At 43.0% G+C, this 144,179-nt stretch overlaps 1 protein-coding gene, 2 long non-coding RNA genes and 1 pseudogene across 14 annotated transcripts; 1 reads left to right on the forward strand and 3 right to left on the reverse strand.

Annotated features, from left to right (window-relative positions):
• Nucleotides 1-3,825: 3,825 nt before the first annotated feature.
• On the reverse strand, nt 3,826-76,708 carry AFTPH (aftiphilin). 12 transcript variants are annotated; one of them, XM_070069041.1, is made up of 12 exons: nt 76,568-76,706; nt 69,441-69,532; nt 61,311-61,368; nt 43,123-45,062; nt 31,358-31,509; nt 27,727-27,853; nt 26,393-26,449; nt 22,775-22,897; nt 18,058-18,118; nt 16,485-16,658; nt 12,640-12,763; nt 3,826-4,905 (listed from the first exon to the last, which is right to left on the reverse strand). In XM_070069041.1, the coding sequence occupies exons 4-12, from the start codon at nt 45,028-45,030 to the stop codon at nt 4,761-4,763; spliced, it is 2,871 nt and encodes a 956-aa protein (XP_069925142.1). In that variant the 5' UTR covers nt 45,031-45,062; nt 61,311-61,368; nt 69,441-69,532; nt 76,568-76,706; the 3' UTR covers nt 3,826-4,760. The 12 variants fall into 12 exon arrangements, 11 of the variants coding, with proteins under 11 accessions (XP_069925142.1, XP_051693947.2, XP_069925141.1 ...); XM_051837987.2 differs by lacking the exon at nt 69,441-69,532 and having other exon boundaries at nt 16,485-16,568; nt 76,568-76,708; XM_070069040.1 differs by lacking the exon at nt 69,441-69,532 and having other exon boundaries at nt 76,568-76,708.
• On the forward strand, nt 34,974-41,287 carry LOC138848603 (uncharacterized). Its single transcript, XR_011386616.1, has 2 exons — nt 34,974-37,799; nt 40,171-41,287. It is a non-coding gene; the product is annotated as an uncharacterized lncRNA (long non-coding RNA).
• An 8,233-nt stretch (nt 76,709-84,941) lies between the features above and the next one.
• On the reverse strand, nt 84,942-96,114 carry LOC127488498 (large ribosomal subunit protein uL3-like; annotated as a pseudogene).
• A 28,838-nt stretch (nt 96,115-124,952) lies between these two features.
• LOC138848604 (uncharacterized) lies at nt 124,953-129,655 on the reverse strand. The gene is made up of 2 exons (XR_011386617.1): nt 129,112-129,655; nt 124,953-128,887 (listed from the first exon to the last, which is right to left on the reverse strand). It is a non-coding gene; the product is annotated as an uncharacterized lncRNA (long non-coding RNA).
• Nucleotides 129,656-144,179: the final 14,524 nt, after the last annotated feature.

A 144,179-nucleotide genomic window follows, 5' to 3' on the forward strand; every position in this document is an offset into this window, starting at 1 on the left:
CCTGAATTTATTGAGACTCCTGCCTAATATGTGGTCTATCCTGGAGAGTGTTCCTTGTGCTGATGAAAAGGAAGTATATTCTGCAGCTGTCGCATGGAATGCTCTGTAAATGTCTGTCACGTCAATTTGGTCTATAATGTTTTAACTGAAGTTTTTTCTTTTTTTAATAGGGGGTTGGTTTGGATGATCTGTCCATTGATGAAAGTGGAATGTTGAAGTTCCCCACTATTACTAGACTGTGCTTAACCTTTTACATTAATGTTTATTTTTATAAAGCTGGGTGCTCTAGCATTAGGTGCACGTAAATTTACAGTCAGATCTTGCTGAACTACTTCCTCTTACAGTAACTTTGTCTCTTTACCATGTTTGCCTTACAAATCGATTTTGTCTGAAACAAGTGTAGCTTCTCATGCTTGTCCACAGCTGGATGAGATGCTGCCACTACCTCTGGCCAGTAGAGTGCAACTGAAATGGTGTGGATGCCCACGGAAAGGCCCACATTTTCTTCCTGTGGCATGCAGCCACCTTGGGGCAGAAGGTGGAAACCAGGTGCTGAGGGGGGAGGGGGGAGCAAGATGGTAGAGACCTGAGTCTGTGAGGGCTTAGGAAGTCCCCTGGCTGCCCCTGTTTCTCCCAGAGTTCTACCCAGAGAAATAAACTTCTGTGTGAGCTGCCCTTACATTTTCATCGATGGACACTAGATGTAAGGCACAATTATTTTTATACTTTATCTCTAAGTAAAAGGAGCCATTTCCAATTTAACAGACAGCCCTTAGGTTGTACACCACATTCCAATTTCAGAAAGTGACAAAAAAAGGATGAGTCTCGCCATGCAAAATGCATTATTTTTGATTTTTTTGTTAGTCATAGCCAAGACTAATCTTAACTGATTTCGAGAAACATGAAGGCATGAGAAAATGACAAGCTCTAAATAAGGAGTAAGTGATGCAGAGGGAAGAATGAGTTCCTCTATTAGCAAATGACTCATTATGATAGTGGTGACGTGACTCAGCCGAGCGTTCCCACCCAGGGAATCACGCGTGGCTACCTTCTGTTCTGAAGGCAGGGAGGGAGGGAGTGTGTGTGTCTCCATCGACTGGTTCACTCCCCAAATGCCCACAATGGCAGGGACTGAAGCTGGGAGCCAGGAACTCGATCCGGGCCTCCCAAATGGGTGACAGGAACCCAATCACTTGAGTCATCAGTCACCATTGCCTCGCAGGGTACACATTAATGGGAAACTGGAGTCAAGAGTGGAGTTGGGTCTCGAACCCAGGCACTCTGATGTGGGACATGGGCATCCCCACTGGTACCTTAAGCACTAGGCCAAATAATCTTACAAACTAAAAATAAGAATGATGCTGTCTGTACCCCCCGGGACTAATTACTTAGTACTGGGCGTGAGAAACTTGTCCTGGGTGCGGATAGTCAATAAATGGTAACTGAGCACAGTTCAGCAAACAGTTTTCCCTTAAAGATGTGAAGGACACGAAGCGGTGCTTAAACTGGTTTGTGCTGTGGCCACTGGTTTTCCCCTCCGCAGTCCCACAGGGTCTCCCTGGGTGACTGTGCGACAGACACTGGGTGGGTGCTTCTAGGAGCAGCTAACCAGCTCGGAGCTGACGGGCTCCGTGCAGCTGAGCCACCAGGCAGGCAGTCGAGACCCTTACGTCAGCAGCCCCTGATGCCGCTTCCTGATGAGATACGAGCCTGCTCTGGTGCAAAGCCGAGTGTTTTCAGCGCTCAGTACTGCAGCATGGTAACCTATGACCCAATATCAGTAAGTGTTAGTAAAACATCAGAACCCACCCACAAAACGGAGGTCTTCGAGATGAAAACATCCATTCTATGAATCACTGCAGCTCTTCTTTTAAGATTTATTTACTTGAAAGGCAGAGTTTCGGAGGGCCAGAGGCAGAGGGCTATTCTTCAATCTGTTGGTTCACTCCCTGAATGGCCACAATGGCCCAGAGCAGGGCCGACCCAAAGCCGCCAGGAGCGGCCCATTTTTAACACGTTTTTGCATTATCTAAAGTGACCCTTCCTTCAGCGACTGCCTCTTGAATACACTAGGACTCCAAGAGCCTTACAGGGTTTTCTGATGCTGTGCTCTGGTTACTATTTACTGATTGTCCAAACGGACAAGTTTCCTACATTCATTACTTAATAACTAGACCTGGAGCCGGTGCTGTGGCATCGTGCATAAGGTCGCCCCTGCAGTGCTACCATATAGGTGCTGGTTCAAGTCCCGCCTGCTCCACTTCTGATCCAGCTCCCTGCTAATATGCCTGGGAAAACAGCAGAAGATGGCCCAAGTCCTTGGGCCCCTGCTCCTGCGTGGGAGATTGGGAGGAAGCTCCTGGCTCCTGGTTTAGGCCTGGCCCATCCATGGCTGCTGCAGGCCATTTGGAGAGTGAACCAGCAGATGGAAGACCTCTCTCTGCCTCTCTGTAACTCTGCCTTTCAGATAAAAAATAAATCTTAAAAACAAACAAAAAACCTGACACTAGTCCTATGGGGGTGTAGATAGGATGTATCATTCTTATTTTTAGAAATAATATTAAGGGGCAGAAAAGTAAACTTTTCCCAGCAACACAGCCAATACGTGGGTTTATTACAATTTTCTTTCTTCCATTCAGAAAATTTGCTAGACACTGCAAACTTGTTAACTATTCTAAAGGAAAGCTTTCTCAGAAAAAGATGAAAAGAAAAACAGCATTGCTCCAGGCCATACTCTCGTCACATCCAGGAAGGGTAGGTGGTCCGACGGCCCACGTAGCCTGGCGCCTCCGTACATGCTGGCGATGTTAGCCTGCTGCTGGGGTGCTCCCCCGGTGTGGGTGGCGGCTGCTTGTCAGGCTGAAGCCTATCCCACGGGACATGTCACACAGCTTTCTTTTTGAGAGGCATGGAGGTCCCATCTCCAGATACCTGTATGGCTCACGGCTGCAGTTGAAGCCAGCAACTAAAAACTCAGTCCAGGTCTCCTATGCGGGTTGCAGGGACCCAACTATTAGAGGGTGCACACTAGGAGTGTGGTTAGGACCCAAACCAAGCACTCTGATAGGGGATGTGGGCATCCCAACCAGTAGCTTAATTGCTAGGTCAAACACTCAGCCTAGTCATGTGACTTTTTGCAAGAGTACCTAATAACATTCAAAAATACCTTTAGAAGTTTTCTGCTCATCTGAATTTCATGCATGTACATACATATTTGAAAGGCTTATTTATTTAAAGAGTAACAGACATCTCCCTCCCGTTGGTTCACTCACCAAATGGCTGCAACAGCCAGCTCTGGGCCGGGTCAAAACACTATGGACCAGGAACTCCATCCTGGATTCCACATGGATGGTGGGGGCCCAAGCACTTGGGCCATCTTTCACTGCCTTCCCAGGCACATTAGCAGAAAGCTGGATCAGAAGTGGAGTAGCCAGGGCTGGAACTGGTGCTCTGCCATGAGACTCTGGCAACACAGGAGGCTTAACCCACTGTGTACACTGGCCCCCTTCTATATAGTTTCTTAGAAAAAAAAATTCCCTACAAATCCCTACTTAACTTGGTTAACATTCTGATGAAGACATGTTACAATGAATTATGGGAATTTGTTTAAAAATGTTATTCACTACGTATCTGAATTTTATGTGGCAACCTTAGGCTTTTTTCTTTTGGGAATTTCTCTGGATTCTAAATGTTCCTGGTTTCAACAAGGTAGATGCCCTAGCAATCATTTCCCTTGGATGAAAATACATTGGATGTGAACGTTATTCAGTATTAAACTCATGACATTCTCAAATACCAAAATATATAAATACAAAGACACAAAGCTATGTTTCTTTTAAATTTTATTTTTGTGTAAGCTAAAAGGAAATTTACACACTGAAATCTCAAAAGACCTTGGGCATGCACATTAACCTTGGTAGAGGTTCTTCTACATGTCTCTTTTTTTCCATAGGAATTTCCCCAAACATTTAAAACCCATAGTTTTTACTGTATATACAGCCTAAACCATAGCAATCTATGATTATGTCATTTTACACTGTGCAAAATCCTCAAAAAATAGTGGTACAATAGAACAAAAATCAGCAACAAGTAAATTTCATTGTAAGACATTCATATAATTTGGTCCTTCTCCAGATCAAGCTGATTGGAAAGACACAATCCTGTTAAACCCCTCCGGTCAGCTTCTGCCGATGCCACACCCTTAACAGCAGTTGATGAAGGACCTTGCAAAAGGTCAAACAATAAGGCAGACTGACAAGGGTAGAAAAGAGCCCGATCGCAAAGAAACCCATCACACGCAAAATTAAAAGGAAAAAAAATTTAAACAGACTTTGGAGCACACTGATAGCAAAATTCAAACATGAGATGGGAAAACTTAAGAGGACATTCAATGCAATCTGAGAAGACCGAAGGGGATTTCACAGACAATGGAGATGGGAGTTTGTAATTTTTTTTTTATTTCAAAAGTTTTTTAAGAAGGACACCACCAGTGTATTTCACAAAGACATAAATGTGTACACCCCAGCAACACAAAAAGAATAGATCTTCAAAAATGTTCACCCCAATTATTTACATTTTTTCTAATATAAATTTAGGACTTCAGTATGTAAATAAATATACATTACTATGTATACCTTTCTAGTGCGGCTTACCACCAAATCAGCTGAACTTGAATGTCTTTAATTAGAGCAAGGATGCTTTAAGGTAGGGAGGGGCTGGAGGAAAGGAAAAGCAACTGCAGCTCTGCAGCTGCCGTCAGCTCAGCCTGCCTTGTCCTGGGAGCTTGTGGAAGGCGTCAGCGTGGCTGGGAACATCAACACCTTGGCATGCATGAACGTTAAGTCGGGAAGGCTGCCGATCACCTGGATGGCTTCTTCACTCAAGTGCTCTTCTCTTTTCGGTTTCCTATTGACAAATGGAGAAAAGATCCGTGTGTGAGCGTGACTCTGTGGTAGGTCAGATGGGAGAAAATGCCGGCTCTCGACTGCAGGCAGTTAGCTCTGCGGGCACTTGAGAATCCGCTGCTCCGCCGGTTCCTGATCCTGGTGATACCTGTCTGTCGCCGGCTGCCTGTGCTAGATGGCAGACCTCACGAAGAGTGACACATGGTCTGTTTCTGTATGCTCACTAGGCTAGGCACGTACCCAGATACAGCTCATTGCTCTGTGGAAGGCCAGAAGCATCACCCAGGCATAAGCAGAAATATAAGGCTGGTGTCCTTGTCCCACTCTGTCGAAGATTTCCCCGCCCCGGCCCTCTGAAACTACCGAAATCGCCACAGCCTACAACGGGTCTGGCACAAGGCCTGTAATTTTAATCTCAGGCTGGCTTTATCCCCAACGGGGAATTCCTGGAGAGAGCATTTAGCTCAAACACCCACTCTGAGCCCCACTTTGATGCACAAAGGAAGTCCCAAGGCAGGCCGGTGAGGGTTGACTTTCAGTGCAGAGGTGCCATCAGGTAGGAACGGACCCAGGAAAGGGAAATCTCTAAATCCTACAGCTCTGTAGTTGACTTACTGTGATACTAGACCCCAGTATGAGAAGTGAAATCTGGGCGTAGCATGGATAGTAAGAACAACGGCGTAACCCTGGCGACCCAGGCCTTCTCAGTGGGTGAGCTGTAGACAACGCCAAGCGAGCCTCAAGTGTGGCTCCACTTGAGCACGTGGCTGTAATTCACACTGTTCTCCGCTACTCAGTACACTGAAGGAGCAGCTGCAGCCACACAGCTAGTTAAATCGAGACCAAAGAGAATTTTAAATTAACTATAAATTGCCCCGATCTTTTTTACAGTAAAGGATAGTTGGCACTCTATTAGGTGTGACACAAATTATTTCTTCCTTCTACCTATTTTCTTAGGATAGAGAGTGGGAAGGAAGGATAGATGCATGCCTTTACTTAATAGCAAGACTTTGTGTTACCACTTTTGAATCCAAGCTGAAATATTGTGTAGGATAATGAAAAACCCAGCAGACTAGGGCCAGAGTTTTTCAGTAGGCAAACAGCTTCAAACTCTCAGCAGGTCAAACAATACTGAACTTGGTTCTAGGGTTTCTTAGAAGACTGGCAAAGTAGGGCCGGTGCCGTGGCTCACTTGGCTAATCCTCTGCCTGTGGCGCCGGCATCCCATATAGGCGCCGGGTTCTAGTCCTGGTAGCTCCTCTTCCAGTCCAGCTCTCTGCGGTGGCCCGGGAGGGCAGTGGAGGATGGCCCAAGTGCTTGGGTGCCTGCACCTGCGTGGGAGACCAGGAAGAAGCACCTGACTCCTGGCTTTGGATTGGCGCAGCGCCAGCTGTAGCGGTCATTTGGGGAGTGAACCAACGGAAGGAAGACCTTTTGTCTCTGTCTGTCTCTCTTTGTCTATAATTCTGTCAAAAAAAAAAAAAAAGTGGCAAAGCAATCTAACTTTTGTTGCCTTTTTTTTTTTTTAAGATTTATTTATTTAATTGAAAGAGTTAGGGATTGACAGAGATCTTCCATCTGCTGGTTCACTCCCAAGATGGCTGCAACAGCCAGGGCTGGGCTAGACCAGAGCCAGGAGCAGGAGCTTCTTCCACATCTCCCACTTGAATGCAGGGATCCAAGCATTTGGTTCATCTGCTGCTGATCTGAAGCCAACAGCCAGGTGCCTCCTCCTGGTCTCCCATGCGGGTGCAGGGGCCCAAGCACTTGGGCCATCCTCCACCGTACTCCCGGGCCACAGCAGAGAGCTGGACTGAAAGAGGGGCAACTGGGACTAGAACCCAGGGTGCCGGCACTGCAGGTGGAGGATTAGCCTAGTGAGCCGTGGTGCCGGCATGGACTGGCCTTTTATCACACAAGTGTTATTGCACAGAAAACAAAGGATGGAGAAGACAAGCTAGGGTAAAAGGCACTGAAGGGCCCTAATAGCCAGGTACAGCAGGCCTGGACTGAAACTGGTTTGCACGAAACAGAGAGAAAGGCTATTACTGGAGAAATCTGAACACAGCCTAGTAAATGAAATAACTTACTGAAATGGACAGATCGAAGCCCTGACCAAAGTAGTTAACTTCGCTTCAGTATGGACTATAAAGTCTGTTTTGTTTACAAATGGAGTGGGAGCTTCAAAAGGTTCATGGAAAATGCTTATAATGAAAAAAGCATGAATGAATTTCAAAGTTTTTTTGCACCAAAATAAATGCATACTACCTCGCTATAACATGTCTGAACAGGAGCTAGTCTGAGGCACTGAAAAGAATAAGGCATTAGAATGAAGAGTCCCTAAGGGCAACATGAATTCTAAAAATTAAGCAAGAACAAACATCAAATTTCAGGAAGCTTGGGCATAAGAAGGGTGAAATCACTGCTGTCTTATAAAAAAGTTGAGGGGACACTGCCTGAGAGACAGCAGTTGCGAAATGGGTGACTTCGAAAAGGGATGACGCGATGTTGAAGACGAAGCCCCCAGCAGCAGGAGGCAGCCCCTCCACTTGCTCGTGCTCTAGAGTTCCGCAGGACAGGCATCTGGTGCGGCAGCTTTGATGCCACAGAGGATGCCTGCATCTCAACCAAGCGCCTGGGACTGAGACCCGCTCTGACTTCGCTTCCAGCCAGTGTGTTCTCAGGAAGGAAGCGGGTAATGGCTCCAGTGGTTGGGCTCCTGCCACCCAGGTGGGAAACCCAGATTGAATTCTGGGTTCCGGCTTCAGCTGGGCCCAACCTCAGCTGTTGTAGGCATTTGGGTAGTGAACCAGAGAGCAAAAGCTTGCTCTGCCTTTCAATTGTAAATTTTTTTTTGGGAAAAAAAAAAAAAGTCTGACAATCAACAACAAAAAAAAATCAGCCAACTCAATGGGTTCAGCTTACACAATTCTGACTGAAAAACTAAGGTGGAGCAAACTTTGTACTCGGTGGGTACTAGAACCATTGTGTCCAGACCAAAGATGTCGATGAAAAACTTAAACAAGTGGGATCAATTTTCTGAGCACTTCTTGGAAGAATGTTAAGATGAAACATGGCTTTACCAGTATGCTCCTGAAGACACAGCACAATCAAAGAGCAAGGGCTAAAGAGCGGTGGCAGTGGTCTAGTCACAGCAAAAGTGGACCAGTCAAGAGCAAAGCTTACAGTAACATTTCTCTTGGAGGGATGCTTAATGCATTTTGCCTGACTTTCTAGAGGGCCAAAGAACAACATCTGCTCATCAGGACAGTATTGTGAGAAAGACGGCCAGGCTGTGGCAGGCAAGACCCTGGGACAGCATCAGCAGAGTCCTCCACTGTGATGGTGCTCCTGCGCATTCCTCTGATCAAACAGGGACACTTCAGTGAGAGGTTTTTTTTTTTTTTTTTTTTTTTTACTTTTTTGACAGGCAGAGTGGACAGTGAGAGAGACAGAGAGAAAGGTCTTCCTTTTGCCGTTGGTTCACCCTCCAATGGCCGCCACGGCAGGCATGCTGCGGCCAGCACACCGCACTGATCCGATGGCAGGAGCCAGGTACTTCTCCTGGTCTCCCATGGGGTGCAGGGCCCAAGCACTTGGACCATCCTCCACTACACTCCCTGGCCACAGCAGAGAGCTGGCCTGGAAGAGGGGCAACCGGGACAGAATCCGGAGCCCCGACCGGGACTAGAACCCGGTGTGCCGGCGCCACAGGCGGAGGATTAGCCTAATGAGCCGCGGCGCCGGCCCAGTTAAGAGTTCTAACGGGAAATCATTAGGCATCTATCCTACAGCTTCCCTTTAACTCCTGATAACTTCTGTTTTCCCATCTTAAATGTCTAAAGGGCATTCACCTTTCTTCAGGTAATCATGTAAATGGCTGCAGCTGACATGGTTAAATTCCTAGCACCTCTTTTTGGTGGGAAAACGAGTATGATGAAAAATGTATGCATAGATCTCAATTTTTTTAAAAATCAAAATTCATCCCATTTTCCATGAACTTTCTGAGTCACCTTCATGGTGATCTGAATGGTAAGAATATACTTTGTATTTTCTAACCACCTACAATAGAGATTTGCTGTTTCTGTAATGATAGAAATTACTGTACACAGTAATAAAACCCATCCCTGATGGCCTTCCCCACTTGTGGAGTACAGTTGGGGTACAGGAAAGCAGAGCAAGGAGGAACTTTTAGCTGAGTAGAGTGAATAAAAATTACTGTGGACTTTTTTGCAACTGCTTTATTTCAGAGGCATTACTTGATGGCAGTATGAAATTGTATTTTAAGTTTACAAAGTTTATACTTTGTGCATTTATCTGTAGTCACTGTGCAATGATGTCAGTCAGATTATGAGGAACATTTGTAAAAGAAGTAATATCACAGCCTTTTTTCAAAGAGTTAATTTTATAAAAATATAAAAATTAACTATAAAATTTATGCAAAAACCTATTTAAAATCTACCTGACCTTGAATTTGGGTATGGTTTCTTAGACCTAAAGCCCAAGCAACAACAAAAAACACTGACTGGATTTCATCAAAACTAAAAACATGTGTGCTTCAAAGGATACTGTCAACAAAGTGAAAAAACTCACAGAATGAGAAGTATCTGCAATTCACACATCTGACAAAGGTCTACCATCCTTACAAATGAACAATAAAGACAAATTATCCAAAGCAAAGGATCTGAACATTTTCCCAAAGGTAAATAAATGGTCAATAAGCAGATAAAAAGTTTATCAACATTAGCCACCACCCAAGTCAGATAACAGTAAGTGTTGGTAAGAATGGGAAGAAACTAGAATGTCTATGTGTTGGTGGGAATGTAAAATGGTACCATCACTTTGGAAAAACTTGGCAATTCCTCAAAGAGCAAAAACAGTTATCATATGACTCAGCACTTTGACTCCCTAAAGTACTGAAAACATTTGTCCATACAAGGTTGTTAACAGTAAGAGTGAGAACAATCCAGATGTTGATCAGCCGATGAATGAATGAATAAAATGTGCTATTTCCACACAAACGACTTATGAAGCAGCCATTCAAAGGAATGAAATACGAATGCATGTTACATCTTAAAACCTATAAGAGGCCAGACACAAAAGGAAGCAAATGTTAGGATTTCATTTATATGAAATAAGCAGAACATGCAAATTGATAGACAAAAAAGCAAATTAGTGGTTATAGACATGGGTTGCAGAAAGGGAAGTGTAAGATTGGCCTGCTAGGTTACATGGTTTCTTTGTGGGGTGATAAGAATGTTCTAGAATTAGATGGTGTGAATACACTAGAAAATGAATGATAGATTTAAAATGGGTGGCTTTTATGGTATATGAATTATACCAATAAAAAGGCTGAAAAGAAAGACATTGCCTTTGGCAACTGGTCCTTTCTCTTTCATAAACTTCAATTGGAGATCTGCGTCAACTAACTGCTCACCTGCCAATTTAGATTAGGAAGTAATTTTTCTCCTATTAGGAAAGGTAAGCAAGAAGATTGTTATATTTAAAGCTAAAAACCTGCATTTCTTAAAAAAAAAAAAAAAAGGCAAAACCCTCACAGTGAGAAGTCACCTTTGCAACTCATCTACTGGAAGAGACGAGACTGTGTACGCTCCAACATATTCAAGGGCACTTAGAAGTGCCAGGCGGGGGGTGAGGGGTGGGAGGTATGGTTTGTGCCTGTCAGACTTGTTCTACCTCAACCACTGGTGAACCCTTCTCTCCTCTGCAGGCCCCATGTCTGCACTCTATGTTCTGCATTCTGTCAAAAGCTAGGAAGATTTTGCTGAGCTTTACTTTCTGTAGTTGAAACACCAATGAAATAAGACTCAGAGAAAACGTCAAAATATTAAATGCTCTCTGAAATTATAAATACTACCCACCTGTGTCTCCATATAACTGAGAGTTGCTCATGGAGATGTTTTATAGTATTTTAAGACTTTACTGGGGCCAATGCTGTGGCATAGTAGGTTAAGCCTATGGTGCCAGCATCCCATGTGGGTGCTGGTTCGTGTTCTGGCTGTTCCTGTTCTGATCCAGCTCCCTGCTAATGGCCTGGGAAAGCAGTGGAATATGCCTCAAGTGTTTGGGGCCCCTATACTCATGTGGGAGACCCAAAAGAAGCTCCTGGCTTTGGATGGGCCCAGCTCTGGCCCTTGTGGCCATTTGGGGAGTCAACCAATGGATGGAAAACATCTCTTTCACTCTGCCTCTCAAATATTTAAAAAAAAAATTTTAGTACTTGGAAGACTTGCAAGTATTTATACTTTTAGCTATTTTCAAATAATACACATTGCTCAAAACAGAAAATACAGAGTTGGCAATGTGTTTTCAATTTTTAAAAAAATATGAAGCTGGACAAGTACTTAATATTAACTATGTAACAAAGAACTCAAGATAAATGCTATAGTTTGACTTCATTTTCAAGAAATAAAGAAAAAGGGGGAAAATGAAAATAACTTCTTGAAATGACGGGCTGGAAAAGTTCCCTAGTGCACAGCATGTTTCAAGAATGAGGCAAAAAAAATTAGTGGAGCAAATAAGTTAACAATGTGGTGTATAGCTCCTCCTAATGGCACAAAGAATGTATCTGCACTGCTGGGTCTTCCCCAGCTGTACTACAGTCGGGTCAGTGACAGTTGCAAGGGAAGAAAGGTGAGCAAGAGGTAGGGCTATTCCAGAAAGAGCTGTCCTAAAAACAGCACAGGAAGGCTATTTTTTAAAGTCAAAATAAAATAAAAATAGATTGGCAACGGGAGCAATGGAGAGAATCTGGACAGATAAGGATGTGCAAGCTACAACACCATCTGGGTAAAGTCAGGATAGCTCCAAGTATAAAATGAATCTAACAGCCTTCACAATTACAAATACTAGCAGTAAATATGTGCTAATCAATACAAGCACACGACAGTACAGCTTAGACTATCACACTAAACGTTTAAGACAAGTATTAATTATTGAGAAAATTGTTTTTTTGGATGTATTTCTATGGAAAAATTGTTAAGTTTGAATTAGCATGTAAGTAGAATGTATTTATTCAGGAGAAAGCTGTCATAATCTTCCAAAATGAGTAACATATTTCCACTTCAAAACGCTGATGAGTCATGGATTTGGGGTGGCAGAGTCAGCATGCTAATCAACTAGTATCTGCTCTTGCACTCGTGATTTCCTGGTTCATAATGATGACCTTTTGATTAGGAAATGGCTCTTCTGATGGCTAGCATGTCAAAGCAATGAACTATTTGATTGTTCAGTAACTTAACTAAAAGTTTCCTGAACCCTAAAGATGAAGCCCAAGTGACATTCCTTGTCTTGCTCTGGTTCCAACACTGGGAGATAACTGCTTTTTTGAAGGGCTTGCCCCTAAATGGACCCCCAGAAAGCTTGCTAAAAGGAAAGGCTTCATGTCCCAACTCAGAAGTGCACATTACTGAAAATCTTAAAACAAAAAAGGCTATGTTCTCATAGTATAAAATAAGTTCCCAAAGATCTCTCAGTAATTATTAAGGGAAAGGGGCAGTATCTCCACAGTGGCTTTGTGATCTCAATACTCAATCAGAATTATTTCTCTAGAGTGGGGGAAAAGAAAAATCGTATCTGTCAACCCTTTCCAGTCTGTTATGAAATAAATCTATTCTAATTAAGTTCATAATTAACATAACTGAATACTATTTTCTAGGCTTAGGCATCTACTGGTCTTTAATAATTACAAAGAATTTTAACACTAGTTGTTTACCTGGTAGATGTGCTTGTCTTCTCTACTGTAGACATGAGTCTTGCAAATGCATCAGTCACTTTGAGGCTTGAGGTGGCAATTTCCAGCTTAGAAGTTGTTAACTCAAACAACTCTGGATCCACACCTTATAGTATAAAATGATAGTCAGTGATGGCAAGCTGCAATGGGTGACTCAATTAGCCACAATCCAAGATGCAAAAGGCAATCTTCTGTAAACATCTGAGTCTTTCACAAGCACAACACATCTTTAGAAAACTGTACCTTTGCATTTACTTTTTAACTTATAAATATTCCACTTTTTGGAGTTTTTATGAAACAGCAAAATGCTTTCAAAATTCTACATTGGAATAAATATATCCTGAATTGAGCTAACCATTTATGTCACAGATGCCACCCAAATACTTGCAAAATTCCTATGTGGTATAGACAATTCCCATAATTTTGGATTAGTTTGTGATATTAAAGTTATTAGTGTTTTGTAAATGGAATGCACATGACTTGTCTGACATCTCTAACTAGTAAAATGATTGATTAGCCTCATTTTTTTAAAGCCCTCTTCTCTTCTCCTACCACTTCCTTGACAATTTTCTCTCCATGTTTTACTTCCACAACAGATCTGGAAGCCAACACAAGCATCATGTTTTAAATATGGTGAGTGATTTGGTTACTTTAAATACATTGTGACTATGAAAGAAATTACTACTAAAGATAAACATAAACCACACTGTTCTCTCTTCAGTAAGAGATGGGGAGCGTAAAATATTTTCAGAAACCGAAAGCACTACTTTTGGACAAAATGAAAATTCTTATGTCCAGGGTAAATTATATTTCCAGTCTCATAACTGAGTCTTATAGGAAATTCTTGTTGAAGTAATTCAAAAGGAAGCTGAGTTATGAGGGTTGGACATCTATAAAGAAAATTTTTCCCCATCTGAGTTAGTTCACTGCAATATAGTTTTTAAAAACTGTTCATGTAGATTTTACTTAAATAACAGTGATGACCACAAAACAATAGTTAAAAGTCAAATTCAAGTTAATCTTTGAATATAGATAGATTTAAAAAGTCTTAAATGCTGTATTCTTCTTGGTACCAGAATACTTGAGAAAAAAAATTCAGTAGTTTTAAGGTGTAACAGAAAAGATGACTGTAAGGAAGACTGTTTTATAGCTTCCTCAAGTTTTACGTATTTCTTTAAAGAGCATGTAAGCTTAGCAGATAATTAACTGCCTTCTATCAACTAACTCTGCAGACTACCAGCAAATATATAGATCTCAGATGTTTACAGAAATAAAACGAGCAAAAGCAGCTTCCACAGTTACCAAGTCCAACAAGGGAGGAAGGCTATAGAAAATGTATGTTGACTCTCCCAAGTTCTTAATATTTCATTAAGGTACAGTTTCAAAGCACACATAAGACTTTTCTATTTCTATGATAAGTTTATGAATTGCAATTAAAATTGTAGATGACTGCAAAGGGATCAAATGAACCCAAAGTACTTTCCTCCTCCAAGTTATAGGTACGATTCCAAGCAACCACAAAATTTAAGTTGATGTCTAATGTACACTGCAGAATAAACTGCATTCTGACTGGTAATGGGAAAATGCTAGTAAAAACTTAATGGGTCTATAAAATACTGGCCACTTGGCTGTCACACAGTAAAGTGGTAGATTAAAAGTAAAAAAAAAAAAAAAAAAAAAAAAAAAAGAAAAGAAAAGAAAAACACAAAACAAAAAAAGACAACAAAAAAAGCCCAAGCCCAAAACCACCACCACCACACCAAAAAGAGCAACAAAAACCACATGATTAAATAAAAAAAAGATAGTGGCTTACTATACACCAATAATTGGAGAGTAATTTTTAATAGTTTTTTTTTTTTTAAACAGAACCTTAATGAGGCATAGTTCAGTTACATAACTAAAGCTAGCCAACCAAGTTCTATGCCAACCTCCTAAGTCTCACACACAAAATAAATAACTGCAAGCTAGGACAAAATGACTTTCCCAGAAACAAGTCAGGAAAAAGTGCAAGCAAGTGGTGAAATGGAATACTAAGGAAAGTGTTGATACCTGTAGCTTGATGATAAGTTGTAACAAAACCCATAGCAATAAAAAGAAGCCAAAGCAAATTTATCAATTAAATTTATATAGCAGCTAGAGCATATTAATGAAAATAAACAAAAATATTTAAAAGGTTTCAAACTAATGAGGACTGCATTTGACCATGCTAATGTCACTTCCATTACAGTTCTAAGCTTCTGAAACCATTTGCTGTGGCAGTAACTGGGTAAGCTGAGCCTGATTATCAGGTCATTTCTGTATTTCTTTATATAGCCAGGTTATTTGTGCTTCTATAGATGGTTTTTAAATGAGCTTGAAATGTAAAAAACTTAAGCCAGGATTTTAAGCACCAAGAAGAAAAACAGTGACTTCATGTAAATTATTTAGTCCATGACAAAACAAAGCTGAAAGCAAATTTTAAATGGGAATTTGATGATTAAATTCCTAGGGATACAGAGATAAGGAAAGTGACATACAAGTTTTTGGTTTCCCCCCACCCCACATTAAATTTCATGAAATGAAAGACAACTAATTAGCACACCCAGGTCATTCCTTAGATCAAACAGATTTAGAAGTAATTTAAGTAATCAGTAAATATCATTTTGAAGTCAAAACCAGATTGTTTGTTCATATGCTTATTAAATCTTGAAAACAATGAAAATGCTACCCAGGGGCTTAGTATACCAAATGGACTTAGAGCTTTTTGTGGAAGGGTCAGATTTCCATAACCAGATCTCGGACAAGATCTCTGGGTTCACCCTTAGCTGACTGTTAAGTCTTTCTCATATCCCACCACTGCTCCTGAGCACTCATAAGTGGGTAGCAGGGTTATCTAGTGATACAGAACAAAACCAGCAAATTCTCAGGAACCAGACTGGCTGTGACACTGGCCACTAGTGGGCACTGAGAGGGATCTTTGCTTTGCATTCTGGGCATCAGCATCTGCACAACACCCCAACAAGTGTCTGGCGATCGAGGGGTATGATCACCAGATCACAAGTTGGGGACGAAAAGGACTCATTAAAATCATACTAAATAAAATATAAACATAAAAATGCCATTATAATTTTAATCTTTTATTCAGTTTGAAAATGACAAAATACATTAGTCCTTTGGTCAATGAACTTTTTCAGGGCTAAACATGAATTTAACAGGCACTCCGGTAAGTTTAAATTCTAGCTTTTAGTATTTCATAGCAACTATTTTCTATTAACTTCTGTTAACATTTTTTTCCTCCATCAAAAACAGTATACTTACTACTTAAGAGCTACATAAAAACAGTAATAGTTCTATGTGAGACTATGTGCTGGACTCCAGTATTTTGGAACCTAATATTCAGCAGCACTAATAATTAATTGAATGCTAGCATTTGTAAATGTCATACTATTACAGGTACTACGACGTAAAATCATCGTTGTATACTAAAATATTTTATCTCTAAACTTATATCTTTTTCAAATGGCTTTATAGAATATACCTTTAAAAATGAGCATATAAAATATCACATTTTCCACTAGGGGTGGGGCATGGAAACCCTGTGTTTAACTGTCCAATGACATTAGGGCTGTTTTTATTCCTAAAAACTACTTTCAGCTTTGAATATTACACTCAAAGTTTTTCTTAAAACATTTGTTGAAGTCCAATACTAGAAAATAAGAGATAAAAGAAATGCATTAAAAAGACAGAGAGAATGCAATCTACTGGTTTCCTTGTTTATAGGAAAGTCAAGTGATGTGGTCATGCTTTTAGTAAATCGACTAGAATTGTGGTTTTAACACTCGGCTGACCTGGGATTGTGGTGCTGCTGCTAGAGCTACTGTCATCCACGGGCCCAAAGAAATCAAGGTTCAGAAGAGTGGAACCTCCACTAGCTTGAAATTCAGTGACCGTGTTGGTAGGCAGCCACACAGAAGGTAAGCCAGGGGAGGAGGGGTGATGTGTAAAAAGGGGTAAGACACACACTTGAACATGCAGGTTATAATTAGTAGTCATTACACATTTTAAAAATCAACATTAAAACAATGTGTACAGTATTAGTTTTTCATTACTAAGGACATTTCTAAAGTAACAATTTAATTCAATGTACATCTCCTCATGTACAACATAAAGAATATAACACTTAGTAAGGTTTTCGTTAGTTCAGTTCTTTCAAAACTGGAAACGATATCAGAAAGACCAGAGGGAAAGTGTACCCGTTAAAGGGAAACAATACTTTAATCTCAACCCAACATTCAATCACTGTACATGCCCAAATCAATCTTTCGTGTTAGTAATGTTGCTTTCTAATGACTTTTTTTTTAAACAACAAAGTTGTCAGTTTCAGGACACGCACCAATACGTCAGCTTAGTTTAAAACATAAGAAATGTCATAACTGCCCTACCCTGATGTGCAACCTCAAGCTGTACTGTTCCCCTTTAACTCTGAAACAGTAATCAGAAAAAGTATACATTTTTTTAAAGAAACTGTTAATAAAAACAAGATGATTTGACTAAAGACACCGGACAACAGCAAAAGGTGCATCCAGGCTTTCCTTCAGCACAGTTTTTCAAACAGATGCTTTCCGTGTACCCCAGTACCTCTACTATAAGGCAAAGCTGACAGGGTTTCAGACCATGGCAGTAACAACCGCATTTAGACTATGACAGGTATTTTAGACGATGGCTCAAACAACTTAAGCACAAGGAGTGAGAGCAATCGTCTCAGGGTCTATTTAAAACTCGTGATGTCAACACTAGAAACTAGTATTAAAGACCCCCCACATTACTAGAATGTTAATTCTTTTTCAGGATTTTCTCTTAAAGCCATTAAGTAAAATCAGTTATTTCTAGAACTGCCTACTAGCATTTGGAGATCGTTTTAGAAAAAAACATCAAGAAAATGATTTCTCCATTTGCATATAAGGTATGCTACAAAATATTTTAGGTCAGTACATAGGGATCTATCTGCACATTGTTTTTGGCTAAATAATTGTGCTTTGAAGCAGCCTCTAGCCACAAGACTCTGCATCCAAGAAAATTCCAAAAATTAAACTTACAGGAAAAAATTCAAGTAAATTGGTCCTAGCTAAAATATCATTTAAACTACCCAGATATCTGTCAAAATAAGTCAAAAATCAGCTTAAGATAAACCAAAACTTTGCCTAGATACCACTACCTGTCTCTGGACATTAATAATAATAGTAACGGCTGGTTTCTTGAGCATTGCTATTCAGAAAGAAAGCCTGAATTTCCAAAGGTAAGAGTAGGAAGTTACGTTCAAACAAAAAAAAAGAAAAAGAAATCAGCAGAGAGAAGTCTGTCTGAACTTGGTAGCTTTCTTAACTCTAGCTCTGGTGCTAGAGGCTCTACGGAGAGACGTACCATCTAAAGGGTTAGTAAGGCCACTGCTACTCCAGTCAAACTGGACGGGTGGTAGAGACTCCTAGAGTTGAAAACCAAAAAATCAAAATTAATCAGTACAGGTTGTAGCAAATGTAAAGACTGCTTAAAAGAAAACTATCATAGCAAGACCATTAGGCAACAAGTACCTAAAGACAAAATTGGGATAATTCACAATTTCAGAAGATTCACCTGCAAATATTAACACAAACTGAAATTGCAAATTTACACAACAGCATAGTTTATTGACATTTAAAAAGTATGAATAATTCCTTATCTTTATATTTTCAAACAAATGCATGGACTGAATACGTATTAAGATCTTGATCTACTCTCAAACCACGACTTATACATCAACTGCTGGCTTGATTCCAGTAAAAATCAAATATTTTAAAACATTGACTTTTTGCTAAAGCGGGATTAAATGTATTTTAAAGGACTAGCCATTTACAATTTAACAGATAAAAATGTAATTAAGAAGGGTCCCATGTTCAAAGAGAGGAGATCTAGGTTTATTCAAGACAATAACTACTAAATAACTAGATGTATGACCTTGTATAGTTCAGTTAGTTTAGCTAGTTGTCATACATAAAATGAGAAGTTTTAAGATTTCTCATTCTGTATAATTTTCCAAATTCTGAGCCTATTAAATGGCGCCTACATTGTTAAGTGTTGATTTCAATCAATTTTTAAAACAATATAAAGGATATTCAGAACTGACTTGTCTATTCTAGGCTTTAAATTTCACTACTGCCAAATATAAAGATAAAGCAAACAGTAAATATAAGATGGGATACAATACAAAAATATTTGAGTATGTACTTTAAGAATAGTCTTAGAAAACTAATTTATCTATATTGTTTAGGGGTTCATGTTGACATAACTTACTGAAATGACCTGTTGTACACTTTTAATACCAATGTTTCATTTTTTTCTTTTGGTATTGCTTATCACTATGCTTTAGTGTAAGACAGGCACTAGTAAAATCTTGTTCATGAGGGTTTTTTGTTTTGTTTTTTCTTGGAGGTAAAGACACTGTTCCTTCTAGGAGAAGAACATGGAAATCTAATCCCATTATATAGAACATCTGCCTTGATAACTAGGACAGCAATGATAGACAAAGTAACACAAGTATTTAGTTTCTAAATCTCAGGTGTAGCCTGGTGGTTGACGGTGGGAGGCATAAACCAAGTAAAATGCTAACATCAATGGCGGTCAGGGATAAGGGAGGGTTGGGGTCGGGAAGTGGGACTATAAAGGGAGCTCCCTGTGGTGTTAATGTTGGTTACATGAAACTACCCATGGGACAAAATGATAGTGACCTATATACACATATTATACCAGTGTCATATTCCTGGTTTTCAGATTATACTATTTCACATGCAAATGCAGGGTAAACTGGTTAAGGGTATAAGAGACTACTCTGCACTATCTATGCTTATTTCAAATACAAATTAAAAATTGCTGGTGAAAATGTACTTTGTACATTAATTACAAAACTAACAGAAAATTTGGCAAAGATTTTCTTCAGCTAATCTGAAAAACAAAAAGCTCTAAGCATTCCAGCAGTGACACTTTGTCATATTCAACAATGAATGGATGGAGAAAAGCTAAGTTTATGCAGTAACAGAATTTCTGGATAAATGAACAACCTCTTTCATTAACACACTTTATCTAAATGATGTCAAGTAGCAAGGTGCTCAAACATTTAAGTGATTTGCTGGATTTTTAGCTTCTCATGCAGGAGTATGGCATTTTGAAGACAAAGCCAAATAGTAATAATGAAGTGCTAAACACAACTGGAAATGCAAAACATAAAGAAAATCCTAAAAGCAAAAGGGCTGATGATACGACAACTCAGAGAAAGTACTTTAAATACTTGGATTCTAGTCCTAGCTCTCCTACTCATATATAATTTTGGGTAAATCACTCAGCCTTTCCAAGGATGTTTCCTTTTTTGTAAAAAGAAGCACAGTACTAGATAATCATTTTTCCTTCTAGCTCTAAGATTGTTCTACAAGTAAGACATCAAGTAGCCTGAGAGAGGAAGTTGGTAGTGTTGGCTAGTTTGATAACTGCTAATCAGAGTTGACTATATTCGGCAGTGAAAAATGTATGGTTAAAGCACTGAGTTTTCTAAGAGGGGAACTCAGTGTGGCACCATGAACGAAGGGACCTTCAAGTTCAGTTGACTTTTAAGTTTCATTATTTTCTGTCCTTAAGCTGTCTTTTCAGGTAAAAATGTCTTAGAAGAAAACATACCATTATTAAGTTATTGAAGTCTTTAGTAAGAGATGCAATGGTTACAAGAGTGATGAGCACAAGCCAGTTTGGATGAAACACAGAAACTCAAAGGGCACCAAAACTAGGATTGAAGGAAAGCATGCAGTCATTAAGGAAACTGTTCAAGAAGTTACTGTTAAGATGTCCAAGGTATATTTTTCGGGGGCCGGGGTGGGTGTAAAAAAGTGCTTGAACAGGACTTTGCTAATACAATTTACTAAGCATCTAACACTAAAGGTTGTGGCTGTTTTATTTTAAACAGGATCAGGGGCTGCCGCTGTGGCAGAGTGGGCTAGGCATCTGTCTGTGGTGCCAGCATCCCATGTGGGAGACCTGGAAGAAGCTCCTGGCTTCGGATCAGCCCAACTCCAGCCATTGCGCCCATCTGTGTAGAGCCAGTAGATGGAAGACTTCTCTATCTCTCCCTCTCTCTGGGATGATACGGTTCCAAGATGGATGTCAGGCATCTTAGCACAAAATTTGAAAATAACATTTTTTATTAGGTCAACTGGTGTGCTCTTAAGCCCATAATCATGTAAGAAAGATGATAAACTACATATAACTACAAGGCACTAATCACATGCTGGACAAGAGACTGCATATATGTGAGTATCCTGCAAGAATAGATGGCCCTCTGGCATAGTAGCCATCTTCACATGTACTATATGATGTTTGCACAGTGTTGAAATCTCAGAACTCGTCCCATTTGTCAAGCAAAACATGACTGTATATAATAAGATCAAATCAACTAGGGGAAAAAGTGACAGGCAACAGCTAACTGATAATAGATTTATAGGGTTGTAATATCTGGAAATGGCTGGATGGAGGAGAAAGAGGAAGAACATAGCAACAAATGGTCTCAATAAGCTCTGTTTTCAGTAAATGTACTTAGCAGCTACTCCAAACACTCTAGGACTAAGAATGTTGACTGAAGAAAAGGTGGAAATGTGCCATGGGAGAGGTAATTTTGGAACTGGCATAGATAAAGCAGGCTTATGAGAGTACTTGGTATCAGAGGATAATATCAGGAAAAGAAAAGGAACATAATTATACAAATTTTACCTCCTGAAACATTTTGTCCACAACACCTTGGCTGCTGCCAACCATCAAGGAGGCTCAGTGCCCGTGATAAGCTGGCTTCACAGTAATGTTCATGCTGTGCCCAAGTAGAAAACACAGTGCTGCACGGCAGCAACCCTAGATGTTTCTTAAAATACACCTGATAGGGCCTATGCTTTACATATTTTCTAAAAAAAGATCTTGTGACCAAGTCAAGTTGAGAAATGAATTAAAATTAGGATTCTTTACTGCTGGACTCTTCAGAGTCCTCAGCGTGTCTTGTGAATCTTCAAGGCTAGACAGGAGGGTATGACATTTCCCAAACTTAACTTTACTCTGAAATCCTTCTTTAATGGACCACTTATGGGGATTAGTGTTCAATGGAACATAAATTTTGGGAAAGGAAGACTCCCAAACATTTTGGTGTTGAGCAACGGGGCCAATGTTGTGGCATAGTAGGTTAAGCCTCCGACGCCAGCATCCCATAGGGTGCTGGTTTGAGACCCGACTGCTCCACTTCTAATCCAGCTTCCTGCTGATGTGCCTGGGAAAGCAACGCAACAGAAGATGGCCCGAGTGCTTGGGCCCCTGTACCCACAAAGGAGACCTAGAAGAAGCTCCTGGCTTTGGCCTAGCCCAGCCTTGGACGTTTGGGCTGTCTCTCCCCCCACCCTCTAATTCTGCCTTTTAAATAAATAAATCTTAACCTTAAATATCAATCTTCCAAAAAAGTGTTTAACCAGCACTAAATCATTTTCCAATTTGATGAGGGAAGAGTAAGCAAATCAAAATGGTCTATTTTTCTCAGGTAAAAAGAGAAGGAAGAATTTGGTATTAAACTTGTTAAACTAATAAATTTGTGCTTAACTGTGCCAAGGAGGTAAATAAGAGAGCTTTTTTTCCTCATCTATAGAATGTTTTGCTAAAGGTCACATCATTTCAACTTTAATGAGCAGTGTGAGGCATTAAACACACCTAATGTATTGCTTTATAAAATTTCACACAGTTTCAGGAAAAACACAATGGCAAACTTGAAGAGTTGATACAAATGTAGAAGTATTTTTCATTCCTGTTCTTTTTAAAAGCATCTAGCACTTACCAGATTTGTATCAATATTTATGATCATTCAATGCTCAAAATGCAAGGTACTTTATAGAAATATCAGCTTCAAACTTTGTAGTTTAAAAGTCAAAAGGACAAGGCCTGAGAAGTTTTAGAAACTTATCCCTAATCACCCAGTTCTCAAATTATTTCTGTTTTTAATAGAGATTAAGTTAAATCTCAATAACTTTAAGATACTTTTAAGGGGGAAATGTGCAAATGTGTGTGCAATTAAACACATCTACACACATTTTACCTGGAACTGATCAGATGTACATGTGTTCATCTCCGGTGACATGGTGGTTGTCTGGCCAATGGAAGCGATTTTTTCTGCAGCAGACAGTGGTTTCAATGGTTCCTTGGTGGGCTCTAACATACCCTGAAAAAGGTATATTAGCCATTAATTGGGGGTGGGAGGGACCAACCCATAAACTTCATAAGAAAGTTAATCTACCAGAAAGAAGAAAGAAAAAACTAGGGCATAAGGAGGGCACTAAAGACTAAAAGTAACTATTAGCATTTTGTTTACCAAAGTACTATGATTAATACAGTCTTTTGATTCCAAAAGCATTTTAAATGGGACATTTTAAAGTGCATAGTTATCACTGTCCCAGGAAAGTATAAGTACAACTTAGGAAGTGGCTGTGGGAAAACACAATAATCTAGCACATCTAGGCCTTAAGACTCTCAAGACACTGAAACTGTAGGAAGCGGCATTCTTAATACACCGCATGCTGTAGTGGCACTTGGGGAAGTGAGGGCTGATTCTCAAACACGCCATAAAATCCTGTGACTTCTATATCCTTAGGTGTGAATTTAGGGTTGGTCCTGATCAGCACTAAAGAGAGACAGCCATTTTAAGGGAAAACAACTTGCGTATTCCACTAGGTTTCCAATAAATGTAACATACTTTTTGAAAAAGAGGAAGATATTCAGGATGGGTACAGAAATGCACACACACAAAAATCTGTTTTTATATCAACACTTAACCAAACAAAATAGGAATAATTCAGGCTAATGACTTGGAAGAAAATCAACCTTTTACTATTTTTAAATAATTCTTAGGGCTAGTGTTGTAGCACGGTGGGTTAAGCTGCTGCTTGAGAAATCAGCATCCCATATTGGAGCGCCAGTTATACTCCCAGCTGCTCTACTTCTGTTCCAGCTCCCTGCTAATGTGCCTGGGAAGGCAGTGGAGGATGGCCCAAGTGCTTGGGCCCCTGCAACCTATGTGGGAGATCTGGATGGAGTTCTAGGCTCCTGGCTTTGGCTTGAGGCAGCCATGACTGTTGCTGCCATTTGTGGCATTTGAGGAGTGAACCAGTAAATGGGAGACCTTTCCCTGTCAATCTGCTTGTCAACTAACTCTTTAACTGATAAAAATTCAAGAGCTTATCAAGTATTTTTTTAAAGGTTATACTCCAGACAAAGGCTACCCTTAATTGGGGGTAAAAATCAAAACTGCCAAGTCAGTAATGTCAAAATCTATAAATTTCTTTTTTTTATTTTATTTTTTTATTTTTTATTTTTTATTTTTTGACAGGCAGAGTGGACAGTGAGAGAGAGACAGAGAGAAAGGTCTTCCTTTTGCCGTTGAGCTTTCAGGAGACTGCTTCCCTCCCCCTACCCCAAAAGTTAATGAAAGCAACTTACAGATGCAATTCTTAGTACACATCAAAGGCTTTAATCATAAAAACAGTAAAGCTAGAAAGATGAAAATAAATTCATGATCTAACTCAATACCATATGTATTATACAGGATCTGTACTGTGCACTTTGGCAAAATATGACTAGTCTCAGCAAAGTGTTCTAATTTGTACTATCATCTTAAACCAGTGGTTCTTTCTGCATGACCTAGAACTTGTCAGCCGTGAGTAGTGTCCAGCAACCTCCATTTCCACAAGTCTTTCCACACACTCAAGTCTGAGAACCAGTGACTTAAAGGATTACACCACCCCATGAGATCAAAAGATTAGTGAGCATCTCACAGGGTAACGTACCAAGGAAAAACTTCAGGTATAATTAAAATTTTATGTTAACAATGAATTTTCAAATGAAAGACATTAGAGATGGAGGTGAAAAGAAAACTTAGATCCACTAAATAAACTTTGGTATTAAGACATCATAAAAACAGTGAAACTATAAGGAAAGGTTGTAGTCAAGATAGAAAAATAAAGCACATGTTTTCACCACTAACTCCTCACAAGCCTCAAAGAACTGGCCAATGTGCTGAAGCTATGTATAAGCATTAAGTAGGTCACTGCCCCAGTATGTGGAATCAAAGAGCTGACCCATGAAAATACCCCATTCCTACTAAGAACCTGAAAATACTAACACCAACACCATAACCTCTGGTATGCTATTTACAAAGAAAATTTAAACAACCAAAAAGCTAAGGTAATGTCCTGGATGGTTTTTACCAAAACAACAGAAAAGAGTGCAAGAATCAAGGTTTTTAAAATACAGCTTAACCACTCAAAAAGGTGTAGAAACTGATTAAAACAAAAACACTCAAGCACAAAAAATTCCACAAAATAAAACAACAAACATAAAATATTTCAACTCACTATCAATAATTAGTGCTTATTTGTGGAAAAAGTTGGTAGATAAAAGGTCACGTACCACAGCAAATTCACTTTCACATGCACATAATAGATTGTATAATTTAAATTCTATACCAAGGGCTCCTTGGTTATTTTTTAATTTATAAATATTTTTAAATTTTCAAGTTTTTGGTTATAATTACATTTTAAACTGGTTTAACAGAGATGAATTTTTAGTCACCAATAACTCAAAGACACAGCAAAAACACACACATCAAACTTTAAAATATGACTGAGTCCTGATAAGGAACAGAATGAAAGCGCCTCAGTTTTCTGGAACTACCTGGCATATCTGAAAAAACAAAACACATTTTGAAAACATTACTAGAAAAACTATGGGTCAACCTAGGGCACTGGTTCATTTTAATTTATTATAATTTGGTACTTCCAAGCTTTTATGTATCCACAGCCTCAATATTTCATTATCTTCAGACCCTTCAGCTTCTTCCCTTTTTTTCCCCCAACATTTATAACTGAGAGACAGAGTCAAAGTCAGAAAGGGAGAGCCAGGGATCTTTCAACTACTGCTTCATTTCCCAAATGTCTGCAAACAGCCAGGGCTGGGCCTGGCTGAAGCCAGGAACCTAGAACTCCATCCAGGTTTTCCACGTGAGTGGCAGCAGCCCACGTCACTTGGGACTCTATTCCAGGCACTCCAATATAGGACGCAGGCATCCCAAGCAGAGGCTTAACCCGCTAAGCCACAACATCCACCACACCTTCTTTTTATATCTCGTTTGAGAAACAGAAAAGCACAGAAGGAGTGCGCCCATGTGCTGATTCACTCCCTAAATGCTCACAACAGCCACCAGGCCGGGAGCCAGGAATTGGGAATGTAATACAGGTCTCCCAATTACATGAGGCATCATACTGTCTCCCAGGGTCTGCATTAGAAGGAAGCTGGCTTCAGCAATTTAACAGGGCATTGAACTTCAATATGGGATGCAAGTGTGTTAACCGTGAGGTCAAATGTCATACCCAGCTTTTTTCAAAAGCAAGTTTAGAAAAGAAAAATGGAGAGAAGTCTCCAAATGTACATTTTACAGAGTTGCATGTGCTAATATTACTAGGATAAAAATAATTTTCAAGTATCTATGATTAATAGAAAAATGTCCTGAGATCAAGATTTGAAGGGATTTGTGAGATTAAAAATCTATACCCTTAATTTTCCTACTAAATGCCTCTTAAATAGGCCTCTATATAATTTCTTTTTGATGATTTTATAGAATAAATGCAGTAATAACATATATGTAGAGACACTGCTTACTTACCAGTCCTGCTGCATACATGGGCACTATAACAGGCTGCTTCTTATTGCCTGTGAAGAGCTACACGCATGTCAGAAAGAAAGAACATATATTTAGACAAAGACCTGTAATATAATGAAATAGTGTTCAAAATATGATTACAATGCTTACTACAAATACTGTAAAGGATAATTAAAAAAAAAGATTTATTTATTTAAAATCAGAGTTACACAGAGAGAGAAGGAGAGGCAGAGAGAGAGAGAGAGGTCTTCCATCTGCTGGTTCACCCCCCAGCTAGCCGCAATGGCCAGAGCTGTGCCGATCGGAAGCCAGGAGCCAGGAGCTTCCTTCAGCTCTACCACGCGGACTTGGTCCATCTTCTACTGTTTTCCCAGGCCACAGCAGGGAGCTGGATCGGAAGTGGAGCAGCCGGGACATAAACTGGTGCCCACATGGAATGCTGGCACTGCAGGCGGTGGCTTTAATGGCTATGCCATAGCGCCAGCCCTGATGTGAAGGTTAATTTGAGCAAACTGGTAAATTACCCATATGGGGTTAAATTTTTATCTCCTAGTCCAGTTTTTTTTATCTTACATTTAAGGGAAAAATACAACTTTTTCTAAAAATATGGATTTTTTCTAAAATTTTGGATTACAAGCATGCAGGGCCAGTGCTGTGGTATAAAAGGTCAAGTAGCCAACTGCAATGCTAGCATCCCATATGGGTGCCAGTTTGTGTCCCAGCTGCTTCACTTCTCATCTAGCTCCCTGCTAATGGCCTGGGAAAAGCAGCAGAAGATGGCCCAAGTGTTTGGGTCCCTGACACCCACATGGGAGACTCAGATGAAGCTCCTGGCCCAGCACTGGCCATTGTAGCCATTTGGGAAATGAACTAACAAATGGATAATCTCTGTCTCACTATCTCTGTTAACTCTGTCAAGTTAGTATATAATCTTAAAAAAAAATAAAAGCATGGGTTGGGCATGTGGCCTAGTGGTTACATGGCCAGTTAGAACACTGGAGTCCCAAATCAGAGTGCCTGTGCTCCACACTGGCTCTGGCTCGATTCTGGCTTCTTCTTAGTGCACACCTGAGAAAGCAGCAGTGGTGGCTCAAACAGTTGGGTTCCTGCCACTCACGTGTGAGGCCTGAATTGAGTTTCTGGCTCCAGGATTAGCCCCTGGCCACTGTGGGCATTTAGGGAGTGAATCAGCACGTGAGCACCCTCTTTCTCTCTCATAAATGGACCAATATTTATTTTTCTGAGGAACTGCTTATCACAGCCTGAAGAAAATTAACAGAATTTAAAAACATGCAAAAGTTGATGAAGGGATTTTTTTAAAGGTCTAACAAACTCACAATGTTTCGGGTATCTATTCCCAAGGAGCACAAAAGCTTCTTGTTGCTGTGGGAGCCACCCCACTGATATCTCAAGCCATACGCATCATGGATGTCCTGTAGCTCAGTCCATACGTCCAGCAGTTCTCTGCAGAAGGCCATGATGAAACCACCAACATTATAGGTTACTCAATAGCTTTCACTTTGAATGTGACTACAACATTTCATAAATTCCATTTAATCTTGTGTTTAATGTGAATAAACAGTTATTATTTGAATACAAGCAACACTTAGTCATCAGAAAAGTTCACATCAAATGGCAATAATCAGGCATACATTTAGCTCATGTGTGATTATTATAAAAAACAAAAAAATTTAAAGAGCAAATCACTCAGCATTCTACTTTCATATAGCTATTTAGGGGTAAGTGTTTTGGTGCAGCATTAGTCACTTTTTGGGATGCCCACATCCCATAACAGCATGCCTGGTTTGGATTCTGGTTTCTCTGTGTTCAATCCAGTTTTCTGGTAACGCACACCCTAGAAGACGGCAGTTGATGGCTCAGTACTTGGGTCCCTGCCATCCATGTGAGAGACCTGGACTGTGTTCTGGGCTAATGGTTTTGGCTTGGCCCTGCCCCAACTGTTAAGATATTTGGGAAGTGAACCAGTGGATGCAAGACCTTGCTCTGTCTCTATGCATTTCAAAAAAAAAAAAAAAAAAAAAAAGTTATTCCGTATCTGTGTTTTCTTCTTGTGTTCTGATCCGCACACACAGTTCCAATTAAAGCATATATAAAATTTTGTATTTTTTTCAGATTTTAAGCATTTCCCAGTCTACACATGTACAGTAGGCCCCTGGCCCCAAAGTTTGTTTTCTGCAGCTTCAGTTACTTGTGGTCAATTGTGGTCCAAAAAATATTAGATAAAAAATTGAAAAAATTCATCAGCTTTAAACTGCACACTGTTCTGACTGTTCATCTCATAACATCACAAGGAAAAGAAGGGTAAGTACTGTATAGTAAGATATTTTGAGAGAGCTACAACACTGATGTAGCTTATTATTCTATTTTACTGTTGTTTCTAATCTCTTACTGTGCTTAATTTTAAAATCAAACTTATCACTGGTATACACATATAAAAAAAAACATAGTATACAGAAGATTCAGTATGAAGGTCTGTGGAGAACTCCCACATCTTCTTCAATGGCTGTGTAATGTTCTATTAGGCTGATATACTATCATTTGCTTAGCTATAAAGCTCTAAAGCCGTTTTACTGTTTGGCTCCTATTACTAGTAAGGCAATGAATATCTTCCTGTATTTTATGATGTACGTTGTTATACAACTGTATTATTCTAGTAGGCGCTGCAGCTCACTAGGCTAATCCTCTGCCTTGCGGCACCGGCACACCGGGTTCTAGTCCCAGTCGGGGCGCCGGATTCTGTCCCTCTTGCCCCTCTTCCAGGCTAGCTCTCTGCTGTGGCCAGGGAGTGCAGTGGAGGATGGCCCAAGTATTTGGGCTCTGCACCCCATGGGAGACCAGAAGAAGCACCTGGCTCCTGCCATCGGATCAGCGCGGTGCGCCAGCCGCAGCGAGCCGGCCATGGTGGCCATTGGAGGGTGAACCAACGACAAAGGAAGACCTTTCTCTCTGTCTCTCTCTCACTGTCCACTCTGCATGTCAAAAAATAAAAATTAAAAAAAAAAAAAAAAACCTGTATTATTCCCTTAGAATCAATCTCTTGAAGAGAAATTACTGGACCTAAAAGTATTAACCATCTACAATTAGCACATTAAAAAAAACACACAAATGGTTTAAAAACAGCAAAGAATATAAAATTTTTGTTCCTTCATCTTCATAGAAATCATCCCAAAACAAAAGCCTCTTAAAGAACAAAAACTGAATCTCTACCTTGAATGAAGTCAAGAGACACTTAAAACCCCATACCATAAATACAGACATCACAAGGAGGAACGAAGGAGTAACTGACCTAGCTCAATGGAAGGAGAGACTTGAGGACAGAGAAAGCTTCCAGGGTTAGTGAGTGATAAAATGAAAAAGAAGAACCCAAGGGTAATAACTTGGAAATGAAAATTACAAAATCAATCTGGAACTGCTAACATCCAATAATTTATAAGAGTTCCAGAAGAAGAAAATAAGGCCGGCGCCGCGGCTCACTAGGCTAATCCTCCACCTAGCGGCGCCGGCACACTGGGTTCTAGTCCCAGTCGGGGCGCCGGATTCTGTCCCGGTTGTCCCTCTTCCAGGCCAGCTCTCTGCTGTGGCCAGGGAGTGCAGTGGAGGATGGCCCAAGTATTTGGGCTCTGCACCCCATGGGAGACCAGGAGAAGCACCTGGCTCCTGCCATCGATCAGTGCGGTGCGCCGGCCGCAGCGTGCTGGCCGTGGCGGCCATTGGAGGGTGAACCAACGACAAAGAAAGACCTTTCTCTCTGTCTCTCTCTCTCTCTCTCACTGTCCACTCTGCCTGTCAAAAAAAAAAAAAAAAAAAAAAAAAGAGTTCCAGAAGAAGAAAACAGAGGAGTGAAGGAACAGGACAAGGGCAATGTTTAATAAAATTGAACAGATTCCTCCAGACTGAATGCAGCTACAAATTTAATGCAAGAGTGGAATAAAATAAAATTATCTTCCACTTTTTTTTTTTCTTCAGGAGGGTAATAAGATGTACTACAAAAAATGGAATTTAAGTGAAAGGAAATCCCAAGACAACACACATATAATAAGCTTAGAATGAAACCATTCTAGGTGGAAATAGGACAATGTGTGTGTGGGAGGGTTGCTCCGGGGAAAAATGTAAACAATAAAACTGTTTTTCTTAAAAAAAGATCGATGGATCTACATCTACCTATCTATCTAAAATGCAGAGCAACAAAGGAAGAGGGAGAGATAGAAAGAGCCCTTCAACCTGTTGGTTTACTCCCCATATGACTGCAACAGCCAGGTCTGGGCTAGTCTGAAGCCAAGAGCCAGGAAAGCCATTCTTGCTTCCACATGGGTGGAAGGGATCCAAGTACTTGAGCCATCATCTGCTGCTCTCCCAGATGCTTTAGCAGGAAGCTGGACAGAAAGCAGAATAGCTGGGACTGGAACTGATGTTCTGATATGGGATGCTGGCATTGCAAGCAGTGGTGTAACCCCTGTGCCACAACACAGGCCTCTAAAATTGTACTGGCAGGCTGTTGGAGGGTAGAGAGAAATGCAGAAAACAAAACAGAGCAACCATTAAGTCCAGGAGAAAGTTGTACTATAAAGGTAACAGTGGCTTAGCAGTAAACAATATTTACATGATAATACTATAATTACATTATAAAAAGGAAAATACTAAATAAGAAAGTAACCAAAAACTATGATGTAAGTATACTGGAAAAACAGTAAAATAGCAGGGGTAAAATCTAAATTCTCACCCATCATACTAGAAAGACAAAAGATAATATTCAACACTGACAGATTAGAATAGCAACTTAGAAATAGTCAAATAGCTAAGAAGTGGAGAAGCAGGACATTTTTTCATTGTTAGTCTTTTAGCACAACATCACTAAGCCTTAAGGCAATAATGTTTTAGGTAACCTTATAAATTAGATTTGTTGAAACTAACAAAACACCTGTTATCTAAGAGCTGTCTACTACTTACCCACTTTCAGCTAAGGCCTCTCTGGCTTTTCCTAGCAGGGTGCTTGTTTCCAGCAAGTGCTTCAGGGAAAGAACTTCCTCCTCAGCATCAGGGACAAATGTGGAGGGAAAACAGGCTTCGAAAATTCGCTCCAGGCGGTTTAGTAAAGCTGTCTGCATCAAAACATTCCCCCACCGAAAGTTTATTTTCAGTTCTGATTTTAAAAATGTAATAGTTTTGTATTTAAAACACACTATTAACGACAGAGAGGGAGGGAAACTACCATTCAGAAAACAATAAGGAACATCATTACTCATGGCACAATCATTTGGAATGATTAAATAATCATGGTGCCAATGCATAGGTGACAATGACATGTAGCTATACACCAAGCACCACACTGGTACATTAGACACATCGCTTTACTTAGTTCATTACAAAATCTATGAAGAAGAAATTATTACTGAATTGTACAGTGAGAAACTAATCTCAAAGTTTGAATCATCTTCCCAAAGCAAAATCAAAATAAAAAAAAAAACCAGCCTCATATTCTTTCCATGACACTGAGATGTTTTTATTACCACTCATCAATGTGCTTTAGATTTAGGATGCTTGTGAAAAGAATTATACTATTATGGCTGAACAGAACTTTTTTCTTGGATATAAACCCTTGAATTTTGAAAGCAGTTTTGAAATATCTCTGCTGCTAACAGTATACACTAACATAAGAATGTCTCAGTTTTTACTAAGAAATTCAACAGCTCACTTACTTTGTTATCTTTTAGAAATTCCTTCTCTCTACTTTGTTGCATGAATATGTATATTGTTGAATAGAACACTACTTTCCCTCAAATAAAGCTACATATTGCCTAGAGGATTTTCACTAAGAATGACCAGATACATTTTTTGGCATTTTAAAGTATTTTCATTAATTAAAATTTGTTGGACTTAGATTACCTTACCTTTTATTTTCGGACACCATTAGATTTATTATACATGCAACCTATAATAACATTTATTCCCATTTTCTCAACTATATTTCTAATATATGTAAGATAGCATCCAACTAATATCCATTTACTGTTTAAATATCAAGGAATTAAAAAAACCTGCTAATAAGTTAAAGCCTGTTTTAAAATTAAGTGTACTAACCAAAGTAGAAGAAAAATGCCACATCAGGGTGGTACTTCCTGCCAATTAATAGAAACAAGTCAACACTAGTTTTTGTTGTACCATGTACTGAGAAAGCAGGAAAATAAAAACAAAAATTTTCATGAACATGTTTTCCAAACCAAAAATCTCTCTCCTGGAAGTTCTATTGGCCCAAAAGCTTAACACTGCATAATTAGTCTCAGGATACTCTTCTGCCAACTCTACAGTCATTCTAACATGTTCATTATATCCACGTGTGTGATATGGGAAAAGGCGCTCACTATCAATAATGAGCCCTAAAGCAAGGGGCAGACCCCAGATCCCAAGGCACATGAGACCTGAGTGTGTCAAGGGGACCCAACACTTACTTGCTTCAACAGAGGGCACAGACACTACTTTTAAAGGGATCAGATAACCGACTAATTGGAAACATGATGACTGTTGGCTCCTCCTGGGCAGGGAAGGTAAACAAAATCAAATATGTACTCTGTTATTGTTTAAATGGAATGGAAAAAACTGGCCCTAAAACATTTTCATTCATTTGGACATTATTATACATAACTACCTGCCAGCACTCAGGGTCACCAATGAACAGATGCTCAAATGAGTGAAATGCACTTGAGGAAAAGCAGTGGTAACCTAGTGACCCAATTTTTACATATAAATTACAGGAAACTTTTAAAAGACAGATTCATGTATTTTAGCATTAGATATAAAATCTGATTGCTTCAAATATTTTGTTGAATAAGGTAGAGAGCATGGGTCAGCAATCTTCTAGATACAGCTGATAGTAAACATTTTAGGCTTTGTAGTTGTGTGCCAATGAAACTTTATTAGAAAAACAGGCAGCACACAGATTTGTCCCATGGGCCATAGTTTTCCAGCAACCAGTAACAACCAGAATCCACTAACAGCAACACCCATCACAAGGAAGGAACTCAACAATTCAGCAAGAAAGGAAATAGAATTACCAAAGATTTTTGAACACACTGAAATTTGTTCTGACATCTTACTTTTAAAAGTATATCTAACTACCCATAATACCAGTTTGATACTAAAGGCATCCGATAAAAGCAGCTTCTCACTACTATCTTGTTGATGGCAATAAATAATGCCAAATTTCATTTAATACTAGCTAATTCCAATAAATAAATGGCTGATATAATTAAAACACCTCAAGAGAGGGCTACAGACCCAGGAGCCCAGAACCTAAGACTTAGTTTCTGCATTTATAAATTATAGCTGTCAAAGGCTAACTCATAAGGTGGATGACCAATTACAGGATTAAACATGTGGCACTTAGTGTGTGTCAGAGGTAGCAGCTTTTGTCATTATTATTAGTATTAAACAGATGATACATATAGGCACAGAGGCCTGCAAGGAGATACAATAATTATCAAAACCAAGCTCAGGTGCCAGCGCTGTGGCGTAGTGGGTAAAGCTGCCACCTGCAGTGCTGGCATTCCATATGAGCACCATGAGTCCTGGCTGCTCCACTTCCAATCTAGCTCTCTGCTATGGCCTGGGAAAGCAGAAGACAGCCCAAGTCCTTGGGCCCCTGTACCCGCATTGGAGACCAGGAAGAAGCTCCTGACTCCTGGCTTTGGATCAGTGCAGCTCCGGCCGTTGAGGCCAATTGGGGATTGAACCAGCGGATGGAAGACCTCTCTCTGCCTCTTCTTTCTCTGCATAACTCTGATTTTCAAATAAATAAATTAAAAAAAAAAAAAAAAGAGAGAGACTAAAAGGTCACTAAGGCTGTTCTACCACTATTTAGCATTCTAAATCATTATGAAAACACCTGTCTCAGTCTATCAATTTCTCTCATGTTATGACTCAACAGGAAATTAAATAATCCAAGCATTTTTGCACCCTCCCCAAGATCTTCCGATGAGTTGGGAATAAACCTAGTTTTCAAGTTTCTATTTTTAGGAGCCTTTCATTTAAGTGGAATCTGCTAATGCTATGCCTTATAGATTTTAAGTTTTGGGTACTGGCATTTGTGACTTAAATCTTGGTTGCATTATGAAACAAAAAGTATATGAAAGAAAAAGCACATTAAGTGTGTTTAAGAAATACAACAAAGTTAAAAGTTTAAAAATGTGATGAAACATAGTCCAAGTAATTTATAACAGGTACAAAAATGTAACTAATAAAATTCTCAGAAAAAGGGAACTTAAATAATCTTCCACAAGAATAATTTCTCTTGGGACCAGAGATTTCTTTAAAAAAAATTTCCTGAAAGATTACAATTAGACACTAAAATTTCAAAAAAAGAGCAATTTAATATATGCAATATATTAAGTAAACAATGAAATACACCATTTCACCAAAACTAGAGCCAATAAAAATATTTACTTGGACATGTTCTAATATTTTTGAGCAAAAAGGAATTGTTTATATTACCCTGTTAATATAAACTCACACAGACATAATAGGAAATCTACTCCTGGTTTTTGAATAAATGGGGGCACTGCCCAAGTTGTTTTTTTTTTTTAACTAAAGATTTAGCATCCCATATGGGCACTGGTTCATGTCTCAGCTGCTCCACTTCTGATCCAGCTCCCTGCTAACGGCCTGAGAAAGCAACAGAAGATGGCCCAAGTGATTGGGCCCCTACTACCTACATGGGAGACCCAGAAGCTGCTCCTGGTTTTGGCCTGGCCCAACCCTGGTCGTTGTGGCCATTTGGGGAGTAAACCAGAAAATGGAAGATGGAGGATTTCTCTGTCTCTCCCTCTCTCTGTAACTCCTTCAAATGGATAAATAAATTTTAAAGATGCAAAGGTAGAATGTGGTACACTGTATTAGGTTTTTGTTTAGTGCTTATCATGTGCCAGGTATTATTCTAAATGGCTTATAAGTATTAGTTCATTTAAGTCTCATAAGGTCCATATGTGGGTGGTAACAATAATATTATCTCCATTTTATGGATCGGAAAAATAGCACAGAGAGGTTAATTTGCATATGAATATAATGTAGGCAGGCTAGATTTCAGGACATACAGCTTCAGAGTAGGTGCTCTTAATTATTATTTTCACATCAAAGCAGCTCCAAGACCAATTTCTAAAAACTACAGACAATTTGAAGGCAAGCATTATACCTTAGTTTCTGAATTTCCAGTATCTGTGTTCCTGTACATGGTTAGTAGAGGAATGTTAACTAAATCAATGTGTACTAGATTAAAAAAAAAAAAGGCAGTTCATTTTTAGTTAATACTGCAGGGGGCATAATTGCTCTATTTATGAAAGTTTACCCTACCATAAGCCATCTAAATAATTTTCATTTATAGGTTGGTCATACTTATATAAAACAGATAAGTATGACTGGATGCTTTCTATGCATTACCCTATGCTTGATGCTCTGCATGTTTTATTTGATATATCCTCTAAAAGAAACCCTGCAAGGCAACTCAATTGTCTTCATGTCAGAGCTGAAGAAATGAAGGAAGAGTAAGATAATTAACCACAGTCTTAACGCTGGTATGCTGCACAGCAAGATTTGATCCAAAGTTTGACTCCAAAGCCTACATTCTTATTTAATTTTTTAAATTTTATTTATTTATTTTTTTGACAGGCAGAGTTAGACAATGAGAGAGAGACAGAGAGAAAGGTCTTCCTTTTTCTGTTGGTTCACCCCACAAGTGGCCGCTACGGCCAGTGTGTTGCGGCTGGCGCGCTGCGCGGATCCGAAGCCAGGAGCCAGGTGCTTCCTCCTGGTCTCCCATGTGGGTGCAGGGCCCAAGCACTTGGGCCATCCTCCACTGCACTCCCGGGCCACAGCTGAGAGCTGGACTGGAAGAGGAGCAACAGGGACTAGAACCCGGGGTGCCGGCGCTGCAGGCAGAGGATTAGTCTATTGAGCCATGGCACTGGCCCAAAGCCTACATTCTTTCCCACAAGTGCTCTGGCCCACTTTCTGTGGTTTTTCTAACACTGCTAGCCATTAGATAAAGCATTCACTTGTTAATTGCTGGGGGTGATGACTATACTTTAAAAAACAAACGAATTTTATCTAATACTATAATTCATCATTTTCAACAGTTAGCTGTAATTTTTTTACTAGAGTCAGTGTTGCACTCAAAATGAACATGAAAGTAACGAGTAAGTGCACACAAAAACTCAGCATACTTAGTATTTAGCTGGGGATACAATACTGATTAATGGCAGGCTGAATAAAACAATATTCACAGCAATTATTTCAATTTTAAATGTCTGCAACTCTAAAGCACCAAGAGGAGAAATATTCATCAGTTCTTCCTTGAATCTGGAATAAGGAAAACTGGTGACTGGTTAGCTGAATACTCAATCCTGACCTTCCATTCATACAAATACCAAATTCTATGCCTGGTAAACAGCAGCACATCTGGCCCACTAAATATTTTAAGAACTACGGTTTTGATAAACATAGGGTTGAAAATTAAAATGTTCTTCAAGGCTGGTATCCAGTTCTGGGAAGTCAAGCAGAGGTCTGCTACTTGCACAGAAATGCACTTGTGCTCAGAGGAGTTCCTCACTGTCAAAACCATTCTGAGAATGGGAACTCTGCCAAAGCAGGAGCTTCTGCTCTCAAAATAGCTGCAAAGGTGAGTACATTGTCAAGGGATCAGAACTAGAGGCACTCCTGCACAAACTCATTTGCCTTTCTATTACTTTCCACCATAACAACAACGACAAAAAAATAGTTGGCCACACTATTTCCTGCACCTTGGAGGACCACTTTCAAGAAGTTAATTTCGTGGGTTACCTGATAACATGGAGCAATAAAGCCCTAGGGGAAGCCCCTCTCCTCTCCTGCTCTGCGGGGCTCCAGCAAACCCGGGGAGAAATTTGCTAATTTACTCTCCACAAAACCCTTTATCCTAAAAGAGAAGGGAAAGAGGATAAAGAGACTCCCTTAAACACCAAGAGTCTAAACAAAGACGATGCTCTCAGCTCTCTGCTGAGCTGCCCGCCAGGCCTGTCCAGATGTATCCTCTCCATTCAACCACGGAATCCTTACTTTCCCCCAGTCCAAGCGTCTGGGCACTCACTCACTATCCCTTCCATTCTGATGGCTGCCCTGTCCCCAATAAAACTGTATTACTAAGCTAAATTTAAAAAAAGTTCATTTCTGAGGTTGTTCAGAAACAGCTAACATTCACTGAGCACAAGATACTGAGCCATACACTTTTTTAAAAAAAAATTATTTATTTGACAGGTAGAGTTAGACAGTGAGAGAGAGAGACAGAGAGAAAGGTCTTCCTTCCATTGGTTCACCCCCCAAATGGCTGCTACAGCCGGAGCTATGCCGATCCGAAACCAGGAGCCAGGTGCTTCCTCCTGGTCTCCCATGTGGGTGCAGGCACCCGTGTACTTGGGCCATCCTCCACTGCCTTCCTGGACCACAGCAGAGAGCTGGACTGGAAGAGGAGCAGCCAGGACTAGAACCCGGTGTCCATATGGGATGTCGGCGCCGCAGGCGAAGGATTAGCCAAGTGAGCCACGGCACCGGCCCCGTGCCATACACTTTTACAAGCACAATTTCATGTATCCTCATGACGAGAGTCCCAAAGTAAATACCATATCACTTTCTAAATCTTGAGGCTCAGTGAAGTTGCCAATTCAAGTTATTCCAGAAACCTGAATCTAATCGAGCAGTATTTCTCTAGAGCCTTGTTTTTAATCACTGTACTGTATACCCAAGGCCAATTTATACCATAAGCACAGGGACTAGGGCCCACAATACTTTTAGGGTTCCCAAAGATGTTTTAATATCTAATATTCATATATCTATATTTATACCAAGTCATAATATAATTTTAAGCATCTTTTATAGAGGGACTCATGAAGTCATAGCTTCCCAACTGGTATGAATAGGTTACAAGTCTTCAAAAATCCTGAAAGCTATTTATAGACATACAGTATGCCCCCTCTTATGATGGTTAATTATATCCATTAACCTGAGTGGGCCATGAAGTATCCGGATACTTGATTAAACTTTACTCTGGGTGTGCATGTGAGGGTGGTTCTTGGTGATATTACCATTCAGGTTGGTTAAGTGACTATAGCAGACTGCCTTCCCTAATTTGAGTGTCATCCATCAACTGAAGAACTGAATAGAATAAAAGGCTAGTTAAGAGGGCACTTGTCTGATTTCTTAAAAATTGATATCTAAAAAATTGATATTTAAGTCTTTGGGTTGAAACTGAAAACTTAGCTCTTCTTAGATCTCAAGCCTGCAGGTTTGTGAACTGATACCATTGACTCTTCTGTTCTTAGGTCTTCAGACGCTGACTGGAACTATACCATTAGTTCCCTTGTGTCTCCATCATATGACAGTTTCAATCTCCAATAAATTCCCTTTTGTCTAGCCATACATACACATCTTATTGTTTGTTTCTCTGAAAAATTTTAACTAATATGCTATTTTGTAAATGACTATAATGGATTACAAAAAGGTAACATTTCTGGAAAGGTATAAAAGACCAGACTTAGGATCCTAGATTCTGGTTCTTTCAGCACTCAGATATGTATCTCCTTTATAGCATCTTGTATTTAAGCTGACTCTTAAAATTTCTTCAACATATTTCTGATAGTTTTCCTTTCTTGCTTAGGGACAGAAGCTGATTAATGTCACTAGTTCTAATACTGATAGCATTAGATCTTGCACTCAAGTGGACATTTAGAAGAAATGTAAAATCCCTGAGTAATTTAATCTTCCATTTAAGAGGATACCTTATGCCTCATCACCATTAAATATTAAGTAAGATATCAAGTACAATCTACAGTTGTATACTTATTGATTTCCAATTTCAAACCATACAAAAAGAGTGACCAAGTATATTATTCACTGTGCTCAAAAAAGATGGCATGCTCCTTCTGCCTAATTTCTGGATAAATTTAATAAAGTATTCCTATTTGTTTTGCAATTAAACACCAGAGTGTCAAATTTTCTGAGGGAAAAAGAGCAAAAACAAATGTTATCCAAATACTTAAAGCAAGCAAAGATCTGTAAGGCCAAAATCTTAACTCTTAATTCCCTCATTGCTTTTTATTTCTGCTTTCAGTCTTCAAGTGTTCAGTCACAGATGGGAAAACTTGGCACAAATCATAGGTAGATGATTAAATGAAGGTGAAAATGTAAAATTGGTTATATTCAGTTTCAGAATGCTGATCTTTCTGGTGAATAAAATCCAATAAGCTTGCAACAACACAAACCAAAGTATTAGTAATTTTCTTCTTTTTAATCTTTTGTGACATGCTTAATTTTTAAAGCTCTCAAATCGTCAGCTAGTAACATTTTCCCAGTAGCATTATTAATTAGATTACTAATAACAAAAAATGACACAAAGCCTTCTTTTCTACAGCCAATTAATATAAACAGATAATTTTTCAATTACCTAAACTCCCAAATAATATCCAAAGCAGTATTTTAAAATTTTACTGAAGCCCAGAGTTAAATACAATGCTTAAAAATTATTTTTTTGCGATCGGTGCTGTGGCGCAGTGGGTTAAAGCCTTGGCCTGAAGTGCTGGCATCCCATATGGGTGCTGTGGTTCGAGTCCCAGCTGCTCCACTTCTGATCCAGCTCTCTATTTTGGCCTGGGAAAGCAGTACAAGATGGCCCAAGTCCTTGGGCCCCTGCACCTGCATGGGAGACCCAGATGAAGCTCCTGGCTCCTGGCTTTAGATCGGCGCAGCTCTGACCATTATGGCCATCTGGGGAGTGAACCAACAGATGGAAGACCTCTCTCTCTCTGCCTCTGCTTCTCTCTCTGTGTAACTCTGAATTTCAAATGAATAAATAAATCTTAAAAAAAAAAAAAAAACAGTCTGAACTTGTTTCTCATTTTTACAATGGAGATACTACTTACTTACTTTTCTTTACATTTTATAAGGATGTTAACAAGAAAACAAAACATACTGAACTTTGGGTTCTCAGAAAAGATTATTAATGGAGAGGAGAAAAATATCCTTCTCTAAATAATGTACATGTACAGCTTTTACATCATGGCTTCAACCTCTTGAGGTGTGCTGGACCCACGACTGAAAATTAATTTGACTAAGAATATTTTTTAACTTTGAAAGATTTCTTTTCTTGGTTGAATTTTCCCTGCCCAAGTAACAAATTATCACTGTAAAATCAAGGAAGATGTATTTATTAAAAACTTAAGAAAGCTTTTTTGTAGGTTAAAAAGGCAAAGTTCTAAAAAATAAATAGGGATCTAGACAATGTCACATACCAAATATAGTGAAAACTGAAATCTGGAATGACAGCTACACCATTTATGTGACTTCACAATACAAACAACTGTTCCCCATATTTGTTTAATTAAATTAACTAAACTCTGAATTCTAAAAGTCTTTCACAAAGCAAAATTTGAACAAACTCATTTGATAACATTCTGTTCAGGACACTAGTTATATCCAGGTAACACTCAACAGGAATAAATCATCTAAGGTGTACCATTAAGAGAATCTAATATTTAATATGTGAGAATTTCTGTGCTATCCTGAATACTATAACAACTAGGTAAAATATCTTAAGAAAAATATTAATATATCTAATCCTCCCCAAAAGGATGAGGCTAATGTACTTTTCCAACAGAATCAGAATGCCAAGAGAGAAAAGTGCAGGCCCTAAATTTCTTTTGTAACAGCAGAATAAGAACTAAAGTCACTGTTCAATCTGTCCACTTCTCAATCCTTTACTCAGTAGGGCTTACCCATTTCCCTACCTCACTTGTTTTTGCAAACTTCTGGCATTTTCTCTTTCTCAGCATCCATGTTCAAATCATTTTGTATAACTCCTTCACCAAATATAAAAGCCTGAGGTCTGAGCCAAACAAATTTTAGTAAGTCTTAAGGCATCCTTCCATAGTTTATGCACTTTTTGGTTTATTTCTTTACAAAAACTAGAAGATTACAAAATTCTTATTTTTTTGCAGATTGATTTTATTTTTTCACTGGTTTAAAAATTTACTTTCATTTTATCATCACAAAATTTCTTTGAAGTAGGTGCTACCTCCTTTCTATAGAAAACTGAGTTCAGATTAAGATCCAAAGCCACAGAACTTGTAAAGAGGCTGAGTCGAGGTTCAAACTCATATCTGTCCAGTTCCATGCAGCCCATGTGCTTCATTACCTCTTGTATCCAGTATCAAACTAGATAGAAATAATTTCAAATTGTATGATGGAAGAAATTCCTATCTGAAGTGGTCATACTTTAAAAAATTCATTATCTGATGATGTTAAAAGTTCTAAGGCTACAAATTCAAGATCATCCAATACTAGTGTCACCCTATACTCTTAGAGTAAGGATGAAACTTAATAGGGAAAGGGTTAGGTCAAAACCAACAGCCTTCATTTTACATTGTAATTAGTTCACTTGTTTAAAATTGCAAGGTTCTGTTTCAGTAAACTACTCAATAGAAATACACATTTAGCTAAACCATGTAATAACGGAATTAGCAAATTAAAGTATTCAGATACCCAAAGCCAGCTGGAAAGTGATTAGCTATGCAAACAATTGGTAATGACCATTAATTTCTCAAACACCTCAACATGTAAAAAATATTAAAGTAATGATGTCTAATCATTTCAATTAACACAGACTTTGGAAATATTTCCAATTGAAAATTGTTTACTTACCAAAAAATAGCTAGAGAAATACAGTTTGTAGATTCTGATTTTGTTCAAATTATTTTTAAAATAATCATGGACCAAGTGTTATGTACAAGCCCTCGGGTTGAGGAAAGATGAAATTTAGCACAGGACACAATTTAAGACTAAGGAACAACCTGGATATCAAGCTACAGCTCTATGGGCTGCTTCAAGTCAAAATAAATCTTGATGGATCTTCTCTGAAAAAGTTTGCACCAGAAAAGGTTAAAAGAGAAAGGCTGTGGGGGACAAATATTCTCCCTGAAAAACCTGCTCCACAGGAAAAGTGAAGTGCACATTTGTGAGACATTAGAAGCAAATAAATACAATTACTATAAATCAATAAACAGACACTTCTTGTTGTAGAAAAACCTAGAACCTAAACCTAAATTCATCTCACAATCTCACCACAGGTCTTTTAGTATCTGTTAAATGAGGCCCAAATTTGCTTTTTCTAATTCTTTTTTTTCCCTAACCTTTAATTCACTGTATTCTTACCACAAGTTGAAGTTTCAAATTCTGCTTATTTCAATCTCCTAGGTCTCTGATGCATAAAATCAACAGACTTTTTTTTCCTGAAGCTTAAAAACAAAACAAACAAAAAAAAAAACACGCAAACTCCTATATTTCTGTTTACCCTTCTTTTCAAATCACTATAGAGATAAAAATTGAAGAAGTTATGGAAGAGTTAATTAATTAATGACTGCTTACCTACATGCTATTTACCTTTGCCAAAACCTCAAGTTGATTAATTTCTCTAAATATAAATGAACTTACTGAGAGAAAGAGCAAGCTTAGCAAACTTTACTATGGTACCGTTTGGAGTTTTCCAAAGCATTATAAAAAAACGCAGCTAACCAACAAATCAAGTACTACATATCACAGAGATGCCTTCCATAGGAAAAAAAAAAAAAAAAAAACAAAAAACTTAAGTTGCATTAGAAGCCTCCATAGCAATGTCAGATGAAATAAAGAAAATCAGTAAATACCTGAACTGAAGTGGCTGATTCCTGTAAACGGCCACTGGCAACTGTTCCTTTGGAAGCTGCTACAGGGGCACTGTGCGATTTAGGGGTTCTTGGAGTATCAATACTTTCATCTGTCCTATGTGACTGCCAGGCTTCCTTTCGATGATGAGATTCAGTAGTCTGCTGGTCTCCAAAAGCAGCCCAAGAGCAACCATCTTTCTCTTCATTCTCAAAAGCATTCCAGTCCACAGCCTGGCCAGGACCCGCTGAACTGAAGTCCGCAAAATCATCAGAGTCTTGAAAAGCACTGCAGGCCTCTTGAGTATCTGGCACAGAGTCAAAATCTCCAAACTCACCTTCTTGCTCATTTTTCAGTTTTAAAACCGGTTCAGTGCCTGTTACACTTGACTTTCTTGCCAACTGACATTCCTCTGATAAACTGTCAGAAGTCTGTCTTAGGTCTGACTCAGTAAATATCATTTCCTCTTGGCAAGAAACAGTGTTCGTATCCCCAAATTCTCCAAAGTCATCACCTGGTTCACTAAAATGTGGAAAGTGCTCTGAGGACTCTTCAAAAGTGACATCGCTCATTGAATCTTGGGTACCAGTAACATAAGGTGGAGTTGTGCCACTGGCTGTGCCAAAGTCACCAAAATCATCCTCATTGGTATTGCAAGTCACAAAGTCATTGCTACTATCACCATTTTTCACACTTACACTATCATCCAAAACATTTTCTTCTGTGGGATCAATGTTTGGATTTTCGGAATTAGTAAATTTCCTACTTTCTTCTTTGGAAAAACCAACTGCATCACCAGCATCAGAAGTGTTAACAGAATCCATGCACAGGTCATCACATTCAGAATTAGGTAAATCACGTCTTTCTTCAGCTTTACATTGTTCTCTCCGCATAGCTTCTGAGTTATCCGCTGAGTCTACCAAACTCCAAGTCTTGGACTGAGTACTTGAATTTAAAAATTCATCCTGTTGCAGTGCTGGAAATCCTCGGGGCTCAACACTGAAACCTCTGCTGGTCATTACACTTATTTCTGAAACACAAACCTGATCGTCGCCATCAGTGTCTCCTTTATTGTCACAGCTTCTACTCAAAGACACTTCTTTCACAGAATTCAGTTCACTGACTCTGTTAATTTTATTATTTTCCTGAATGGTAAGTGCTTCTCTATCACTTAAGACTGCATATCCTATTTCTTCCAGTTGTATCCTTTCCTGTTTGGAAAATGTGGCAAAATCTGCAAATTCCTCAGCAGGACTAGGTGCAGAGTCAATATTATACTCAGTGCTGTGAGTGCTAAGAGGCTTCTGTCCCTTTGAATCAGCTATATTGTCCAGATCATCTGTTCCCTGAGGATTTACAGTTTCCAACCCTGCAAACCCATTTGTTAGAATCTCCAGACAAGGAGGCTTCTCGCCATTGCAGCTCTCTAACCGCTTGTTTTCATGAACATTCATGTCAGTTCTAAAATCTGGAGAGAAACTTTCCGGTGTTCCAACATTCTGTCTCTGCTCCATTACTTTATTTAAAACTCCTGGATTTTCGGGAGAATCTAGAGTTTTAGATGAAATTACTTCTTTGCTGGTGGTAGAAAGTAAGACATCAGACTGTCCTTTCACAGGAGAAGGTTCAGCAGTGATGTCCTTATCATTACCATTTTTAATGGACTTAAAGCTTGTAAGGCTATCTACATTTTCTGAGAAATCATGAATTGGCATAAAATGGTTTGAAGGTACAAACTCTTCCTTGGGACGAGTATAATCCGGTGTATCAAAATCAACAAACCCTACACCAGAAGGACTAACTTCTGAAAACCCACCAAATTCCCCAAATTCATCCTCCTCTTCCTCCTCTGCTCCATTGTCTAGTGGTGGTGGGGATGAAGAATACATTCGAATGATGTCTGGCTCCATTGCTGAGTTGTTTTCAAATAATTAATTTATACCTGTAAAAAAAAAAAAACATAAAAGGAGTTTTTTGGGGAGGGGGCTGATAACAATTAAAATGTCTTCCAAAGTTTTCTCAAAGCTACTTTAAAAACAATGTAAATTTATACTACTCAGTTTTTTATTTTTAAACTATTTTTCACTTAGATGAGATTACTTTACATAGCTATGATATAATGGGAAAAAATTATCTCTTCTAATATATGTTACCAAGGGCACTGGTAGTACATTAAGGAAATTTAGGGATTCCAGAAAATTTTGAACATATTCTTACAAAAGTACACTTGAGAAATTTTCTACTTGCTTGTTTTGCTAAATATTCTGTTTAAAATTCACTGAGGACTCAGTACTTGCCTTATGCGTTTGTATGAGTGCTTTATAAAATAAAAGACATGACAGTTATATCTAATAAACTGCTACAAATATTTTCTTAACTTTGCTTTTCAATGTTTGTTTCTGACCTGTTATTTAAAAATTTTAAAAGTAAGATTTACCATATTTTTTAAAAGTTATCTTTTAAAAAATTTTTTTCTTTCTTCTCCCTCCCTTTCACCCTTTCCCATTTCCCTTCCCTTTTATATTTTTCTTAATTTCTTTGAAAGGCTGAGAGACACGGAGATCTTCCACCCACTGGTTCACTACCCAAATGATTGTGACATCCAGGGCTAGGCCAGGCCAAAGCCAGGAACCTAGAACTCAACCCAGGTCTCCCATGTGGGTGGCAGGGACCCAGGTCTTAAGCCATCACCTGCTTCCTCCCATGGTGCACATTAGCAGGAAGCTGAATCAGAAGCAGAGAAGCTGGGACTCAAGGCACTCTGACATGAGATGTGGGCATCTCAAGTAGAAATTTAAATGTTCTATCAAATGCATCCATCCCCAGTTAACTTTTTAATACCTTAATTGTGAAATGGTTTAAGATTCATAAGAAATTGATAAACAGTATAGAGCACTTGTGTATATTCCACCCAGCTTTCCCCAGTGATAATCTTATGATCACAGGGCTGACTGGGAGTAGAAACTTACTGCTGCTGTACAGCACCATGAGAGACTACCATACTACATATCACTAGTCCAAGAAAAGAGCAAAATTCAAAGTATGGTTTCTATTGAACACATATCACTCATGCCACTGTCAAGCTGAAAAATCCCAAGTTAATCCATAATGACACAGGGACTGTTGGCACATGGTTAAATGATGAAACTGACAAAAGTGCAATACATGACCATGAAATCCCTTTGTGTGGGTATCACCAGTTTTGTTGGTGTGTGTGTAGTTTCATGAAATTTTATCCCATGTGTAGATTACGTTAAGAGTAACCACTACAACAATCAGAATAAGAACCATTCCTTTAACAAAAAGAAGCTCTTTCATGTTACCTCTTACTACTTACATACTTCCCGTAACACTAACCCTTGCAAAACACTGATCTAGTCTTTGTCATTCTAATTTTGCTATGAATGCTACATAATTGATATCACATCATATGTAATCCTGTGAAGCTGGCTTTTTTCATTCAGTCTAATGTTCAAGAGCCACAAGGCTGTTGTATATATCATTAGTACAATCCCTTTTATTGTTCAGTAGTATTCCACTATATAGATGCATCACCAACTGACTGTCCAGTCACTCCTTATAGGATGTCCATTTGGATTGTTTCCAGTATCTTCCTACTACAAATAAAGCTACTATGAACATTTGGGTACAAACTGTTATGTTTTCATTTCTCTAAGACATCATACCCAACAGTTTGAATGCTGGGTCATATGGTATACTCAGTTTTATAAAAAGCCGCCTGTTTTGTCAAGTTAATTTTTATGGGGTTGTGAGGTAGGAAGTCAGAAATGAGCTTATGTGTGTGTGACAAAGGCCTAACGAATTGACATCTAGGTCCAGCATCTGCATCTCAAAGTCATCCCAACAACCTTCCAGGTGCAGCCCAGTATCTGCACTTCAAACGCCCTGCCCCCCCCCCCCCATCCTGATGACCTTCCAGGGGGTCCTGCCCCTTCTAACCATCCTTCCTCTAAGGCAGGGCAACGCCAGCCAGGCTTCCCCTGTCTGATAACTTCAGGGGGAAAACTCAGAAAGGAATTTTTTGTATTTAGATCCAACAAGTCCTTTGTTCTGGAGAAGGAGGAGAGGGGGAGGGAAGGCAAGACCCATCCCCTTAAAAACCCCAGCCTAAATGTGCACTGCGCACTCTCTCTCAGGTTCTGTCTGGAGAGGTGCCCATCCGTTCCTACGGATGTCCCTACCCTAATAAACCTTGCTATTTTGCTTTCCACTGCTCTCTGTCTCACACCTGAATGCTTTCTTGCATGAAGACAAGGACCCTTTGCTTCTCTATTAACAGAGTCAAATCATTATCTTTTTATTTGCAATTTTCTTCATTATTTTGCTATTATATAAGCATAAAACTTCACAAATATTCAGTTTTTTTTTTTTTAGTTCTCTTTGAAATTTAAAAAAAAATTATTTGAGAGGCAGAGAGACAGAGAGTTCCCATCTGCTGGACTTGAACTCAGCCCACTCCAATATGGGACGCAGGCATATCAACTTGCAGCTTAACCACTAGGCCAAACACCCACCCTTACAATACTTAATTTTAAAAAACATGTGTGATGTTTGAAAAAAATGAAATAATTGATTGTTCAAGGCCTATTTCAAACTCAGCTGTTAATACAAAGATCTGCATCAGGAACTTTGTGACTAAAGCAATAATACAGAGCAAGTTTCTTCATGTTGACCCTGTCAAGTGCTTTATTTCCCCTTTTAGGTGGCAAAGGCTCTATCAGCCTTCCAGACATTTCTGTATTTCTCAAAAACAGAGTCACCTATTCATATGTGGAACTTGGGCTGTTACATGTTCCCCTCCAGCAGGTTTTGCCCCTGCCCAACTCACCCTTCAGAAATTTGAGAGTGCCACTGCTTCTAAGTTTCAGCCAGCCAACCAGCGTGGAGGAAGCTCAAAACTTCCCAGATAACTCCTCTGTGTTCAGGCCAACTCAACTTAAAGGAGCTTTATGTTAATTTATTGTTTTTGTTTTTTTGTTTTGTTTTTTGACAGGCAGAGTTAGACAGTGAGAGAGAGAGACAGAGAGAAAGGTCTTTCTTCCATTGGTTCAACCCCCAAATGGCCGCTACTGATAGGAAGCCAGGAGCCAGGTGCTTCCTCCTGGTCTCCCATGTGGGTGCAGGGCCCAAGCACTTGGGCCATCCTCCACTGCCTTCCTGGGCCACAGCAGAGAGCTGGACTGGAAGAGGAGCAACCAGGACAGAACCGGCGCCCCGAATGGGACTAGAACCCGGGGTGCTCGCGCCACTGTGGAGGATTAGCCTAGTGAACCACGGCGCCGGCCATGTTAATTTATTTGTAAAATTAATTTGGAAATGATGTTTGACTTAGATAATCCACTCTTTTTTTAAACACAGAAAATATGTGTTTAAATAGCTAGACCAACAGTTAAAAAGATGGGGAGTGGGAAAGAACAGAGTAATATGCTACTTTAATGTTGTCTCTGACATATAGCAAACTCAACAACGTTTCATTCTTCTTAATGACTACCTGCACCACACCACAAGGTGTTCCAATCAGTTGTTGGATTTCTTTAGAACCTGAGCAAATAAGCACGCATGTGCCTGTGCATGTGTGTTTATGAAGAGGGGATTGTACTCTACTTGATATCTTTATTTCTGCTTAGTACAAGACCTGTAAGAGAGGTGAAAACAAGTACTGGGGCTATCATCTTGGCAGCCTGGGAACATTCAAGCTACATTATACACAAATAGTTAACATAAATCCTTGTGACTAGGTAGGTGGTAAAGAGGTATCCTGAACATAGTGAGAGCATACAGAGAAATTGGGCAGGTTTCCTGGATTGTGGAGATTCGTCCACGGGAAATCACACTTCACAAGAAGACTAGGGGACAGTACAGGTGACTACAGTAATTGAAAATGCAGGCTAAAGCATTTAGGGCTTTACAAACCAGGAAAACTACAAGGTTTGGGAAATCTGGTGTAGGAGGTCCAAACAAAGGAGCCAGGGGCATAATCTAGAAGTCCAGAAGCAACAGCAATCAACAGTGTAACTCAAGCCCTGGGCCAGATTAAGAGCCAGGGTACAGGGCATACTGGGTGAAGGTGTTAATCTTTCACCAGAAGAGAGCTGCACTTGTTTAAAGGACATCAACTCTGAACTGGTCATAAAAGAGATGATATGAGGACTCTGTAGGTTGAGAGCTCTGTGGTCAAGAGGCAAAGAGAGTTTGGGAAGGATGAACAAAGAAGGAATGGGGCCATCAATCATCTGAGACTTCTGGCCATTTAACAAGTTTCTCAGGAACAGAATTAGAGAACGAACTACCAAATATCAAGACTTGGTTTAAAGCCACACATTATATGATAAGAAAGATGCCACTACAGTGTGGTGGGGGAAAGGACAGCCTTTCCAACAAAAGGTGCTAGATTAACTGGCTATTCCCACAGAGGGGAAAAATCTTTGATTCTAACATCTTACACAAAAATAAGCTCAAGATAGAGCACAGGCCTAAATGTGAAAGATAAAAAATACAATAAAAATCAATCATCTAGAAGATAACTTGAGATTATTTTCATGACCTTAGGGAAGGCAAAAATATTTCAAACAAGACACAGAAACCACTAAACATGAAAGAAAAGATTGACAAATTGGGCTGCATTAAAATTTAAAACTTCTGTTCATCAAAAGAACATCATTAATACACAGTGAAAAGGTAAGCACTGCCTGGGAGAAGAGATCTTCAATACATGTATAACTGTCAAAGAATGCAAATCCAGCTTTATGTGAATAATTCCTACAGATTAACGTGAGACAACTCAACAGAAAAATTGCCAAAATATTTGAAAAGTTATTTCACAAAAGAGGCTATCCAAATGGCCAATAAATGTATGAAAATTATCAGGGAAAGGCACAATAAAACTACAGTAAGATACCAATGTATATATTAAGATCTAGAACAGCTAAAATTAAAATACAACTATTCTAACCATAGCTACTTCTCACATGGATGTGGAGCAAGTGGGATTCTCTCATACTTTATTGCTGGGTGTATAAACTGATGTATGCATTTGAAAAATTGAAAATATTTACCACTAGATCTTTAGTACCTGGCATATTTTGTGCACTCAGTAAGTTATCAACTATCATCACATTTTAACTTTCACCAAGTATGTGACTCAAATAATAATCTACTTATAACAAAATGTTAAGCCAATGTTTGCTCAGCTGGCATAAACTTTCATGTGACTCTGTATTTTAAAAGGTCAATGAAAGAGTAAGTCAAAGTCATTTAACAAAAATATTTGTAACCACTTTAAAGATACATGAAGACTTTGTTGTTAATTTTTATCTTAAATTTTTTTTTTACAAAATTATTTATTTCTTTATTTGACTGAGATATCTCCCATCTTCTGGTTCACTCTCCTTAAATGCCTGCTATGCCCAAAGATGGGCAAGGGCCATAGCCAGGAGTGCAATCCAAGTCTCCCATTAGCATGCAGGAACCCAATCACTTAAACCATCACTGGGGCCTCCTAGGGTTTGCGTTAACAGGAAGCTGGTGGCAGGAGTCTGAGTTGGGAACCCAGGTACTCTGAAGTGGCATGTGAGCATCTCAACTGACAGAATTATGCCTGTCCCAGATACTGCTAATTTTTATAATTGATCCCTAGAAAATATAAAACCTGACATATATATATAAAGGTAGGGTGAGGGACTGATGACAGATCAAATCTGAAGCCCAAGGCTGAAGGACTGAGACCATAATCTCCAAACCAGTACAAAGGTTACCAGTCTGCTGCAAGATGGAGGGCTTGAAGAACAATAGGAAAATGCAGAATCTTGGCATAAACTGGCCGTAGTTTCTATCCAGCTAGAGGAAAGATCAAAGAATAAAGGTTTATATAAGCGAAGGTGCCTGGTCCGGATGGAAAGGGTTCTTCATGTGTAGGAAATACATAAGGTCTTCCTTACTTAATCCTCTGACGGTTAACCACCTTTCTAAACTCTATCCTCCACACACACAATATTACCCACCCTCAAGATCCTTGAGCTCACATTTGGTGGTGTTGTGTGTCAATGTCTACCATCACCTGAATCAAACATCAAGAGTTCCTTCCAAACTAAAAGCTGAGAACCCGCGTCACTCCATAGAGAGGAACTCCTAACCTTTACAGAACCCCAGTCCAGCTGCACTGATGTTTATACCACCTTTCAAGGCCAGATAAGTAGACTCAGGTTGTACATGCAATCGAGTTTTAATCAGGAACCTTCACTCTAAATTTACTTTTATAGGAACTGAGATGAGAGGTAGAGGAGAACATCAGCATTAAGGACGGTGATAAGACAAAAAAACCACATCTCAAGTTATGCTACTTACTTCAGTAGAACAAACTACACAAGCAAGGTGCATTTAACAATAATGAGAAATAATCACTATCTTTTTAATCACATTACACCTGAGGTTTATAATTACTCATTTGTTAAGTCACCTGAATGGGGAAAAGAGAGAATCTGTATTTTCTTTAGAAAAATGAGTGAGGGGCCGGCACTGTGGCGCAGCAGGTTAAAGCCCTGGACTGAAGCACCGGCATCCCATAGGGGCGCCAGTTCCAGTCCCGGCTGCTCCTCTTCCAATCCAGCTCTCTGCTATGGCCTGGGAAAGCATCAGAAGATGGCCCAGGTCCTTGGGCCTCTGCACCCACGTGGGAGACCCAGATGAAACTCCTGGCTCCTGGCTTCGGATCGGTGCAGTTCCAGCCATTGTGGCCATCTGGGGAGTGAACCAGCGGATGGAAGACCTCTCTCTCTGTCTCTACCTCTCTCTTTAAATAAATAAAATAAATTTTTTTTTTTTTTTATTTGACAGGCAGAGTTAGACAGTGAAAGAGAGAGAGAGAAAGGTCTTCCTTCCGTTGGTTCAACCCCGATGGCTGCTACGGCTGGCACGCTGCGCCGATCCGAAGCCAGGAGCCAGGTGCATCCTCCGGGTCTCCCATGCAGGTGCAGGGGCCCAAGCACTTGGGCCATCCTCCACTGCCTTCCTGGGCCACAGCAGAGAGCTGGACTGGAAGAGGAGCAACTGGGACTAGAACCTGGCGCCCATATGGGATGCTGGCGCTGCAGGCGGAGGATTAACCTAGTAGCCATGGCGCCGGCCCCAATAAAATAAAACTTAAAAAAAAAAAAAAAAAATGAGTGAAAGTAGCCGATGCTGTAGCATAGCAGGTAAAGATGCTGCCTGTAGCACCAGCATTGCACATCAGTGCCACATCAAGTACTGGCTGCTCCACTTCTAATCCAATTCCCCGCTCATGTGCCTGGGAAAGCATCCACTTGGGAGACCCAGAAGAAGCTCCTGGCTCCCAGCGTCAGAACAGCCCGACTCTAGCCATTGCAGTCAGTAGCGAAGTGAACCAGTGGATGGAAAATTACCTCTTTCTGTCTCTCCCACTTCCCCCATAACTCTGCCCTTCAAATAAATAATTTTTAAAAAGAAAAATGAGTGAAAATATTATATAATCAATTGACAGCATTAGTTTGCATTATAAATGTTGTCTGTTATTACAGTAGTTCAAATTCTCCAAAATCTTTACGTGAGTTTTAAAATAGTGTCAAAATGTATTATTGGGGCCGGCACTGTGGCATAGCAGGTAAAGCTGCCACTGCAGTGCCAGCATCCCATATGGGTGCCGGTTCGAGTCTCGGCTGCTCCACTCTTGATCCAGCTCTCTGGAATGGCCTGGAAAAGCAGTAGAAGATGGCCCAAGTGTTTGGGCCCCTGAACCAGTATGGAAGACCCAGAAGAAGCTCCTGGCTCCCAGCTTTGGATTGGCTCAGCTCTAGCCACTGCAGCCATCTGGGAGTGAACAGCAAATGGAAGATTCTCTCTCACTTGCTCGGCCTTTCAAATAAATAAATAAATCTTCAAAAAAAAAAAATGTACTATCAATGAACCTGCCAAACCAACCTCTCTATTTATGAGTCATAAAGGAGCCATATAAAGATTTGGATTTTAGTTACCTTTAAGTTTCCAATGCATTTAGAGAACCTTGATGTCACAAAACTTTTCATGACTCTAAATATAAAAATCTGTAAAAATTACCATTTTTCTTTTTGGGGCATTTGTTCTCAGAATATTAACTCCATAGAGACTAGGAAATACAGGGAAAACACCTAAAAGTAGATGCTTTTAATAAAGAATTAAGAAAGGTTTTTGTTGTTGTTTCTTTGTGTTAGGACTATCATCCCCTTTTCAACATAGGCTGCAAACTTGAAGACTACTCAATCAAACTTCCATATCCCAAAGCTGAGTATTTTTATTTTTTGCTTTATTTGTTCTTTATTTTAGAGGCAGAGAGACAGGAGCTTGCATATCTTGATTTACTCCCAAATGCCTACAAACACTGACTTTGGAGCCAGCATCTGGGAACTCAATTTGGGTCTCTCATGTGGGTGGCAGGGATCCAATTACTTAGAACACACTTCCCAGGATCTGCAGTGGCAGGAAGCTGGAATCAGAACTCAGAGCCAGGAAACAAACCCAGGTAACTCAGATATAGGTGCCTTAACCAGCATTTTAACTGCTAGTTCAAATGCTACCCTCTGAATACTTGTAAAAGATCTCATAATTATCTTGCCAACTTAAAAACAAAAACTCAAAATACCACAGACACTATACTGTATGTCAATGTCATCAACCATTTAATATGTAGTATTTAAGCCATTTGTTAAAATATTGCATCTTCTGTTTTTCTCTTCCAACTTATACCAATATCAGGTTAATATCTGAGTGCTAAGTGCCAATATTATGTGAAGAGCATCCACAAATTATCTCATTTACTTCTTATACTAGTAAATGAGACAAAAATTATCTTCATTTTGCAGATGAAGAAATAGAAGCTTAAACAAGTTAAGTAATCTCTCAAGGTAGCATAACTGGCATGTGGTGACTTAGTCATGAGCTATTTAAATATCAGATAAATCTTAAAATACTATGAAATTGAGAGCAAATATGAGAATTAAATGAATTCTCCCTAAAAGGTTTCTGAGTTGTACAGTAAAGTTTTTCTACAGTAATTGGGAAGCAAGATTTTTTTTTATAAAGTATAACCAACAAAAATGCTGAGAAGCTAATCTTTTTTTAAACTTTATTTGAAAGGCAAAGGGACACACAGAAAGGGAGAGACAGAAAGAGATCTTCCGTCTACTAGTTCACCCCTCAAATAGTAGCAATGGACAGGGCTGGAACAGACCAAAACCAGGATCTTGAAATTCCATCCAACTCTCCCACATTGTGTGGCAGGGGTCCAAGTACTTGGGTCATCTGCTGCTGCTTTCCTAGGCACATGAGCAGGAAGCTGGATCAGAAACAAGCAGCCGAGTGGTCAGCCGAGGCTCCCCTCGGGCCAGTGAGGGCTCCCTGGCTGCCTCTCCGGTGGCTCTGCCCGTTTCTGTGTCGCTGGATGAAGAAACTGATCCGGGCCGCGAAGTCACTACCCTTAGGGTGCATAGGTCAGGGTTGGCGGAGGCTTTGGGTCCCAGTCTCCACAGCTAACGTCTGTGAGAGATTTAGAACCAAGTAAGTGGACGAAGTGCAGGGAGGTGAGTGAGGAGCCTACTCCGCTTGGGCCGCCCCAGTGCTGGGTCGCTCCGGAGCCACCGGCTGCCACAGACCTCGGAAAGCTCTGCTCCTGGGAGCTGATTTCCTCTCCTCGGCCTCATCCTCTTCCTCTTCCTGGAACTGAGACATTCCTTTTTTTTTTTTTTTTTTAATTTTTTTTTTATTTTTTGACAGGCAGAGTGGACAGTGAGAGAGAGAGAGACAGAGAGAAAGGTCTTCCTTTGCCGTTGGTTCACCCTCCAATGGCCACCGCAGCAGGCACGCTGCGGCCGGCGCACCGCGCTGATCCGATGGGAGAAGCCAGGTGCTTCTCCTGGTGAGACATTCCTTTATAAATGAGTTGCACAACTGAGAAGGCACTTGCTGATGCTAAAGCTCTTGTAGAAAGATTTGAGAGATCACAACGATGCAGCAGAATCTCTGACAGAGCAAACCACAGCTCTCAACAAGTGAGCAGAAACAATGAAGAATAATTGTGTACATCTCTGGAAGAACATCAGCCTGCCTTAGAACTTATAATGTATCGAGAACAGATGTTTAGATTGCTAATGGGTAGCAAAAAAGATGATCCTGGTATAATAATGAAGTTAAAAGAGCAACACGAGGGTTCTGCACTGTGGCATAGCGGGTAAAGCCACCGCCTGCAGTGCCCACATCCCATATGACCGCCAGTTCAAGTCCTGGATGCTCCACTTCCAATCCAGCTCTCTACTGTGGCCTGGGAAAGCAGTAGAAGATGGCCCAAGTCCTTGGGCCCCTGCACCAGCGTGGGGGATGCAGAAGAAGCTCCTGGCTCCTGGCTTTGGATTGGCGCAGCTCTGGCCATTGCAGCCAATTGGGGGAGTGAACCATTGGATGGAAGACCTCTCTCTCACTGCCTCTCCTCTCTCTGTGTAACTCTCTCAAATAAAATAAATAAATCATTAATAAAATAAAATAAAATATTTATTTTTGCCATAGTTCTACAACTGGAAGATCCTCTTAGTAAATTTTACTCTTCTTGTTTGGTGTCAAAAGTTAAATAGCTTATGGACCATGATACTTAAGCTTTAATGATTATCTAATTTCCCATTAATTTCTATTTTTGTCAAAGAAAATTCAGTTTTAAAGGGTGTAAGAATGTTTTACATGCACCTTAAGAGAGGTGATTTAATTTTGTCCTGATACTTACCTAACAATTGTCTATAACTTGCATTAAGTGTATGAAATATCATTACAGGAATGAAAGAGAAGAAATGTTACTTTCTAAGAAAGAAAAATCTTTTAATAAACATTTAGTAGGTTAAACTACTCCTTGGAAAGAATAAGTTTTGGTTCTAAGTAACAAAGATGAGATTTTTCTCTGGTTGATCTTTGAGGATATTACGTAGTTCATTTATCTAAGAGAGTTGAAAAATGTGATAGAGCAAAATAAGCAAAGTAATTTCAAAGTAAGCTGAAATTCCTCTGGCTCATAGCACCCTTCTATCAAAAGTAATTAGCTTGAGATACAGAAAAAGTAAATCAAAATCTCAGAAAAATTTTCTGAATCAATTTTTAAGCTTGATCTGGTCTTACAACCTGTAAGGCTTTTCTTACAACATTTCAGTTGAAAGGAAAGGAAGTCTGTGGATTCCAAAATATTTTGTTTTTTAAAAATACCAAGTACAAAGTATGTAAATTTTTAAAAAACCACCAGATATAGAAATGAACTTTAATATTAGCTGAAACCTAAATTTTTCTTACTCCATGGTAATTACAAAGTAAAAGGATGAATGTCAAATACAATTAAATATATTCATTTATATAAATATATATTAAAGTTAGCATAAGTAGGAAACTCTACTTTGGAGTATATAATTTATTAAACAAATATTACTTCCCGTGGCAACTTTTATGTATAATTTCATATATTGGTACAATGCAAAACTACTTTTTGCTTCAGAATGTTTCTATCTTAAGGTAGGGGGAATGGGACTGATTGAACAGAAAAGGGCTAGTAGCCCAGACATTAATTGGATTTCCGTGATCATTCAGAGGGCTTAACTTGATATTTTATAAATAAATGGTACTTCTTAGTTTTAAACTTTTCTATAGGTTTTGGGCAAGTATCCCTTAATTTGATGGCTCATTCACTGAAACAGTTTTTATCCCAAGTAAGGATTAAAGAAAATAAGCTACCCAATTGGGACTAGGCCTGAGGCAGCACATTGAGGCACCTCTGCTAACAAATGTTACTTGATAAATAATTATTTTTATAAACAAGTAAGTTAATTTATTCTTGGTTTTCTTGCTTGGTTACCTTTATGGTCTTGGTGTTGTAAGACATTCAGTTTGTTTTTTGTGACAGTTTTCCATCCTGTACTTTTTTTTTTTAAACTGAACCTTAAATTTATGTCTTGAGAGTACAGCATAAGAGCCTATCAATAAAGATGAGTAATTAAAATTGAAAAAAAAAAAAAAAGAAAGAAAGAAAGAAAGAAACGGAGCAGCCAAGACTTGAACCAGTGCTTGGGTATGGGATGCTAGCCTAGCAAGCAGTGGCTTAACTTGTAGCATCACAATGCAGCCTCCGTCTCGTATTTTTATATTAACAGAAGTAGTACCAAATGTGAGAAAACAATGAAAGTAAGCAACAAAATATTTTTATACCTAAGTTAAACTAAGTTATACCTTAGTTAATACCCCAAAAAAGCCAGACTGAAAAACCAGACCACCAAACATGACAAAAATTTTGTCTTCCTTGTTTTGAATGTCAATAAAGAAATACATACAATGTCAATTTACAGGAGGTAGGCATATGCCTAGTTGTCAAGAAGTACTTAAGATGCCTGCATTCCATATTGGAGTCCCTGGGTTTCAGTCCTGGTTCTGCTCCAGATTCCAGCTCCTTGCTAATGCACAACCAGGGAGGCAGCAGGTGATGGTTCAAGTAGTTGGGTCCTTGCCACCCACGTGGGACACCCAGATTTAGTTCCTGGCTTTGGCCTGGCCTAGCCTTGGCTATTGACAGCATTTGGGGAGTGAACCAGTGGATAGGAGATCAATCTCTCTCAAGTAAAACCAAAATTTAAAAAAAAAAAATCCACAATGGATAAACCCAAAGTAAAAACAGTACAATAAAAAATGTCAATTATGGGGACCAGCGCTGTGGCGTAGCAGGTAGAGCTGCCACCTGCAGTGTCAGCATCCCATATGGGAGCCGGTTCAAATCCCAGCTGCTCCATTCAGCTGGGTTAAAAACCCAGTCAGCTCTCTGCTATGGCCTGGGAAAGCAGTAAAAGATGGTCCAAGTCCTTGGCCTCCACACCTGCGTAGGAGATCCAGAAGAAGCTCCTGGCTCCTGGCTCTGGACTGGCAAAGCTTGGGCCTTTGCAGCCATCTGGGGAGTGAACCAGCATCTGGAACACCTCTTTCTCTCTTTCTGCCTCTCTGCAACTCTGCCTTTCAAATAAATAAAATAAATTTAAAAAAAAAGTCAATTATAAGAAGCAGCAACATACATTCACTCTTCAAGTGCTAATTACCATGTTATACAGCAATAAAAGTTATTTTATAGAAACTGTTGTTTTTAAAAAATTCCCATGAAAAAGTTTTCCTTTAATATAACCTTGTATTCAAATCCATAATACTGTATTTTATTAGTTTTTGGATAGTTTTACATAAGAGTTATAAATTAATAAAAACATTAGAGATTATTTTACCTTTAACTTGTCCTATTTTTTAAAAAAATATTAATTTCAAAAGCAGGGTCACAGAGAGAGGGACAGAGAGAAAGGTCTTCCATCTGCTGGTTCACTCCCCAAATGATCGTAACAGCTGTAGCTTGGCCAATCCAAAGCCAGGATCCAAGAGCATCCTCCGGGTCTCCCACATGAGTACGGAGGCCTAAGTACTTGGGCCATCCTCTGCTGCTTTCCCGGGCCATTAGCAGAGAGCTGGATCAGAAGAACAGCTGGGCACAAACTGGCACCCACAAGTAACGCTGGCACTACAGCGCCGGCCCCTAACTTGTCCTATTAACTTACATTATTTGAGAGTTCACTAGCTATTTTTCCCAAATTTCAACTTGAAAGTTAGCTAATAATCTTGGAAAACTGTTAATAACAAGGGCTACAATATGGGAGCAGCAGTGACGATAGATGCACTCGCCCCTGGAAAACAATTTTCCCAGTACTCTATCGTATACTGCAGAAAAAATTAGCCACTCTTTTAATTCTCCACCCTCATATTCCTAAAACTTTACAATGAAAATACAATCTGAAAGCCAAGAATAACCTTGATTTTATGCCCTTTACTAAAACCTTTTTGCATTCACAATCAACAGATCATCCCTACAACTTGTTTTCCTTCAATTGTTTGCTCAGAGCTCACTGAATTTCTCTGTTACCACTGATGCTTTCTCTTCAGCCAGGAAATAGTAAAGACTCTTCCATCATACAGAACAAAACGAAACTAAACCCTTCCTTCCGTGCTCTTCAGCTCCCCTCCTCCTCACCACTCAGCTTCTTGAAAGGGACCTGTCTGTTCACTATCTCTACTTCCTAACCTCCCACTCATTCCTCAACCTAACGTAATCTGGCTTCTATCCCACCACTCCACTGAAACTGCTCTTGCAAGAGTTCCTTTACTTGAGCTCAAAAGACTGTAAATGTTGTGCAGGCACAGGCCTCTGTTGTTTGCCCTGACATCCTTGGGGCCTGGCTCACAGTGGGAAGTGAATACATTATTGTTCTTCCTGGGGCATTTATTCTACTAATTGTTCTTCAACTGTGCCCCTCCCCCCCATTTCTACAGCCTATCTAGTCACTTGGTGCTCCACCAAAGAAGTTAGGAAATATCCTGGGTCAGTCAAGGAAGTCTGACCAGAGGGAGGCTGGATGGAAATGTAATAAAAGTGGGAGAAAGCAAATTCAATATTTCTATTACAACCAATCTGAAGCAAAAAATGTGTTTAGAAATAGTTTATATGCAAGCTGGAAAAGAAAAAACTAATGAACTAAAATTTGTTTTTATTTTTCAAAAAATTTATTTGAAAGGCAGATAGAGAGCGAGAGACAGTGACATTGAGATTGTTCTTTAGTCTGCTGGTTCACTACCCAAATGCCTGCAACAGCCAAGTCTAAGTCAAGCCAAAGCCAGGAGCCCGGAACTTCATCCAGGTCTTCCACATGGGTGCCAGGGACCCAAGGACTTAGGCCACGATCTGCTGTCTTCCCATTAGCAGGAAGCAGAGTAGCCAGGACTCAGCACCTGCACTCTGAAATGGGACCCAGACATTCCAAGCAGTGCCTTAACTTGCTGAGCTTCCATGCCTACTCCTTATTAGTGTTTTTAACAGACATGGTAAAGTGAGTATTTGCTTTGATTTAAGGCCACTCCTCAGCATCAGTGGAACGGTCAGCTATTATGGACAGTCCAAATAATTTCCCTTGCTCTCATTCTCTAACCCCCCAGCAACTTTGATATTTCACAAAAATTTCCCCAAAAGATTCTGCAATCAGCTGACCATGAACAACTGACATGCCTTGAAAGAAATTTCTTACTGTACAGCTTCATATTAGCATTCTGGTCAAGACTGAGAGTTAAACCTCAAAAGCCCAGGATATTCTGAAGGAAAAAAAAATAATTACTGTGTGGACATTCAAAACGAAAGACACAACAGGTTTGTAACTGAAAAATGTACAGCTTGGCAGGTCCTGGCAGTTGCCCTTCCTGACAGTGCTACTGTCTGTATGATTGTAAATGTCTACTTTAGAGGTAACTTACCTTTCACAGAAAGAGGCACCTACTAAAGGTCATAAAACTGCAAATGCAGTTAAAACTCAAATATTTGAGCTAATAAAAAGTAGACAACATCCTAGGTAATCTAAAATTCACAAATATGGCCTTAAAATATGAACTATGTAACAACATATTTATTTACCTTACAAATTAGGTCTTTGCCAGTTATTTTTAGTTTTATTTTAATTTGTTTGACCACTTATCAATTAGGAGAAAAAGATGACCTACAGGCATAAGAAGTGACTGACAGAACAGAGAGCAACAGAGCAGGTGTTTGCCCTAGCAAAATGCCTGCACCCCTTATTAAAGTGCCTGTGTTCAAGCCCTTTCTGCTTCCAATCCTAACTTCCTGCCCGTGTGTACCCTGGGAGAAGCAGCAAGTAACGGCTCAAGTACCTGGGTCCCTGACATCTATGTGGGAGATCCAGACCGTGTGCCTGACTCCTGACTTCAGCCTGGCCCAACCCAAGCTATTGCAGGTATTTGGTAAAGTGAACCAGTGGATCGGAGATCTCTGTCTCCCACTGCTTTTCAAATAAATAAAATAAAAAGAAGAAATAAGATAATGAACCAGGCTTAAAAATTGTCATAAATGATCCAGATAATAACAAATACATTCTTGGGGGGAATTATCATTAAACAAAATCTTTGTACATTTAAAAAACCAAATAAGAACACATTCCAAAATAGTGCTCATAATGGTTCATGTGCATGCTATATACAGGTAATGTCTGTGTGCAGGTAATGAGCAGGTCCACCTGACTGATAACCATGTGAAAACTATGGAAAGAATTCCATGGCAAACAAATTTCTAACTGACCTTTTAATGGTGTTTTTGCTTGGTTTAAAGTTTTACTTTTTCCTGAGAGCGAGAAGTACTAAAAGGTAAAAGGAAAAAAACAGATTAGTATTTATTATCTGCAACTTACCAAATACCTTTGTTAGAAATTATTTCAAAATTAGCCTGTCATATAAAGTAGGATTTTTCACTTTCTGCCCAGAATTCACAGAAGATACACCTTGCATGGTGACCCAACACACATTGAAAACAGTTTCACAGTTTTTATCCTTCCTCTCTGTGTACTCTATTTTAACTTCTATTTCATTTTTACTTAAAAGCTGATCATGACTCCCTAAATTGATTTTACAAACCAGAAATAGGTTGTAACCCCAAAGTACAAAAAGTATTCTTTTCCTTCTAATCCAATCCCTCTAAATCTAATTATTGCTTCCAGCATACAAGTCAAAGAAACAGAGTTTCTTTAAAAACAAAGAACTCCTCCCAGTCTGATGCTTACAAGAACAAAATGCATTTTTAAATTACATTATTTCAATAACCAAGTAATTAGATAAAATTAAAGTGTTCTTTTTCTCTTTATTATGCATCAAAGTAATGAATAAAATACTATTTATTTTCCTTCGAATTCATACTACTTTCAATCTGGGATGAAAGACACTTTAAAGATGAAAATTTTTTAAAAGAACACTCATTGGGGCCGGCCCTGTGGTGTAGTGGGTAAAGCTGCCACTTGCAGTGCCAGCAACCTGTATGGGTGCTAGTTTGAGTCCTGGCCGCTCCACTTCTGATCCAGCTCTCTGCTATGGCCTGGGAATGCAGCAGAAGATGGCCAAGACTTTGGGCCCCTGCACCCACAAGAGAGACCCAGATGAGGCTCCTGGCTTCGGATCGGCACAGCTTTGGCTATTGTGGCCAAAGGGGGAGTGAGCCAGCAGATGGAAGACCTCTCTCTCTGCCTCTCCTTCTCTGTGTAACCCTTTCAAATAAATAAATCAATCTTTAAAAAAAACAAAACACTCATTATACAAAACATGGATGTTCGACAGATTACAAATATTCTCTAAAAGAGCCAAAGTTGCCTAAAAGATACTACTGGAAGGAACATACAATAGCTTATATACCATGAGCAATTCAATAATATATCAAAAATTTAATGTACATTCTTTAGACTAGGCAATTTCATCTACATCTACAAGGATGTTTCCTATAGATACATTCATGCAAGTATGCAGACATTTCCACAAAAATGTTAACTCCAATACTGTTTAATTATAAGCAAATAAAAACAACTGAAATACCCATCATAAGGAAAATGAAAAGTTCAGGCATTCAAAAATAAAATAAAGCTAAACTGCTAATAAGGGAAAGTATCTAAAATACATTTTTAAGTGAAAAGGCATTTCTGAAAAGCATTCTTCTATTTAATCGTATTTGATCCCTCTGCTTCCAATAGACCTACAACCCCCCCCCCCTTTTTTTTTTCAGATTTATTTATTTGAAAGGCAGAGTAATAGACACAAAAGTGCTTCCATCCACCACCTCATGCCTCACTCACGCCCTGAATGGTTGCAATGGTCAGAGCTGAGCCAGGCTGAAGTCAGGAGCTCAGAACTCCATCCAAGTCTCCCACACGGGTGCCAGGGGCCTAGTACTTGGGCCTTCATCTGCTGCTTTCCAAGGCACATTAGCAGGGAGTTAGATCGTTAGTAGAACAGCTGGGGCTCCCAATGGCACTCTGATATGGGATGCCTGCATCACAGGAAGCGGCTTAACACCCTGCACCACAATGCCAGCCCCTGGATCTGCTTCTTTGGTTTCTATCAGAACAGCCAGTGTTCCAAAGGTCATGGCTTCCTTATACTCTTATGCACTTTTTGTTTTTATATGTTCACAATGTATAAGCCTCCATTTTCAGGCTGCTAACCTCCAGATCTGTCTACTCAAATGTCATTCTAAAATATCTCTACTTGGGGTCAGTGTTGTGGGGTACCAGGTTCCCTGCCATGCCAGCATCCCACATGGGCTCCAGTTCAAGTCCCCGCTGTTCCACTTCTGAACCAGTTCCCTGCCAATGTGTCTGGGATAGTAGTAGAGGACGGCTCAAGTAATTGGGCTCCTGCACCCACATAGGAGACATGGATGAAGCTCCTGGCTTTGGTCTGGCCCAGCACCAGCTGCTGTGGACATTTGGGGAGTGAACCATCGCATGAAGATCTGTCTTTCCTCTCTGTAACTCTGCCTTTCAAATAAATAAATCTTTAAAAATAAACTGCTACTTAGAAGTTCCAGAGACATCATATCCTCCAGTTCCAAAACTCAAGTCAAATTCTACTCAAACCACCTATTCCTATATACAATCTTGTGAAGTTGAAGTCTAGAATCTGAATGTTACCTCTGATTGCTTCCTCTTCACCATTACCACCTCCCCACCCCAAATTAAAAAAAAAACACATGGCTCTTTGTCCCCAACACCTATTACTATTTTTGTTTTAACATCCATGACCAATACTTTATTTCAAGGCCTCATTATTTTTGACCAAGATTAGTGCAGAACACTTGAAATCCCTTATCCTAGCCAATACGGCTGATATTCCCCCTTTTCTCCAGCCATCAGAACAACCTCTGGTTCCCCCAGGGACATCAAGTTAACTCCAAGTTGTCCTACTTCATCTAATTTCATCTTCTTACATGTCCAGAGTATCCATTTACTAAGCCATCAAAACCATATTCAGGCATGAATTTCTTGTGAAGGGATGGTGAAATGTCATTGCCTATATTTAGTGAGTTACTATGTGAAAAGTCTAAGGCACTTATTCATATACTGCCTTTTTTTTTTTTTTTTTTTTTTTAATTTGAGAGGCAGAGAGAAGAGGGAGGGAAGAAAAGAAGGAACATGTTATTGTCCACTGGTTCACTTCCCAAATGCTTGCAACAGCTCCTGGACAGGAACCAGGAACTCATTCCAGGTCTCCATTTGAGTGGCAGAAACACAATTACTTGAGCCATCATTTGACAACTGTCTCCTAGGGCCTGAATTAGCAGAAAGCCAGTCAGGAGCTGGAGGGGCAAATCAAATCTAGGCACCCCAATATGGGATGTGGGTTTCTTAAAACATAGGCCAAACACCTGCCATAAAGAAGCACTAATTTTAATAAAATGTTTTATCTTACAATGAGTTGACTGTACAAATATTTCTAAAGTTATACACATTTATCTGGTAATATTACTAAAAAAAAATTTAACATTCACATTTCAAAAACAAGGATTTATTTATTTTTAAAGATTATTTTATTTACTTAAAAGGCAGAGTTACGGGGTTGAGTTGGGGGGAAGAGGTCCTCTATCCACTGGTTCACTCACTCCCCAAGTGGCCACAAGGACCAGGGCTGGGCCATGCTAAAGCTAGGATCCAGGAGCTTCCTCTGGAACTCCCATATGGATGCAGAGGCTAAACCACTTGGACCACCTTCCACTGCTTTCCCAGGCACATTAGCAGGGAGCTGGATAGGACGTAGAGCAGTGAGGACTCAAACTAGTGCTCATATGGGATGTGGCATTGTAGGCAGAGGTTTTACTCACTACTCTACAATGCTGGTCTCCAAAACAAAGAATTTATAACATTAAATCTTCAACACTTTTCTTAAAAATGAAACTTGGGAGATTTACTTAAAATGATCAAATTCAAATTACCATGCAATCTTTGAAACATTAAATATTTCAGAGGCCAGTGCTGTGGTGTAGTAGGGTAAGCTTCCACCTGTGGCGAGGGCATCCACATGGGTATTGGTTTATGACCCAGCTGTTCCTCTTTCCATCTAGTTCTCTGCTCGTGGCCTGGGAAAGCAATGGAAGATGGTCCAAGTGCCTGGGCCCCTGCACCTGCATAGGAGACTCCGAAGAAACTCCTGGCTCTTGGTTTTGGATCAGCCCAGCTGCAGCTGTTGCAGCAACTTGGGGAGTAGTAGACCAGCAGATGGAAAACTCTCTCTCTGTCTCTCCCTCTGTCTGTAACTCTGCCTCTCAAATAAATAAAAATCTTAATAAATAAATATTTCAGACAGCTCTGAATTTGAGGAATTCCAAATCACAAATATTCAATTATTACTTCCTATGAACCAGAGCTTATGAAATAATTTGTTTACTCCTTTTAGAAGTTTCATTCATAATTATGCACATTTTAATGCTATAGAATTTTCAGAAAAAAAAAACACATTAAAAAATTAATTACAGGGGCCAGTGTTGTAGCACAATGGGTTAAAAATGCTACTGGCAAAGTCAACATCTACTATCAGAGAGCCAGTGTCAGTCCCAACTACCCTGCTTCCAATCCAGCTTCCTGCTAATGGGCTCTGGAAGATGATGAAGTCTTTGGGCTCCGGCCATCCATGTAGGATACCAGAATGGAGTTCCTGGTTCTTGGCTTCAGCCTGGCTCAGTCCTTGCTACTGCAGGCATCTGGGAAGTGAACCAGTAGATAGAAGATCTCTCCCTCTCTCTCCCTGTCACTTTTTCAACTAAGTAATTTAAAAAAAATTACAGTTTTATCCGCAGATGACATTAAGAAATAAATAAGTAAACGGCAGCAACAACAAGAAACAACTCTGCTCTACTTCAGAAACCAAGTTACTGTTAACTTAATTAACCCTTAACTTTATTCAGATGTAATACTTGCACTGTGCTTCAAGTAAACTTCTGAAACCTAATATGCCAGAAAGCTGTCATCTGTTGGCCTATTATGATACAGGCAAATTAATCTGCAATAGGGAAAGAAGAGAATATGATGACTTAACTCTAAGTAAAAAGTAATGAGTTGGGCTGGCGCTGTAGGGTAGAAGGTAAAGCCTCCACCTGCAGTGCTGGCATCTCATATGGGCACCAGTTAAGAGTCCCGGCTGTTCCATTTCCGATCCAGCTCTCTGCTATGGCCTGGGAAAGCAGTGGAAAAGAGCCCAAGTCCTTGGGCCCCTGCACCCATGTGGGAGACCTGGAAGAAGCTCCTTGGCTCCTGGCTTCCGCTTGGCCCAGCCCCCACCATTGCAGCCATTTGGGAAGTGAACCAGCAGATGGAAGATCTCTTTCTCTTTCTCTCTCTCTCTGTATCTCTTTCAAATAAAGCTCTAAAATAAAAGCAAAGTAGTGAGTATCAAATATTCTACGGAAGTTTCAAGTAAAACAAAGTTTGAATTTCGTATCTAAAAAGAGTCCAATGAAAAAAGGGTTAAATTATTTCTTAAAAAGTTCATTACTTTTTACAAGTAACTACTGAAAACAAAAATCTTAAGAAAATAAATCAATACTTCAGATTTGGAGTGTCACTGAGGCAGAAGTATTTTATCTGCAAGTAACTCCAGGCCAACATTGTTACATCACACAATTAACAGTTAAGATTGTGAGAGGTGATGAAACACAGCAGAATATATGATACAAACAGAAGCAATGACCAGGAAGGAAAACATCAAAAACCCAGTTGGGAAGGTGGGTAAGGCAGAAACACTATTCACCTATTAAAAAACATCGTGGGGGTCGGCGCTGTGGCGTAGTGGGTAAGGCTGCTGTCTGCAGTGTTGGCATCCCATATGGGCACTAGTTCTAGTTCCAGCTGCTCCTCTTGTGATCCAGCTCTCTCCTACGGCCTGGGAAAGCAGTAGAAAATGGCCCACATGGGAGACCCGAAAGAAGCTCCTGGCACCTGGCTTCAGATCAGTCCAGCTCCGGCCATTGAGGCCATTTGGAGGGTGAACCAGCAGATGGAAGTCTCTCTCTCTCTGCCTCTACTTTTCTGTAACTCTGCCTTTCAAATAAATAAATAAATCTTAAAAACAAAACAAAACACTGTGGCCTCTTTAAGATGTATGAAAATATCAAAAATCCTTCTTCTAGGAATCCTGCTTTCAAAAAGTATTACATTAGCATTTAACATGTTAAATTTTATCATTTTAAAAATAACTTAAGACTGAGTTAAAAAGTGATAAATCAGTCATTAATCACTCAGAAACAATCTTTTTCTTTTTAATATAATTTAAAATTTTTAATTTCTTCACTTGAGAGGCAGAGGGCCAACTCACCAAATGACTGCAATGGCTAGCAGGGGCCCAGCTGAGCAAGAGCCAGGAACTTGCTTCAAGACTCCCTTGTGAGCTGCAGAAACCCAATTACTTGAGGCCTCACAGCTGCCTCATAGGCTCTGCATTAGCTGGAAGCAGGAGTTAGGAGCCGAGTACTAGACCCGCTACTCTACTATCCCAGGTACTCTGATATGGGCTGCTAGGCTAAATGCTCGCCTAAGGAATGATCTCAACAAACACAGAAACTGTTAATTTTACTTAACATAAAAACAATCTGTTAGCAATATACAATATTTATTTTATCTTTTTTCTGGTCATGAAGTCATTATATAAATAGTCAGCAAAGACTATTTATATAAATGAAAGTTCCATACGATATAAGCAAACTGGAACAGAGCTTCTCTTTTCCAGTTCTTATACCTCTATTTTTCCTTATTAACTGCGCTGGTCAATGCCTCCAATGTGAAGTCTCATGAGAGTGGTGACAAGTATCTAACATTCCCCCTTAATTAAGATACTGTTAGGGCTGACATCCATGTTTTCTATTACAGATTTATCCAGTAATTTAAAAGGCAAACAGAGACAGAAATCTTCCATACACTGGTTCATTCCCAAAAGCCAGGGCTGGGCCAGGCTGACCTCAGGAGCCTGGAACTCAATCTGGGTCTCCCACATAAGTGGCAGGGACCCAAATACTTGAGCCATCATCTGCTGACTCTTAGGGTACACATTAGCAGGAAGCTGGATCAGAAGAAGGGTAGCCAGAACTGAAACCAGGTACTCTGATATGGAATGCAGGCATCCCAAATGGTGACTTAAGGTGCTAAGCTAAATACCACCATACCAATTCTTGTTTTGTTTTGTTAAAAAAAAAAAAAGAAAAAGATAGGCATTTTGGCATCTAAAATAATAATTTATATTTTTAATAAAAATAATTTATATTTTTCCTTAGATCTATTAACACAGCAAAATACCAATCTCTATTCATAACTATCGCCAGCTTCCTAAACAGTTAGGAAGTCCAGTGTATTTTCTGTTGCAGTAAAAAGGTAAAGTGTTCCAGAGAATCGAATTAGCATGTGTAAGATTATTTACTGGATTACACAGATGTCAAGTGGTAAGTATTTATCCGATCCTTTTACTTTTATACAAAGACTTCATAACAAACTGAAATTTTCTCATAAGTACTAAATACACTCAAATTAATAGTATAAATTTTTCCAGGTTTTATTACAGTTTTCTCCTTAGTCAAATTTCCTCAAGTAATCTCATCCACTTAAGGGTTATAGTTATCATATTCTAGAATTCCCAGATTTAGCTCTGTAGTCCAACCAATCCAATTCTTTACACTGGACTTTGTTACTCAAATTCCTTAAAGACCTCAAAGTGAACTTCACAAGAACAGAGCTAAACCTAGTCCTCTTCCAGGGATCTCTAATCCTGTGAATGGCCCCACTGTCCACCCAGTTACTAACTCACAAACTCAGAGTCATCTCTGACAAAGGTCCTCAACCCTCACTGTCTCTAAAGAATCATCTTAGGTCACAAATCCCTTAATTTTGGAATACCTGCAGCTCTTTCTAGCTCCCTTGATTCGGATCTAGGCTACTGCTCGCATCACCTAGTTCCCCTATGTGCAATACAAGTAATCTTCCTAAAAGCCAAATCTCATGCCAATCCTCTCCTTGTGGAAAATATTTTTTACAAAAACAAGTGCAACGAAACTTGTAAGTCATTCCCATCCCTCCGACCACTCTCCAGCCCTCTCCTATTGTTTCAATGCTCTAAACTACGTTTTCTTCCAGTTGTTGAAAGGAGTCAGTGACATTCCCTTGTCCTTGCACTTACAGCCTCATTGCCTAAAACATTCCCAACACATCCTTAATTTTTTAGGTGAGAAATCAATTCCTCAGGTAAATTTATTAGTACCCTTTCCCCTGAATTTTTTCAGAGCATAAGAAATGTAATAAGCTATAGACTGTAACTGAACACTTATAATTCAAAAAGTACTGGAAAAACTATGAAAAATTACTATGAAAAATATATTGACAGGTTTACATATAATATGTAATTTTTAAAAACTTACTGACTACTTTCTAGAACAGTGAATTTAATCTTATATTTCTTCCCCACAGATAGAACGAACTCCAGGTCAAATTCTACAGCAGCACTGTCCAACTGCAACACAATAAAGACAAGCAATTTTAGATCTATTAGCCACATTAAAAAAGAAGCAGATTGGGTGGGTGTTTGGCCTCATGATTAAGAAGATGCTTGATACACTCAATCCCATATCCAATTGCCTGGATTTGAGACCTGGCCCTGCTCTAGATTGCAGATTCCTGCTAATGTGTACCCTGGGAGAGGCAGCAGGCATTGCTCAAGTAGTTGGGTCCCTGCCACCTATGAGGGAGACCTGGATGGAGTTCCTGGTTCCTGGCTTCAGCTTGGTCCAACCCTAGCTATTGCTGGCATTTGGAGAGTATACCACCAGATGAGAGTTCTTTCTCTGGCTCTCTGCTTTTCAAATAAATAAAATACAAATTTGGAGCCAGCATTATGGTGTAGCAGGTAAAGCCACTTGTGATGCCAGCTTCCTATATGGGTACTTGTTTGTGTCCCAGCTGCTCCACTTCTGATCCAGCTCTCTGCTATGACCTGGGAAAGCAGTAGAAGAAGGCCCAAGTGCTTGGGCCCCTGCACCTGCATGGGAGACCTGGAAGAAAACTCCTGGCTTTGGATCAGCTCAGCTCTAGCCATTGCAGCCATCTGGGGAGTGAACCAGCAGATGGAAGACCTCGCTCTCTCTTTGCCCCTGCCTCTCTGTAGCTCTGCCTTTCAAATAAATAAATATATCTTTTAAAAAAAAAGAAATTCATGGCAGTTTTTTTCATAATTTTCTATAAGCATTTAAAAATACCCTCTTATTTGGCAACAGAATAACTTATTTTTATTTATTTATTTATTTATTTTGACAGGCAGAGTGGACAGTGAGAGAGACAGGGAAAAAGGTCTTCCTTTACCATTGGTTCATCCTCCAATGGCCGCTGCGGCCGGAGCATTGCACTGATCCGAAGCCAGGAGCCAGGTGCTTCTCCTGGTATCCCATGCGGGTTCAGGGCCCAAGCACTTGGGCCATCCTCCACTGCACTCCCAGGCCACAGCAGAGAGCTGGCTTGGAAGAGGGGCAACCGGGACAGAATCCAGTGCCCCGACCGGGACTAGAACCGGTGTGCCGGTGCCGCAAGGTGGAGGATTAGCCTATTGAGCCACGGCGCTGGCCTCAGAATAACATTTTAAAAAGGGCATAGAACTAAGCAAGTTTAACTTCATAACAAGTCAGGACACAGGTCAGGTTTCAATCCTTAAAAGTTTTTTTTAATTATGTAAACACACCATCCTGGCTGAAATACCTAAATCCAAAATAAAAATTCAGGCAAATAATTTAAAAACTTTGTATTTACTGATCATCTGAGAGGATTAATGGGGAAAAGGTATTACACCACTGTATACAGGAGTGATTTTATTACAATCTCTTAGAAAGCAATGGGCTTTTCCTTTGATTTAGTAACTACTTCTAAGACTTGATCCCATGGAAATAGTCAAGGGCAAGGGCAAGGATTTACACACAGACTTGTTCACCAAGATGCTTTTCTGTGATAACAAAAACTGGAAAAACCAAATCAATGAGAAATAGGAAAAATAACCTGAAACTCACTTAATGGCATTCTACAAAGCCATTAGAAATCATATTTTAAAGAATATTTAACAGTAAATAAAAGGAAAATCTATATAACCTGATTTATATACAAATGTGTATGTGTGTGTGTGTGTGGATGACACATTCCCATATCCATAAGGGGAGAAATAATGAAGGAAAAACCAAAATGTTAACAGTTTTATCTTTGTAGTATGATGACCTGTTACATTTTTGTAACATTTTTGTGAGAAATGGTGAAATGAGAAAAAGTTTCAAGAAGGAGAAAGAATTTATAACTGGAAAAACTTAAGTGATAGAGGAAATGGCAGAACTATCAATAAAAAAAAAAAAAACAACATGGTGCCACTATCAAGAACAGTAAGACACACAATGGAATACAGTGGGTTAGGCTGCTACTTGGGATGCCTGCATCTAATAAGGGGCTGCCTGGCTGAAGCCCAGGTTACCCTGCTACTCTGCTTTGGATCTAGCTTCCTGCTAATGCACCCAGGGGACAGCAGGTGATGGTCCAAGAATTTGGGTTCATGTGCAAGACCCAGATGGAGTTCCAGGCTCCTGACTTCAGCCTGGCTCAACCCCAGTTGTCAAGGACTTTTGGGCAATGAACCAGCAGATGGAAGAAAAATCTAATCTCTCTTCCTTTCAAATAAATAATGGATCTATGAAGGGAGAAGGCAGTAAACTAGAACACAGGTTGTGAGGGCCTTGAAATTTCAGAAGGGATTGTCTCTGTAAATTTGATTCATCAATGGAGGACTTGCTGAAGGTTCCAATTCAAGAAAACTGCTACACCACTTTTTTTTTTTTTTTAACAACCAATTTATTCAGAGAAAATAAATTCACAGAGGTCGACTAAAAGCCAGCGTGTACACAGACAAAATGCATGGCAGAAGGCCCAGAACCCTCCAGATTGGGCCTTTTCATATCTCAGGTGGACTAGGGGACGGGGGCAGTAGAGGAAGATTAGCTTCTCCATACTGGCTAGGCCACTTTTCAGTAGCTCTACTGCTACCACCTTGGTTCCATCACCATCTTTTAGTTTTATCATTGCATCTAAACAGCAGCCAGCCAGATCCCTTTTAAAACACATTATCTTACATCTTTAGTCAAAAGTCCTCCAATGGCTTCCCACCTCACACAATAAAAAGCCAGAGTCACCAGAATTTCTACAAAGACTCTACAACACGTTCCCCCTCACCCTCCAATTCTGCTCAGATCTATTCTTCTGCTTGCTCAGACTACTTTAGCCACACTGGACTTGCCTGCCACAACTCCTTAACTATTCTAGGCATACCTGTGCCTCTACCACTCTTTCCCTTCTTCTGTCTCCTCTAGGTCTTAAGTTTTCTTTGTCTCCACGCTACATAAAACAGCAAGCCTTCCTGCTACTCTAAGTGAAAATGTCAGCATTCCCTATGCCCCAAAATTGATTATTTTTCTTCATTACACTTAATGTCATCTGCCATCTTACTGCTATTACAACTGTGTGTTCCAAATACACCAAACACATAACACAAGAAATTGAAGCTCTATGAGGGCAGATTTCTTTTTTCCCTTGTTTATTTGTTTGTTTCTGTATCCCCAGGACCTAGAACAGAGCCTGACACAGGCAGGTACTCAATGAACATTTGTTGTATGAATGAAAGGAACAGGACGCTGCAGTGTTAAGATACCTGGTTGAAATGGCTATGCACACTTGAAGTACTGACACAAACAGAACCTACAATAAATTTCTTCTAATTTACTATGTGATTTTAATCTGGAAACTATCCATGAACACAGTGCTTACAAATCAGGCTTTGTGCATAGACACAACTTTCAATTTATTAGCAATGTATCTCTAAGAGGCTTACCTGGAAGTTAGTTTTTTGGAATAAGGGTGGTGGTGACTGACAGGATGGAGTCTTAAATCTCTATTTTCCTCCTCTTTTCACCTCTGCTAAATGAATGAGCAATGATTCTCATGCCTCCACCACCCACTGAATCGTTTCTGACCTTTTCCTTTCGCAAGGAAAGGTCTAGTCCACAGACCTAGGAGCCTCTACTATCTCCTAGGTAAGGTGGGAAAAACAGGGAGTGTCAATCAGGGATATGAGATGGCTGACAGCAATCAGAGTTCAGGCAAGAGGAGTTAATGCAGAGGAGACTAGAGAACCCAATTCTTAAGTCAAAAAAAAATTTTTTTTTAATATTTATCTATTTATTTGAAAGGCAGAGATAGAGAGAAAAGGAGGCAGGATGGGGTTGCAGGGAGAAGAGAGATCTATATGCTGATTCACTTCTCAAATGGTGGCAATAGCCAGGGCTGGGCCAGGCTGAATCCAGGAGCCAGGAGTTTCTTCCAGGTCTCCCACATAGGTGCAGGGGCCCAAGGACTGGGGCTATCTTCCACTGCTTTTCGTCGGCCATAAGCAAGAAGCTGGATCAGAAGTGGAGCAGCTGGGACTCGAATTGGCACGGCAGGCAGCAGCTTAACCTTCTATGCCACAGTGCTGGCCCCAGATATTTTTGAGTTAGAAGTTCCTTATATTTTAAAAGGAAATCAACAGAAAATAACACTAGTTTCGTCCCTGTCCTCTTGTTAAATACATAGTGCTTGGATGGGTGTTTAGCCTAGCAGTTAACATGTCCCCACTTCATATTACTGTGCCTGGATTCAATTCCCAGCTCCCAACTCCACCTTTTTGCTACCGCAGATCCTAGAAGGCAACGGTGATGGCTCAAATAACTCAGTTTCTGCCACCCACACAGGAGACCTGGAATCAGTGAACCAAAGGATGAGAGCTCTGTCTCCCACTCAAAACAGCATCAAAATACATATACATATATATATATATGTAAAATGCTAAAATTTGAGTGATACTTTATATATGTTTTAAAGTTAAATATCTAAACTTTATTATGAAGGATTTCAGCACAGAACAAAGCTTGGGGGTCAGAAGAGGGAAGAATGATCAATTGTCCACTACCTTGCTGTGATTAAGTTTTAATCGCTTACCAAATATACTTCAGATTTAAAGACAGTAAAGAGATATGTGAAAACTCGGCCTTTCCTCAATTCTTCATTCCTCTCCAATTCTCTAGAAATAACTTTTACTCTGACTTGGTGTTGATATCACTACTATGCATACACTCTGCTACATATTCCATCAATCACAGAGAATACACTCACATGGAACAGTTTTGCATGTTTCAAAACTATATAAATGGGATCACATTACATCTTCATTGTCATTTATCAGCTGTTTGACCTCGGGCAAATTACTTATCTCAGTTTCCTCTCTGAAAAATAGGGATAACACTACCTTCTCCCTTATAGGGTTGTTTTGAGGATTAAATAAGCTTAATATACAGTACAGAAAGGATTTAGAAAAATACCTTGCTCACAGAAAGCAATGTAAATGGGTGTTAGGAATTATCATAAAAATCTACAAGAGGACCTGTGATTCTGTGTATCTTTATGCACACACATATGCTGATTCAGAAAAGATGATCAAAATGACACGTAAAATCCATGACAGATATTTTCCAAATTGCATAAGAATTAAAAATGCTTATGAAGTTCAGGGTGGAAAGGCTCACTAGCCTACAAAAAGAGGAACTGAAAATGCTGAGAGAGAAAAAAATATTTTTTTTAGTTTAAAATCTATAGGCATCATCAAATTTGAATATAAATAGCTGATCTAAATACTTTCTGATTTTGAAAATATCTAAATACTTAGTGACTTCTTTTTATGAATTTTGAGGGAAGAAATGGGAAAGGGCAATCCCTTAATGAGATGATACACAAAGTCTTTGCCTGTTGAAGGAGGCACTTCAGATGTCACACAAAATAAAACACTATTTGCTACTCAAATTTCATCCCCTTTCTGAACTAGTTCTTTTTGACTAGCTGTAAGAACAAATTAAAAATTAAAACGATGTTTTAAATAGGATGCACCTAGATTATATGTGTTTTCTAAAGACAATTGGATTCTGCAAAATTCATCAATGGGATTACAGACGCATTATCTCTGTTTTGATACAGGATTATTTTAAAGTAATCTCTGGGTCAAATGACCAGAAAACATCAAACTTAGATGTCCTAAATATTAGCTGAATTCTAGTGAATTTCTTTAAAGAGCTTTTTAAAAGATTTTAACACGTCTCTGTACTTTGAAGATTAATTGATCTAGTTTGATACCCAGAGGAACACCCATTAGGTGCCATTTATGGAGCTAGACTTTTAATCCATATGGAAATTATCTTTATGAACAAAATTGAGAAAAACCACAGAGACTTGGTTTAAACAAATATACTTTCTGTTGTGTTAAAAATGACTACTACAAAAGCCAACAATTAAGCTGCAGCCCTGAAGTGCAGGTAAACTGTGCTAATCATTCAACAGAACAGTGTTCAAACGTATTTCCCCCACAATTTAGCATATGCCACTATTTCTACGTCCAAGAAGTTAACGGAAAGCAACCATTAAATGTAACATCAAGGATAAACTCTGCTCACCACTCCACCCCACCCCCCTAAAAAGAAAACTCCGATTAAGAGATAAAAGCGAGAGGGCAGATTTATACTATAGGAAAAGTTCAAACCCAAAGTTCTACTTTGACTTCTCCTAAAGTAGAACTCTGGAACTCAACTATTGCTTTTCCTACACCCCCCCCCCAATTATTTGCATGTGTGAGTCAGTCCTTACCCCAGCCAGCAGAAGATTGGGGGGGGGGGGGGAACCAAGCTATAACTTGCGCAAACCCACAGGAAAATAAATACAACTTCTATTCCTTTCCTAATGGAAAGCACCCACCACGGCTCACCTCACACCCTGTCCCTGCCCCAGGCAACACGCAGCACCTGCCAAGCCGGGCGCTTAAAGAATAATGGTCCAACTTTTCAAACGCAATTTGAAGAGACGCAGATTATTTCTGGAGGGACCCAAGAAGAAGGCAGAAAAGGCCCCCTTAGAAAAGGATGCACGAGCTTTGGGGGCTGTCGCCCCTGCTTGCTGGAGGATTCAAAATCCGCTGGTTTCAGAGACCCCAGGCAGCCGCGGGCCGCGGGCCTCGGCAGAGCAAGCAGTGTTTACACCTGTCACGAGGGAGGGGGAGGGAGGAAGAGGAAGCCCGAGCCGTGCCCCAAACTTCTCAACAGCTCCCGGGAGGGAGCGGCCGGCGCCGAGCTGCGGGCAGGTGGAAGCCAAAGGGCAGGGCGAGCCGGCAGCGGCCGGGGAAGGGACGGCTCGCACTCCCCCGGCCGGTGTCCGGCGAGCCGGGAACGGGGCCGTGCGGTTCGGGCGCCGCCAGCGGCGTTCCCGCACCCGCGCGGAAGGGAGCACAGCCCGACGCCCGCAGGCCCGCAGAGCCGTCCCCGTCTCCGCAGCCTCCAGGTCCGCAGCGAGCAGGTGCTCGAGGCCAGGGTGAGGGTCCAGCCTGTGGGCCGGGCCCAGTCCCCGCACCTTTCCCCACCCCGCGCAGCTCGGGGAGCGGAGCGGCAGCGCTTACCTGGCTCGTCTGGGGCGGCCGCGATGGGCATGGCTCAGGGGCCCGGGGAGGAACTGGCTCCCCGGGGACGGACCGGCTACTCCGACGCAGACCTGCTGAGAGCGGAAGACAGGCTGTTCACAGCCCTGTCAGCGCAGCAGCGCCATGGACGCCCACCCGGAGTTTCAGCGCTGCCGCGGGACCCCCATCCCACTACCCTCCGCCCTCTTCCGCCGCCGCCGCCGCCTCCTCCACCTCCTCCTCCGCGGAGACCCCCCGCCCACTCCACACACTCTCCCATCATGCAGCGGGGGAACCGCTGCCACCGACACGTCACTTCCGGGCGCAGGTGGCTAGGTCGGGGCCCGGCGCTGGTGGGTGCTGTGGGGTGGGGGAAGACGCTCCAGGGGAATTAGTGTCACAGAACGCTTACCCCTGCGCAGGCGCCGTGCCGCCGAGCTCCGGCCGCCATTTTGGGTACGGGCAAACCGCCCTTTCCTTTTACTTCCTTGCGAGTCATCGAGCTGTGGGCGACAGACGTCCTCCCGCCCTCCGCCGCCCAAGGAGGCAGCGCTCCCGGCGAGGAGCAGCCGCTGCTCTCAGCCCGTCGGAATTATTGGTCAACCCAGGACCGAGTTAAGACTCCCATTAAAATTGCACGGGTTTGGAAATACGGAACCAGACTTTTCTGTACCATAAACCAATTAGGGAACATTCATCGGCTTGCCCTTTTCGCCCTGAAAAATGACTTTTTCATTCCCAGTCCAAGTCCCTTGCTCTTTTCTATGTAAGCCAACAGAGGAGCAAGCCGGTGTTTAATAAGTAACAAAGAACGGATGGCTACAAATCGAACTTAAGGTGAGAAAGCTGCAGCTTGCCGCCGGACTGACAAATAGTCTTGGGCAAAATAATGATAATCCAGACTTTTGCTAACGGACGGAGACAGCGGCCGTTTTTCATAGCTCTTTCAGAGGAATAGCCAATGAAACTTGAAAAATCAACCTCTGAATCTGAACTCATTTCGCTAACAGAGGTCATAGCAAGTTCTAACCTTTCGCCTTCCTTTACGGTGAATCCTGTGAGAACTCTGGCCACTGTGGAAATCTGACCGCATCCCCCAGATTATTATTACTGTCGGGGATGCTGAGCCCAGGGTCCTGCTCTGTGAATCATGACCCCTGCAGGGTCCCCCGGTCTGCCCACCTTTGCCCAACCTCTGCATCAGTAATTTGAAAAATTTAAAATATTTCCCAAACAGCGAAGCTCAGCAACTACGCCAAGAGACAAGGCTGGAAAACACCCTCCGCCACAGAGAAGTGTCCACCCCTCTGAGGAGGAATTAAACAAATCAGGGGAAAGATAAGGACAATAGCAGTTCATCATGGTCTATCCCGCCCCTACAATGTTCTAGACAAATTAAGTTGCAGCGTTAAAATAGACCCGCATTTGCCTCCTTACAACTCAGTCGCTGTAAAGTATACGGAGACTGCATCCCTTTACATCGGAGTACCAAGTGCTTTGTGGTGACGCTGGATTTTTTGATTATTGCTTAAGTCGCTAAAGTGAGAAAAATCTACATGGCTTGTCAAATTTTTCCCATTGTATTTCGCCCCCTGCTGGTTTAGCTCATGTGCAAGCTCGAATACTCCTATGTATGTCAGTACAAATGTGTATTAACCAGGAAGGACACAAACTAAATATTTGTGTGTGATATGTGCATATGTGTGTGTGAAAACTGGTAATGAATTGATTTTAGACAAACATATGCTTGCTTTCATTTGAGCTCTACTAAATAGAAAATTGGAATGAGAGCATATGACAAGATCCTAAAATAGTCCCTATACTAAGAAAGTGTTTAAAATAATGAATTTACCGGAGAGTGTTCTGGATAGCAGGCTAAACCCTGGCTGTGACAACAGCATCCCTTATCGCAGCACCAGTTTGATTTCCAGCTGCTCCACTTTCTGTGCAGCTCCCTGCATAATGGGCCTGGGAAAGCAGCAGGTGGTGGCGCAAGTGTTTGGGCTCCTGCCACCCAGGTGGTAGGCCAAGATAGAGCGCCTTTGCTCCTGGCTTCCATCAACTTGGCCCAACTCTAGCCAGGTGGGGTCATCTGGGCAGTGAACCAGCAAGTGGAAGATTCTCCCCCTGCCGTAAATAAAATAAAAAATTTTTAAGAAAAAAATTAATCTACACATCAAAACATTGAAAAAGAAGCCCTTCTTTTGGGAAAATGTCTTCCTGATTTCATACTTATGATTACAAAATGCTTTTTGCCAGGTAAATACAGAAACTAATTCTATTTAAGAACAACAGTGGAAAGATCAGTTTCCAACTTTGTATGTAAAAATCAAATGGCTGTTTGGCCAACTAATTTGCAAATATAATCAACAAATTTGTAATTGAAAACCAGTCTTTTAAATCTGAAGAAAGCATTTTAATGCTTATGGAACTGTATTGAAAAAGAGACATTTTTAAGGTGATAAATCTGTGGGAAATATATTTATTATATTCATTGCATTTGGAGTTGATGACAATATTCTTTTTGCATTCATTTTTTCCTTTAAAATTATCACTTTAACTGCATGACCTAAGAATTATAATCAAGAAAAGAAAATATATGGATGTGTAAACAACTGTAGTTGTGCTTAGTTTATAGTGATGGAAAGTGTATTTTACTTTGATTAAATAAATAATGTTGGAATATTAAAAAAATAGACTGGCTATCAATTGTTGCATGTACTTCTATTTTTTTTTCTTGTGGACTTTTTACAAAGTTGTAATCATAATGTAAGTAGTTTTTTTTAAAGATTGATTTATTTATTTGAAAGGCAGAGTTACAGAGAGAGAGGGAGGACAGAGAAATCTTGCATCTGCTCGTTTACTCCCCAGATGGCTGCAACAGCCAGGGCGGGCCAGGCAGAAGCCAGGAGCCAGGAGTTTATTCTGGGTGTCTCAATGTGAGTTTAGGGGCCCAAGCATTTGGGTCAGGCATATTGCTGCTTTCCCAGGCACATTAGCAGGGAGCTGGATCAGAAGTGGAACAGAGGCTGGCACTGTGGCATAGCAGGTAAAGCTGCCACTTGTAGTGCTGGCATCCCAGATGGGCACCAGTTCGAGTCCTGGCTGTTCCACTTCTGATCCAGCTCTCTGGTATGGCCTAGGAAAGCTGTAGAAGATGACAGAAGTCCTTGGACTCCTGCACCTGTGTGGGAGACCCAGAAGAAGCTCCTGGCTCCTAGCTTCAAATTGGCACAGCTCTGGCTGTTGCAGTTACTTGGGAAGTGAACTAGGGGATGGAAGACCTGTAAATTTCTCTTTCTCTCTGCCTCTGCCTCTCTGTAACTCCTCCTTTCAAATAAATAAATAAATATTTTTTAAAAATTGCCTATATAGGCGCTAACACTGTGGTGTAGTAGGTTAAGCTTCCATCTGTGGTACCGGCATCCCATATGGGGATGGCAGGGAACGGGGGGGACAGTTCATGTTCAGGCCACTCCACTTCCAATCCAATTCTCTGCTATGGCCTGGGAAAGCAGAGGATGGCTCAAGTGCTTGGGTCCCTAGCAGCCCACATGGAAGACCCGGAAGAAGCTCCTGGCTTCTGGCTTTGGAATGGTCCATCTCTAACTGTGGGGCCATTTGGGGAGTGAACTAGCGGATGGAAGAACTTTCTATGTCTCTCCCTCTGTCTTCAAGTCTACCTCTCAAAAAATTTTTAAAAAGTCTTTTGAAAAAAAGCACTTAAAAATTGTCTACATAGTAGTCAAAGGAGTGGGTATACCATGATTTATCTATGATACTATTAGTGGATATTTTTCAGTATTACAAATAATACATTTTGTGCATGTATTATTTATTTAGGAAAAATAGCATTTTTTCTCAATATAAAAATTACTGAGCCAAAATGCTATGAGTATTTTATTGGCACATAATCATCTCATATTATTTTCTAAAAGATGATACTAAATTACAGTGCTACCAGTAATATAGGAATATACTAATTTTAACACATCCTCACTAGCAGTGGAATAGTTAAAAGGGAGAAAAATAAAAGACTAGACTAAAAAGTAAAAGAAATCTAATACACATTATATTATATGAGAAATCAATAAACAAGCAAGCATAAAACTCAAGCAATGTAGTGTTCTAAAAAGGCAATAAACATAGACCCGGGTCTATGAACAGACTCAATTACAACTCTGATTTTGTATGAATTACTTAACTTTGACCTCGGTCTCTTTAAATGTCAAATTTGAGAGTAGAACTACACCATAAACTCTGACTCCTCAAAGGACAAGAAACCAGTGCATATATCTCTGAGAATGTAGTCAAGGCTGGGCCCTTTTTGAAGAAAACAGTTCTAACCCCAGACACTGCAATTTCATAGAAAAGGGTCTATGAGCCTCAGTTTAAGAAATCTATACCAGATGATCTCTAAGGTCCCTTCTCTATCCGAACATTTACCTAAGATTTTATTTTATAGCTCAGTAAAATTTTTCTGGCTAAACAAGTACTTTTTAGTAGATAAAAATGACATTTTCATAGATTACTATTCAGCAATTAAACTACAGTTATTGGATAGTCAGTATAATTAATTATAACAATGAAAACAAGAGTTTCAAAATAAGTAAAATATGACAAATGTTACAATGTATGTGATTTTAAAATAGAAAAATATTTTTATGGGTGTACATTTTTATAGTAAATTACAGATAATATAGACAGATATATAGACATATCTCAATATATATATAATATAAATATAGATAAGGATATACATCAATTCATTAGAAGTGCTAAAATATCAAGCAGCATTAGAGAGGACTTCATCTGTAACTGCAATATTTTTTATCTTTAAAAAAATCAGGGGGGCCGGCGCCGCGACTCACTAGGCTAATCCTCCGCCTGCGGTGCTGGCACTCTGGGTTCTAGCCCCGATTGGGGCACCGGTTCTGTCCTGGTTGCTCCTCTTCCAGTCCAGCTCTCTGCTGTGGCCAGGGAAGGCAGTGGAGGATGGCCCAAGTCCTTGGGCCCTGCACCTGCATGGGAGACCATGAGGAAGCACCTGGCTCCTGGCTTTGGATCCACACAGCGCACCGGCCATAGTGGCCATTTGGGGAGTGGACCAACAGAAGGAAGACCTTTCTCTCCATGTCTCTCTCTCTGTCTAACTCTGCCTGTCAAAAAAATTTAAAAAAAAAAAAAAAAAATCTGGGGGCCGGCACTGTGGCACAGCAGGTTAAAGCCCTGGCCTGAAGCGCTGGCATCCCACATGGATGCTGTGGTTCGAGTCCCAGCTGCTCCACTTCTGATCCAGCTCTCTGCTATGGCCTGGGAAAGCAGTAGAAGATGGCCCAAGTCCTTGGGCCCCTGCACCCATGTGGGAGACCCAGATGAAACTCCTGGCTCCTGGCTTCGGATTGGCACGTATCAGGCTGCTGCAGTTATCTGGGGCGTGAATCAGTGGGTGGAAGACCTCTCTCTCTGTCTCTACCTCTCTCTGTAACTCTTTGAAATAAATAAATCTTTAAAAAAATCAAAAAATAGAAACCTAATGTGAGCTACACGTGATTTCAAATTTTCTGGTACCTACTTCTTTAAAAAAAATAAACTGAAATTAATTTTAATAATTAGAATAATAACATTAAATTTAATATTTAATAATCAAGTGTATCTAAAATATTTTAACATGCAATAGATATATTTATTAATGGGACAATTTGCAATGTGTTTGTACAAGGGCTTTAAAACCCTGTGGGTGTGTATTTCACACTTACAGGACATCTCAGTGATTATCGCCTACCATGCTGGATATTGCAGTTCCAGGTGTTGTTTTTTTTTTTTTTAAAGATTTTTTTATTTATTTGAAAGGCAGAGTTACAGAGAGGCAGAAGCAGAGAGAGACAGAAATAAAGAAGTCTTCCATCTGATGGTTCACTCTGCAGATGGCCGCAACAGCAGGAGCTGGGCCCATCTGAAGCCAGGAGCCAGGAGCTTCTAGGTCTCCCACATGGGCGCAGGGACCCAAGGACTTGGGCCATCCTCCACTGCTTTCCCAGGCCACAGCAGAGAGCTGGATCAGAAGTGGAGCAGCTGGGACTCCAACCCACATCCGTATGGGATGCTGGCCCTGCAGGCAGCAGCCCTACCCTCTATGCTACAGCACCAGCCCCTTCAGTTGTTTTTCAATAATGCATTCGATTAGGCAATCACATATGTGATATCCACTTCAGTACGTTAATAAGGCCACCAAAACAGGAGTTAAATTTAGATATTAATCATACTTCCCTAAGTCCAGGAAATGTGTTTGCTCGTTGACTTAAATGTCATGTATTTATGTCGACTCCAACACTCCTGAGCCTATCCTTCAAATTTTATCTTTAGAAAGGTCTGTAGAATTTGAAAGACCTTTGTAGATGGAATTTGTGTCTTTGAAAATATTGCTGAACTGGAGCATGATCTTTGCAAAATCCCTACATCTGTCTTTAACTTTGTGTAGTCATAGAGTCCAAGGAGATGCAACAAAGTTTTTGTGCAATCAACAGCTGCATGAGGGTGGAGATTTCTTCACTTCTGTATTCCCAACCTCAAGATGGCAATTAATATTCTACAAGTGACCTGCTTTTGAGTCAGTAGAATATTTCCAGAAAAATATTGTAATGTAACTATTAATCAGCTTTCTTGAGGTTTTGCATTTATCATGTCTTTTAATGGTTCTACAGTCATCTAGGTATAAATCCATTTATTATCCCATCCTTGATTAATTTTGTAATTTATCTTTGAAAATAAACAATTTACTGACCACCTTTCTGCACTTTGTACTGTGCTGAGAGACTAGTCTAAAGAAACAGGATTTGTTTCTTGGCCAGAAACAAAAGAGTACAGTCTAGTTGGGGAGATAAGACCAATAAACCTGAAACAATTGCGTCCTTGAAACTTCTGACTCTATCAAACACAGAACAATTAAATGCTGAGCTACATAGGACTGACAGTGAAAGTAATTGGAGTTCAGAGGCAAGGAAGATTTGCTGGAAGAGCTGAAAAGTGCTTCCGTAATGTGTTTAAATCAGTGTATCCGGTTGGTTCTGCTGAGAGACCCGTGCAGGGGCTTTGGCTGCTCTACCACAGAGGGGATCTGGTCTGCCCACAGCAGCCAGGACCAGAGTGGGAGGCCCTCTGCCTCCATGCATTAATACCACCAAAGGAACGTCTCCCCTCTCACAGAAGCTAAGGGCACAGAAGCGCGGCACACAGCACTGCCATGGACTGGCTATCACTGCTCTACACCTGTAGTCCCATTGTGACTCTTTCCTGGAGACTTTACTTCATCCAGCCTGATGTACATTATTTTTGCTTCTCCTACTCCCCCTAAACTAAATGATAATGACAGTTGAACACAGTGAGTTTCCTCAAGTGATGCAATATGAAGTACAGATCTCACAGAAGTACATAGTACTCTCGCCAAATATATTTAAGACAAATCAACATAAGCCTTTAAATCTAGCTTCCAGTTTACAAGATATACTGGAAGAACGAGTTAAACAGTGCTACAAGGAAACTATCACAGAAATCTACTACATGGATTATTCTGTGACACAAATAACTTGATCTTTGCAAAAAGGATATTCAAGATTAAAAGTGACTTAAGAGAAGTAACAATCAGATGCAATGCATGGTTTTTTGATGGGATCCCCATTTGAATAAACCAATTGTAAAAGATGTTTTGGGAATGATTGAGGAACAGAAAATGGACTGGTATTAAATACTTTTGGGAGTTAATTGTTAATTTTTAAAATATAGTAATGCAATTACAGATATATATATGAAAATGCCCTCACTTTTTGGAGATGATTGAAATGATGTCCATAATTTATTTTTTAAAAGACTTACTTACTTATTTGAAAGGCAGAGTGTGGAGAGAAAGAGAGAGAGAAAGAAATATCTTTTATTTGCTGGCTCACTCCCCAAACAGCAGCTGGGAACCACCAACACCAGTTCCTTGGCTAGACCAGGCTAAAGGTAGGAGTTAGGAACTGCATCTGGGACTCACCTGTGGGTGGCAAAAACCTAAATACTTGGTTCATCACCTGCTACCTCCCAGGATGCATTAACAGGAAGCTAGATTGGAAGCAGAGTAGCTGGGACTCAAACCAGGCACTCTGATATGGGACACAAACGTTCCAAGTGGTGGCTTAACCTGCTGCACCACAATGCCTGCCATCATGATTTATTTTTAAATTGAATGGGGAAAAAACATAAACCTGGACAAAAATGAAAATATGGCAAAATGTTAGCAATAACTGTATTTAATCTAGGTCTATTAAAATAGTCTATTTTTTGCTATTTGTAATATTGTCCATAATGAGAAGTAAAAGAAAATACTATTAAGAAATACTTGAGTATACAGAAGAGGCTTGGATTTATTTCTTTCCAAATGATTGCATTCTCCAAGTAATCATTGTCAAATACACATTTCCAGTCTTGGAGCAGATCTTGTAAACAGTGATCTTGAAAAGGGTTTTAAAGATGCAGAAAGGAGAAATCAAACACAGACTGCGACTTCTGAATCAATTGTAACTAGCTTAAACCGTCTAATGTGCACAAATACAGTAGAATTACAACTCTGCTCAATAAGCAAGGGTTCTAATGCAGTGTTAGTAAGAGAACAGTAGAAAGTATATTACTATAAGAGCACTATTTAAGTGGCAGCATCAGCTGAGGCCTTCTGTGACTTTTCAGTTCTGTTCCCTCTAGCTGGAATGCCCTTCTTTGTGCTTTTTACAATGGACAATCCTGTTTGCTTTTGACAACTGAGGATCTGAGCCTCTTGGCTGTGTTTGGGAAAATCTTCAACTTCACTTGAGGTGGAAGCCAAAGCATTCCTTCCAGTATAAAAGCTGAATATGTCAGTGTGGAGAATTAGTGAGAGCTACTTTTGTGTGTGTGTGTCACTTCTTATATTGGGAGAGGGAGCTTATCTGTTATCGTGGACCTATCAGGTAGATGAGCCTTCAATGATTTTAGAGGCCCGTGGGTACTCCTCAGAGCAGAACATTCCAGCTGAGCGTTGGCAGCCTACAGAATATTCAAATACAATAATGGCTGCTGCTATTTTAAATCCTAAGGTGGTTTGTTATGCAGCAATGGATAATGAAACAAGCAACTACCTACTTACCCAGCTTCCTTTGCAGGAGGTGTAGACATGTGACTTAGGCTAAGCTGATCAGATATCTCTACTCAGGATTTGGTTTAGGAGCTAATAACATACAGAAGAAGGAACCACAGAGAACTTTTTTTCTGACGGTGAAGTTTGCTGTTGCAGCCAGACTGAACTTCCAAGGCACCAGTAGGGGGCTGTTATCGAAAGGTCAAGGTCAGTGGTTCTGGCAACAGCAGTTTGAGCAGCACCCTCACTAGACCAGATATCTGGTATGATTTGGGAGGGTCTGTAGCTGTGTGGACTCTGAGCCTTGTTCTTACCCAGAGAGCTCTGTGAGCTCCCTAACGTCATTTAGTAAATTTCTTTTCTTTTTGATCAGTCAATGTTGATGGCTGTTGCTTGTGGCTAGGACCTCTGACATGTATTTTAAAAAGCTGCTTCCTATTTTTTTTTTCTTAAGGTAAACTTCAAAGCTTGTGAATTACTCCTCCTGGAAGCCTTGGTTGACATCTTTTCCCCAGACCTCACCTCCAGACTTGTGGCGTTTCTTCTAAACCCTTGCAGGGTCTTGTATGTATCTACAATATTGGTCTTTTTGTATCCACTGGAATTTCAAATTTCCTAAAATGCCTACCTTGTAAAAGTGATAACTTTAAAGGAAACAGCTGAAATTTTCATCGCTGTATCTTTAGTGTCCAGAACAGTGTCTGTATAACATTGGTTGGATGAATGAATAATTGGATGAATGATATGATATGAAATTTAGTGTGTTTAGAAGAGTGACATAGATAGGCATCATTTCAAAGGTTTCGATTTACCATTCACATTCTTGTAAGAGAACATTGATAAGGCTAAACTGACAATAAAAATGGAGCAAATTTTATTATATTGCTTTTCAAAAATAACACTGTGAATTCTTTGGTGATACTGGTATCCATAATATAAATGGATTCGTTCTCAACTTAGTAACTGTTTCCTTTTTGTGTACTGCTGGAAAAATTTTCATTGTTATTCCAATGATGACTTTTATTCTTTTTGATGTAAAAATGTTTAAAGTGTGGGCTTTAAAAATCCATTTAGGTGATATTCTCTAGAGCGCTTTAATCTAACTATGTGAGCAGAAGAGTGTATAAGGAAAATTATTTTAGAAATAGAGATGATAGATACGTATCATGGTGCCTTCAGCCTTTGCTTGTTTAGTGAAGTCATGGCAAACTTATTCTCATTTGAAAAGAGCATGCGATTAAAGATGAATTCAAATATTTAGATGATCCAATTCCTGCTACTGTGTCAGGATTTGACCATTGCATCAGGATCTCCAGGCACTGGGGCACTGGCACCTGTGTCATTTGGAGTTTCACAGGTGATGGGGTATGTACTAAAAGTTCAGAATTAAGACAAGGGACCACTTATTTTCTTTTGGCTTTTAGCATATTATTTAATCACTTAAATTCCAGGTGCTGTGGGTACATAAAGATGAATGAGATGCTCTGTTGCCCTCCAGGAATTTGCAACCTGGTATCAGGTACATGCAGAGGTTCTGTATGTGTCGTGTGCACTTTTTTTGTGTGTTGTATACCTCAATAAAACAATTATTTATAAATAATTCTCTCTACCTCATGAACCTAAGTGAGGTCCAGGTGAAATGTTCCTTAGGTTTAAGTAAGTAAAGTACTGAAGTTAAGGCTTGAGACACAGTAAATACCAGCAAAGATGAGCTTTTTGCTGTCCCTGCCAATGGGGGGACAGACCAGTCTCTTCTGGCTACATTAGCTGTAATGCATTTGAGACAGACAAGTCATGCCAAAAGACCATGGTGTACTTTGGAACTCAGTGGGCTCAGGACTCCTGAACACAGGTTCAAGTGGATCAGAGTTCCAGCTGTTGCAATGCCCTTCTTCCCTGTGGTTCATAAGGCTGTTCCCAGAGAGGGGGAAGGCAGGGATGAATCTTGGGTTGTACTCAGGTGTAGAGAAAAAGATCCTGTAAAGTACACATGCCAAGGAACTGGTGTTGGTGGTTCTATCCCCTGGGACGTTCTCTGAGCTTACCCAGTGCTTCCCCTCCCCCCTACCCCACTGGAAAGTCACTTTATTGCAATACCACCAGCTGCATAATCTGTTCCCCAGGACGTTACTGTCCTTCTTCCTTGGCAATCTTGTTTATCTTAAGTGGTCCCATGAATGCCGCCTTCTCCTCCACAGTTTGCAAGCGGCCATGGCCAAACTTGGAGGTGGTGTTGATGAACTTGAGGTCAATCTTGTCCAGGGCCCGCCACTTGGTCTACACCAGCAGGGACTTGAGGAGGGGAGCACTCGCTTCTTGGTCCCCACCACACAGCCTTTCAGCATGACAAAGTCGTTGGTCACTTCACCGTAATGCACAAAGCCACCCAGAGGTTGATGCTCTTGTTGGGCAGGTCGTGGTCAGTGCAAGCATTGTCCTTCATCAGGTAGCCCTGCCTGATCTTGTGGATCTTCTTGTTGATCTCTGTGTGGTGATGGTAGCCTTTCTGCTCAGTCCGCACCACAGAGAGGGCCACTCGCGCAGGGTGACAAGCCCCAGTGCAGGTGACCTTGTGCAGCCCCTAGTGGGTGCTGTGGGGCAGCTTCTTGGTGTGCCAGCGGCTGGTGACCCCTTTGTAGCCCTTGCCCTTGGTCACACCAATGACATAGATCATCTCGTCCTGGCCAAACACTTGGTTCAGCGGGATCTGCTGCTCCAGCCCTCCTGGCCCAGTCTAGTTTCTCAGGCAGGGTGCCGCCGTTCACCTGGCTCTGCGTCAGGTGGGCCTGCTTCAGCCATCGAGGAAGCAGGTGCATCTGCGTGTGGGTGATGATGTGGATGACCCAGCAGTGCTTCTTCCTGCTGCTGAAGTCCTCCGCTGCTCCTGGCCGATGTCACCCTGCCATTTCCTGCGCTACTTGGTGAAGGCCTTCTTCGACTTGTGCCAGTGCTTGTAAAAGTGCCTTTTGCACTCTTCACTGGTATGCTAAGCAAAAATGGTCTTGAAGGTGTGGAGGCTTCGCAGGGTCCCCAAGTAGCCCACGATGCCTACATCTACCATGGGTGGGGTCTCCACGATGGCCACAGCCTCCACAACTTCCTTCTTGTTCACCTTGGAGCGCAGCTGTTGACCTCCCGCACTACGTGAGTCATGCCGGCCTTGGAGCCCAGGAAGGTGGTGAGGTGCAGGGGCTTGGTAGCTCTTCACTTTCCCCCGATGCCTGCTGCTGCACTTCCCAGGCAAGAAGCCCAGGGACCTATGTCTGGGCGTGGAGAACTTCCAGTGAGACATCTCACTGCCAATCCGCCAGTAGAGGCTTACCCGGTGCTTTCATCCTTGCATGAGTATTAAGCACATGGGTAACTCAAATGCTTACCTAATGCATATGCACATATGTCGGGAAAGCATCAGCACTGTTGCATCTGTGTTACCTCCCTCAGAAAGGCATCCATCCTGAGCATCTTGTGCACTGATCTTATGGAGGCACCTACTCAGAGAGACCCAGTTATCCACCTTTTTTTTTTTTTTTTAAACAGGAAGTTGCCTCTTTTTTTGACAGGCAGAGTGGACAGTGAGAGAGAAACAGAGAGAAAGGTCTTCCTTTTTGCCGTTGGTTCACCCTCCAATGGCTGCCGCGGCCATCCTCCACTGCACTCCCTGGCCACAGCAGAGAGCTGGCCTGGAAGAGGGGCAACCGAGACAGAATCCGGCGCCCCGACCAGGACTAGAACCCAGTGTGCTGGTGCCGCAAGGTGGAGGATTAGCCTATTGAGCCGCGGCGCCGGCTTATCCATCCTTTTAACCAATTAGAGAAGCATTACTGCAGCTCACTCCTGCCAGTCCCATCATGCATCAGCCAACTGGACTGGCAGTCACGCACATTCTGAAGCTTTGAATCTCTCAGTCAGGTAGGGCATCCACTCTCTGGTGGTGTATTTTTTAAGTCTCCCTTTGTTGATCTGGGTTTGTGGATCGCCTCTTTGTATGCTAGCCATTTTGCCATCTATTGTTTTTTTCCCCAGTGCAGTCCCAAAATTCAACCTCAAAACTACTTCTAGAGTACCTATCTGTACTACAAATCTAATTGTGTCATTTATCACCAAAAACACTTCACTGGTTTCTCCCAGCCTGCCTGCATGATAAACACAGAAATCTTATACTTAATAAGATCTTTCATAATTTGTTGTTGGCTTCCTGTTATACTTCTTCAGATGCATTCAATTACTTGGAGCTCCACATTTTTCAATCACGCATGTATTTTCTTTTACCTCTGCCTAGAACACTGTTCCCTTTTCAGTCTGCGTAATGACTCCAAGTCCTATAAGACTTGCTCAGACATCAGCATCTTTGGGAAGATGTTCTGACTCACTGCCCTGAAAATGCAGTTGTTCTGTGCCCCAGAGCACACTCGGGAACACTAATCACATGGCACCATAATAATTAAGGTCTCTGAAAGTAAATAAAGGCGAAGTCAGGTAACATGAGACGTTGATGTTAACATTATCAAAATTAAGCACACATATTGGTGAGGTCCAGGGAACAATCAGTTAACATCAGTGCTACTCACACTTGAATGTTGAGAATCCTGTTAAAATGCAGAAACCAATTTAGCTGGTCTGGGATGGGACTTGAGATATTAATTTTTCTGGTTTTTTTTAATGATTTATTTATTTGAAAGTCAAAATTACAGATAGAGAGATGTGAGAGAGAGAGAGAGAGAGAGAGAAGAGAGAGAGAGATCTTCCCTTCACTGATGCTCTCCGCATAATGCTACAATAGCCAAGGCTGGGCCAGAAGCCAGGAGCTTCATCCGAGTCTTGCCATATGGATACAGGGGCAAAAGCACCTGGACCATATTCAGCTGCTTTTCCTAGGCCATTAGCAGGGAGCTGGATTGGAAGTGGAGCGGCTGGGTCACTAACCAATGCCCATATGGAATGCCGTTGCTGTAGGCAGCAGCTTTATCTGCTATTCCATAACGCCGGTCCCAAAATACTGCATTTCTAACGAGCACCCAGGCAATGCCAACGGTACTGGTTGGAGGCGCACCCTGAGTAGCAAGAGTTTACACTATGGAAAGGGCACTATCTTCGGTGTTGGAACTTCTGAAAATTCGGCACGCTGTCACTCCTGCTGAGGAAGAGGCTTGTGGTCTCGCTGGAGAGCTAGGACACACGTCTAAAAAGGCGGACAATGGTCAGGTAACACGGTGAAGTCCTACTCTCACTGGATCTTTTTTAAATTTGAGAGGCAACGAGCACACATGGTTGGGGAAGTGGGGGGAAGAGCGAGAGCGAGAGTCTTACCAATAGTTCACATCACAAATATTATCTACAATGGCTGGGCCTGGGCTGGGCCAAAGGCAGAAACTCAATCCAGGTCTCCCTCATGGTCAGCAGGAACCCAATTATTTGAGCAGCTACTGCCGCCTCCCAGGGTCTGCATTAGCAGGTAGCTGGAACCAGGAGCTGGAGCTGGGTATCAAACCCAGGTGCTTCAGTGTGGGACATTGGTGACTCAAGTGCTATGCCACGTGCCTGCCCCCTTCCCCTTCTCTTTTTAAGGTATGAGAATAGTTACTATTGGGCCGGCGCCCAATAGTGGCTCATTTGGCTAATCCTCCACCTGCGGCACGAGCATCTCATATGGGCGCCGGGTTCTAGTCCCAGTTGCTCCTCTTCCAGTCCAGCTCTCTACTGTGGCCCGGGAAGGCAGTGGAGGATGACCCAGGTGCTTGGGCCCCTGTACCCACATGGGAGACCAGGAGGAAGCACCTGGCTCCTGGCTTCGGATTGGCACAGTGCCAGCCGTGGTGGCCATTTGAGGGGGTGAACCAATGGAAGGAAGATCTTTCTCTCTGTCTTTCTCACTGTCTAACTCTGACAAATAATAATTAAAAAATAAATAAATAAAAGAATAGTTACTATTGACTCTGCAGAATAGTTACTATTGACTCTGCTGTTTCATTTTACTATAAGGTTCAGTTAACATACCAGATCAGTCAACACCTAGACATTAGAGACAAGCAATTTAAGAAGGGTGATCTTGGCTTACGGAGTGGAGGTTCACATTCAGGATCTGGTGGCCCCATTAGTCTGGCATCTGAGAGAGGTTGGCAATGGTGGAGCACGTGTGGAGGAACAATCTCACAGTGAGTGAGGAGCATAGAGAAGCTGAGCCAAACCTAGCTTTGTTTATTTGTTTGTTTATTATTTATTTATTTAACCAACCCTCTGGTGGGAACTACCTTCTAAGAGCAAGCCACCATGAATGAAAGACCTCCCATTGGGCCTACCTCCTAGCCATCATAATTAGATCAAGCCTCCACCGTAATCCATCAATCATTAGCCTTAACCATTAACCATCAGCATAAGACTGTGGAGTTTAGGGGACAGTGTTATGGTGCAGAGGGTTAAGCTGCCATTTCCTATGCTTTCATCTCATATCAGAGCACCAATTTAAGTCCCAGCTTCTCCAGTTCAGATCCAGCTTCTTGCTAATGTGCTTGGGAAAGCAGTGGAAGGTGCCTCATGTACTTGGGCCCATGCTACCCACACTGATGGAGTTCAGGATTCCTGGTTTAGGCCTGGCCCAGCCCTGGCCATTGTGGCTATTTGGGTAGTAAAACCAGTGGAAGGAAGGTTTCTGTTTCTCCCTCTCCCCCTCTGTACTCTGCCTTTCAAACAAGCAAACAAATAAATAGATCTTAAAAAAAAAATACCTCTTTGGGGCTTCAATGTCTTCAGGAGCCTGGGGAGCCAAGTCCTGTTGAATTCATAATACACTCTGAGAGATCAAATCATACATACCCAGAGACACTCAAGGCCACCCATATCCACAGAACCACAGAGGCAGTATTCTAAATGTTTCAGAGTTCAATATGCATTTTGAGAAAATGCAGAAAATATCTATGCCAGTGAGTACCATGAACTATCTTGGCACCTGCACACAAGAAGCAAGTACAAGAACATTAACTGCAGCTCTGCGTATGACAATCTAACTGCTCACTCACAGAGAGATGGGCAAATAAAATGTGGTTATTCACACTCATCAAAAATGAACTAGAGCTGCATGGATAAACACAAATAAATCTCAAAAACAATGTTAACTGAAAAGAAAAGCAAGATGCTAATGAATACACAAAGCACAAAATTGTTCATGTAAATTTAACATAAAATAATACATATATATGTTATTTTATAATATAAAAACATGCATAGAAAATATTACACATCAAAGTTCACGATAACACATCTCTGGAAAGGGAGGTAAGGGTTGGGAGGCTAGACTTCACTCTGGGAAGGCAAATTGGGCAAGGGAGAAGTTTGCTGATAAGTAAGTACTGGGCCTGCATTGTGGTATAGTGGGTTAAGCTGCTGCCTGCAATGCCAGCATCCCATATGGGCACAGTTCCAGTCCCAGTTGCTCCCTGCTTTGGATCCAGCTCCCTGCTAATGCAAATGGGAAAGCAGTAGAGGATGGCTCAAGTCCTTGGGCCCCTGCACCCATATAGGAGACCTAGAAGATGCTCCTGGTTCCTGGCTCCTGGCTCCTGGCTCCTGGCTCCTGGCTCCTGGCTCCTGGCCTGGCCCAACCCTGGTCATTGTGGTCATTTGGGGAGTGAACCAACAGATGGAAATCTCCCTCTCCCTCTCCATATCTCTGTGGCTCTGCCCTTCAAATAAATAAATTCTTCCTAAAAATAGGTGAGTACCAGACCCTATGCTCTGCAGCAATACTAACAGTAGAAGAGGGGTCAGCGTCCAAGTATTGCAAGGTTCTTCCTCCCTGTGGTTCACAAAGTAGCTCCTATGGTGGAGGGGCAGGACTGTGTCTTGGGCTATACTAAGGTGTAAAAGAGAACCTGTAAAACCCATACGCCAAGGAACTGGGGTTGGTGTTCCCAGCCCCTGGCTGGTGAGCCCTCTCCTTCCTTGCTGCGATGTAGTTCCTATGAATAGCAAAAGCTTATAAACACACACACACATATTTAACAAAGGAAGATAATACCATAAACAGTATTTTATGACCTACATTTTTTTCTATAAGAAATATATTGGGTACATTTTCCCATGTAAGGATATAAAAGCCTATTCTAGCTTCTTTAGTGGCTGTATTATATTTCATTGACTGAAAATACCCATTAATTAAATCCATCTCCTGTTGAGGTATATTTATGTTTCAATAGCATATATTACAAATAACACTGGAACATTTCTCCTTCTGTGCCTTTGAGAACTCGTGCCACTACTTCCTAGAACTGGAACTGCAAGATCTAAGAGTGTATTAGTGTTGTGTGACAATACAAATATCTAAGAGAAGCTAGTTATGATAGAAAAAGGCCTATTCTGGCTCTTGTTTTGGGGGTCCACAGTCCAAGACTGGGTGGCCTCACTGGTCTGAAGTATGAAGAGGGGTACATGGAAGAACAAGTGCGGAGGAAAGATCGTATGCAGAGCCAGGAAGAAGACAGGGAATGTGCTTACGGTTCCTATCCACATGTCCTCTCCTCATTTATTCCATCACTGGGGCTTCCATTCCAGCAATCTAATCCAATCTAATCACTTTCCAAAGGCCCAACCTTCAGACAGAATAATTGAATCGAGTCTCCACCCTCTTTAGTTCCATTAACTTACGAGTTTGCTTGAGCTGGGGAGCCAAGTCATGTTCAAACCATAGCAAAGGGTGTGCGTATGTTGGGGTTGTCTATACTATAAATTATTAAAATTAGATGAAATAAAATTGCCTTGTGACTGTCAAGCTATAAAACCAACACACTATTGATCAAAGCAGAAATACATGAAGCTATCCTCAAGAGAACAGGTGTTAATACGACTGAAGATACAAACATGCCACAGGGTATGTCACTTAGAAGGGGGTTGGCTGAACTGTCTACATGGAAATCAGAGAGCCGGGCAAGCAAATACCTAGTCCATGGGAGAGAACGCTTGGCTCTCAACCATGCGGGTAAATAGGTCTTTCCCTGTTGTGGAGCAGGAAGCATCAGCTGATCACGGTTTGATGACAAGCCAGCTAACTCTCGACCTCACTCTGCCACTTTCTGCTGAGAATTTGATTTCTCAGAAAGGTTTGTCTATGGACAGAAAGTGCTGGCCTAGAAAACACTGCTTGAAATTTGTCCTCCTTGTTGTAAAGTAATTAACTGATATTCTAGTCAGTCTTTTGAAAGTGTGGTCAGCATGAGTCAGACTACTGGAGCCTGCTCCTTCCTAGATGCCTGTGACAAAGGGAGCAGGAATGCAGAAACCCTCCTGGAGGAGGAATATCAAACGAGACTGTCACAAAAACCTACGGCAAACACTAAAGAGTCATAACATTTTAGAAGCATGTTCTTTAAAATCGGGAATAAGACAAAGATGTCTGCTGTTACTTTTATTTCGCACCATATTGGAGGCCCTAGCCAGCAGGGTAAAGCATGCATTCAATATATGCAGGGCAGTCATTTGGCTTAGCCGGTAGAATGCGGGCTGGGAAGCCTGCATCCCATTTCAGTTTCAGGGTTTGATCCCTGGCTTCAGCTCCTGATTCCAGCTTCCTGGTAATGCGAAACCTGGGAGGCAGCAGGTGACGACTCAAATAATTAGGTTCCTGCCACCCTTGTGGGAGACCTGAATTGAGTTTCTGGCTCCCAGCTTCAGTCTAGCCCTTTTTTGTTGTGGGCATTTGGGGAGTGAACCAGCAGATGGGAGCTATCTCCGATGTCTGTCTGTCCCTCAGTGTCTCTCTGCCTCTCAAATAACATAGATATGGGGACAGCAAAGTCAAAGGTAGTATGAATGGCCATATAAAAACAAAGACTGGCCGGCGCCACGGCTCAGTAGGCTAATCCTCTGCCTTGCGATGCGGGCACACCGGGTTCTAGTCCCGGTCGGGGCACTGGATTCTGTCCCAGTTGCGCCTCTTCCAGGCCAGCTCTCTGCTGTGGCCAGGGAGTGCAGTGGAGGATGGCCCAAGTGCTTGGGCCCTGCACCCCATGGAGACCAGGAGAAGCACCTGGCTCCTGCCATCGGATCAGCGCGGTGCACCGGCCACAGCGCGCCGGCCGCGGCGGCCATTGGAGGGTGAACCAATGGCAAAGGAAGACCTTTCTCTCCGTCTCTCTCTCTCACTGTCCAGTCTGCCTGTCAAAACAAAACAAAACAAAACAAAACAAAAACAAAGACTGCTCTACATATTATTGGAGCTCAACGAGTTTACTACACATATGATTAACATGTAAGAATCTTTGCATGGCTATATATAAGCTACAGTGAGAAAATATAATTTAAATATATATGTCATTTATAAAAGCAACAAAAATATAAAGAGTTTAAAAAGTAAAATAAAAAATGGGCAAGATCCTATGGAGGGAAAGAATAAATCTTTATCAAAATACATTAAAGTCAACCTCGACAAAGAAAGAAGTACACCATATTCACAGAAAAGGAATCCACTATGGTAAAGCCATTAGTTTTCCATAAATAAATCTATGAATTTCCCATAAAAATTCAAAAAATTTTTGGTGCTAAATTTAACAAGCAAATTTCTTTGAAGAAGAAAGGATCAAGAAAAATACAAATTTGAAAAAAAAATGGGTCCCTTCACCCTGTAAGAAATCAAGCCTTACTATAAAGCAATGAGATATGGGGCCAGACTAGAGGCTATAATGTTAAAGACAATATGCATTAGCTCAAGCACACACATGCAAACCCATGGGTGGAAAATAGGGCCCAGAAACACAACTGCAGAAAGCCAGAAATTGGGTGTATTACAGAGCTGTCCTTGCAGATGAGGGGTGAAAGAACAGACAATGGGAAAATGGTTTGGTCAAAGCTGGTTATTTGCATTTTCCATCCAGTCATAAAACCAGAACCATATTTTGTTATGGATGAGCAATAAATTCCAGGTAGATAAAAATTTGTTCTGGGGGCTGGCATTGTGCCGTAGCGGGTAAAGCTGCTACCTGCAATGCTGGCATCCCATATGGGCACTGGTTCAAGTTCTGGCTGCTCCACTTCCCATCCAGCTCTTTGCTATGGCTAGGAGTGCAGTAGAAGACAGCCCAAGTGTTTGGGCCCCTGCACCCACATGGGAAACCTGGAAGCAAATCCTGGCTCTGGATTGGCTCAGCTCTGGCCATTGTAGCTATTTGGTGAGTGAAGCAGCAGATGCAAGACTTTCTCCCTCTCTCTCTCTCTCTCTCTGCCTCTGCCTCTCTGTAACCCTGCCTTTCAAATAAATAAATAATTTTTTTTAAAAAAAAGCTTGTTCTGAAAAGCAAAAATTTTTAATGTTTAGGAAAAATGTAGAATATTTTTATGACCTCATTATAAGGCATTATTTCTTAAATACAAAAGCATAACCACACAAGAGGAGCCTAATAAATTTGACTATGTTCTAATTTACAGCTTAAAATCTCAATAAAAGACTATTTAAAAAGTGTAATGAGGAGCTGGCGCTGTGGTGTTGCAGGTAGAGCAGCTGCCTGTGGTGCTGGCATCCCATATGGGTACCAGTTCATGTCACGGCTGCTCCTCTTCCAGTCCAGCTCCCTGCTAATGGCCTGGGAGGCCAGTGGAGGATGGCCCAAGTGCTTGAGCCCCTGTACCCACGTGGGAAGCCTGGAGGAAGTTCCTGGCTTCTGGCCGCAGATGGGCCTATCTCCCACCAGAGCAGCCATTTGGGGAGCGGACCAGCAGATGGAGGAATTCTGTCTGTCTCTTTTTCTCTCTGTAGCTCTGCCCTTCACACAAATAAATCAATCTTTAAGAAAAAAGTGTAACAAAAAAAATAAAGTATAAGGATACACCAAAAATCCAGAGAACGAATCTGCAATGCAAATTGCAAAGCATTAATATTTAGAATACATAAAGAGTTTCTACAGTTAAGTAGGAAAAAAAGGTAAACATCCCAACATATAATGAACAAAGAAATAACAGACAATTTTCAGAAAACTCAAATGACCAGTAAGCATAAGAGGATTCCCAAATTTACTAGTTAGGAAAAAAAGTATTAAAACCATATTAAGATGCAATTTCTTTTATTTTTTATTTAGTAAATATAAATTTCCAAAGTACAGCCCATGGATTACAATGGCTTCCCCCCCATAATTTCCCTCCCACTCGCACCCCTCCCATCTCCCGTTCCCTCGATTCCATTAAGATGCAATTTCAACACCTTAGTGCAGCAAATTAAACAAACAATGCAAACCTACAACACTGAGTGTTGATAAGGACATAGAGAAACAGGAATGCTTGTTTTCCTGCTAGAGGGGATTTAAATCAACACAGTGATTCCCCCCCACCATGCATTATCTAAGGGGGGGTATGTTCCAAGATCTTCAGAAGATGCCTGAAACCACAGATGGCAATGACCCTGTATTTTGCTCTTAGCAAACAAAGATCTTAGCAATCTCAGCATGCTCTTCCTTTTTCTGTCCTTATTAAGTTGAGAATTATCACTTAAAGGAAGCCCTTTACTGCTTCTCTTTGGCGTATCCAGGTTGCCAGTAGCACTGCTGTCGCACTTTGGGCTATTAAGTAAAGTAAGGATTATTGAACAGAAGCACTGCGATACTGTGACAGCTGACCAGATAACTGGGACGGCCACTCGGTGACTACTGGATGAATAGCATCTACAGCGCGGATAAGCTGGACAGAAGGATGATTCACATTCTAGGTGGGATGGAGCCAGATGACACGAGGTTTCATCCTGCTACTCAGCATGGTATACAATTAAAACTCATGAATTGTTTATTTCTGGGCTTTTCCATTTCATATTTTCAGACTATAGCTGACTGTACCTAACTGAAATTGCAAAAAGCAAAAATGAGGATAAGGAAGTGAGGATAAGGAAGTCAACTGCATATTCATTGCTGGGAGCAACTTGCCAATATGCAATGAAGCAGCTAGCATGTAACTCACAAATCAGCTGCAACTCTGGGTTAGCTGTACATTCCAGAGAAATCCTTGCAAGTGAGCACAGTGAGTCAAGCATTGTGGTGCTCTGACCTCGGAATAAGCTCAAGGCATTCTGGTCTGGCTGAAAAGCCCACCAGAGCATTTCAGGCATGGAAAGCCAAGACACTGTGGCAAAAGTGAAGGATCTCTGTGAGTGAGACCCCAGTGGAAAGAAGGGGCCATCAAGGAAGGATGTGCTTTTCTCTGAAGGGAGCAGAGAACTTCCACTTTGCTTATGGCCTCGTCTAAATACTGACGGAGTTTGTGGATTCAGAAGGCTTTCATAGCATTGGCAGCTTATGACAAGAGCCTCGGGTGATCACTGATGTCATACATAAGTGTTAATTGCTAAATTAACAACAGGAGTCACTATGCACTAACTTCCCATGCAGGACCTCTGTCCTCAAAGAGTTGGATTATGAGAGTTAATAGTAAAACTTGTTCTCAAAGATTTAGTTCATTTTAGTGTATTAAGTGAAGGATATTCTTATGTTGCATAAGCTATAGTTATGTCTAAGTGCTTGCAAAAGATGTATCATTCTTGGGTTCTTCAAAGTTAATTAAATTTCTCAAAAAATGCTTAAAAATAAAATAAAATAAATTGAAAAAAAAAAAAAAAAAGAATTGTGGTGTAGTGGGTTAAGTCGCCATCTGTGATGCCAGCATCCCATATGGGCTCTGGTTTGAGTCCTGGCTGCTCCAATCCAACTCCTTACAAATGACATGGGAAAGTGGCAGAAGACAGCTTAAGTGCCTAGACCCCTGCACCCCCATGGGAGACCCAGAAGAAGCTGCTGGCTCCTGGCTCCTGGCTCCTGGCTCCAGCCTGGCCCAGCCTAGGCCACTGTGGCCATTTGAGGAGTGAATCAGTGGATAGAAGATCTCTCCCTTTCTCTCTGTAACTCTGCTTTCAAATAAATAAATTAATTAATCTTTTTTAAAAAAAAGAGTATGGGGGATGGCGCTGTGGTACAGTGGGTTAAAGCTCTGGCCTGCAGCATCGGCATCCCATGTGGGCGCTGATTCTAGTCCCGGCTGCTCCTCTTCCAATCCAGCTCTCTGCTATGGCCTGGGAAAGCCGTATAAGATGGCCCAAGTGCTCAAAGCTAAGATGAGAGGTTTGGTTTGGCAGTCGCCGTCAGAAGAGGCAAGGGCAGAGTGGCGGTGGGGTCAGAGCAAGAGGATTCTGAGCTGACACTGATTGCACCTGACAATCCTGTGGAGACAGAGGGGGTTTTTCTTCAACATTTTTTTCATTAATTTTATTTACTTGAAAGAAAGAGATGGAGAGAGACAGAGGGAGCAGGAGAGTGAGAGCGAGAGCAACCTTCCACCTAAGGCAATCAGAAGCAGGACTCACCAAATTAAGCCCCTCCAGACTTGACAAGTATCTGTCTCCTACCAGGACTGTGTGTCCAGCTGCAGCTCCAAACCAATCAGGAGCAAAGAGCATCCAGACCGAACTGCAAAAGACCCCCTATTGCCCTGTTAGGGACTCCCGCAGCCTGCACTCATGCTTGCCACAGCCCAGTGTGACTCACGCGACCATCCTGAGGTGGTGGTAGTGAGCCACACTGCCATTTTCAGCAGGCTGTGCTCACCTTCACAGACCACTAGGCCAGGTGCACACGGATGGGTTGTGTGAGGAGGGAAACTACTCCTCAGGCCCGGAAAAGACCTGTTCAGCTTGTCGGGGAGCCAGCTGGTGGTGCTGCCTCCTTTATGCTTGAGCATAAGCCCCCATAAACCTTGTCTGGGTTGCATGTTGGCTTTTGGCAATTTCCATTTGGGAGTGTAGGTCAAGGAACCCTGGATTGGTAATACATTCACTAGTTCATTACCCAAATGGCTGCAACTGCTAAGGCTAGACCAAGGCCAAAGCCAGGAGACCAGAGTTCAACCCAGGTCTCCCAAGTGGGTGGCAGGAACTCAGTTACTCAAGTCTGCCACCTCCCAGGGTGCATATTAGGAGGAAGCTAGTCCAGGAAGCAGTGCTGGGACTCACATCCAGTCACTCAAACGTGGGGTCTGGGCATCCCAAGCAGCGTTTCAACCGCAGCATCGAATGCCTGCCTCAGCCACTGAAGGGTTTAAGCAGCAGTTTGGGGTGCAGGACCAGCGTGGAGGCTGGGTCAGGGTTAGACGCTGCACAACCCAAGTGGGAGACATGCGGAGTGGGTTGACGTAGGAGTGTAGAAGGTCAGTCGACATTTGAGCACCAAGACCATCAGGGCACGGTGCTTGACGCTTCCTTGCTTGATTCTCAGGCTCCTCTGCCAAGTGGCTTCCACGAAGCTTCGGTTGTGGGTGGCACTGCAGGGAGGTCAGAGGGTGGAAGCGAGAAGAGTGGGTCTTTCTCACCACCCTCTCTCTGCTTCTCATCCATCAGGGGATGTGCCTCCCACCACGTCCACCTCCTGTGGGTGAGCCCCTCTCTTTGTGGAGCCAGCTCTCAGCAGGCAGCCCTGGCTTCTGTGCCCTCCAATAGTCTTGTCCTTCCAGCCCCGGGGCGGGGTGTGTGTGTGTGTGTGTGTGTGGCAGCTGTCATCTGGTTGCTAATCACTGGGTTGCAGCACTGACCCCAGGCGAGCTGCTCAGCTGTCCCAACCCCGTGGTAACTGGTTGTCTGTGTTATGTCTCTCCCACTGACCTCTGGGTGGACACTGACTGATACCTACACACTTTGCAAGCTTCATCTCCTGTGGGAACCAGAAGCACAGTAATGAAATACCCAGGCTCCAACCAGGGTACATGGTTTACCAACGGTGGAATCCGCCGATGGCATCTTCCAGGGGCCAGCACAGCCAGGCAGACCCAGACGCCAACAGAGATCCTACAGCACAATCAGCTGTCCTGTCTAAGGAGACGCCTGCCTCTGCCTCGGGAGGACACAGCAGTGCAGACTCAGGAGGAGGACGGCAGCTTTTATAAAGCATTTCTTTTTGTTATTGGTCTCTCCTGTCTTTTAAAATAATCCGGGGGGTTATGAATTTAAATAGCTTATCATCAACATTTTGGAAAATACAGAAAAGATTATACTGAAATAACTACCAAAACCCTTAAGAAGGGAGTCAGTTTACACTAAGTGGAGTCTATGAAACAAATCACTTGAGTCTAAAATATTGTGCTTATTCACTAGTGTGTCAAGTGCCCTGCTCTTTGTTGATAAGGAAGCTGAAGTGCAGACGTGATGAACTAAACAAAAGCCTGTTAGCTGACTACCGGGAAAGTGGCAAATGTCTCAAATTAGAATAAATTTGTCTGCAGGCTGATATCCATCAAAGTACAGATTTCTCTCTTGTCATTAATGATACTGAGACAAGGACCCCAATGTCGCCAAATGGTTTTTCTACAGAGCTTACCCGTGGGAAATGCAGCCCCTTTTATCTGCATGCACAGAGAAGCCTGAGATAAAGGCTCAGACGGTCACGGACGGTAATAAAACAAGTGTAGCCGATGCTGCTGGCTCACAAGTCACCTGTCCGTCATGTGAAGAGATAGGCACACTACAGCCAATGCATGTTTTTCTTCTCATTTTTCACCTTGTTCTGGGTGTTTCTTCTTTAAGACCATGCACTGTGATCTCTGGTGTTTCAGGCCAAATGCCAGCCTCGTTACCTTCCTCCTGCAGCGGTTTAAGACTAACTAGATAAAAATCCTTCCAACAGTTTGTAAATCTAAAACTCAACAAGGAATTTTGTTGCTTCCAAGTATGCTAAAAAAATATTGTGGGGGCCATTGCAGTGGTACACTAGGTTAATCCTCTGCCTGCAGTGCCAGCATCCCACATGGGAGCTGATTCGAGTCCCGGCTGCTCCTCTTACGATCCAGCTTTCTGCTTTGGCCTGAGAAAGCAGCAGAAGATGGTCCAAGTGCTTGGGCCCCTGTACCCATGTGGGAGACCCAGAAGAAGCTCCTGATTCCTGGCTTTGGTTGGCTCAGTGCTGGCCATTGCAGCCATTTGGGGCATGAACCAGCAGATGGAAGACCTTTCTCTCCTTCTCTGTCTATAACTCTACCATTCAATTAAATAAGTAAAATCTAAAAAACAAACAAACAAACAAACAAAAAATACTGTGAACCAAGAAACTGGCTCTAGAAAGTGGGGATGATACCCCAAACCTGAAGAGGCTTTCAGAGTAGCTGGCCAGATAGCCCCGAAGCATATAATTCTTCTCTTTGTGGCATCTCCCTCATGGTCTCCCCCTCCCCCTCGCTCCTGCTCATCCCTGCTCCCAGTCCTGCCTCCTGCCAGAGCTGGCTCTGGTTCTCTGCTTCCTACACCTACCCAACCCAGGGAGGCAAGAGTCTCGGGCCTTGGCCAAGCCAGACGACCTGTTGCTCCTCAGTGGTAACTTTGGAGGGATCAAGACATCTGTATAGTTTTTATTCTATTTTATTTATGGAATCTTTTTTTTTAATTTGACAGAGTTAGACAGTGAGAGTTAGACAGTGAGAGAGAGAGGCAGAGAGAAAGGTCTTCCTTCCTTTGGTTCACCCCCCAGATGGCTGCTACAGCCGGCGCTGCGCAGATCCGAAGCCAGGAGCCAGGTGCTTCCTCCTGGTCTCCCATGCGTGTGCAGGGCCCAAGCACTTGAGCCATCCTCCACTGCCCTCCTGGGCCACAGCAGAGCTGGACTGGAAGAGGGGCAACTGGGACTAGAACCTGGTGCCCTTATGGAATGCCAGTGCTGCAGGCGGAGGATTAACCAAGTGAGCCATGGCGCCAGTCCCATTATGGAATCATTTTATCCTGAACAGTTTCAGGTAAATTTAAAATTAATTAATTAATTTGAGAGAGAAAGAGAGAGAGAGAGAGGGGAAGAGAGAGAGATCCCATCATTCCCCAAATGCAGGGCCAAAGCTAGTTGCCGGGAGCTCAGTCCAGATCTCCTGGATGGGTGGCAGGAACCCAATGACGAGCTATCGAGCTTTCATCACTGCCTCCCAAGGTCGCAGTAGCAGGAAATTAGAGTCAGGAGCTGGAGCCGGGACTTGAACTCAGGCACTTGATATTGGATACAGGTAGCTTAATTGGTGGATCAAATGCCTGCCTCTATTTAAGAAACAAAGAAAACAAACAAACAAAAAAAAACTCATCCACATATTATAGACATTTCAGGGATGAGAGATTTTTTTTTCTGCCAAGGACCATTTGTATATTTATAACATCATCATTCACAGGTCATATGGCCATATAAAATTAGCAATTAAAAAATTAGCCTGCTGTAGATTTATTGAATTTTGAATCCCACCAGTGGTTGCCTTGGCAAGGTAAGAACAAATTATTTTAGGGCCTGTGCTATGACATAGTGGGTTAAACCTCTGCCTGCAGTGCTGGCATCCCATACGGGCACCAGTTCAAGTCCTGGCTGTTCCACTTCTCATCCAGTTCCCTGCTAATGTACCTGGGAAAGCAGCAAAAGATGGCCCAGGTGCTTGGGCCCTTGGACCCATGTAGGAGACCCAGAAGAATCTCCTGGCTCCTAGTTTCAGCCTGACCCAGCCTTGACCAATACAGCCATTTGAGGAGTGAACCAGTAGATGGAAGATCAATTGATTTCTCTCTCTCTCTCTCTCTTAAATAATAAATATTTTTTTAAAAAAAGGCCAAATAATTTCATGGACCTTATATGGCCCATGGGCCAGACACTCCCACCCCTGCATACATTTCCCTTATTCTTTCATGGCTGCATAGTACTCTTTAATGTGGTAACCATATTTATAGAAAACATTTATTTATTTGTTTCAAATGCAGAGCATCAGAAGAATGAGAGGGAGAAAAAGAGAGAGAGAGAAAGAGAGAGAAGGAGAGAGAGAGAGAGAGAGAGAGAGAGAGAGAGAAGAACTTCTACTGGCTGGCTCACTCTCCAAATAGCTGCAACAGTCAGGGCTGGGCCAGGTTGAAGCCAGGAGCCAGGAATACCATCCTGGCCTCCTACAGGGGTGACAGGGACCCCAGTACTTGGACCATCTTCCACTGCTTCTCAGGTGCATTATCAGGGAGCTAGATTGGAAGTGGAGCAACGGGGACCCAATCTAGTTCTTGGGCATGGGATGCTGGCATGCCAAGCAGCAGTTTGACTTGTTACCCCTCAGTACCAGCCTCCATACATTTCTTTGTAACCAATCCCCATGTTATTTGCCCCTAAGATGTCTCTGTGGTATTTTGCTATGACAAACAACACCATGACTTCCTCAAGAATTTGTGTGTGGAGTGGGCTAGAAACTGGAAGGAAAAGAGTGTAGTAAGTTTGGAGCCTGTCAAAGGGTGAGCAAGCCTTGTTCAGGCTGCGACAATAACTTCAGTCTGTCAGAAAGCACTTCCACAGAGCAGTTGGCTTTCTTGGAAAAGGGCTGGGAGCGAAGGAGGGAGGAAGTAGAGAGGGCAGCCGAGCAGATGGGATGATGCTGGGTTAGACGGGCAGGCCTCATACTTCCCACCGCCCTACTATTAGGCCATCAGTATTACTCAAGCTGGATGATAGAGGCCCAATGTTAACCCATCTCTTTCGACTGAATGCTTTAGCCACTGACCCTTCTATGTCTTTTTTTTTTTTTATTTGACAGGTAGAGTTATAGACAGAGAGAGAGACAGAGAGAAAGGTCTTCCTTCCGTTGGTTCACTGCCCAGATGGCCGCTACAGCCAGCGCTGAGCTGATCTGAAGCCAGGAACCAGGTTCTTCCTCCTGGTCTCCCATGAGGGTACGGGGGCCCAAGCACCTGGGCCATTCTCCACTGCCTTCCCGGGCCACAGCAGACTGGAAGAGGAGCAACCGGGGCTAGAACCCAGTGCCCAAATGGGATGCCAGCGCCACAGGCGGAGGATTAACCTAGTGAGCCACGGCACCGGCCCCGACTCTTCTATGTCTTAATCTGAAACCTCAGCCTGAGACCAGCTTGCGTGGTTGGTTCCATCCTGAGGGGTCTGCAGCAATAGGAGGCTGGCAGTGGATGTGCTGGAGATTTCAATTCTCAGCTCACAGTTTGCCTTGCAACTACTTAAGTGTTCTTGGAAGATAAACAGCGCAACTAGAGAAAAGCCAGCATTGGGAAAGAACACTATATCACCTGTCTGGTTGTTATTTACCTTCGCATTCATTCAACCCCATTCATGTGACTCCTCACCTGCTGCATCCAAGGGTACACATTAGTTAACAACTGGAATCAGGAACAGAGCCGGGACTCAAGCCCAAGCACCCGCATATGGAGTGTGGGCAACTCAAGTGCTGAGCCGAATGACCGCCCCTCTTTGTACTTTAACTGTCGTGGCCATGTCCCCAAAGTATCCCTATCCTCATAGCCCCGCTGGTTCCTTCCCCTCCCACTTCCCATTAGCGGATTCCTAATGCACACCTGGAACGTCCAGTCTAACTTTCCCCCCTCCTTTTATTTAATGAGTACAAATTTCATAAGTACAACTTTAGGAATATAGTGATTCTTCCCACCATACCCGTCCCCCCACCCCTCTTTCGCCTCCTCCCTCTCCCAATCCCAGTCCCATTCTCCATTAAGGGGGGAAAAAAACCTTTTCCTCGACAGTCAAGACAAGGGCTGTTCAAGTCATCAGCACAACCTTTAAAGGTGACTTTGCCCCCACACTTGATTTTTTTCTTTCAAGCACTAAAGCTTATGGTTACTTTCTTTTCTTCACTGAGTCACTCCTTTTTTTTTTTTTTTTTTGACAGGCAGAGTGGACAGTGAGAGAGAGACAGAGAGAAAGGTCTTCCTTTGCCACTGGTTTACCCTCCAATGGCTGCCGCGGCTAGCGCGCTGTGGCCGGCGTACCGCGCTGATCCGATGGCAGGAGCCAGGTACTTATCCTGGTCTCCCATGGGGTGCAGGGCCCAAGCACTTGGGCCATCCTCCACTGCACTCCCTGGCCACAGCAGAGAGCTGGCCTGGAAGAGGGGCAACCGGGACAGAATCCGGTGCCCCAACCGGGACTAGAACCCAGTGTGCCGGCGCTGCAAGGCGGAGGATTAGCCTAGTGAGCCGCGGCGCCGGCCGAGTCACTCCTTCTGTTTCACATATTTGGAGATGATAGTTTCCCACAAGGCACATTTTACAAATGGCAAAGTATCTCTAAAAATTACTGTAGTATCTGATATGAGTCTCTGTATTAAACTTTACATCTAACTATACCAACTCCCAAATAACAAAATACTGCAATTCTAAGTTTTTGTAGAGTATATTTGAGTCTCTTAATTTTATGAATTCTATCTTCCAAGCAGGTGACCAAGGAGGACGATTTTTGTTCCCTTTCCCTCCTTTTTGCTCACCTGTCACTCAAACAAGGCTGCTTCCCAAACTTCCTCTAACATCCTCTCTTTTCTTTTCTTTTTTGCAGAGCCAGAGAGAGCAAGAGAGAAAAGAGAAAGAGAAAGAGGCAGAAAGAGAGAGAGAGAAAGCTCATATCCACTGGTTCATTCTCCAAATGCTTACAACAGCCCCTGGTTGGGCCAGGCCAAAGCCAGGAGCTTGGAACTCAATCTGGGTCCCCCAGGCTGGTGAAAGAAACCTAATTACTCAAGTTATCACCTAACGCCTCTCAGGGTGTGCTTCAGCTGACAGCTGGAGTCAGGAGCTGAGCTGGGACTTGGACCCAGGCACACAATATGGGATCAGAGTGTCTCAATCAGTGTCTTAACCACTAGACCAAACACCTGCTCCAGGTTCTCTTTTAGGCAACCTGCCAAAGGGTCTTGTTTGAATGGGGTTTCCTAGGCCACGTCATTTTTTGTTCTCGGGACCAAAGGAGGGCAACTTTCCTCACTGCTTAGCCGCTTGACTGCTGCCATTGGCTGAAAAACATGGAGAAGCCCTTTCAGAGCCGGAACACTGGTACCTTGTTTCTGACATCCATACCTTATACCCCCAGCCCTCCCCCACCCACCAACCTGTTCCTCCTCTCTGAAGGATTATCTCTTTCCTTACATTTCTCCAGGAAGCGATGTCCTCAGTCTCTCCACAAAAGTCCAGGAGAAAAGGAACTGGCATTTCCTTCTTAACTGGCCATCACGTGGCAAGGGGAGGCACTGAGAGTACGAGTGAAGGTTCTACACAGCTACATGAATGTGTTCTCCAACAGAAAACAGCTGCTGCTCTCACGGTCACAGGCGGGAAGCCTACTTTGTGCAGAACAATCAATAACGGGATTACCAGGAAGTCAGTGTGTCAAGGAGTGACTTAAGAGTACCTTACCAGACGGGGAGGGAAGTGGGGGTCGGTTTGTTTTATTCATGATGTGCATGAATGGGTACTTGTGCATGATTTCCTGCCTTTGCAAAGGAGCTAGTTTCTGAAATGGAGAGCCAGGCTCCAAGGAGATAATTAGGATTTCTCCAAAGCGTGCTATGCGTGGAAAATTTCATTTCTTTAAGTATTGAAAAGTGCATGCTAATAGTTACCCCAGCCATTAGTTTGCCTGCCAAAGATTTCTACCAGACTTCAACATTCAGATAGACGTTCCAACAAGTGCTACAATCAGCAGGGGCCTATAAATTCTTCTGGAACAAACGAACCTGTACTTGATGCATCCTCAGGCATGTTTGTCTAAGTGACTTTCTATTGAAATCTTCCAGGAAGCTATGCCAAACTCTTTTCATTCCTCTCAAAGAAGTTCCCACAGCCCCAGCCCCACAGATGGCTTCCACATCTAGTTTACTTTCTCAATCCACTGTCACAATTTTGTCTGGATCATCATCTATTTATTGTTTCTCCTCCATTCTTTCTTCCTAATTCCAGAGAAGTTGCAACCTATACTTGTTTCAAAGCTAATCTTACCTGGAATCCCTGACCTTGCCAATCCTTCTCCACACCTGTCTCCCTCCACCATTCTCTGCCTCTTTCTGGCCTCCCCAGGTTGTCACCCTTTAGCTCCTTGAAGACACCCTAGTGGCCCAGCTGTGAAAGCCTGTGCCCATGCACCACCCTGCTTCCCTGTCACATTGTTAACCTCTCTTTCCTTTTACAAACACATTCTAGAAACTGTAGACTGCTGTCCGTTTTTCTACTTCCTTATCGGCTTCATGTTTCCAAACCTCTTTCAGACAGACATCATCACACTTTGATTGAAACTAGCTTCTCAAAGTTTGTCAATGGATGTTTAAGTACCAGAAATCAAAGACCCCATCCTGCTCATCTCTGAAACACTTAATGCTCCTTATTTCTGGTCGTACTTCGAAAAGAAGGCCAGTGGGAATAGACAGTGAGAGGGACGTGAATGGATTCCAGAGCAGAAGGGAAGATTTTATTAGCAGCCACTACACAGGTAAAGTTGAGCCAAACACACCAGGACCTTGGATTGTATTCCCTTTTGTGTTAAGTGGAGGGGACAGAGCTAGCTCCCAGGTCATGCTACCAGAACCAGGTCAGCATGTCCTGTGCATTCTGGTGGGATTGGGTGTAGCACTGCGTGAGCAGATGGGCAGCCATGTGGCTTCCGTTTTGAGGAAAAGGTGTTAGACAGGAATCTCGGAGCCTACAGGGGAGGTTACTCAATTCTTACACTCCAGACATACGAGCTGTCTCTCAGCTCATCAACTGTACCAAAGATTTTCCCATTGCAGGAACTCTGAGTATGTCACACCCGTCTCCAGGATTGCTCTCCACCTTATTGACCTGGTTAATTCAGACCTCAGGATGTCCTTTCCAATCTCATGATGCAATTTAGGACCTCGGCACATTGATAATGGCTACCCCAAGCTTTCTAATCTGAACAAGTCAAGTTATTCCAGATCTAAGACTATACCAGGAGCAGAACACAACACTGGATACTCTCTCGCTTCACATTCTCACGTGGTTTTCACAGCACAACATGACTCCTTCCTCTCTGGTCTTTCTCACGGGCTCTCATGTGCTATAAAGTGGAATCTGCCCAAGATTCCCCTTTATGATGGGTTCTCTTCTCCCAAGACCCAGAACCTTGATTTCCCATTCATTCACATGCATCCTGAAAAAGGCCTGCTTCTACAGTGTGACTAAGAGTATACTAAGTCCCAGGAGGCACAGTTTATTTTGGATAATTTTGAAAGGTATGCAAGTCTGCATCAGACTGTTCCACCCTAACTCACCAATTTGGAAGGCTGTGGGAGGTGGTGGTGGCAACATTTATTCATGTTAACATTACGTCATCAGTTTCCATAGAGACAATAGAGACAATATTCCATAGGTCCTTGGTGTTGCTACAGTCTTTCAGTGCTCAGCCTACCTCCACCACCTAGAATTTAAGGACTAGTCTCCTGGTCTCACACCAGAGGACTATTTCTTTAAGAGACTCAAGATGTGTTAATATATAATGATAACTAATGAAGATATGCACAAGGACTGATGGCATTAGAAAATTATCATTTGGTCACCACTGCAGTAATAATTTCTTCAGGCAAGACTCATCGATAGAAGCTAAAATTAGTAGGCGGAAGAATGATGAGAAATGGGATATTTATACAGTTGCAATATTTCCCCATAAGATACTTATTGAAAAGGTAGGAGTAGCAATTTCAAGTGGAGGATTCTGGCCAATACCTCCTCAACCGAGCTATCAAAGGGAACATCAGCACTAAAGGGACAAATGGGCATCATGTGCCTTTTGGTGTGCAGCATTCAAAAGAGTACAGCTTTGCTTCTAGAACATTCCTGACCTCCAAAACAGCATAACTGAAACGAATCACAAGGAATTATCGGACAAACTCAAATTGAAGAACATGCTACAGAACAATTAATTTTTACTTTAAAAAAATCAAAGTTATGAAAGACAAACAACAACTGTTTCAAATTAAAAGGAATTAAAGAACATAACAACTAAATGTGATATATAATTCCAAATGGATCCTGGACCACAAACACCCACACAAAGACATTAGAGGGCAATTGGCAAACTCTGAATAAGGTTTGTAGATTAGATAATACTACTGCTTCAATGCCACAGCTTCATTTTGGCAGTTATACTATGGTGGTGAAAGAAAATGACCTTGTGTTTAGAAAATACACGCCGAAATATTTAGAAGTGAAGGGGGATCACACCTATAATTTATTTTCAAATATTTCAGGAAAAATTTTGTGTGTTTAGAGAGAGAACAAAAAGCAAGTGAAGCAAAGTATCAGCGTTTAGGCAATTGGTGAAGAGTGTGTGGGAATTCTTTGTGCTATTTTTGCAACGTAGTTGGGAGTTATTTCATAATATGAGGTTTTAAAACATTGCATAAAACACTATGCAATGTTTATTGAAGACAATAGATATTTATTAAGGACTTACTAAGTATTCTTCAAAGCACTTTAAATGTATAATCTCTTTTAATCTTTACATAAAACCTATGTGATGGGCACTCTTATTATCTTCAAATTAGAGATGAGAAACAGGCTCAGAGAGGTTGAAAACCTTGGTCAAAGTCATACCATCAGCAATGGTAGAGCCGTAATTGAAAGCAAGGCATCCGATTCCAGAGCCCTGTACTTAACCCCGGTGTCAGGTATGTAATTACTGAAGATTGCCTAGATAAATCAGCCACATGGCTCGGAGGCTCAGCTCTCTGGAAATGTCTCAGTCTTATCACAGCATAAAGCTATAACCAGGTAACTCTGGCTAAGACTATGTGAAGTTTCTAAACACAGTTTTAAACAGGGGAATGGAAGAGAACAATACTTTTACCCGTTCTTCGTCCTTCCCTGGGTACATGCAAAGACTGTACTTCCCAGCACTCTCGTAGTTAGGGCTGGCCATGTGACTAGTTCTAGCCATTAAAACATAGGCACAGTGACATGTACCACTTTTACAAGGTGAAGTACATAGGAGCCAACATGATGGCACCAAGCTCTCTTTTCCCAATTGTGAAGTTCACAAAGTCACAAGATGTAAACAACTCAAATCCAGGAGTCACAGCCTGGAAGAATCATCCCATCTCTTTTGGGTTTTGTGTGAACAAGAAATGAATCTTTGGTTAAATTAATCAAGAGAGCTCTGGGAGTTTGCTGATGACCGTGGCCTTGCTGACCCAGGTCAGCCACAAGGGGTTAGAGCCTGCAGAAGCTCTCCCAGTAACTGAAATGAAGCAGTTGGGAGTGAGTCTAAGAGAAGACTCTAGAGGTGGAAGGGGGACAATGCTGGTTTGGAGATGCAGGTCCCATCATGGAAGAGCTGCCACTCACATCTAGCCCATTTTTCTATAAAATAACATGGAACCAGAATTGCCAGATCTTAGTTTTTATTTTTTTTCCAAGAAAAGCAGTAAATCTAGATTTTGATGTGAAACTCTCAATGTTTCAATGATGGCAGCTAATACAGATGAACAAAACAATACTAAGGACCAGACATCTTTGCTGTCTGCCAAGCATATGTGTATCCTGTCTCTTGCTGTGCCTTCTGCCTGGGATGCCCCCCTCCATCCCTCCAGACACTTGCAACTGCTTCTCCTTCTCATCTGGCTTTTGCCCAGAAGTCACCTTCTCAGTGAGTCCTCTCCCGATCCCGCTTGCAGTGCCTCCTCTTCCCCATTTTTGCTTGCTCTCATTTCCCTGTGTTTTTTTCCATATTATTTATCATCTTCCAAAATAATAGATTTTAAGAGCTTGTTGATTTCCTATTTCCAACAACTATAATTGAAGTGTTTCAGGGCAAGAATGTCCTCTTTCCATTGTTCACTGTTGTATGCCATCTGCCTAGAGCAGCACCTAGCACACCACACTGAACAGACAATTGTTATAGATGAGTTTGGAAAACAGCCCACCCTGTGGATCAGACAGAGCATATCTGGAACTGTGACTCCATGCATGGATCGCCGGCTCACAATTTCTGTTTTAGACCCTTATTCAGCAGTTCCCTGCGCATGTCCTGCCTTCCCAAGGTCGATCCTTGATGTATTTTGCTCTAGGAAATGGCCTACAAAGGATTTTAAGTAATGCCTTGAGAGTCCCAGGGAGCCTCACACCTGCCTGTGTCCTAATATGTGGACAGCATTTATTTTTTATCTTGACTCTGCTATAAATGCTGCATTATTCACACTCAATTTTCTGTCTCAGCTGTGGCTTGTGGACCAGTCCTGAGCGTCACAGTTCTATGAGCCAGAAGGCGTAACTTGCTTTGAGTTTCCATCACTGTGAATGAAGGTAGGGTTTTAGTTTTGTTTACATCCGTCTCCCAATCCTTAGAAACGATCTTGGCATATACTTCAATAAAGACTCATGGAGGGGCCGGCACTGTGGTATAGTGGGTTAAAGCCCTGGCCTGAAGTGCCAGCATCCCATATTGGCACTGGTTCTAGTCCCGGCTGCTCCTCTTCCAATTCAGCTCTCTGCTATGGTCTGGGAAAGCAGTAGAAGATGGCCCAAGTGCTTGGGCCCTGCACCTGCATGGGAGACCCAGAAGAAGCTCCTGGCTCCTGGCTTCGGATCTGCTCAGCTCCGGCTGTTGTGACCATCTGGGGAGTGAACTCATGGATGGAATTCCTTTCTCTCTGTCTCTACCTCTCTCTGTAACTCTGTCTTTCAAATAATTAAATAAATCTTTCAAAAAAAGACTCATGGAGTAAATAGATAATCTATATTTTACAGACTAGGAAACAGAGGCAATCCAAAGAAGTGAGGACTCGCGTCACACACCCAGAAGGGGCAGAGCCTGGGCTCAAAGCAGGGCTATCGGATTTCTTCCCACTGCCATTCTGTCTTTATGTGAACTGGGTATCCCCATACTTTATCCCACTCCCCAAGGCCCTGCTGGATTCCGGGACACGGGGAGAGCAGGGTGTGGGTCCCGGTCCCTGATGAACCCATGAGTCCTCATGAGTCCTCATGAGTCCTCTTCCTCCTGCTCAACAGCCATCCTTCCCCCAACGCCCCTCCCCCACTTGCAGAGTATCTTATATAATATTTTTCAGTGAGATTAAACTTTCATTTAGGCTAGGAAGAGAATTCATCTTCTGGAAATACTCGCTTTCTATTCTTTCCGAGACTAAGAAATGGAAGGGCTGCCCACTCCTTGCACTGAGGAGGTGGGATCTCTGAAACAAAGCAGGAGTGGCTCTGAGTGTGCAGGGGGCAGGGTGTGGAGGGGCTGCTTGTATACCTCGAGCTCCCCTTCCCAAGCCAGCTGCAAGATTCTCTCCTTTGCTCCTTTTAATTGCAGTCCTGAAATCCAGCCACGGTGCTTATGCTCCCTGAAACACCTCCCAATAGAACAGTCGCTTGCCCAAACCTACTTAGCAGATTCCATAAAAGCCCCCCCAAAGACTGGCTCCCCCACATGCGGTGAGAAGGTGTAGTTTATCCTTTGTGCTCCCCCACCCCTGCCCACTGGGTAGGGAGGAGATGCCAGAGCGTGTGCGGCAGTGCTTTCAAATGGAGGACCATTGGGCCCACTGCAAAGACCAAGGTGAGTGGAAGTGTGGCGAGGCCTCCTGGTGCTGAGGCAGCACCTCACCAGCTGCCGTGCAGCCCACGTGGACCTGCTCACACTGCGAGCTGTTGTCTTTCTCTTCTTTGAGACAGAGCTGTGTCTTCACAGTCCAGTCCCCCCACGGGACCGAAGCCCTCTGTTAATTTTCACAAAGACGGTACTACTAATAAAGATGCAATTCTTTTCTCTTTTTCCCCTCCCTCTGCATCCCTTGCAGAAAAACAAACTTGGGGAGGTTATTTGGTGTAGTGATTAAGATGCCACTTGGGATACCTGCATCAGAGTGCCTAGGTTTGAGTTCTACCTCTGCTTCTGATCCAGCTCCTTGCTAATGCATCTGGGAAAGCAGCAAATGATGGCCCAAATACTTGGGCCAGGGTTTCCATTCTAAAACATCTTCTGTCTTTCTAGAGATTTCCTTTCTCTGTGATATTGACAAGTTTTTTTAGATGCAAGTGATTGATTACAAAACCCAAAGCCTGTTGTGATCCTTTTGCAGCTGGGGCCTTCGTTTTTCATCCCTGAGTGGCAGCTAGGACAAGGGTGGTCTAAGGGGAGAAAGCTGAAAGCAACATCACCCAGGAGGAGAGCAAGCCGAAGCGAGGGCCTAGAGGGCCTGCGGGGTAAGGTCCAAAGCTTCACAGGCCAGGGAGAGGCAGAGCTGGGCGGGACTGGCAGGGCTCTGGGACCCCAGCAGGTAGGTCTGGGCACCCTGGTAGGTCCCTTTCCTGGGAACTGCCTGGGGCAATCCTCACTGGTAAAGTGCAAGGGGGTGCTATGGTGACCTCCCAAAGCAGTGGTTTTGAGGCTGATGGGAGGCAGGAGAGGCCCAGTTTTGAGCTATCTAGGAGGGCTCCCAGGGGTGGCCATGTGGTCTGCCCTCTGGATGAACCGCTGAACCCACACTCCTCAGGGTCCTGGGTGCTGCTGCTTATGTACAGACCACATGCTGAGAACTAAGAATCATTCCCTGCCCAGCACAGAGCACCCCTCGGGGTAGGCGACCTGGGTGGGGTGAGCCATTTGGGCTTGCGGCCCTCAGGATGCCTGGCTTTCCCTCCCACCTGTAGGGGTCAGCCTGGTCCTGCCTGTGCCTGGGGGAAGGGCCAAGATAACAGTGAAGTTGATTCCTGCTAAAATACTCCCTTTCCACCCATGTACCTGAGTCTGGGGCCCTGAGCCTGGGAGGCTCCTTTAGGCTGTGTGCCCAGCCTGGACTGGTGACCACTAACCTCTGAAGGGGGCAGCTCGGCTGATGCTGGCCTTCCAAAGGCAGGGGATATCTCATACATTTGCCTTGGGGATCCCAGCACTAGCAGAGGGTCTGGCTCAGCAGCAAAGCCCAGGCAATGTCTACAAATGAACAGATTAGGAACCTGAACATTTGCACAAGAGCTAATGAAAGGGAAGGGCAGAAAGTGATGGAATGAGTTTTTAGCAAGGTCAGTCTAACAGCACACTCACACTTGTTTCTGAAAGGCATGAGTGGTTTCTGATGCTGGAACTTTCTCACCCAAAGCTACACTTGACTTCACCAATGTCTGCAGAGGCTGAAGGAGCAAAAGCCAGCCAGCAGGGGGCGCCCCCACCTTTGCACCTTAGGCTCTCAGCCCAGGAAAGGCATCCCCAGCCCTGTTTTGTTTTGAAGCCTGTTACACCCAAGATGCCTGAAATATTTTAAACAACAAGATGAGAATAGATGACACACAAAAAAATTCCCAAGCTAAATGAAAGCCTTCTCTCTGCGAGCAATTACAGGCAGATAGACTAAGTCCAGTAATAGGTCGCACCAATACATAACAGCAACTCTCCCATCCAGGAAACTGCCTGGAGATTAGAATTGACGACAGTGGAGAGGAAGACGTCTGGGACACGGAAGGAGCAGCAGAGACCCTGACGGAGAGGGGAAGGGAGAAGACCGGGCCAACTGGACAGGAGGACTCCTTTCCCCATTGCCTCTCTCAAGCTATGAAGTCACACTTGGGCTGACCGGGCCTGAGGACAATCACCCCGCACATCATCAACTACTATACTCTAGATTCCCACTGCCAACAGATTTCTGCCCAACCTCTAACTGTTTAGATGTGAAAGAGCCCATGTGGCGTCTCTAAGGGTGTACTGGGGCCTCTGCTGCTCCATTCGCACATTCTCAAAATTCCTCTAGTGCCAGTGGGGCACGTTCAGGACAAGCTGTGCATGTAGGACAGACAGCTTCAAGCACTGCAGCTGGAGCTCAACCCACAGGGGACCGCCGAAGCAACCGCTGATCTCTTAGCACATTCTCTCGTCTACACCGGTGCCTGGACACACGATCAGAATCTCAGTACCCTTGTTTGGCGCGTTTTACGAAAGCCATTCCTCAAGCTTTTATCTCCCAAACTGGTTCTCCTCCTGGCTTCCCAACCTGCTTTGTCATCATTCACCACGTCATCTGAACAAGACACTTCCTAGTTATTTTTTACCCTCTTTTTTCTCCCTTTTACTACCACCCACATTCAGCCACCCAAGAAATTCTGCTCATTCTACCACTTAAATCTCCAGGCTCTCTCCTCCATGGTCTTTAATCAGGACTCATCTGGGTGGCTCCAGTCTCAGACTTCTCTGAGTCTATTTTCAGTGCTGATTCTAGATGATGTAAAAATCATATTTGATCGTGGAGGTGTCCTGCTTAAAAACTTGCTAACTCCCCAGTGCCTGCCCAGCATAAGGCCTCATGGCTTTCCAGAGCTCAGCAGGAAATAGAAACAAACAGATGGGGAATAGGGACTGGGGCAAGAGAGGGTTGGGTTTTTTTTTTTTTTTTTTTTCCCCTCTTTGGCTTCCAGTCATTTGGGAGACCACCCACTGTAATTCTGTAAACACTACCATGCCCTGGAGTTGAATTCAGATCAATGCAGGGGAATAAAAGTTGTATTTAAAATGGTTTATCCCCTTATTTACTTTGACACCTCCACACCACCCAGCCAACTGCTCATCTCACTTCCTTTCCTACTCTCCTTGCATGACAGATTTCTTTTTTTAAAATTTTTTTTTTCTAATTTTTTTTTTTGACAGGCAGAATGGTCAGTGAGAGAGAGACAGAGAGAAAGGTCTTCCTTTTGCCATTGGTTCACCCCCCCAATGGCTGCTGCGGCCAGTGTGTTGCGGCCAGCACACCGCGCTGATCCAAAGGCAGAAGCCAGGTGCTTCTCCTGGTCTCCCATGGGGTGCAGGGCCCAAGCACCTGGGCCATCCTCCACTGCACTCCCTGGCCACAGCAGAGAGCTGGCCTGGAAGAGGGGCAACCGGGACAGAATCTGGCGCCCCGACTGGGACTAGAACCCGGTGTGCTGGCGCCACAGGCGGAGGATTAGCCTAGTGAGCTGCAGCACCGGCCTGTGTGACAGATTTCAAAAGTGTTTGCATTATTTCCTTGACTAGCATTTACACTGATGAGAAATAAGGCACCACAGGTCAGCCCATGTGGCACAATGGAGTCCCCCAGAGGTCCTTTCTGTAGTCAGCTGGGTGGGTGCTTCCAACAGAGTTCCTCTAGCCCCACACAGCCTCTAGCTGGTGAAAAGAATGTGGTCTCAGATTTGGGGAAATGCTTCCTCTCTTAACTCAGGCCCTTGACTTAGACTCGCCTTGGAAAAATATCTTTTTCTGAATGCACACACTGTTCAGCTTCCCAGAAAAACCTCAGTTACTGTGATGTTGTGCTTAAGATTGACATTCAGGAGGTGGAAGGCCCTTGCTGCTACATTTGACTGGCACTGACTAGTAGCCACTTGCAGGTCCCTGATGTCGGGACTGGAGTGTGCCGGGGAAGAGATGAGGAGGAGCGGTTATGTGTTTATGCACCCAGGCAACCGTCATATTTACTGTCTCCTTGGTCAACTTCCAAACCAGCTGCGCCGCACCCGTTAACACAGGGCTCCACAGCTGGTTGCCACTGGGTTGGCCTGCCAGTTGTGAGGAATTGTTACTTTTAGCTTGAGCAATTGGTGATTTCATTTGAGAAGCAGCCTTACAACCTCACATCAGAGTTTCACCCGACAAAAGTCCTTCGTGCTGAATGAGGTGGTGAATCCAGAGGTGCGGCATGTCCTGATCAAGCTGTCTGGTCTTCTTGAGAGTGATAATATTGTTGATTCAATCCATTTGGATTTGTTCAAGTCCTACTATGTGTTTGGCATTAATCTAGGCTTCAGGAACCCAAAGAGAAGGTATGGTGATCCAGGAGCAATGGATATGTGAATAGGTAAATGAGACACAGAGCCACAGGGCTGGAAAGCTGGCAGGCAGGAATAAAGCACTGTGGGGGAACAGAGGAGGTGGACAGCAGTTGGAGAAGGCTGGTAGAATAGCTGCTATTTGGGCTAGGTGTAAAAATCACAGAACATTGTAAGAACAGTGTGTGCCAGAGCCGCACTCTGGTGCCCTACCTGCATTAGACTCATTTGCTTCTCCTAATAGCCCTATGAGAAGGGAACTATTATTATTCCCCATTTTACAGGAGAGGACACAAAGGCTTATGGAGGTTAAGTCACTTGCATAAGGTCATACGAGTAGTAAATAAAGAAACCGAGTCTTGTCAAGTATATGATAAACACTCAATAAACATTGCTGTTACTATGATCATGGAGTCCAAGGCTACTGCATCTAAACCCATGCCGTTCTGCACTGTTTATCCTGGCTCTAAAGGCAAGTAAGAGAAATATATGCCTGGTCCTTACATGGGATCACAAGATGCCTGAGTCCTTTTGGTGATGTTCTTATGGTGCTGAGTTAAAGACTAGAGCCTTATCTAAGTCATGAAGAAGGCAGAGTAGGGCTTTGGCTCTCACTGGTCCCAGGAGTGATTGGTCTCACTCTCCTGCACTTCTCTTCCTTCAGGCTACTCTTCCTGCTCTTGCTCCACTTTGGGAAAGTATGTTTCTCAGGGAAGGATCAAATATTTTAAGTCACAATCTTGGAACTTGAAATATGAAAAAACATCAAGATCATTTAGTTCAGTTCCTTGGTTTTATAGATGAAAAAACTGTGGCTTAATTAATCAATATTATTTTTGCTTTAAGTGACAGAAACCAATTTAAATGATCTCAAGCAAAAAGGGGAGATCTATTAGGTTGCAGAATTGAAACTATCCTCTAGGATTCAAAAAAATTGTTGCCAGTTTCTTTTTGTGCCTTAATCTTTAATCTCAAATCCTTTGTCTCTGCTTCAGAGTGTGATGATTTCTCTTGTTCCTAGGATATTTAGAATTCCTTTAGAGGGCTAGCAGATGATACAGGCACAGGAAATCGTAGACTTACATTATTTCGTGTTAGCGATTTCAGATGAAAGAGAATTTCTCCCCTTTTGTTTCGTTACATGTAAGTCCCAGGGAAAGGCTCTGATTGGCCAAGCTTGGGTCATACAGCTTCTTGGACCAATCGCTATGACCAAGGGGATATGCTATGATGATTCACCAAATTTGGGTTTCATGCTACTCCAGTATGGGGATGTGGTGAGGACAGCAAGTATCATGGAGGGCAGCCCCACTAGAAGCATATGTGGCTTTACTGAGGAAGGAGGGTAGCTTTTAGCAGAAGGGCAGAGGGGTAGTCAGATGGCCCCCAGTCATCACTTCTCTTGTTATGCAAGCCTTCACGTGATCCTCTCCTGTCGAGTGTAGGCTGGACCTAGGGACTTACTTCTATTGAATAGAACATGGAACATCACTTCTGAGATTGTTTTATGAAAGCTGGTGACTCTCTTTCTCTCCTCTCTTGCTCATTCTAATGAAGCCGACTCCTACGTTATAAGCTGCCTTATGGAAAGGTCCATACGACAAGTAACCAAGGGTTGCCTCTGGCCAATAGCCAATGAGGACCTGAGACTCAGCCCAACAGCCCCCCAGGAACTAGATCTTGCCAACGACAACTGAGCGAACTTGGAAGGAGCCCAAGGCAGCCCTGGACAACTCTCTGACTGTAGCACTGTAAGAACCCCTGAGCTGGATATCCCAGCAAAGCCCCACCCAAACTCCTGATCATACAAACTGTGACATAATAAAAATGTGTTTCTCTGAGTTGCTAAGCTTTGGGGTAATACAGGGAAAAAGGATATTGAGCAAACAAAAAACCCACAGAGATATCCTCCATGGAATCTACTAGAACATAAAATGCTGTCATTGCTCTAGTTTTTGGACATCCTAAGTTTTCCTTCTCAAACTTTTCCTTTCATCATTGTCTTTCTCCCTGCCTGGAACACCCTTTTCTTTCCTTTTTCAAGATTTATTTGAGGGGTTGGCTCTGTGGCGCAGCGGGTTAAAGCCCTGGCCTGAAGCGCCGGCATCCCATATGGGTGCTGGTTCTAGTCCTGGCTGCTCCTCTTCTGATTCAGCTCTCTGCTACAGCCTGGGAAAGCAGTGCAAGATGGCCCAAGTCCTTGGGCCCCTGCACCATGTGGGAGACCTGGAAGAGGCTCCTGGCTCTTGGCTTCAGACCAATACAGCTCTGGCCATTGTGGCCATCTGGGGAGTGAACCAGTAAATGGAAGACTTCTTTCTCTGTCTCTACCTCTCTCTGTAACTCTGCCTTTCAAATAAATAAAATAAATCTTTTAAAAAAAGGATTTATTTGAGAGGCAGAGCCACAGACAGAGAGAGGGAGAAACAGAAAGAGAGAGTCTTCCATCTGCTGGTTCACTCTCCAAATGGCCACAATGGTCAGAGCTGGGCCAATCTGAAGCCAAGAGCCAGGAGCTTCTTTCGGGTCTCCTATGTAGATGCAGGGGCCCAAGCATATGGACCATCTTCTACTGCCTTCCCAGGCCATTAGCAGAGATCAGAAGAGGAGCAGCTGGGACATGACCTGGTGCCCATATGGCATGCCGGCACTGCAGGCGGAGCGTCAGCCGCACCCTTTTTTTGTCATAACTTGTATTTCTTCTTAAATTAGTTCCCATTCTCCATACTTTCATAAGAGCCAGCAGAAAAGTGAAAGGCACAGGGGAGGGCAAATATGTTAAGAAACTGGTAATAATGAAGACCTACTATGTGTCAGGCACTTTGCAAGCCATGCTTGACCCCACGTCATCATTCTGCCAAAGCCTACGAAGCTGGTTTTGTTAGTTCTATTCTGTAGATGGGAACATGGAAGCCTAGAAAGCTGACACAACTTGCTCTCGGTTACTCACCCGGAAAGTAGCAGCCCTGAGACGCAGGCAAAGCACATTCAATCCTCGGCAGCCAGCGAGCTGCCTCCTGGCAGGCAGGCAGGGATTTTTGTCCCATAACAGGCCCGCTTGTTCCCGCTGATGGATACTGGCTAGCGCCAGCATTAGGCTTTCATTCAGAGAGGGATGACTGCTTGATTGTAGAGTTCACAAAATTACTCTGCTGTTTGCTTCCCGTGCCAACAGGTAACTTTCTGCCAGACCTGCCGCCAGCTGAACAGGTCCCCTAGGAAGGAGTCCCTTCTTTATTCTCCAAGTTAAACTGCTTTGCTGATAACCACAGGCTGAGCGTGCCAGGAACGGCACAGTGCCACCTGCTCCCACGGGAGCGCGTGACAGCCTTGTCCATTGAGGAGAGCCGCCTGTCCCAGCGGAGGAGCCTCACCAGGAGTTTCAGGGCCCAAAGGGAGTGCCCTGGTCCTCTGTGGCCAGGAAGCTGCAGCCGCGGCATCTCCTGCTACACCGCGTAGAGACCGGGGATCGAGTGAGGAGGCTTGATTTACAGATATTATTCCCTCCTTCACCCAGATGGCTGAACAAAGGAACAAGACAGAGTTCTCAGCAGCTGAACAAGAGGGGAGATGACCCATAGGCAGGATGCAGGATCAGGAAGAGTGACCCCCTGAAATGCTACTCTGTTCCACGCAGCTCACCGCAGGACTGCTGACCATTTTTCGAACACCCCAGATGGGACAGTCATGGGTCTAAACCTCTAAAGCCTACATTTCTAAAAGGCCAGCTGCTTTTTCTGTGGAGAGGTTCCTTCTAACAGGGACCTGGGGTGGGTAATGACTGATCGTGATAATGAGAAAGTAGTCTGAAAAAGGAAAACAGTGTTTGGCGCCACCTTCTTCTCCAAGATGCGCCTCTCCCCCCTCCCAGCATTGTTCTGATCCAGGGACCCAGCGCTGCCCAGCTCAGGTTTCCAGACCCATCCCCCATGGTTCTGCATTTCAGCAGAAACCCAGCTCAGAGAGCCAGGAGTCACACTTTCGCTGGGACCACTAACATGAACAGATCTCTCAAGTTTCAGTACTCTTTATGGCCAAAATCTTTCCCAATGACAAACTTGATGCATTTGTGGACATAATATTGAGCATTTACTTCGTGTATACTAGCAGCCCCTCAAAAATTGGGGGGGGGGGTCAGTGGAGCTGGCACTGTGGCCTATCGGGTAAAGCTGCCGCCTGCAGTACTGGCATCCCATATGGATGCCAGTTTGAAACCCAGCTGCTCCACTTCTGATCCAGCTCTCTGCTGTGGCCTGGGAAAGCAGCAGAAGATGGCCTGAGTCCTATGGCCCCTGCACCCACATGGAAGACCCAGAAGAACTGGGTCCTGGCTTCAGATCTGCACAGCTCTGGCCATTGTGGCCATTTGGGGAATGAACCAGTGGATGGAAGTTCATTCTCTCTCTCTCTCTCTCTCTCTCTCACTCTGTAGCTCTGCCTTTCAAATAGATAAATATTAAAAAAAAAATTGGGGAAGGAGGCCAGCACTGTGGTCTCATGGGTAAAGACACTGCATCCCATATGGATGCCGGTTCAGGTCCTGGCTGCTCCACTTCTGATCCAGCTCTCTGCTATGGCCTGGGAAAGCAGTAGAAGATGGCCCAGGTACTTACTTAGGCCCCCGCATGCACGTGAGAGACCCAGGAGAAGCTTCTGGTTTCTGGATTCAGATCAGCCCAGCTCTGGGCATTGCAGCTATTTGGGAAGTGAACCAAAGGTAGGAAGATCTCTCTCTCTCTCTCTCTCTCTCTCTCTCTCTCTCTCTCTCTCTCTCTTTACCTCTATCTCTGTAACTCTTTCAAACAAATAAATAAACAGAAATCTTTTTTAAAAAATTGGGGGAAGGAATTGGATATGTGAGGGTTGAAGGCAAAACTTCTGCCTTTCTATTTCTGAGACAGGTCATCCGTATACAAATTTTATTTATTTGAGAATCAGAGAGAGAGTCAGAGGCAGAGGACTCATAATGACTGGTCTACTCCTTGAATGCCTGCAACAGCTGGGGCTGGACCAGTCCAAAGCCAGGAGCTGGCAACACCATCCAGGCCTCCTATGTGGGAGGCAGAAACCCAGCTAGTTGAGTGATCACCACTGCGTCCCCTGTGAGCAGCAGCAAGAAGCTGGAACTGGGAGCAGAGCCAGGACTCTATCCCAGGCACTCTGACATGGGATGCAACTGTCCCAACTGAAAAAGCTGGAAGCAAAAAATCCTCCCATGCGCTGGAGATCAGAAGAGGCTGCAAACCTTCCAGGGTCTTCACAGAGCCTGGGAAGGCAGGGGCCACAGGGCCCCACCACGACCCCAGGAGCCGAGAGCAGCGCGCGGGCCAGAGGTCCTGCTTTCTTCACACACGCCCACCAACAGGGCCTGGCACTGGCCAAAGCCAGCCATTCGGGAGGTTGGAAACTCAATTTCAGACTCAGAGAGGGACAAGGAGGTATTGGTTCTTCCTGAAACCAAACCTACACACTTAGAAACACCGTAGAAGGGCTTGGCAGAGGTCCCTGGTTGGATTGGGTTGCTGAAAAGGCCAGGCAAGAAGAGGCCATCTGAGAAGGATGTAGGTTCCTGTAAAGGCTCCAAGTCTGTCTGTCTGTCTCTTTTTTTTAAAGAGTCCAGGGCCAGCATGGTGGTGCAGCAGGTTAAACCTCTGCCTGTGACACAGGCATCCCAAATGCCACTTTGAAACCCAGTTGCTCCACTTCTGATCCAGCTCCCTGATATTGTGCCTGGGAAAACAGCAGAAGATGGCCCAAGTGCTTGGGCCCCTGTACACACGTGGGTTACTCAGAAGAAGGTCTGGGTTCCTGGCTTCTATCCCAGCCATTGAGGCAATTTGGGGAATGAACCAGTGGGTGGAAGATTCCCCCCTGCCCCAACATCTATCTCTAACTCTGCCTTCAAATAAATACAAAATAATTTTTTTAAAAAGTCTAACACATTACATATATAATAAAGGACAATGAAGCAACATATAACTGTTGTTAATAAAATGATCTGTTATGTATCATCTCCAAATTTACAAAGAGCACAGTTTAAGCAATAATTCGTACTTTGCAGCCATCTGCTGTCAGTTGCAATGAGATGAGATGGGAGGGGTGGGGCTGGGTTGCAGGCTGTGACACTTGTCACGACACTTCTCATCCCTCCCCAATTTTTGCTCGCCCTAGAACCGCATTTTAATGCTCTAGTTGCCACACTCAAATTGCTTGTTTTCTGTTCTATGAGCTGAAAACCCACATAGCAGGTACGTTTGACAACTTCCTTTGGGGGTTGAATAAGAGAAAAGAATTAAATTCACAAGGAGCATCCTGAAACCTCAAAACATAAAAAAAGTTCAACAATGTTACAAAAATAACCAAAATGTCCCAGTGAGCCTCAGGAATATGGGGGCATCCGAGTTCTTCCTTAGGACACTGAAACTTTTCTCTGGAGGCTCTCTCAGCCAGGGGTTTCCCCAGTGCAGCAGGTGACTCACAAGGGGACCGAAAACAGGAGAGGAAAACACACAGGAGAGCTCACTTTTGGAATTTGGAGAACTGGCACATTTTCCCAGGAGCTGGTTAGGGTTGGCATGGTCAATAGTTGAGGCTTTGCCAGCTATGTGGTCTCTGACAAAGCTGTTTAACAGTCACCAGAGCTTGAAAGCAGTCACAGACAGTGAGGACAGGTGTGGCTGTATCCCAATAAAATTTTATTTACAAAAGCCATGGAAAAGGCAGGAACTCCTAACATTTGCAACAAAATGGAAGGAACTAGATGTCATCACGATAAGTGAAACAAAGCAAACACAGAGACAGATACTGTGCTTTCTCTCAGAGGTGGAAGTTAATATAAGTATAGTATAAAAAGAATGTGGATGCCATATTATTTAGCATCCAGATATTCCTAAATACTCTTTTCCCTGAATTATACCCCCTTACATAAAAACGTAGCCTTCTTTCCTCACTTTATGATTTTTATGTGATATTAACATATCCATCCTGGCCTTCCAGAAAAATAGCATGCATGTATATGTGTATATATATATATATATTTCATATGAAGTGAATATGGAAAAATGTTAAAAATTGTTAAATCTATGTGTGCTCATTGAACTCTATACTTTTTGGTATTATTTTAAATACTTGAAAATGAAAATTAAAAAGTCAAAAACAACAAGATCAACAGGCTGTGGGGCTGATTTCAGCCTCCAGGCCTTTGCTTACCAATCCCTGAATTATGGGTTGAGTGACAGCAAGGTCAGGACAACTGAAAACAGGACTGGGGGAGACGGGGCTGCAAGATGGAATCGAGGGTGGCTGTGGCCCCTGTCCAGTTCCTTCTGGACATGTAGGCAGCCACATTTTCCTAGCCACCTTCATAGTCAGGTGGGGTCACATTCTGTAGAGCGGAATGTGGGCGGAAATGGGACATTACACTTTCTGGCCTGGGTTCCTAGAAAGTTCTAGGTTCTCTGTCTGTGGGCTGCCTGCGAAGGATCCATTGAGGGCCCTGAGACCCTGGGAAAGGCAAAGCCACTTGGCAGAAGAAACTTGGGCTCCCAGATTGAACAGATTCCCTGGCAACACTACTGGACTTTGACACGAGCTAGACATTAACTTTTTTATTTTGCTAAGTCACTGAGAATTGCAAGGTGGTTCTTGTTAGCAGCCAGCATAACTTATAACCAGTACAGAAGTACAGAAGTCAAAAATCAAGCTGACTTGTGTCACAGATCCCAGAAAGCCCAGGAATTGGATGCAAAATGCACTTTTTACTTATTTATATTATATACAAAGTATATAAAATTATATATAATAGTGAAATAATTACTATAGTCTAGTAAATGAACATGTCTACCACCTCGTAAAGTTGTGTGTGTGTGTGTTGTGTGTTTGTGTGTGTTAAGAGCATCTACAGTCTACTCTATTAGCAAGTTTCCACTATATGGTATAATACAAACAGGCTCCAGTTCTCACACTGTACATAGATCACAAGATTTATTCACGGCCAGCGCCGTGGCTCAGTAGGCTAATCCTCCACCTGCGGCGCCGGCACACCAGGTTCTAGTTCCGGTTGCTCCTCTTCCAGGCCAGCTCTCTGCTGTGGCCCGGGAGTGCAGTGGAGGATGGCCCAAGTGCTTGGGCCCTGCACCTGCATGGGATACCAGGAGAAGCACCTGGCTCCTGGCTTCGGATCAGCGCAGTGCGCCAGCTGCAGTGCGCCAGCCACAGTGGCCATTGGAGGGTGAACCAACAGCAAAGGAAGACCTTTCTCTCTGTCTCTCTCACTGTCCACCCTGCCTGTCAAAAAAGAAAAAAGACTTATTCACCCTACATAACTGCAGTTTTGTGCCCTTTGACCTATCTTTCCCTGTCCTGCACCCTGGTAACTTTCTACTCTGTTTCTATGTATCCAGCTTCTTTTACAGTCTACAAGATCAGCCAGTATTTTTTTCTCTAGCTTATTTCACTTAGCATAGTGTCCTTCGGATTCATCCATTTTGTGGCAAGTGGTAGGATATATTTTAAACATTTTTTATATATTCTAGAGAGAGAGAGAATATGAATGAATATGAAAGAGAGAGAAGGCATTTCCATTAGATGGCTCACTCCCAACATGCCCACAACAGTTGGGGGTGGGGGGAGGCTGAAGCCTGCAGCCAGAAATGTAATTCAGGGCCGGCGCCGTGGCTCACTGGGCTAATCCTCCGCCTTGCGGCGCTGGCACACCGGTTCTAGTCCCGGTTGCCCCTCTTCCAGGCCAGCTCTCTGCTGTGGTCAGGGAGTGCAGTGGAAGATGGCCCAAGTGCTTGGGCCCTGCACCTGCATGGGAGACCAGGAGAGGCACCTGGCTCCTGCCATCGGATCAGCACGGTATGCCGGCTGCAGCGCGCTGGCCACGCCGGCCATTGGAGGGTGAACCAATGGCAAAAGGAAGACCTTTCTCTCTGTCTTTCTCTCTCACTGTCCACTCTGCCTTTAAAAAAAAAAAGAAAAGAAAAGAAAAAAAATGTAATTCAGGCCTCCCACGGAGGTGGAAGCAACCCAATCACTTGAGCCATCACTGCTGTCGCCCAGGTCTGCATTAGTAGGAAAGCTAGCATCTGGAGCATGAGGCGGGGATGGAACCAAGTTACTCCAAAATGCAACATGGGCATTGTAACTGGCATCTCAGCCACTAGGCCAAATGCCGGCCCCAGGCTGTGCTCTCAGTGCGGGGTGAGGGGGAATTGGAATCAGCAGAATTGTTTGAATTTAGGGATAAGAAGCTAGTCAGACCCTGAGAAAGCCAACTTGAATTGTGAAGCCCAGGGACAGTTTTCGAAGGTCTCATGTAAGATCAGTCCAATTCTCCCAGGGGCTTTGTGAGTGAAGGTTATTAGTTAGACATACTTAGCTTGGAAAACAAAGACTGTTTAAGTTAGTTTGGGTAAAACTGGGGAGTTTATGATGAAAATGTAGTTCATTTCCCCAGATTTGCAGACAGGAGTGTAGCCCAGTCCAAGGTCAGGCCCTGCTCCAGAAGTGGACGTCCACTGGAGCCGTCTCTCAGCAAGCTGCTTTGTTCTTCTGCAGTCCAGCTTCTTCTGCCAAAACTGGCCAGGTCAGCCACCAAGGCTATTCATTTCTTCCTGTCAAAAATCCAGCCCAGACTGACCTGAGGCTCCTGGTACCCATTCTAACACCCCAGGAGAGAAAGTCTGACTCGCCCGGCCTGGGGCTGATGCCCATTCTTGGAAAGTCAGCTGTGGCCATGTGATGTGAACACAACCACCGAGGCTCATCCAGGGTGTTGAGGGCTCCTAGGGGGTCACTCTACGCTGGGAAACCCCCATGCAGGACTAAGATTTTTTTAAGTTCAATGATTTTACTTGGAGAGAGAAAGGGAAGGAGGGAGAGGGAGAGAGAGATGAAAAGAAAAAGAGAGAGAGAGAGAAAGAAAGAAAGGGAAGGGGGTAGAGAGAGAGAGAGAGAGAGAGAGAGATCTTCCACCTGTAGGTTCACTCCCCAAATGTCTGCAAGCCAGGAGCCCAGATTGCCATCCAGGTTCCCAGGCAGGTGGCAGGGGCTGAAACACTGGAACCATCATCCGCTGTCTCCCAGTACGCACTTCAGGAAGCTGGATAAGAGGTGGAAGAGCCAAGACTCGAACCAGCTCTCCGATTTGGGACAAGAGATGGGGGTGTCCCAAGTGGCAGCTGAACCGGTCAATGCCCACCCCCAGGGCAGATATGTTTATTTCACACAGGTAGCCGGAGAGGCAGGCAGGGGCTATTGTTCTCGCTTTTTGCACAAGGTCAGTGTGGCACAGAGAGCTGAGTGGACGTCGGGAAGCCACCCAAACTCATCAGCAGGCTCCGCCCTGTGGCTCCATCCACCCCTTCAACCATCGTTGTTTTCATCATAAGTCAGTGATTCCTTTGCTATTTAACAACACTGTAGTTTCCTCAGAAAGCAGGTTGAGTTTCCTTACCGCTATTCCAAATGTTTGGCTTGATTTGCGATGGCAAGCAGGGCTGGGTGTGGCGGGAAGAGACACAGAGGTGCTCAGCACGACCAGGGTAGCTGGTGGACAACGACCACTTGAAAGCCTCTGATAGAACTCACCTCTGTGGACACTATGCTGAAAAACACATAAATAGTACACTTAAAGTAATCTTTAAAAATTAGACAAGTAGTAATAGACTGCAAAGTTCTAGTAGATTCTCATCTCCTGGTCCTGACCTAACACAGCATGTGCTATCCAACAGATAATCAATAGATATTTGTTGAAAAATCACGTGACTTCATATTTCCTGCAGAAAAATTAGAAAGTACTGAAAAGAAAAGGCAGACAACAAGGCTCACCACAGGGCTGGCATTGGCTGCAGCAGTTGGGTCACTGTCCGGGAAACCCACATTCCGTGTTGAAGTGCCTGGTCCAATCTTGGTTACTCTGCTTCTTGCTAATGTGCATCCTGGCAGACAGCAGGTGATGGTTCAAGTACCTGTGTTCCTGCCAACCTCCTGGGAGACGAGGATTGAGTTCCAGGCTCCTGGCTTGGGCCAGGCCCAACCCTGGCTGTTGTAGGCATTTGGAGAGTGAACCAGCAGGTAGAAGATCTCTTTCTGTCTTTTAAATAAAATGAAAATATAATTTTTGAAATTAAAAAAAGATTCACATAAAATCTCACTGCTTCCTCTTAAAATACATCCTTCATACAGGTTTAGAAAAATAAGGGTTTAGGGACTGGCATTGTCACATAGCAAGTTAAGCCTCCATCTGCAAAACCATCATCCAATATGTGCACCAGTTCAAGACCTGGCTGCTCCATTTCTGATCCAGCTCCCTGCTAATGCACCTGGGAAATCAGTGAACCAGATGATAGAGGATCTGTCTCCCCTGCCCCCCCTACCCAGCCACCTTTCTCTGTAACACTGCCTTTCAAATAAATAAAAACTAAATCTTAAAAGACAGGGTTGGCCGGCGCCGCGGCTCACTAGGCTAATCCTCCGCCTTGCGGCGCCGGCACACCGGGTTCTACTCCTGGTTGGGGCGCCGGATTCTGTCCCGGTTGCCCCTCTTCCAGGCCAGCTCTCTGATGTGGCCAGGGAAGGCAGTGGAGGATGGCCCAAGTACTTGGGGCCTGCACCCCATGGGAGACCAGGAGAAGCACCTGGCTCCTGCCATCGGATCAGCGCGGTGCGCCGCCGCAGCGCACCAGCCGCGGCGGCCATTGGAGGGTGAACCAACGGCAAAGGAAGACCTTTCTCTCTGTCTCTCTCACTGTCCACTCTGCCTGTCAAAAAAAAAAAAAAAGAAAAAGAAAAAAAAGACAGGGTTTGTTGTGTATCCTGTTCTATCCCTTTCCTTCCTGCCCTCCTCGCTCCGCCCCCCCCCCCCCCCCCCCCCCCCCCGTCTTCTCCCCTCCGCGGCACTTTGGGAGCGCTGCGGGCAGGCGGCCCAGGATTCCATCCATGGCTGCACTTGTCAGTGAAGCCATTCCTCCCTTTCAGCATGCTTCCAGCTCTCCCCCTTTTCTCCACAAGGCTGTAACGAATTCCTTGGCATCTCAATCTCTGAACACATCTTCGATTACTTCCTTAGGGTAAGTTCCTAGAAATGGAAATCCTGGCTCAAGCGGCACATGCATTTTTAATGATTTTGATGCATTTTGCCAAACGGCCCGCCAGCGAGGCTGCACCAGCGCACACTTCCACAGTGCTGCTGGAGAGCGTCTATTCTCAAGTGTGATTTTTAAAAAAAATGTTCTCTCTTCCTTTATGAAGTGCTTTTGGAAGCTCAGTTCTTGCCCAGGTGAGACCCCTGCAGGAAAGAGCGGCCTGGTACCCTGTGCGTCAGGAGATGGGGCGCTGGCGGCCACAGGGGAAGACTGGCAGGCGGATTTTGATTGGCAACAGCGTCTTGGAACCACAAGCTGCCCTTTGCAGTTCAGATAAGGAGCACAGAAAAGGGAGCCTTGGTGTTTTCACGCTCGGAAGCCCTCAACGTCCTGACAAGCAAGGGGACTGTTGATGATATTTCCTCCAGAAACTGAGCCCTTTGGAGACTGGGGGCCACGGGAGACAGGGCTGCAGGAAGTGTGTGGACAAGGAAGCACAGATCCAGGTGTAGAGTCCACCTCATGATCGCGGACAGCTGCCGCCCGGCTCCATCCTAGCTGGGGATGGACATGGGCTTGACCCCCGCTAGGATGACCAGGCTCTCCTCTCGCCAGCCCGGGAACGACCCATGGATTGAGAACAGTACGTATTATGCCACATGACAACACCTGCACCTTAAAGCACGGCCACAAGGATCCTATTCAAGGCTGATTTTATCAATGAGGCTACAGAAATCCTTCACACATGTATCAATTGTCCTTGGTCACCCAGCTAGTAACTGGCAGTTTAAAAATTGGGAACCACTTTCCCCAAATCCTTATCATTGCCCCTTGTCACTGCCCCAGGATGACATACTCATTCACTCTGTCTCTGCTATACCACCTTCAACAGAGCCATGCCTCGGGGGAACACCACTCCACGGACAGGCCCGGGTGACTGGGGCCCACCGCATAAAGTCCACCAGCCTGGATCTTTGGTGAGCAAGATGAGCCCACAGCCTCCACCAGCCCGAGATGGACACGAAGCACTGAGCAAGGACAAGCACCTTCGCTGTCTAAGCTACAGAGGTTCAAGGGTTGTTGATGACTGCCCTGTGCCACCTAAAGGAAAGGGGGATGGGACAGAGGGGAAGTTACCAGCAGCAGAGCCAGGGCATCCTCAGCACCTTTTCCCTCCAGACCCAGGTTACACTTGACCTTGGTGTCTACCGCCATCCAGCACTCCCACAGTGAATCGTCGGTCAGTTAATGGAGGAAGTGCAAAGCTCATCCTCTTGGAGTTGAGGGGTGAGCAGAAGCCCACTGGAGTATGTGGCTATGAAGGCAAATGTCAGGACCGCAGAGGCCCCAGGAGAAGGTGTGTGGAGCTGCACAGTGAAGTGCCCGTCCTCTGTTCTCTCTAACCTCAGAGACACGTGCAGACATAGCAAGCCCCTAGCCTGCAGTGGGCCCTGGATTTGGCCACTTAGCCACCAGGGAGCCAAAAACACATGGATTTCAAAATTTTTTGTGCTAAAATAAACGTATCTTTTAATTCTATTTTCTACAAACTGTAAAATATATTTATTTATTTGGGATAAAGGGGCGAGGGGAGAGAACTCCCATTCACTCCCCCAATAGCTGGGGCTGGAGCCAGAGGCTGAGAACTCATTTCAGATCTGCCACTTGGATGGCAGGGACCCAACCACTTGGGCCATTACTTGCTGCCTCCAAGGGTCCACAGTGGCAAGAAGTTGGATCACGAGCAGAGCTGAGTCTCAGCTCAGGCGCTCTGATATGGGATGGGGAAGTCTTAACTGCTAGGCCTAATGGCTGCCCCTCCGTGAACGTCCTGAAGTCCCCTACTACGGGCCAACTGCCTCCCGGCTCACCATCTCAGCTCCTCCCTTTTGCTGCACATCTCACTAAGCTGCACAGGGCTCTTCTCCCTCTCTGCGGCTGTTTTCAGACCGCTGAAACAGAGCTCTGAGATCCCTTGGAAGACACGGGTCCTATCTGGAATGCTCAGTTCCTTACTGTAGCACCACTTCCCCAGCCTTGGAAGTGCTTCCCACATCCCAGCTTCACAGTTTGCCTCCTCCTGTGCTTGGCCTGGGGAGCAGGCGAGCTGGACTCCATCTCTACATCTACCTCTGCAAGCTGTGTGATTTCATGCAGTCGGCTCCCCCTCCCTTGACTTCAGTGTTCTCATCTGCAAAGTGGCAATATTAGATCAACCCAGGAGTGAGCTCCATGCCTGCGGCTGGTCCCTTCTCTCGCTACAGAACTGAGTATGTCTCAGCCCCACAGGGCCAAAATGCTGTCCCGCGGGACACTTCCTCTGCATTCTTCACAGGCACCTTCCAGAGGCAGGCCCTCATGTCCAGGGTGCGATTCCCTGGTGGGAACACACGGCCTGCATCAGGTGGGTGGGAGACATTGTAAGGCATGGCTTCATGGTGCCCACTACCTGCTGCAAACCATTGGCACTCAGACTTGCTTGTTCGGTACTCTCCTGCATCTAGACACTTCACTGCAATCAATTCAACGTGCAACCAGGAGTTTTCCCTCTTGTAGGCCACAGGGCGGAAGGGGTGGGGCGGGGCCAACTTTCCACTTTCCTTCTACGGTGGGGGCAGCAAGTGATGTCTTACATACCAAGTTTTCCACAAAAACTATGGCACGGCACCACCCCCCATCCTGCTGACCTAGAAAGGATCGGGTACTTTGTTCATTGCTTAATTAGGGAGTTACATTTTCATAGAAAAGAGAAGATCTTGGCCCTCTCTCTAGAGCTCTGGGTAGGTTTAAATGTTCCAGAATGGATTAAGACAGAAGTGTATGTGCGCTCTGGGTTAAAGACAGAAGCCATTCAGGTGAACTGAAGAGAGCCTGAAACCAGGCAAACACATACACAGCCTCACAATCTCATGTGTGCAACTGACTTAAAATCTACTCAGAAAGTAAGAGGCCATGGTGTGGACAACCAAGACAAGAAAATCCAAGCAGGAGCCTACCCAGTGAGGGAAGCCTTAAACAAACAAAAGGCAAGGCCAAACAACAACAAAAACCCAAACAGCAACAATGGGGGTGACTAGTAAGGCTCTCATGACTCTCCAGAATCACAGCTCAGCACACTTGGCAAAGCCCCAGTGGCTGACTTCCACCCGGTTGTAGCTACAAGTAGCTCTTGGGTGCCTTCTTGGAACAGGGAGATGCTGCCACTGGTTAGCAACCCCTCTAACCATCACCGGAGGCGGGTCAGGCACATGAAGCTCCTTGGAAGAATCAGCCAGGACAGTAGCAGGGTCCCAGCTCCCCAGTGAATGGCCCCCTTCTGGGCCCCTCATCGCTGTCTCAGAGGGCCCTGCCCAGGGTCCTGACCAGCCGTCTGGAAGCGAAGCCGCAGCGCAGATAAGTCACTGGAGCGCTCTGGGTGCGTTTTTCTTTCGCCTGCAACGTGAGAACCTTGCAAGCTCTGCTATTCAGGTCAATGAAGAGCTGCGAGGCCGAGTCCCAGAATAGAAACGGTCAGGTGAGGGAGCCTCCCCCTGCCGCCCTCCTGACAGCAACCACACAGGAGCACTTCTTGTGGCCCACGGACCGTGCTGGGTAGCTAGGGAGATGCTTTTGCTTCATCCTCACGATAATCACATAAAGAAGATATGTGCGATCCCCAAAATGGGTCCAGGCTTTGTAAACTTACCCAAGGAAGTCACTCACTGGTGAGAGGCAAGATATGGATCCTGCTTTGTCAGTCCTCACGCTGGTTTCTTTGCACAGTGACAGAGTGGAAAGACACTGACTCCCTATAAAAATGTTCCAGATACAAAGGAGGCACCCCAATGCCAGAGCCAGGGAGGTGAGAAGGGGCCTCCCCAAGCCTCAGAGCACGGACTGCAGCAGCTCTCCACAGAGAGGAGCCACTGTTGGACTCCACTGCCCTAGGGGACAGAAGGCCTGCACGTCCCCATCTCTGGGCTCCACAGATTCCACCACACTAGCAAAAAAGACTCCAGCCTCGTGAATCCAGCTAGGCCCAGCAGAGTGGCAGTGGCCCCAGGGCCCTGCCGCACACAGAGCTTTGCTCTAGATTATGGGGGTGCATACCCACAGGGACATCCTGCCCCCAGGGTCCTGGAAGTATGGGTGCCTGTCCCCCAGATTTGGGCTCTGTCCTTCCTGCACGTCTCCCTCCATCACCACCTGGGCATTACTCACCACTTCAGGAGCCTATACACATTGAGTTTCCTGGCCAGGGCCCCCATGACACTGACCTGGGGTGCATGCCAGCAATGCTCAGGAGTCCGTGTGCCTGGCCTACTCCCAGTGCCAATGCTGCACCCACAGCTCCAGCCCCTGCCTTGGCAGCACCTAGGAGACTGTGTACCACCTGGTGCAGGATCTGAACCATCACTTGGGTCACAGGAGCACCCCAGACCTCCATCACTGCTACCATCAACTACCAGTAAAAGAAGGTATAGGGAGACTAGACCACAGCATCCAACTGGAACTAAAGCCAGTAGCAAAGTAGCCTACCAAATCAACCACTGCAGACACAACCCCAGGTGAACAAGCTTTTACCGGGAAAAGCACCATTTAGCTGTGATAGATGACTGATCCACCAGATGCACAAAGAACACAAGGACCCCAGAAGTACGGGAGAGCAAGGGAATGTGATGCCTCCAAAGGAACACAGCAATGCTTTAGTAAGAGAATCCAACAGGAGGAGATTGAGGCGATTCCTAATAGGTGATTCAAAAGAATGATTACAAGGGCCGGCACCGTGGCTCAATAGGCTAATCCTCCACCTGAGGCGCCAGCACACTGGGTTCTAGTCCTAGTCGGGGTGCCGGATTCTGTCCCGGTTGCCCCTCTTCCAGGCCAGCTCTCTGCTGTGGCCTGGGAGTGCAGTGGAGGATCACCCAAGTACTTGGGCCCTGCACCCCATGGGAGACCAGGAGAAGTACCTGGTTCCTGCCATCGGATCAGCGCGGTGCGCCGGCTGCAGCGCGCCAGCCGTGGCGGCAATTGGAGGGTGAACCAACGGCAAAAGGAAAACCTTTCTGTCTCTCTCTCACTGACCACTCTGCCTGTCAAAAAAAAAAAAAAAAAAATGATTACAAGGATATTCCAAGGGACCTGGAGCCTGGAGCATGGAGACAGTTTAATGAAGTGACAGATGAAGAAATAAAAAAGAGGTTTCGGCAGTTACCCGTTTTGGTGTATCCAGACAAAACTCAAGATGATGTTGACAGAGCACAAAAGGCTTTTGAAGCTGTGGACAAAGCTTGCCAGTTGCTACTGGATCAGGCATAAAAGAAGAAAGGTCTGGATGTAATTCAGGCAGGAAAAGAACACGTGGAACACAGTGAGTGACATGTCCGTATAGACCAAGACTCGGAAGAACTCAACTGGAAGAAATTCAGTTACACCAGAGGTTACTTGCTTTGCTTGTGGGGCATTCCACAATTGGTTAAGCTGTGAGAAATGCTGAAATGGCTCGCTTGAGATGACAGAATGAAAAACAGTTAAAGGAAGGAAGGAAAACTTACAAAATGTGGAGGAGAATTCTGAGCTGTTCTAACAAGCAGTATATAAACAGACCGTGAAACTCTTTGCTGAGCTGGAAATTAAAAGGAAAGAGGGGCTGGCACTGTGGCGCAGTGAGTAATGCCACCGCCTGCAGTGCCGGCATCCCACATGGGCACTGGTTTTAGTCCCGGCTGCTCCACTTCTGATCCAGATCCCTGCTAATGGCCTGGGAAAGTGGCAGAAGATGGCCCAAGTCCTTGGGCCCCTGCACCCGAGTAGGAGACTGGAAGAAGTCCCTGGCTTTGGATCAGCGTAGCTCCAGCCATTGCAGCCATCTGGGAGGTGAACTGGCAGACGGAAGACCTCTCTCTCCCTCTCTCTCTCTCTCTGTCTCTGGCTCTCTGTAACTCTGCCTTTCAAATATTTAAACAAATAAATCTTAGGAAAAAAGTGAACAAGAGAACATGATACATTACAAAAATAAAGGAAAGAGAGAAGTCAAGAGATGCATGAAAGAAAATGACAGAGGGAAGAAGAGATTGAAGCTCAAGGAAAAGCCTAATGAGAGAGGGAGTGGCAGAAAAACATTGAGGAAAGCGGAGCTGGTTGTGCGGACAGCTGGCAGAACTTCCAGGCAAACACGAAGGGGCAGAGAGGAAGAAAAGCCGGAGCTTCCTGAGACCACTGAAAGTAACACTGAAAGGAGGGCGTGATCACTGGGGTCACAGCCCTGGAACCTTCCGCGCCGTCTCCCTCCAGGCTCTAAAGGGCTCACACTCCTTCCCACGTTCACCCTGACAGAGAAGAGCATTTGCGTTTTAGTGCGCTTTGTTTTCAGTACAATTTAATATGATAGAGAGACTGGCTGAATGGACAAAAAGACAAGACCCAATGACACGCTGCTCAGAGAAACTCACTTTATCAGTAACAGTACCTAGGCTGAAATGATATCCCATGCAAATAGAAACCAAAGTGAACTAGAGAAGCTCATCTCACAGATAAAATAGAATACGAAAACTAAAAGACGTTATATAATAATCCAAGAATCAATTGAACAGGATGACATAACAATGATAAATGTGCACATACCTAATGTTGCAACATCCTGTTTATAAAGCAATTATTACCATACCTAGGCTCCAATACAATGGTGGGGGGCTTTGATTGCCCACTATTATCAACTGTCAGGTCATCCAGACCAAAAAAAAAAAAAAAAGAAAGAAAGAAAGAAAGAAAGAAAGAAAGAAAGAAAGAAAGAAAGAAAGAAATATCATAAGCTATACCACACTTACAGAACATTTCATTTATCAGCACAAATAACATTCTCCAGGCAAGACCATATATTAGACCACACACAAAAAAATCTCAATAAACTTAAAAAAAAAAAAATCAGAGGTGAGTGTTTGGCACGGCTGTTAATGCGCTGCTTGGGACACTTGCCTTCCATATGTGAATGCCGGGGTTTGCGGCCCCACTCTGCTGCATTACAGCTTCCTGCTAGTGTGCGCCCGGGAGGCGGCACATGCTGCTTCAGTTACCTGGGTTCCTGCCCTGTGGGAGACCCAGAATGCTTCTGGCTTTGGCCAGCTACTGCGGGCATTTGGAGAGGGAACAAGTGGATAGGAGTTCTCTGTCTGCCTCTGTGCCTTTCAAATAAATAACAATGTTTAAGACGAAGGTCAGATCATGCATTTTCTCTGGACACAATGAATAAAACTACAAATCAACAGCAAAAGAAACTTTAGGAATCACACAGTACACAGAACCTGAACCTCATGCTTCTGAAAGAAAAAGGGGTCACTGAGAAAATGAAAAGAGAAAAAAAAATGTCTTGGTGTGGGCATCGTGGCACAGCAGGTTAAATCACGGCTTGGGATGGCCACATTTCATATCAGTTCCTGGGATTCAGTCCCACCTCTGCTTCTGATCCGGCTTCCGACGATGCCCACAGATGATGGCTCAATTACTCGGGTCTCTGCCACCTGTGGGAGACCTGGATTGAGTTCCTGGCTCCTGACTCTGGCTTGGCCCAATCCCAGAGGTAGTACGCATTTGGAGAGTGAAGAAGTGGATGGGAGTGCTCTCTCTCTCTTTTTCCCTCACTCCTTCCCTCCCTCCCTTTTAAGTAATAAATAAGCAAATACAATTTTTCAAAAAGAAAACCAAAATCATATCATGCATGTTCTCCGGCTCCAACAGAACAAAACCACAAATCAACAGCAAAAGAAACTTCAGGAATTAAACAAATACATAGATACTGAAAAACATGATCCTGAGTGAAAAATGGGGCACTGAAGAAATCCAAGAGAAATGAAGATGTCTTGGTGTGGGCTTTGTGGCACAGTGCTCGGCATGCCCACATTTCATATTGGAGTGCCTGCGATTGAGTCTTGCCTCTGTTTATACTCCAGCTTCCTGCTAATGTGCACCCTGGTCATGGCTCAAGTTTTTGGGTTCCTGCCACCCAAATGGGAGACCCAGACAGAGTTCCTGGCTCTTGGCTTTGACCCGGCCCAGCCCCAGCTGTTGTGAGCATTTGAGGAATAAATCAGCAGATGGAAAATTTCTCTCTCTCTCTTGCTCTACTTTTCAAATAAAAAAAGGTAAATAAACAGTAAAAATGTATTAGACAAATGAAAATGGAAACACTACATACCAAAAATTTATGGGATACACCAAAAGCAGTGGGAAGTTTATAGCAATAAGTGTCTACATCAATAAAAGAGAAATATCCCAAATAAACAATACAATAAAGCATCTCAAGAACCTAGAAAAGCCAAAACTAACCCAGAGTGAGTAGAAAAAAAAAAAAAACAGCAACAGAGCCAGAAATAAATTAAATAGAAAGAAAAGAAACAAAAGATCAAGGAAATAAAACGTTGGCTTTTTGAAAAAAATAAGTAAATAAAATTTATAAGCCTTTAGCTAGACTAAACATGGATAAAAGAGAGAAGACTCAAATAAAATCAGAGGTAAAAAAAGGAGATATTACAAGTGATATCCCAAAAATACAAAAGATCATTAGGGACTATTCTGATCAACTCTGCCAACAAACTGGGAAACTTAGAAGAGATGGATACTTTTCTGAACACATATAACCTACTAATATTGAACCATTAGGACATAGAAAATCTGAACAAGTAATGAATAATGACATTGAATCAATAATAAGTCTTCCAATGAGAAAAAACCTGGGGTTGACGTAGTGGCATAACAGGTAAAGCTGCCACATGCAACACCAGCATCCCATATGGGCACCAGTTTGTGTCCCAGCTGCTCCACTTTCAATCCAGCTCCCTGCTATCAGCCTGGGAAAAACAGCAGAAGATGCCCAAGTGCTTGGGCCCCTGCTACCCACATGGAAGACCTGGATGAAGCCCTAAGCTCCTGGCTTGGGCCTGGACCAGCCCTGCTCATTGCTGCCACTTGGGGAGTAAACCAGCAAATGGAACATAGATCTCTCTCTCTCTCTCCCTTTCTCCCTGTAACCCTGACTTGCAAATAAATAAATCTCAAAGAGAAAAGGATTCTGTATTTTAAAAAGAAAGAAAGGGCAAGAAGAAACTTGAGACCAGATAGCATTATCACAACTTGTAAAGAACTAACACCAAAGTTCTCAAACTATTCCAAAAAATCAAAAGGGCAGAAACCCTTCCAAACTCCTTCTGTGCGTATTACCTTGACTCCAATACCAGACAGGAGCACAGCAAAAGAATAAAACTACAAGGCAACATCATGGATGAACACAGATGCAAAAATGCTCAGCAAAATGCTAGCAAATCATATGCAACAGCACATCAAAAAAAGATCATCCACCATTAGTAAGTGGGGTTTCACCCAAGGACGCAAAGATGGTGCATTTGCAAGTCAATAAACCTTACATGCCATTTTACCGAATGAAAAGTAGAAATCTTGTAATCATGTCTGTTGACATACATAGAAAAACACATTGATAAAATTTAGCAGTCATTTGTGATTAAAACAAATTAAGTATAGAAGGTTCACACCTCATCCTAACAAAGGCTATATAAAGCAGACCCATGGCCAACATCATTTTGAATGGGGAAAAGCTCAAAGTGTTTCTCTAAGTTCTGGAATTAGACAAGAATGTCTATTCTCATTCTTATTCAACACAGTATTCAGACTAAGCCAGACCAATTAGGCAAAAGAAAGAAATAAAAGGTATGTAAATAGGAACAGAGGAACTCAAATTATCCCTGTTTGCAGATGACATGATTTTCTATACAAAAAAACCCCAAAGGTTCTCCAAAAAGACTACTAGATCTAATAAACAGATTCAGTAAAGTTTCAGGAAGCAAAATCAACACACAAAAATCAGTAGCTTTTTTTTATACCTTGATAACTCAATGAAAAAGAAATGAATCCTCCTAAAAAGAAAAAAGTCCCATTCACGACAACTACAAAATAAACCACCTAGGAATAAATTTAAGGATATAAAGACCCATGCAGTGAATGTTATGAAACAAGGGTGAAATAAATTGAACAGAGAACACAAAAAAAAAAAATGGAAAGACTTACCATGATTGTGGATTAGAAGAATTAATATTGTTGAAAATACTACAGAAACCAATTTGTAGATTCAGTGCCATGCCTATCAAAATAGCAATGACATTCATTACAAAACTAGAAAAATGCAATTCTAAAATTCTTATGGAAGCAGGAAGGTCCCCAGGTAGCCAAAGCGATCTTGAGCAAACAGAACAAAGTAGAAGGTATCACAATAGCTGATTTCAAGACATACTAGACACCACTTGTGACACTGCCATCACATATGGTACCAGTTTGAGTCCCGGCTGCTCCTCTTCCAGTCCAGTTCCCTGTTAATACACCTGGAAAAGCAGTGGAGGATGGCCCAGGTACTTGGGTCCCTGCATGTGTGAAACCCAGGAGAAGCTCCTGGCTCTTGACTTTGGATTGGCTCAGTTTCAGCCATTGCAGCCATTTGGGGAGTGAATCAGTGGATGGAATGTCTGTCTCTCCCTCTCTCTTTCTGCAACTCTGACTTTCAAATAAATAAATAAATCTTAAAAAAAAAACACCCACATTTTCTCAGGTATATTCACTGTTCTCTTTAACTCAGAAAAACTACTATTTTTTCCAAAACCAGCAATGTTTATTTGTGTTTCCCAGTAAAAATCAATTTTCTCCCACTAGTAATTTTAGGAAGACTATGTCATAGCTTTTGATAAAATGGAAACTTGCTATCTATTAGCTCCATGAGGAATTTCATACTCTTTCTGTTACAGTTTATTCTGAGGACCTGGATGTATGAGCCTCAGAGGAAAGACACTGCATAGAGAACACACCTTTCCAGGCAACAGCAGCGCATTGGGTAATACTTAGGAAACATAATAGCCACAAACAGCATTTCTTCAGCTAAAAACGCAAAATATCACTCAAATAATTTCAACGGTTCACAAAGTCCATATATCAAGAATTAGCCCTCACAAAGTCCGTATTATTGAGAATTAGCCTTCAGGGGTCACCCACTTCTACGAAGGCTCCCAAGGATCCTGCCTGCTGGTCTCCCTTTGTGTGGCTCCTTCTCACATTGGATAGGGCTGACCCGTGTAAGTAAGGGGCTGATGAATAAGTGTGAATTCTGGGGGAGGTCACTAGAGACTCAGCTTCTGCCTTGCTCACTGTTGGGTCAATCTCTCCGGGTGAACCCAGCTGCCATGTTGGGAAGACACGCAGCGCTGTCTGAAACCTGGGGCTAACCCATGTGCGTGAGCCACGCTGCAAGTGGATCCCCTAGCACCAGTCAACAGCCACACCACATCACCAGAGACCGGGAGTCAGAACCACTCAGCTTGACTCCGCCCACATTCCTGTACAACAGAAACTGTGCAAGACAAGGCACGTTTACTGTTGCTTTAAGCCTGTCAATTTGGGGAGAATCTGTTGTACAGTAATAGACAACTGATAGAACGTCTAAGTTACGATCCGTGCATTCATTCAACAAACACTTGTTCATTACTTATTATGTCTCTAGCACCACGCGGCGTGCTCAGATGCAGTAGGGAACAAGACCAGTGCAGCAGCTGCCCTGATGGAAACGAGGCAACAGACCAGAGACGGTTGCGAGGGAAGGGGCAGCTTCTTTGGAGAGAGTTGATGAGGAAGATGTTGGGGACAGGAAGCAGCAGGAGGCGCCTGGCGCTTTCCCTCCCCACCTGTTCTGATGAGATCACTTTTTGCTGCCTTGGGTTCATCTGGAAAAGAGGCAGAGTGTTAAAGACATCAACCAATGAAATGCCAGAGAAATCTTAGCTGAGGGGCACAGTCTCCCCACTGAAGAAAATGTTATTTTCTGAATGCTGTAAACACCTGGGTGGCCTCGCACAGGCCACATAGCTCTGCAGAAGGAAGGGCTTGGCAGGTATTTGGAAACTGCCTGGGAGAGGGCCCTGAAAGGGATGCGAGCTATCGTCCTCCCCCCACCAAACGGCCAGTGCAGCGTCTCGCTCCGTACCGCTTTCCGGAGTAGGCTTGCTTTTGGAAGCGATGGCAAAGCACTGCGTCCTTCCAGATGGCCTTCGGGTGAACCCAAGGCTGCTCGTAGGAGACCAGCCACTTGGATGAACACAGAAATGCAAGAGTGTCGGTCATAAAAGTCAATCACTACCTCGGCCCATCACGGCAGCCCCAAGCTGCGTCACTGTGTTTGCTGCGCAGCACTGGCTGAGCACTGAGACTCGGGCAGGTGCCGCAGCAGCTGCCAGCACAGCGGCTGGTGCCCAGCCCCTCGCCTGGCACTTCAGGAGAGACTCGGGAAACGCTGGCTGGCTGCACACTGGGCGCAGGGTGCTGCCGCCGCCTTCCCCCTCGGCACTCCGGGCAGTGAGGTGCACAGAGATGCCGTGGTTTGCGGCAGCCCCTCGGGGAAGGATTTAGGCGTGGCTGCGCTGAGCTACGCATGGTACCACCATTTTGCCCGTTTCCTGTCTCCCTGGGGTGGACTGCCCAGCGGGCTCAGCCCTCCCTCGGGAGCACGTACATGCCCTCCGCTAGCCTGTGGGAGGTGCTTAGACTCCTGGATTCAGGGTGAACACACAAGTTAGGTTCAGCTAGGACTTCCTGCTACCCCTGATATTCACGGAGGGTCTGCACCAAACATTGGCCTAGCAGGCCTTAATGTCCTACACCTGCAGTAACCAGGAGGGTAGCCATTAACCGTGTGTGGTTATTGTAAAATCAAACGCATTTAAATGAAATAAAATGAAAAATTCAGTTTCTCAGTTAGACGAACCGCATTTTGAAGGCCATAGTCACTTGTAGCTGCCGGCTGCCCTGTGGGACCATACAGATTGCTGAACATTTCAACGCCACTGAAAGTTTTATGAGAAAACCCCGGGTGGGGGGGGGGGGGCGGGTGAGGTTCTGCTGTGGGGAATAGGCCGCTATGTAAAAGCCAGAGACTTACCTTCTCGGGATGCGCAGGTCACGTCTCGCTCACTTGTGGGTTGGGTCCAAAAGTCAGCACCTCCGTGCATCAGGCAAAGGCAGCATATGTAAAGGGAGCACAGCTTCACGTCAACATTGCCCTGGAAGGTTGGGTGCTCGGACACCCCTCCAGATCCTGGTTTCTTTGGCTGAGCACCCCAAGAGGGATTTAGTCTGCGTTCAGGGGTAACGCGTAAGCAGGGCTAAGGGTGCTTTAACACTGGCAGGAACTTCCAGAAGCCACAGGCCCAGTCGTGAGAGACCCGGGAACAGGGCCAGATGAAAGCACGTTGAATCCTCTCCCCATTGCGCTGTCAGGGGATGACAGGTGATGCTGCCTAAGGATAGAAGTGGCTCTTTTTTTTTTTTTTTTTTTTTTTTTGACAGGCAGAGTGGACAGTGAGAGAGAGAGACAGAGAGAAAGGTCTTCCTTTTGCCGTTGGTTCACCCTCCAATGGCCGCCGCGGCCGGCGCGCTGCGGCCGGCGCACCGCGCTGATCCGATGGCAGGAGCCAGGAGCCAGGTGCTTTTCCTGGTCTCCCATGGGGTGCAGGGCCCAAGCACCTGGGCCATCCTCCACTGCACTCCCTCGCTTCTTGGTGTGTGTTTTGATGCCAGATGTGAGGGGCTGAAGTGTAAGTGCATTTACAGTGTGATTCCTCCTGGTCCGGCCACGAGCCTCTCTGTGCTCAGGGCTTTAGAGGAAGGGTCTCCTGTGCGCCAGGACATCAAGCTCCTCCGTGAACTTGTTCTCCGGGAGGCCGAATTTCAGCTGCGTCGCTGAGATTCTGGTGGCACCAGCCTGGCCACCAAGTATAACCTGGCGAATTT

Source organism: Oryctolagus cuniculus, chromosome 2 (genome assembly GCF_964237555.1).
Source record: "Oryctolagus cuniculus chromosome 2, mOryCun1.1, whole genome shotgun sequence".
NCBI classification, from domain to species: domain Eukaryota; kingdom Metazoa; phylum Chordata; class Mammalia; order Lagomorpha; family Leporidae; genus Oryctolagus; species Oryctolagus cuniculus.

What these genes read in the sequence shown, in the direction of transcription:
- AFTPH (XM_070069040.1), bottom strand. Translation starts at nt 45,030, where the DNA reads ATGGAGCCAGACATCATTCGAATGTATTCTTCATCCCCACCACCACTA. An exon ending in AATCAGCCACTTCAGTTCAG is followed by an intron (nt 31,510 to 43,122) that starts GTATTTACTGAT and finishes GTTTTGATGCAG; the next exon opens with ACAGCTTTACTAAACCGCCT. An exon ending in GAGGCCTTAGCTGAAAGTGG is followed by an intron (nt 27,854 to 31,357) that starts GTAAGTAGTAGA and finishes GGCCTTCTGCAG; the next exon opens with AGAACTGCTGGACGTATGGA.